Source organism: Candoia aspera, chromosome 18, assembly GCF_035149785.1.
Source record: "Candoia aspera isolate rCanAsp1 chromosome 18, rCanAsp1.hap2, whole genome shotgun sequence".
NCBI classification, from domain to species: domain Eukaryota; kingdom Metazoa; phylum Chordata; class Lepidosauria; order Squamata; family Boidae; genus Candoia; species Candoia aspera.
The window spans coordinates 8155717-8299895 of NC_086170.1; positions in this window are offsets into that span (position 1 = coordinate 8155717).

A 144179-nucleotide genomic window follows, 5' to 3' on the forward strand; every position below is an offset into this window, starting at 1 on the left:
GGCCCCACTTTGAAGTGGAACATTGGGACTGGTTGGGCTCATCACGTAGTTTTTCATTTACCCTCTTGCCTTTTCTGCAAAAAGGCACCTTTTCTGCAAAGGCAGCACATTTTTACTCGCCCATACCCCTTTGAGACAGCTTGATACCGCTTGAGGGTATTTTCCCAAGCCTTGATATTCTCTTGCGGGCCTCCGGCGGTCACCAGGAGAGACATCGTCACCATGGAATGGTCTTGGAGAAAGCCCACCCAGCTCCAAGCTACAAAACACCCTCAGCATCCATTTTCATTCTCTTTCTAATCATCTTGGCTGCCAAGTGGTTCCTGTTTCAATTTCCTGGACCCTGCGGTTCCTAAAATACTGGTGTCTGATAGCCCTTCGCACCCTCTGGATTGGGTGAAGGCATGTGGCCTGTTCATTCATCTTGAAAACCCAACTAATAAGGACAGCCTGAGGCTAAAGTTAGCCCCAGGCTTAAGGGAGCCTTTCTTTGCTTTATACGCCGGCTTGACGCCTCCAGCAAGAAGACAGGACAGCGCCACCAGATTCCCCACGGAATGCTGGGTTCTCCAATCCAAGCAGCGCAACCCTCCCCCCCCCGGCTTGCATTGCATCCTTTTCTGCATTCCTGGATTGCTGACTGTGCAGGTGCAGATTGCGTGCATCGGTATGGGATGGCCCTTCCCATGCAGATGCACACATCTGCTGACTTTGGAACATCAGGAAGAGCCAGGCTGGATGAATGCCAGTGTGTGGTGTGTGGTGGCAAGGGCCCCATGGCCCGGGCCCCTCCGAGCAACACGCCCTATCAGCTGCTGCAACTTCCCAAGCTGATTGCATTTTCCGGAGGGGGCCACCAAAGGTGGTTTTTGGAAGGGAAATCCAGAAGGGTGGGAAGGGGGGGGGAGGGAGGGAAAGAGAGCAGCCGAGTGTCTTGTGTAGCTGTTAGACTTTAAAGGTATATATTTTTTAATTAAAAGAAAAAGACCAAAGCAGTGATGCACCATCATAAAGCAGATAATTTTACAGCTGGATGGTCTCCCTCTGATGTACTTGAAACCCATTTTCAAGCGACATAAAGTTTAACATACCGGTACATCTGCCTACCCACCAGATTCTACATGGAATTTGAAATTTAATTATATTAAAGTATTGTTACGGAGGACCTAGCAAGAATGCTAACCAACTGGAACTTGGAGAAAACCACTTCCATTTTTTTCTGGGGGGTGGGAGGGCAGAGGGCGCAGTCTCTTCTTTCGAAATCGGTTTCTCCCAGGGCCGAAAAATCATTCTGATGCATGGATTTATGGCAGTGTGCTCTCTTGTGTTATTGATTTCAAAGCAGTCTGAAAATGTTTATCCACTTGTACGTTATTTGCTGGCACCAGACCTCGGGCTCCCCCATCTTAGCTTTGCCCTCGACATCAAGCTCCTGCTCAGACATTGTACGTAGAAAACAGGGAGTCTTTTTTAAACAAGAAAAACGATACTGAATATATTTTCATTAGCAGCATAAAGGGCAGAGAGGCTGAAACTGGATACCTTTTATGGCATAGTTATTTATAATTTTCGCCACTCATAGGGCAGGAAGGTGACTTACAAACACAGCTGTGCCTGTACACACACGATGGCAAAAGAAAAGGACCAAAAGAAATAGAAATAGCCAAGAGGCATAGGAAAGAGGCAAGGCGCTGTCCAGCAGACGTTAATCCTGACTAAATGCAAATATTTATTATTTCTTTGTCTCTTCTCCTATTTTGTCTCAGTCCAAATGGCATGGGAGTGATTTTCTTGCTTGCTTCCTAATACTTTCAGCCAGCAGAACAAAAGGCGGGGGCATTTTCACATTTTTGGGCAGGAACATGGGCACACAGTCCAATGCCCAGTTGTGGTGTCATGCCTTGAAGCTGCCAACATCCATTCCAAACACTTAATGACATACTGAAATTAGATCTTTTTTAAAAAAATTTCTTTTACGCTAATGAACAAAACAAAATCCAACGCAAAATCTAGCTGTCAATCAAAGGTAACGCAGGGGTGTCCAAGCACCACCCTGCACATTAAAAAGGCATGTCTGTGACCACCATCTTGACTTTTTTGACCCCCTCCCCATGGAAGTAGACAAGAGTAACCCACATAAACAGACATGGGCACACCAACACAGCCCAAAGCAATTTTCTATAGGTTTTTATTGCTGGACTGGGCCACTTCAGATCTAAGCTTTTTTACCTTAAGCCAGTGTTTCTCAAACTTGGCCACTTTAAGATGGGTGGACTTCAATTCCCAGAATTCCCCAGCCAGCCTTGCAGAGCATCGTAAGGAACAGCCGATGGAGGCTTCAGAGCCAGGCTGATCTGGGACAAGGTCCATTAGCCCTTGACTTGGGAACACGAGGTTCCAGCAACTCACCGAGATGCCACCTGAATAAGGGTGGGAATTTTGCTTATTTGCTTTCCAAGATCATAGAATCATAGAATCCTAAGGTTGGAAGGGACCTTGGAGGTCTTCTAATCCAACCCCCTGCCCAAGGCAGGAGTCCTCATACCATCTCGGACAAATGGTTGTCCAATCTCTTCTTGAACACCTCCAGCGATGGAGCACCCACCACTCCGGGAGGCCAGCTGTTCCACTGCTCAACAGTTCTCACTGTCAGGAAATTCCTCCTTGTCTCCAGGTTGGGTCTCCCCCAGATGAGCTTCCACCCATGGCTCCTTGTCCTACTCTTGGGTGCCAAGGAGAATAAGTCAACGCCCTCTTCCCTGGGGCAGCCCTTCAAGTATGGGAAGATGCCATCATGTCTCCCCTCCGCCTTCTCTTCATTAAGCTAAACATAGCCAGCTCCTTTAGCCGTTCTTCATAGGATTTGGCCTCCAGACCCCTGATCAACTTTGCTGCTCTTCTCTGCACTATTTTGAGGGCCTCAGCAGTATTCCAATTGTGGCCTCACGCGTGCGGTGTAGAGCGGTACTATCACAGACCTTGTACCCTAACCCCATATTTCTTGACACGCAACCTGATTAATGGGATGCAGTGGGAATCTCGTCCCCTGCTCAAGCTCTGCTTGACACCATGGCTTCTAACCAAGTGAGAGAAAGCCCCTGCTTCCATTGGGGGACCGGCTGCCCTGAGCCAGTTGCCCCAGTGAAAAATCAACATTGTCAGGAAAGTTTGGGAACCCTGCCTGGTCAAGAAATTATGTTTATTACAGCCCTAAGGCCAGATACAATCAAAATATCTAGTAATAACTAGTATTACATTCATATCTATATCTGTACCGATCTATATCTTTCTGAAAAACAATAGGTATGATACAATCAAAAGATAATTAAGAATAAAATTACTAAAATAAATCAGAATAAAATACTATTTTAAGACATTCTAAACTTAAGTAATGGTGCAGAGTATCATGCAGAGGATATTTTTCAAGTCCTTGTCTGAAAGAAGTAGCCTTAAATAGAAATCACACTCCCAACCTGGAAATTCAGTTCGAAAACATGCAAATGTGAGTAGATGAACAGGTACCGCTTCGGCAGGCAGGTAACGGCATTCCGTTTAGTCATGCCGGCCACATGACCACGGAGGAAGTGTCTACGGACAAACGCCGGCTCTTCGGCTTTGAGACGGAGATGAGCGCCGCCCCCTAGAGTCGGACACGACTGGACTTAATGTCAAGGGAAACCTTTACCTTTACTAGAGTCCTTATATAGGGAACGGTATAACAACATACGACTTAGGGTTGCTACTGAGCCATCATCATATGGGCATAACTGAAGGTACATTTGGGGTATCCTTAAAACATCCAAAAAGGACTGCCTGGTCAAGAAAAAACACAATGTGGTCCTCCGCAACCAGGATGGGATTTCGTGATGTTGGTCTGTTCGAACAGACCGAGAGGCATGGGGCTGGGGATGGGGTGGTGGCTGAAGGGTTTATTTCTTAGCATCACCTTTGAGGCCATTATTTCAGGGCTGCATCATAAAACAAGGCCTCGTTACGGGAAAGGTAGTCTGGCTTCCAAGTAGCAGATGCAGGTGGAAAAGCTTTCTGAATTACCTTCACGCCTGATGGTCCAAGGGGGACCTGAAGGAGGCCTTCACCCTCAATTAAGCCGGCCTGATTAGCAGCCGCACCCCACCATCTCGGGACGGACCCAGTGCCTTCCTGCTGCGGCGTCCTCCAACTCCCCATCTAATAAACTCCCTGAAAGGTCCAGGCAATTAGCTGGGGCAGGAGTCATGATTAACCATGGGCTTAATCAACGTTAATAACGGCTCTGAAAGGGGCTGGATCCCAGCAGAAAGAGGGCAAGCCGCGACGGGGGAGACAGCAAAACATCCACCATGCTCCAGAATCCACCGCAGGCTTGGGAAAGCTGATTCTCTGGCCCTGCTAGGTTCAGTCTGTTTGATTGGGTTCAAACCATGGGCATAGCTCATTTGTTGAATGCCTCCATTATTGCGCTCATAGACTATACCAAGACGGAGAGTAATCAAAGGGGTTGGAACGGGCTAAGCCTCCCTGAACTAAACTAACCATGGCTAACAGAGCTGCACATGAGGTGCAAGTGGTTTCATTAAGGCTGTGCTACAGACCCCAGGGTTGGATGGGGCAGGCAACATCCATCCTGTATTGGTATGTGGGAAAGACCTTGGGAGATGCTGCCTAGGGAATGGTCAGAGAAGAGAGGACAGAGCCCACAGCTGCATAATGGGCACAGAAAGAGGCTCAGAAGGGATCCTCCCTGGTTTCTCTCGCTGGAAAGGGGACGGCGGGAGAATTATATTTCAGACTTGCAAGATTCTGTCAAAGTAGCCTTACAATAAAGTAGAATTAGCTCTTCTGGTCCTGTTTCCTGTCTGGTCTACTTGGTAAGGCTGACACACCCTTTCTGAGAATTAGTATTAAAAGGGAATGGTCAGATAAGAGGAAATATAGCCCGGAGCTGCATAATGGGCAAAGAAAGAGGCTCAGAAGGGGCCCTTCCCAGTTTCTCAGGCTGTAAAGGAGATGGAGGGAGATTTGTACTTTCAGACTTGCAAGATTCTGTCAAGGTAGCCTTACAATAAAGTAGGATTAGCTCATCCGGTCATGTTTCCTGACCAGTCTACCTGGGAAGGCTGACATCGATCTTGCAAGTATGCTGGCTGGGGAATTATGGGAGTTGAAGTCCACTAATCTTAAAGATCTTCAGCAAAGGATCGTTACCTTGTCGTGGTGCTGGAGCTTGAGCACCACAATGATGCCATGAGCTAGACCGTGAAGGGCCACCCAAGACGGGAAGGTCATGACAGAGAGGTCAGACTAAATGCGATCCCTGGGGAAGGTAATGGCCACCCACCCCGGTATTCTTGCTGTGAAAACTAAATGGATCCCTTGGGAGAGGAGCAATGACCAATCTCGATAAAATAGTTAAGAGCAGAGACATCCCACTGACAACAAAGGTCTGCATAGTTAAAGCAATGGTGTTCCCCGTAGTGACGTATGGCTGCGAGAGCTGGACCATAAGGAAGGCTGAGCGAAGGAAGATCGATGCTTTTGAACTGTGGTGTTGGAGGAAAATCCTGAGAGTGCCTTGGACTGCAAGAAGATCCAACCAGTCCATCCTGCAGGAAATAAAGCCAGACTGCTCACTTGAGGGAACAATATTAAAGGCAAAACTGAGATACTTTGGCCACATAACGAGAAGACAGGACACCCTGGAGAAGATGCTGATGCTGGGGAGAGTGGAGGGCAAAAGGAAGAGGGGCCGACCAAGGGCAAGGTGGATGGATGACATTCTAGAGGTGACGGACTCGTCCCTGGGGGAGCTGGGGGTGGCAACGACCGACAGGAAGCTCTGGCGTGGGCTGGTCCATGAAGCCACAAAGAGTCGGGAGCGACTGAACGAATAAACAACGACAATCTTAAAGTTGCTGAGGTTGAGAAACACTGATCTAGACCATGGCTTCTTGTCAGTTACAGTATGAGCACCCTGCGCAGAGGCACTAAAGGAAAGCGTCTTTGCCACCTGACTTCTAACCAAAGGTCACAACTGTTCGCCCTGCCAATAATATCGGTGGTGCAGTCCTAGGGCACGACAACAGGTTGCTCGGAGGAATGCTAAAATTAGTTTTATTTTAATGTGGGAGGGAGGGTGTTCCAACGGTTTTGGGGAGTGACAAGTGCCCCGAGAACGACTGGAAGAAGGAAGAGGAGGAGAGCAAAGCAAAGAAGTGATGCTATGGGGAACTGATGCAGGGAGCAGAGACAGTCTAGATGGCTGAGATGAAGCTGAGCTGGATCTGCAAATCCCGGAAGGGAAGGGAAGGGAAAGCTAGGCCTGCACCTTTGAAGGCCAGGCAGAGGAGTGGTTAGATTTATTCCTAGACTAACCCAGGAAAGGAGGTTCCCTTTCAGAGGGATTGGAGTTTCTGTGGGGTCCTCAGAAAAGACCGCTGGCAGTCTGGAAAAGAAGCCCCAAGGAGGTCAGCACCAATAAACCGCAAGAACCACGCGTGTCCATCTGTGGCGAGAGGTACCAGCCTCTGCCTCATCAGTCAGTGTCCATTAGGCAGAACAATTAAATCTTTATTTGATGCTTCCTTTACCAATTACGTTCACAATCGCCTGGAACAAATAGAGGGGTGGGCAAACGGGAAGCAGCAGCAGGGTCGTGCCTATGAATTTTTAACAGCTTGGGGGTGGCTGCGAAGGTAGATGATGGATCTGCCCATCTGCTTGGACCTTGACCGCCAGCCACAAGGATGCCATGTTCAGCCAGTCTGGGTGGGGGTGGCAGCGCCAAGACCAAGCAAGTGCCAACATCCAGAGAAACAGGCCCTGGGAATCAAAGTTGGGATGCTCTTGCAAGAAGAAAAAATAGGTCTGCAGGCAAGGTTTCCAGGGTGTGGGAGAAGGTATCAGTCAGCCCTTGCAAGCATCCAGCCAAGGTCGCCACCCAATGCAAAATAGAGAACATGGGTTACTTGGCCAGGAACGATTCAGCCGCCCCACTCCTCCCTTCCACCCAGCCAGCAGCATTCCAAACATGGGGGGAAATATTTTCATTTAAATGCAAAGTGGATGAGATCAGAGGCCCAGATAAAAGGATGCACAAATGATTTCTCTCCAGGTAAACTCAATCGACGGTGCGCCGCTCATTTTGCACTTTCCCATCAACCGCTTGCAAGTTGTTTGTGTACGGGTCTCAAAATTACGTTCCTGGCTTTTCCCCTCCACTCCTTAAATTGGCTTTGGAGCTCCAGCTGGGCAGGTTCCGGTGACAAGTTTGCAAGTCTCATCTGCTTAAAGGGGAAAGAGAGGGGAAGGGAGGACTTCAACCAGCACCACTTTCATCTGTACAGGTGATGCGGTGGCTGGTAACTGAAGAAAGCCTGCATTAAACATTCATCTCCCCAGCAAGAGGCCGGGAACACGAGCCTTCAAACTCCTCTTCCATCAAATGCCCCACCGAGAACCCCGACGAGGCAGCTAAAAACTCACAGCGAGGAGGAACAAAGAGGAGATGGCTGTGTGATGAGGAACACCCTGCCGAGGACGAATCAAAGTGGAAAGGCGTCTCTGGGATGCAACCGATGCTGGGTTTAGGATTCACAGCAAAGGCCGGGAGCATCAGAGGGTGGCACAGGAGAGGCTTAATGTGGCACGTTTCTCTGCTCCACGGTCGTCCCCAGTGGAGGGCAGATGTAGTGGCCACTCACGGCCCCATTTGTTCACCCCGCAGCCTCCTCGTGGGCTTTCGGCGCCCTTCTGACGCAGACACCCCTTGCCAGGGGCGACCTCCTTATCCCTCCCTGCTGTGCCATCCTTGCAGAATTGCCACGGTTAAGAAAGAGGGGGGAAAAACCCAACAGGCCATCACGCGTCGCTTGCCAATCGACTTCCGCAAAGTGCCGGGATACAGCGGCTGGGACACGTAAATAATAATGTATGGGTTGGATCCCAAAGAAGTGTGGACGGATGGGAAAAAAGGAAGCCGCGGGAATATTCCCACCCAGCCAAGCTTGGGGAGGCGCATTTGCGCATCAGCAGCCAGGGCGGCTCTCTTGCCCAAGGAAGGAGGGGAAGGGCCCTGCAGCTGGCCCGCAGCCCCTCTGGGTCCCACCTGTCGATACTCCAGGCCGCTTTGGCCCAAGGAGATGTCAATTAATTATGTGAGCTTTAGGCAATCAAATCGATGGTGCAATCGCTTTGGGGTAAACGGGCATGGGAGTGAGAGGCAGAGGGCTGAAGCCAGGCGGCCGGCACAAGCAATTGCAACTAGAATATAGGAAGGAACAGAGAAAAGACCCTGGATGGGGGTCTGATTAGGGTTTTTTTCCCCCCTTTTGGTCAATCAAAATGATTTTTTAACATTGCAGACCTTCAGATGACCACAGCATGGCAGTCAAAGGATGCCAAAACCCCTGGCTCTTTGCCGCCATCTATTGAGCATCGCAATTCCCGCCGGATGATGAATCTGATCGTGCTCCCTCAATGTCAGAATCCAGACTGACCCAAGAGCGTCCTGGCCACCTTGCATTCCCTCATTAGCCTTTCTCTTTTGCAGAGGGCAGACCTCCTTGCTTATCCTACGTTGTCTGTCAAACGCATCGCTCTTTTCTGCCCTTCCTCGTCACAGACGCAAATCATTCAGCAAACCTTCTGCATTCGCCTTCCAGCAGCCTCAGCCCAAAAGAGGCACACCCACCAGATCCATCAAGACCTTTATGCCATCTGTCAAGACATAGCGTGTCTCTTGATATGGCAGCCTGGGTGCGATTTTACCCGTGAGCATCATTTGGGTATAAATATCAGCTTCTTTAAAAAATATCAAGAGCCCCCTGTCCCTTTTAGTAAAACTCTTCTCCTTTTGCTGATGACAGGGAACCAGGAGAGAATGAGAAAGTTGGCTGTAATCCTCACCGTCTCAATCTTTGTGCCAGATTTCTAGAGGAAGAAACTTTGCAAATAAATGTCCCCAATATAAAGTATTAAATATATATTCCACTGGTGAGAAAAGGAACAACGGCTTACCCCACTTCCTATTTTTCCGATGCCCAACAAAATTGGGAAAGGGGAGGGAATATCATTAAAGGTTAATTATCAGCAACTTAAAGGTTATTTTTGCATATCTCACCTCCTGGACAAAAGCTGGCTCTTCATTAAGATGCCAGAACATAAATTAAGCTGTGAGGCATTTAAAATGCCACAAAGCCTTTAATTTTATTACCCAGTTAAATATCACGAATAAATATGAGTTTGCGGGATTCTCCTGCGTTGCTTGGACTTTTGTTAAGAGGGGTCCTCCTCCGACTTGGGGTCAGCAGACGGATGCCGTAAGAAAGCAAAAAACCTAAAATTGCACCTGGGCCCTCTGGCGATCCCCCCTTATCCATCATCTATTCACAAAAGGCCAACCCCCTGGATTTCCCCGGTGAAAATGCCTCCCTCCTGGCACAAAACTGTCACTCCGTGCAACTCTAGGTTGGTTTCACCAATGGGGGAAGCCAGATTCACTTAACGATCACTTAACAACCGCGGTGATTCATTTAATGACCATGGCAAAAAAAGTGATCTCTCGGCTAGAGATCTGCTGACTCAGCGCAGGGCTCTGGCTAATGAGGAGAAAGAAGGCGATCTTGATGTCAGGCCCCAACATGTATCGTTCTGTCCGGATTTGTTCTGTATATCCTTCTGATCTTTATCCTCTGGCCTACTATTACTAGTAATAAAGGGAAGAAGGAGATACAGCGGAGGAACAGAGATTCAGCCATCAACGGGCACCGTCTAGAGTTGATGCATGCCAACACGCGAAAGGAAACATCTTCAGTTGCATGGCTGGTGCTAATAAACACGGATATATTTCCTTGAGGAAGGAAGGGAGAACGTTCAACAGGAAGAAAATGTACAAGGCTGGCTGGGGGATTCTGGGAGTCGAAGTCCACCCATCTTGAAGTGGCCAAGCTTGAGAAACACTGCTATGGAGCATAAAAGATGAAAATGTGAGGTCAGAAACCTGAGATTCGTCTCAAGTCTCCCAGCACTGTTTTGTTTACTGAGCCAGTAAATATTTTTCTCCCCTCTTTCCTCCTCAGGCAGTCTTCACTCTCTCTAACTCTTTTTCTCTTTTTCTTCCTTTTTGATAAGCCTGTCAGGTGCCTGTTAGAATATTTATTCCAGTATTCTCATAGATCAGCTGAAAGTGGTACGCCACGCTCCTGGTTTGCTCTGCGGGGCCTCGATCAATGGCTGATCCGCACACGTATTCTATAACAGCCTCCCCCACGGAGAAAGCTGGTTTGGCTTCTGGGAAACCGGCACTATATCGGGTCTTTGGAAGCGAGCAAGCAGTTCAGACTTCAGAGCGGGTCGTTCCTGTGCTTTGTCGCTCCCAGGTAGGGGTAGACTTGTGGTCTTTGGCGTTTTCATAGCTTGGGGAAATACTGGTAGTCCTCAACTTACGACCATTTGTTTAGCGACCGCCGGAACTTAGAACAGTGCTGGAAAAAGTGGCCTGCGACCAGTTCTCGCACTTACGACCATCACAGCATCCCTGCGTCATGTGATCAAAATCGGGGCGCATCTACGTACAATGGTTCCAGCGTCCCGGGGTCACAGGATCACCATCTGCGACCTTCCCAGCTGGCTTCCGACAAGCAAAGTCAATGGGGGAAGCCAGATTCACTTAACGATCACTTAACAACCACGGTAATTCATTTAATGACCATGGCAAAAAAGTCATAAAAGCAGGCATGACTCACTTGATGACCACCTCCCTTAGCAACGGATGTTTCCGTCCCAATTGTGCTCATAAGACTACCTGTATCTGTTTCCTTCGTTCTTTAAGATTTCCAGTTCCAGCTCTGAAAAAGGTGGGACAAATCTGGAGTTTTTCCCCATGGAATAATACAGCTCTGATCACTCTTCTCACTGGGAAACGGCATAAGCTGATCCATAATCACCATAAGCCTCAGGGATGCTGTGATGGTCATTAGCGCAAGGACCGGTCGCAAGTCACTTTTTGCACCATTGTTGTAACTTCCAACAGGCGCTAAACGAATGGTCATAAGTTGGGGACGGCCTGCATTTCCCCAAGCTCTGAAAACACCAAAGACTTTGGTCACGGTCGTCGTCGTCGTCGTCGTCACCATCACCGATATCATTATGCTAGACTGAGTCCCAATCTCCGCCTGACTCTGAAGTATTCAAATGTCTTCTGTATCACTCTGAGCAGAAACAAATGATCGATCTGTGCCCAACTCGATCCTTAGCCTTGGACATACCCGTGAGAGCCAGCTTGGTCTAGTGGCTAAGGTAACAGGCTAGAAACCAGGAGGCTGTGAGTTCCAGTCCCGCCTTAGGCCTGAGAGCCAGCTGGGCGGCCTTGGGCCAGTCCCCCTCTCTCAGCCCAACCCACCTCACAGGGTGGTTGTTGTGGGGAAAATAGGAGGAGGAAGGAGGATTAGGGATGTTCACCACCTTGAGATATTTATAAAAATTGTCCTCCTATGCCAAACCTAGAACCCTTCTTCACTTACATCTAACTATGCTTTGTCAACCTCTATTTTTTGCTGTGTCCTCAACATCACCATCTGATCTCCAGCCAGAACCCAAAGCTGCCCTTAACAGCACCAGAGTCAAAGTCATGTTTTTCCCACAGATTTTCCAATGGATGCAACTGACGGTTGGTGCCTTTCTGATGGTGGTGCATCAGGTGTCCCCTAGAGAGTAGGATCACCCTGGCACTTAATGGCATTTTGGCTTATGCGGGCGCGCCCCCTCTTTCCTCCCAGAGGCATTCTGTTCTGGGCAGTGGGAAAGTCTGTCTCTTTCAAACTGGGCACTGCCCCTCTATCTAGGTCACCCTGGACACAGTTGACCAGGGATGGTGCCTGATGGCTCTCTCTCTGTGCTTCAAGGTGCAACTCTTCCCATACTACAAGCTGTTGTTTGGTCTGCTTTTGAATATGGGTTTAGTGATCTTCTGGAATATTGCTAAACCCATCTCCAAAAGGAGCCCATGTGTCAGCTGAAATCAGTTGATAGTTGGGCTCCCTTGGAAGGATGATGTTGTTGTTGTTGTTGTTGATGATGATGATGATGATGATGATGTTGATGTTGATGTTGATGTTGATGTTGATGTTGATGTTGATGTTGATGTTGATGATGATGATGACATGCCGTCAAGTTGTTGTTGACTCTTAGTGACCCCATAGATAGATTTCCTCCATAACCATCTATCCCTAACCTGGTCCTTCAGTTCTTCCAACGGTGTACTGAGTCTATCCAACTTGCCACTGGTGGTCCTCTTTCCTTCCACTTGTGTAAAACAATTGCACAAAACCAGATAAAGTTTTGACCGATGGTTAAACCCCCATTGGTCAAAATCCACCTCCTCCCCAGAGTAAACAAGGCTAGGGGAGCCTACCAACTCCTGTCCTTAAAGCACCCTGCATACAGGAAATAGGACAGCATTGTTTGATGGCATAGTGCCTGTGGAAGGAATCACCAGCAGACACAGGGAGAGCTCTGAGCCAGCTTATTGCAGTGCATCAACGGACTTCTCTTAAGCAAGACATCCTGCCAATGCAGAGGAAGGGAAAAGTCCTTCTCATCTGCTGCCTCACTGCATAATTCATGGGAATCATATTTAAAATTAAATTGTTGAAGATGGTGAGCCAGTCTCAATTGCAACAGCACTTCTGCTATTTAGGGATATTTTAAACAAAATGGGGATGAGCCATCAAAAGGAGTCGTTATTGGCTTTCCAACTCTCCTGGAGTACTGCGAGAGGGGAAAAAAATCTTTACGATCAATATCTATTATTCCAGCTTGGTATACTTTATAGCTTCTGAAAACAAAAGTTTTAAAAAATTGTATACGTGGGGGCTGGCTGACATATCAATAGGAATCTGGCAGAGAAAATCCATCAGCCTTTTAAGAAGCTGTTCCATATCTGCCAGCCTTCCCAGGTAGACCAGACAGGAATCACGACCACATGAGCCAATTCCACTTTATTGTAAAGTTACATTGACAGCATCTTGCAAGTCTGAAAGGACAATCCCACCCCCACCCGTTTCCTTTACAGCCTGAGAATCTGGGGGGGTTCCCTTCTGAGCCTCTTGCCCCTTCCATTAGGCAGCTGAGGGCTAAGCCCTCTCTTACCTGACCGTTCCCTTGGCAGCATCTCTTCATCCCACCTCTCAAGGTCTTTCCCACATACCATTACAATATCTCTACTTAGCCTGGTTTACATCACAGGGACAGGAGACCGGGGAGAGGATAGGTGACAAAATTGTACCCCTTCAGGCTGCGGGTGGAGAATCGGACCTTCTGGTCCCATCTCAGGAAAAGCAGAGAAGGGCAGGAAGAAGTGTTTTCAAAAGATGAGATGGAGAAAGTTGAGGGCACAGCCGCAGGTCTAACGTTCAATGCATTTGCCCTTGGAAGCAAGTGAAGAGTGAAGGAAAAATGGGAGACAGAGGCTCTGGCAAGGGCAGATGGCTGCAGTCTTCATGTTGGCCAACAAGGACGGGACTGGAATGCTCCACTTGTCATTTTCATTTTGGGATGCTTGGGAAGAAAACGGGGCTTAATATCCCCCAAGGAAGCTTAGAGCAGCGTTTCCCAACCTCGTCAACTTTAAGATGTCTGGACTTCGACTCCCAGAATGGCTGGCTGGGGAATTCTGGGAGTTGAAGTTCAGACATCTTAAAGTTGACGAGGTTGGGAAACGCTGCTCTAAGCTTCCTTGGGGGATATTAAGCCCCGTTTTCTTCCCAAGCAGCTTTCTTAGGGTATATTAAGCCCCATTTTCTTCCCAAAGACTCATGCTGTTAAGTACAGCATGAAGATGCTCCAGGAACCTTTCCTTTTCTCAGCCATGTCTCCATAAAGTTGCCTTCATCTCAACCTCACCCATTCCTGAGACAACTCAAAACTGTCAGACAGGTTTGAGACAGTATTTTTCTTCTTCTACTGACATAATTTTCAGGGTGGATCCAATCTGGCGTGCTTCACAGATGATTTTGTTCCAAAACAGGATCTTCCCAGCTCCTGTCGTAGGACATGCTGGACCACCAGCTTCTGTCCACCTAAAGCTTGGCCAGCCCTGCCCACACTGCTTGTCAGATCTTCTGTGGGCTCCTTGTAGACACGAATGTGGTCCTCTTTTGAAAGAGAAGCTTTTGCCAAAGAGGTATTTTTTGTGCTCATTTAATTGTTATTATTCCTACTATTAGTCCTGAGGACTTATGGTATCTTGGTTGCCTGTCCCTTGTTTGCAAAGTGTCTAGAATCAGTAAATCCCTCTTCACTAGGTTCAACTCTGACCTTTAAGAAACATGGGCCTTTGGGGCACGAAATTAGTGGAACAACTTTGGGCAAGAAGGATTAAGACCTGCATCAGAAAACACCCAATGATTTTTGTGCTCTTTACTTGAAAGGCACCTAGAAACTGTAGCTGGCCCCTTTTTTTAAAAGGATTATTTTCTCCTTTTCCTTTTGAAAGAATTTCTTCCCGGCAAACAGACGTGACATAGTATTATGACCTTAGCATTGTTCATTAATTCAGCACCACAATTGTTTTCGGTCTTCATTTCAAACCAACTTTGACTAATCTCAGTTTTAATGACACAGGAAATGAAATTTCCCTTAATAAAACAAATTATTAATATTTACTGCCCCTATTTTGACACAAACACTGAATAATTCATCAATTAACACTGCAATTAATTATATAATGCAAAATTAATATTTTGCACAGATCTCTGCACACCTGCAGAACACCCCTTCCCCTTCATTGTCAGAAAGCACTCCTTGACACAATTAAAATGCATTCTGACACATGAAACATCTCCTTTCTATTGTGAAGCTGCAGAGACCCCTTTAAGAGCCGTTGTGCAATTTATAAAACTGAGCAGCTTCCACAGATTAGGTGGGTGTGCATGGATGCCCACAGGGGAAGCACATAATGCCACATACGTCATCACGTCCTTGTACTAATGACCTGGATTAGGCCATTTGCAATTTGTAATTAAATAATTCGCTTCACTGGCCTGATGATGTGATAAATGGTTGTGACATCAGTGCAACTTCTCCCAGATACTTATGGGAGGGAAAAGTTGAATTAATGTCCAAAATCTGGGGAGAGCTGAACAATCTGATCAAGATCCAAGGAGAACACCAAATTCTCCTGCAACGACTTGTTTTTAATCAGGAGAAGCTGTGGACACATCATCTAGGGATGTCACGTCGATGTTGCAGCCACCAAGGGGCTTCATTGGTGACCATGATGAAACCTTGGTCTACAGTTGCTAAAATAACTTTCTGCATGGTGGCAAAAGAGCTTCTGATTCCTATGGAATCAATAGATTTGAGAAGGATCTATCCAAAACACCTCCGATGGCTCTATTTCTCAAACCCCAAAGAGTAGAGCAGACAAAGAAGGTCTAGAGAAGACCACAGAGGGGCTGGCTTTAGAAGGTCCATCCTCTCCTGCACATCATCACCATCACCATCACCAGCATTAACCCCAAGAGAGTTCTCTTAAAGCCTATACATGTAATCCTTCCACGCATGAGGCTCAAAGGTGTGTTTTACACGCTGAACCAAATCTAATGGTCAGGTGTGACTGCGGGGGCTCAGCAACAGCCGTAATTTCGGGGACTGGCCATAAGTACAATTCATGCAGCACCGCCGTAACTTTGAACAAGCGGTTGTTAAGTGAGGACTCCTGTATACACCTTAGACTTTTTAGTTTGAACTCCCTGCTGCTCTTGAATAGGATAACATATGAGATATGCAGGATCTAGAGTTGGAAGCCTTCAACTTCTTTCTGTTGGATCACCTTTTCTGATGAAGCTTTGGAACTGCGCTCCACGGGCTGACGTCTTGTTTCTATCCCTACGTTCATTCAAGGGCTGAGCAACTTGTGACTGTGATTGTTGTGACCAACAAGGGCAGTCCAACTTGGGATTGCATTTCCTTTCTGTCTGCTAGCCTGATGGAAGTCCAGAACAGGTATTCTGTCACCTCCACACCTCTCCTTCCTGCAAAATGCCTTCTCCACCACACAGGATCTCCTTTCTATGTCACTGACATGAAAGTGACTCCCTCCTAGGACAGATACCAGCTGAACAGCCCAAATCTGCAAGTTCTCCAACAATAACAATAACAATGAACAGAGAAGAATTTAAAGAGGGAGGCCTTACACAGTGCAGCAGCTTGCAAAATCACTGCAGGGGCATGAAAATTTCCCTTAGCAGCTGAAAAGTGGGAAGCCTCATTCTACAGAAAGCCTACTTTTGGGTCAACTTACTGTTTTCTTGGGAACTGGACCTTTCAAAGTTTCATGATTTAGTAGCTTAGAATTTGTCAGCAGGGAAATGAGGCTGCTCACTCATCGCAAAGCCATTGCCTGCGAAAGGGAGAAAGTGACTTTTTCTTTTCCTAAAAGCTGGTGGAGCAAAATTAAAATGCTAAAAATAAAACGAGATAGACGACGTAAACTTATATCATCCCAAATAGACACTGATATCACATGTAAATTGCTATTGATTTTGCAGCTGAAATTTGGGGTTTCGGAGGTATTCATCATTGCCAAGGCCAGTGACCTAGAAATGTTGCAAAACAACACGTCTGGTGCCAATTCTTTACGTGGGAAGGTTTTTCAGAGGGGATGTAAGCAAGGAAGCACCACTAAATGGGGCAGGCAAATTGGTCCAGAGTGGTGGAAGAGCTGACTGTAATCTCTGAAGACTCCTGGAGGAAAGCAAACATAGGCTTAATATTCAAAAAGGAAAGAAGGGAAGACCTGGGAAAATACAGACCAGCCAGAGAAAGACACAACAGATTCTCAAGCAGTGTGTCTGTTACTATACATAAAAAAGAACATCCCCCTATTACCACCAGACAGTGTGGGTCTGTCAAAAACAGTTGTGTCAAAATCTCTCTCTTTTTAGGACAGTGTCCAGTTTTGTAGACGAGGGGAATGCCATGGACATAGTTTATCTTTTAAAGCATTTGACAAGTTTTCTTATGATATCCTGATGACAAGATGGATAAATGTGGGCTAGATGGTATGGCAGTCCTGTGGATTAAAACTCCATGAACCGCCACATCTCATAGACAGGTCTTCATTGTCCTAAAGGAACAATGTATCTAGTGAGGTCACCAGAGCTATTCAGCTCCTTATAAATGACCTAAGGAATAGACTGGAAAGGATACTTACCAATCTGCAGACAGCATCAAAATACGAAGATTGGTTAATGCATTACCTTTATACCAAACTTAAGAGGATCAGATTCAACAGTGACAAGTGTAAGGTCCTAAATTTGAGTAGGAAAAATGCACAGACACAGATCTGGCTTGGAAGCAGTGGGTGTGAGGTGGGTTCTAGAAATATTAGTGGACCATCAGCTGAGCATGAGCAATCAGTGTGATACAGCATGCAGAAGCAATGTATATAATCATGGCAGGGGGTGCTTATAGTTCCATTGCACTCTGTGCTGGTTAGACCACACTTGGAATACGGCGTCCACTTCTGGGCACTGTATTTAATGGAGGACGTGGGAAAAAACAGCGGGTTCACAAATAAGACACCTGGAATCCAAGCTTTATGAAGGGCTTAAATGAGCTGGTCACGTTTAGCTTACGAAAGAGAACACTGAAGGGAGACAGTATGGTGGTCTGCCCAAAATCCAAACAGCTGTCAGATGCAAGAGAGGGTGGACCTGTTCTCTGCTGAAATGCAGGGCAGGACAAGGATCAGTGAGTTGAAATTGAAAGAAAGGAGATTAAAGGGGAGTATTAGGATAATTTTTTTGGTGGGAAGAGTGATTAAGACTGCCAAGAACAGTGACGGTCTCCATTCTCAGGAAGTTCTCACATGGCAGGTGGATGGCCACGTGTCAATGATGGTTTATGGATTCCTGGGCTGATTAAGGGGTTGGACTAGATAAGCTATAAAGTTTCTTCTAGCTCACACGTTCTGTGATTCTACGCATCTGACCTCATTCCCACACACCTGATACACTACCCTTACTTTTGCCGAACTAACGCCATGCTCGGAGGATGGGGGATGCTTTCAGAGAAAGTGTTCTGGAAGCTCAAACCCCTGGGGGTGGGGGTGGTGCGACATCTCAGTGTCAAACTACAATCCCCAAACCCTTGATTTCATTTGTGAGAGGGGATTCAAAAGATCAGAAAACCCAACCAATAGCCCCAGATACCTGCTGCAGGAGCAGAAGTGCGGTATCTCCTGACCCACACTTCCACATGGGATCAATGTGGCCACCATAAGTTTCATGCGCCAGGAGGAACCCACAACTCTCAAATGGGATCACCTCCACAGAGGACAGCCCACATGGTACATGCTGGGGTTAGGAGACATCAGCTACTCTAAAAAAGCACCTAAGAAGGATGGCTAAATAATTACGCTTGAGTCCCATCAAAACTATAGACGAATAGAGGTAGTCCTCGACTTACGACCACAATTGGGACTGGAACTTCCATCACTAAGTGAGGCGCTCATTAAATGAGTCATGCCTGATTTTATGGCCATTTTTGCCATAGTCATTAAGCGAATCTGGCTTCCCCCATTGATTTTGCTTGTCAGAAGCTGGCTGGGAAGGTCACAAACGGCAATCATATGATGCCAGGACACTGCATCCATTGTAAATACATGCTAATTGCCAAGCGCCTGAATTTTGATCATGTGACTGCTGGGCCGCTGTGACGGTCGTAAGTGTGAGGACCGGTCTCAAGTCACTTTTTTCAGTGCCCTCGTAACTTTGAACGGCCGTAAGTTGAGGACGACCTGTATACATCACTGCCTGAGCTGCTGTTATATCATGGGATTTCATGCACACGTGCACACCCACTAATGTACACACTCAGTGGCTCTCCAGATCCAAAAGTAAGGCCAGATTAGCACCATCTTTAGAAGACACACCCTTTGGCCAGCTCTGTTCCACAAGGATAAATGCTTCATCTGAATCAACCAGTCCAGACACTCCTTCTAACTCCTGTGAAAGAGCTGTTTTTAAATCCAAGCCAGGCCTGGATTTACGACCTGAGAGAGAACAACTGAGTTTTTTCCTGACTGAATGCAGTTGGCATTCCTCCCTTCACTTCTTGTCTTGGTCTTCAACTGCGCAGGGCAAGATTATCTCCCATTCAAAAGAAGTCTTGGCTTGGCCCAAAAGTTTGATTTAATTTATCTGTCCCGACAATGCCAAAAAAAAAAAAATCTCTGTATCTCTAGTCATTCTAAAATCGAAAACCTTATTTATTTCCTCTTCAAAAATGCAGAGCATGGAAAGTAGAAAATATAGAGCAACGGACTGTTTCCTAAATGAGTGAAGCCTTCATAAACCAGATTAGCTTTCAAAAGGATAAGCCACCTTCACCCTCCCTGCATTTCATTCCCTGCAAGAACACCTAATTAATTTCCCTAATTTTGTTTAGAAATTGCAAAGTATTTCAGATTTCCGTGATGCTACTGTACTTTGTGGCCATTCCGCGTATTTTATTTTTATGAATTCACGCTAATGATTGTGGATTAGCTAGCCAATTTAAAAAAAGAAAGGAAGGAAGGAAATAACTGTGATTACAAGAATCACATCAAAGAGAACACATCACAAAGTGTAGTCTGTTAATTTATCTTGATGTGGCATTTAGTTTTTAATTAGTTTTAATAATACTTAAGTTAACGTATTAGCACATTTTCCAGCCGCCACCAAAAAAGGAACAGTCAGTTTTGACACCAGATGCCATCTGCATCATAATGGAAAGCACGATGGAAGTTTGTATTCTTCAACAGAAATCCAGATAATTTTGTGAAACAGGGTCTTGCGACATCCCTTAACTTGACAGCAATATCCCATTTGATGCCGGACCTGCCACGTGACTTCCTCTGTGCGTGAACTTGTTCCCATGGATCACTTCCTAATTATCACTCCCTCAACAGCCTCTATCTGCTGATAAGGTGGTGGGATCAGAGATAAAGATGTACCATAGCAGATCTCGGATGGCAGCCCAGCATTGGCCCCTTAAATATGGCTGCGTTTGATGGTAAACCAAGACCTGTCTCAATCCACACATGAAGAACTTCTACAGATCTTCTGTTCTACAGCTTCTGGTGGGAATTTTTAGTCTCTTCCCATTCCTTTTCCTTCTTTGACCTCGCTGGACCTCAAAATCAGATTAAAGCAGACTGAATGAGATCTCCCCCCTGCAACCTCTCCCCCACACAATCTCCTTCTCTAGGGCTGTCTTCAAGATCAACCATTCCATTTCCTGTCTGAGACACACCCGCCACCCCATAACATCAGGGCAACTTAGTCCATCCTCCTCTGAAAGGCCACCACAGATGGCAATGAGCATTAAATCAACTCTTGATACAGGCATGTTCTTGTCTTCACGTGTCCAACAGAGATCCTCCAGGAACACTCTTCTACTATCCATTAACCTCCAAACAAGGATATACCTTCTGGTATAATCCTAAATCAAGAACGATAAAATTCCTTCTCCGATAAAGAAAGTAAAATGTGTAGGGCGACATTTCCCTAACTAGGGCTTTGAAACAGAGCATAGGATAAACTTGCTGAAACAGGGGCATGCTAGGGAGTCAAAAAAGTCAAGATGGCAGTCACGATGGTGCAGTTCAAGCCCCACACTTTTTTGCACGTGTCGCAAAAGGGATGGGGCTTCGATTGCCCAGTCCTGATCCATAACCACCGTATTGACTTTTTTGACTCCCTGGCACACCCCTCTTCTGAAAATATATTTTAACAACAAAGAAATAGCACAGCTTGAACCTGCAGTAATTCATTTTTCAAATGCCAGTTTTTCCCAATTTAAGGGAGGCCTATTAATGCAACTCCACAGCTATTTCTAATAACTATTTACATTCAGTGTAATTATCCAAGGTCAATTATGGCCTCCAGAAGCCATCAGAATTATCCAGGAAAAAAAAAAAGAAGTTGATTTTGACAATAGCTCCAACCGCTTAGACCAACATATAATACGTCTGCAAAGAATGCGGAAAGCGTAAATTAATCTTGTGAAGTTTGGCATGGAAGATTCGGGTTTATCAATAAACACAGCCGTATCATCTGCAAACAGAATTATGTTATCGTTCCCTATCTGCATGCATTAAACTGGGAATTGTACCAGTCTACCTAATCACGCAACTAAAGTTTTCGAACACAAATCAAACAATCAAGGGGAAAGTTGGCAAGGCCTCTTTATGACTGTCTCCAATAAAAAGGAATTAGGTATCATCCCAGCGCCCTCTCTTGTGTTTTTACAGAGGAATAAAAAAATTCTAAATGCAAATGTAATCCATTTGAAAAATTCCTGAAGAAGATAAAACTTTGGTAGAATGAACAACAGATACAGGGTCAATAAATTTTATCAGAGGCCTTCTCCGCAGGCTGAGAAGCAACTGCAGCAAAATTCACCATTGTGATTTTAAAACTACAAGGTTTATTAATCATCACAGCTAGTCAGCCCTTTGTTTATGGCGAATAAATTTAAAAAAGGAGGCATCTGGTCTGCTGCAAACCTCTAGCAGGACTTTATTTCCAAGCATGCCCCACCCCACAACGCGGAAGACATCACTGAAAATAAAAACGATGGGCCACCCAATTCTTATGCCTGGGAGAAAAATAATGTGACTTTAGAACATCACATACAGAAAGATGGAAAGTTATCAGCCTGTATTCTGGCCTATGGACAGGTCATGCCTGTTGGGGGTGCCATTTTGTGACAGCGCCCACAGCACACTCAAAGTTTGTGCATCCTCAGGGCTGCTTCCCCTTGCAATATATTTCATGTATCTTCACACACACACACACACACATCTGGATATCAAGATCAACTTGGCAGCCAGATGAGCAACAGTGGAGGACAGGAATTGCTTTTCAGCAGCCTGGAAACTCTGGTTTGTAAGCTAAGCCTGGAAAACCCTGCTTTTATTTTCTTCTTCTGCTCCGATCAGTACTAGCCTTTCAAGGAGGGCTGGAAAACATCTTTGGTGACTTTCTTGGAGGACGTGAGACTGACCATGCTGGCTGCCTCGAAGACTTTTTAGAGAGAATGTGGGTCACGAGGACCTGGGGGAGCCAGCAGGTCAACTGCTGCAGCTCCAGATGTTATGAGGGTCACGAGATCTCCAGGTGACCTCCAATGCGACGTCCTGATGGACTTGACAAGCTCCAGGAACACTGCTGGGGCTCACTTACTGCTCTTTTCTGCCAGAAAAACTCGAGTAAATTCTGCAGATTTGATTGCAAGCTACAGTTTGGTCAAGTGGATGATAGGTTAGTGTAAGCTAGCTCAAGGCCAGGTTTGGAGCAAGTGGCAGTGGGGGGCAGCCCTCCCGAGAACAATAAATCTGCTGGGTGGCTTCCGGTGGTTAAGCAGGATCTGTTCTGCTTGCGCCGGGCACCATTTCATTAAGAAACTTCATGAACTGTCACAGCCATGCAGTTCATTTTTATTAATTTTTTCTCCCAAACAAAATTAGTAGCGGGTGGGGTGGGGGAAAATCAGCCCCGAAGAAGGGGAGTATGTTCCAGTCCAGCACAAGATCAATGTCATTAATTCTTTAATACCAAGAGGCCCGTTTATATTAACTCAGCATTAAACTTCCGCAATTAATTATATATATATATATATATATATATCTATCACAGAGCAAATTCAAACGAGGAACACACACACACACACACACACACACAGACACCGTACACACAAATTTTCACCCTTTGTCTTTCTTTTTTCTCTTCCTCTTGGGACTCCATAGGTTCAGATGTAAATGCAGAGAAGCAAGATATTCTAAGATATTCTAACTCCAAACATGCTGTTTTTGCTCCTTGCTTGGACTAAAGAGATCTTCAGAGCTTGACTGTTGACAGGATAGGATAGAGCAGCGTTCCTTGACCTTGGCAGCGTGAAGATGTGTGGACTTCCGCTCCCAGAATTCCCCAGCCAGCATGGGGGAATTCTGGGATAGAGTCTTGCTGCAAAGGCATCTGATGTTGCTCTTGAGATCCCCCTTGAATTTAGAAGCTGACCAGATCCCTCAAGAGGGGGATTTGTGGGCACAGGAATGAGATGGAACCAGGAGCGTCATCTTGGTTGTGGCTTGGCAGACAGAGGGAAGAAGAGAAAGTCTTTGGCAGTTTAGGGAAGACAGTAAATGGAAGAAGCCCTCTGGCTTGAGGTCCCCTCTTCCAAGACACTTGGGATTATATGAAGGTTACGAGTTCTGAAGCAACTGCCCAGAAACAATACGAGGAACATGGAAAGCGCCTACTAGATATCTATCCGTTCTTCCATTTTGCTTCTAAGGCCATTTCTCTTACTGATGATCCTTGCCAACCACAGGAGTGGGGGCTTCCACACAGACTCTTTCTCCAAGTTTTTTTTAATGATGGCTAGTTTGACCTCAGCCAATGCCCTAGACACATCTGGTGGAAACAGATTTCACAGGAAGAAGACGTTTCCTTTAGGAAGCCATACATCTACAGTATAATCTTCTCTCAATCTCTTTCACCGTGAGGGTGGGACCTAAAGTTCTCCTTCACTGTGTAGCATCCCACTTTCTAAATACCTGTCATCCAGGAAGCCAGGTAATTGAAGGCCTCATGATCTCCAGTCCACATCTGTTCAGAAAGGGAAAGCTAGGGCAGAAGAGGTGGTGGCTTGTACTGTTGAACCCCCAAGAACGCAAACCAGGAGGCTGAATTCAAAATCAAATCAAGTCCTCCAACACACATCCCCAAGTGCATCTGTCTGGGCTTAACCACCCATTGTTCCAGCCACCTTAGCCAATGGATAGGAATCACAGCTGTAAACATCTGCCCTGTTACATGGCGTTTCCCTACCACCCCATTTTGTCTCTTTTTGGATGGCGTCACAGTCAACTCTGCTTCTTCATTGACCTCCTAAATGACCTTCTCAGTATACCTCAAGGACATCAGCTATGGTCAACCCTAGCAGGCAGAGAGAAAAACTAAAAGCAAATCACTTTTTAATGCAGTTCAAATATTTTGAGGGAACTAGTAGGAAAATCACGCCAGGCCCAAGTAGGTAAGCATGATCATAAAATCATAGAATCATAGATTCTGGATTCACATCTAGGTGAGTCCATCTCCCATTTAGTGCAGAAATCCAAATTAAGCATCCTAAAGATGGTTGTCCAACCTCTGCTTGAACACAGCCAACAAAACAGGTCCACCATTTCTCTGAGTCGTTGGTTCCATAACTTCTTACTTCATACTTCTTCCATAATACCAAAGAAGTATTTTCTAACAGTTGGACTCTGCCTTCAAATCTGTTATTCCACTTCTGTCCTCCACTTCTCCTACATGATACCTTTTCAGATGTTTGAAGAATGCTATCATATCCCCCTTAGTTGTCTTTCCTCAAGGTAAACCTTCCTAGCTCCTTCCACTTCTTTTTACAACCCAATCATCCTTGTTGCCCTTCTCCAAACTTGTTCCAATTTTTCTGAACCTTTCTTAAAGTTTGGTGCTCAGAGCTGGCCACGGCACTGAAGGTGGATTGATTAGGTCCATGGTTTGGAAATTCTTCTGCTGAGGGAACCCAGAACTGCATTTGCTTTGCATCCACCTTGTATTGCTGTCTCATAATCAGTTGCAATCAGGAACCGTTCCAAGATCTTTTCCACAGGGGCCTTTTCCAAACCAGGTATCTGTATCTCTGCATTGATTTGCCGATCAAAGGAAGGGCAGCACAAAAATAAATAGCTGCTGAAAGACCAGATACGATGTTTGGCAATAGTTCCCCTGGAACCTATGAAGCTGCCTTACGCTGAATCAAGTCCCTGAATATCTCCTGAGCAGAAGAAGGCCTTTCCCAGCCATGGGCCGTGAGTTGGCAGGAATGGAACCTGCAGCTTTGCCGGATCCCTCCCTGAACTTTGGCAGGTCTAACTAAAGGAAGAACCGGATGGAGGTGCTTCAGCAAGTCAGGCCATTGGTCCATCCGGCTAGTCTAAATGGGAGCACACACCAAGTTTTGGGACTGAGTCTTCCTCAGCTCTCCCTGGCAAGGCCAGACAGAGCACTGAAGCTCAGGAGAACCCATTTTCAATATGTTCCTTGAAGCACTAAGAGGCATAATCTCAAGAAGTAGAACACCATATGGGGAACACCAGCTTCTGTTTGAGATTTAGGCGATAAAGGCTAGTTGGTTTTCTCTGGCCACATGAATTATAGCTAACTTTAAAGTCAGCAACATCTGCAGCAGAAACCCTCATCAACCATTCACACATCTGCTTAGCTAGTATCTGGGTGTCACCACTCAACCCCTACTTCCAACCTTCTTATGAAACTCGCTGGGCTACCAACTTATACTCAGGCTATTGAAAACAGCACATTTAAATTAAATGGAAAAAGCGACCCTACAATTCTTGTGGAATCTTGAAAAGGCCAGTCCTGTTTTCATTCTGTTGTGACATGAACTCAGCTTTCCTCTCGGCTGCAAGATGCTAAATACCAAGAAAATTAACGTGTCCAACTCATTATAGTCAACAGCAGTTCTTGCATCACGCTAGAGTTTTCCCTGCTGCTAATTAGTTATTAAGGATGTTTCGGTCAAACCAAGAAGTTAAAAAATAAAATCAAAAGAGTGTGGTAGATTTTGCACAGAGGGATGGGGATAAATAGCACAAGCAATTTATGAGCAGGAAGTGTCAGTGTGCGTGATAATAGGTAGGTAGGTAGACAGGAAGGCAGATGATTGTTAAAGTCAAAAGACTATTGATAATGCCTTTTACAGGTAGTCCTCACTTAATAACCATTCGTTTAGTGATGGTTTGGACTTATGACGGCGCTGAAAAACCTGACTTACGACCGGTCCTCACACTTATGACCGTCACAGCATCCCCACGGTCATGTGATCACAATTTGGGCTCTTGGGAACCGGTTTGCATTTATGACCGTCACAGTGTCCCATGATCACGTGATCACCATTTTCAACCTTCCTGGATGGCTTCTGGCAAGCAAAATCAATGTGGAACCATGTGATTAGCTTAACAACCACGTGGTTCGCTTAATGCCCATGGTGATTCGCTTAGTGACCACTGCAGAAAAGGTCGTAAAATCAGTCAGATTTGCTTAATGACTACTTCACTTAGCAACCGAAATGCCAGTCCCAATTGTGGTAGTTAAGCAAGGACTACCTGTAGTTCTTCATAACAATCTAATTCAACTATCATTTCGTTAAGAAAAGCCTTGCAAATCTTCTCTTTTTCGAAGCCACAAAGGATCCTACCAAAACTACAACTCTCCAAACATACCTTCAAAAAGAGGAGCACCATTGCCTGAAATCTGATTCTTCCCCATTTCTATTTTTGACTAGATTAGATTGGTCAGAAGCTGAGAAAATAGTAGAAGTGTTCCCTGCTGAGGATAATATTGAAATTTACTTAGCCAATTCTCATTCATTTTGAATTAATTGGACCTGAAATTAATTTGATCCTTGAAACCTCCTCAAAAACACCGCACTCCAAATCTCGATATTGAATGTACGCCAAATTGTCTTGGAATATATGTCTATTCTGTTCAAATATTCACTGAATCTTTGACAACTGCATTTGGCATGAGATATCTGATTCCGATATTTGAAAATAGTCAAGTACTGGCATACAGTAAGGTTCAGATCCATTCAAAAAAAGGCATGCTGGTATGTTTAAGGTGTCAACAGCTTGAAAATCTGACATCTATCAAGACAATTTCAGTTCAAACACTAAGCCACAGCATGGTTTGGCTTTGGCTCAGAATAAGCAGTGAACCCAGCCAACTGAGCTTCATTTTACAAACCACACTTAAGCAAGCCATGATTTAAAGTCTCAGATTAATGTTGCCATGCTGTAACACTTGAGCGTAAGGCTGACTAAAAATAGAGGATCGAGTTCTGAAGCATTCCCTAAATAAACGTGATCTTCAAAACTAAAATGTCAAATGATCTGAATGGTGACATTTGACCATTTTCAATCATTCACTTATTTGCAAATATTAACGATCGCCTTTTACATCACAGCAGAAAGGGTCACCGATCTCTCTTCTCCCCGGTGTAATTTAACCAACTCAGACTGAAGGTTCTTCCTCACTGTTACGACTAGAAGTATAATTTATTGTAATGAGCTGAAGTTGCAAATGTTTGCAGCCACAAAGAGCAACTTCAAACATCCAGCTCTTCCCCAAGAGGGATGCTGTAGCAGATTGTTTTTTTTAAAAAATTGCGATATAGCACCTCCATGCTTCTTAATCCTTGGAAACCAGGTTTCGAACAAAACGACAGCCGAGATTGTGGGGATTAGAAGGTTCTGACGGCACGGAGAGCGATGCCGGTTCATCTTGAACAAGTGGGTTGCAAAGTTTCCAAAATGTGGTTCCTTGGAAAGGGGACCGGGAGGGAGATGTCCCGCCTCCTGCAAACACTGAATGAACCAACGAAGATCAAGGGAGAACATGCTGCTGGTATCTCCCAGCCAGACCTCCTCCCCAGTCTTTTCACGCCTTCCTGGCAAGCATTCATTGAGGACAATTAAGACGGCCACCTGGCCAAAACAGTGACTCCCCTTCCTTCAGAGGTGTCTCCCAGCCTGTCTCTCCCCACTGCCATAACTCAACTGGAGCCCTTCCAGTGCGACCACCCAGTCAAGGCTGCACCGCTTTGATTTCACTCAATGAAATACTCATTAAGTCAGTGAGTATTGGGATGAGACTGGGGTGTCAGGAGCTCTCAAGCGTGGCCAGTTGGGTCGGGGGCTCCTCCCCAGCCTGCCCCCTCGTTCCTGCCCCCTTCCCACCTTTTGCCTTCCCTCTTGGAGCCACGCATAGATTTAGCAAGGCCGGGAAAAAAACGGAGGAAGATCAGTCAATCCACGGAGCTGTCACGAGGAGAGATCCTTACCTGGTTTTAGGGGAAGTTGTTAACCATTCTTCATGTTTTTCAAACGTTATTAGATAGGCAGCAATTTCCTGAAAGAGAAGGAGAAAGTTGCGTTGCTTAGAATCACAAAAGCTCTTTAATTTCTCTCTTGTCTCAATACATCCATCTTTTCCACGTCGGCGGAGGAGAAGCATCACGCTCAAGCACTGGCCCACCGCAAGTCATCTCAAGGGCTGCTCGGTTGGGTCAGCCTCGTGTCCACCAGCTGGGTCCTGCCTCCTGTCCCTCCCCGGCCAGCTACAGCTGCTGTTCCTCCTTCTCTGGAGGGCAGAACCCATCAGCTGAATTGATGATGACCGGTTATGACTCAACCACCCATAAACAACATCCCTACGATCGTTGGTAAGGATAGTGTGGAAGATGATGGGTAAGTAAAGTAAGATGAAGATGAAGCATTTGAAGGCAACTATCAGGGGACGCTGGGGAGCAATGCAGAAGGAACCCCCCCTTTTTTCTGTTGTTCCTCATTGGTATTTGGACCTGTTCGGTCTTCTGGATTCCAAACTGGATCTCCAGCACAGGGCACAGGGTCCACCTAGGTTTTGTAGGGTCCACGTGGGAAGTGGACCTTGTTAAGAGCATCTGCAGCTCTACACGCCTTTGAATTTCCTTACCCTTCATTGCCCGCAAATGTGTGTTGGAACACAAAAGGGCAACACTGAGGCTTAGCGGCATCACAGTTCAGTAGGGGGTTCTGCCAATGCAGGGACACAGAAGCCATCAGCCCTTTGAGGTAGGCTAGGTTAACAAACAGACGTGGCAAGGATTCAAGGAAGGCTACTTTATTGTTGTAGGATGGTGTTTGTCAACCTTGGCCCCTTGAAGATGTGAGGACTTCAACTCCCAGAATTCCCCAGCCAGCCGTCCACACGTCTTCAAGGGGCCAAGGTTGACAAACACTGTTGTGGGCATCTTGACAGGATCTTGCAAGCCTCTCCGAGTTTCTCTCTCTCCCATCTTATACTAAACAAAACCAAACAAGGGGATTGTGAGCCTTTCCCTCAGGACCCGGTGATCTCTTCTTGGACTCCTGCCTCAACAGCAATTTCGTACCTTCCCCAAGGTCACCTGTAAATCCCTTTTCAGATTCTTACATGCCAAAGTTGTGCAGGGGCAAATTTTCCCATCCGCACAATGTCAGTCTGGGGGCACTGAGCTCTGTGAGGCTGGGGAAAGGAGAAATTCGAGTTATTTCAGGGAATGGAGGTTTATTTTAAAAAAATGTGGGATGGGAAGGATTTAGGTTATTTAGCTAAGTATCTCTCTCTCTCTCTCTCAGGAGGAGATACATTTACAAAAGCCCCAAAGTCTTTGCTTTGAGGTAGGCCAGGCCAAGACACAGGCATGGAAGGGATTCAAGAACGCTACAGGCAGTCCTCGACTTACGACCACAACGGGGACCAAAATTTCCATCATAAGTCGTTGCGGTCATAAGTCGAGTCACCGGACCGGATTTTACGACCATTTTCACGGCGGCCATTAAGCAAATTACTGAGGTCGTTAAACGAATCCAGCTTCCCTAATGGGCTTTTTTCACTGGAGAAAGGCAAAAGAGTCTCAAAATGCGATCATGTGACTGTGGGATGCTGCGACTGGCCGTAAATACATAAATGCCCCAAATGTGATCATGTGACCACGGGGGTGGTGGTGCGACTTTTGCGACACTCAGAAGTGCTTTACGGGCCGTAACGCACACATTCCAAGGCTGTCATAACTTCGGACCGCCATTAAACGAATGGTCGTAAGTCGAGGACTACCTGTGCTTCATTGTAGCACTGAATCTTGAAAGTCTACGTTCCTGTACTCCATCTTATACCAAACAAAATTGAGGCATAGTTACTTAGAGATGTTTTCTCATACCTTCCTCTTTCTCAGGGCTGAGTCTCCTTTTCTTAAAGTTAATGCCTCTCTCCTTCCTTCCCTACCCGCAAGGTCAGCTGGCCTTGGCCAATCTAAGAATTAACCAGGTCTGGCCTGGATAGTAGAAAGATGGGGCACTTCCTGGGAATCGCTGGGCTCTAGACTTGATTGGAAACTTTGAGCAAGATCCTGCGAGACCTCGGTGACAACCCGGATGCAACTTGACAGGGCAAGCGCATCAAGAGGGCTTTCTTATGGTTGGTCTGCACAAACGCCCTTTGATTGCACGTAGGGGAAATGTCCAGATGAACCAGCAGGAGCAGGAAGCGGTTGCAAAGCACAAACCAGTTTAAAGCCATGGTACTACGGTATCCCTTGACTCTTCTGAGATTCCAGCCTCTTCAACGCAAGAGGCCCCTTCAAGATTTGATCCTTTGCTCCCTCAGTCTGTTCCACCCGCGCAGAAACGGAGCCGATCAGACCCCACCACTGCCCCTTAAGGCGTTCAGAGCCTCAGACTTGGATTGCAAGACCCAGCCGGTTTAAGAACAGACGGCAATATTGAACAGCAAAAAACAAAACATTGCAAGCACCACAGAAATTACAAGGCGGCGATTAATTCCTTGGTAGAGTTCCAAGTTTAAACGAACAGATTAATCAACCAAAGCTTTTAGTTGATTGAGTGGTGCCAGTTTTAAAAGGGATGATATCCCTTTAGCATTTTTTGAAGCTCCTGCATATTTGCAAAGTGGTAATAGCACAATGGCCGCAAAATGCAAAATTCTAACAACACGGCCACTTTCTTTCAATGTCCCAGCAAAGTCTTGGCGACGTGCCTTTTAGTAGTTTGTTGAAATGCAGGCGATACACTTGGTAGCACTAGGCAAATTATTATTTTTTCCACAATGGTTATTTCAAGGATTTGCACGAACAGCTTCCAAACGTGAACACTTCTAGCCATATCTAAGCTAATACTTCATTCAAGTGGTATGTGAGAACGAGAAAAGATTATCAGCTGCGCCCCAGAGATACGGACACAGTCCGGATATCAAGAATTTGGTATTGCAGGGTTGGGCAGTGACCCTCCCCACCTCTGGTAAGCCACCCCCCCCCGGTTTTTAAGAAAACGCTAAAGTCTCCGTCATCCATCCAAGCCACCCTTGCTCTGGGTTTTATTGCTCCGTTCCGAGTTTGAGCTGTAACCAAGTCTGATTTTAATACCGCAGAGGGATGTGTTCTATTACCATGCTTGCGTGTTGTATTAATGTTTTATTATGCTTTTGCTGTAGGTGTTTGTGGGTTTTATTAATGTTCCCTCTTCGGTGTTATTTTCTTAAGGGACACAGTTGTATTGTTGTGGTTCACCTTTGAGTACTTTTGGTAGAAGGTGGATGGATGGATGGACGGACGGACGGACGGACGGACAGACAGACAGAGGGATAGCAGGATAAATAGATAGGAGGAGGGAGGGAAAGATAGACCAACCAACAGACAGAGGGATGGATGGACAGAGGGATGGATGGATGGACAGATAGACAGGGGGATAGACAGAGAGGTGGAGGGAGGGAGGGAGGGATGGACAGAGGGATGGACAGATGGATGGACGGGCAGAGGGATAGATGGATGGACAGATAGACAGACAGAGGGACAGAGTGATTGATGGATGGACAGACAGAGGGATGGATGGATGGATGGACAGACAGATAGAAGGACGGCAGGATGGACAGATAGACAGAGGGATGGATGGACAGATGGATGGGCAGACGGATGGATGGAGAGACAGATAGAGGGATAGAAGGATGAATAGATAGAGAGATAGAGGGATGGATGGATGGATGGGTAGGTGGAAGGAAGGCAGGCAGGCAGGCAAGCAGGCAGGCAAAGAAAGGGGGGTAAAAATGCCACCTGCTCCCAGGCAAATCAAATTATGCCTTCTTCCAACGGAGGACCTCCTGGGGGAATGGCCAACCCCAAGCACATCTTTCACCTTCTGCACCATTGGACGTCTGGCTGCTCTGGCCCTGCTCCCTGCCTGAGGTTCAGGGCACACAGCTGCCCAGATGCCCATGGTCTCCCAATGGCCATCCGTCCAGCAGGAGAGGAAAATGGGGGATCCACTTGGATTAGCAAGCAAAAGGCTGGGAAGGAGCTTTTAGCATTGCCATTAGGAAACCTCCCATCTGGTTGGCAGGAATAAGGGTGGCAGGAGCCTCTCCTCCAAGGGTAGGGTTCCTGGGGCCACCTGCCCTTGGCAGACAGGAGAAGTAACCACGGGATAAAGGCGTTTCCACAAGGATGGAGAGAAAGCCAGAAGCTGGTCTGTGCAGAGGCTTAAGGTGGGCATCCGGTCATACAGAAAACACCTACTCGGGGTTCCTGACTGCAGGGTGTGGTCAAAGAAGTCAAGATGGCCCACAACAACGTGAGCAAAGCTCTGCCCATCTGTCATGGGACACAGGTGCAAAACAGGCAGAGCTTCGATCACACCACTGTTGTAGGGGCACCTTGGGAGACGGGGCGAAGAGACACTGCCTAGGGAAAGGTCAGATAAGAGACGGCTGAGCCTGCAGCTGGATAGTGGGTGGGGCAAGAGGCTCGGAAGGGGCCCTGCCTGGTTTCTCGGGCTGTAAAGGAGATTTGTACTTTCAGACTTGCAAGATGCTGTCAATGTAGCCTTACAATAAAGTAGAATTAGCTCATCTGGTCGTATCTGTCTGGTCTACCTGATAAGGCTGACCTACCCTTTCCGAGAGTCAGCATTGAAAGGGAACAGTCAGATAAGAGAGGGCGTAGCCTGCAGCTGCATAATAGATGGAGAAAGAGGCTCGGAAGGGACCCTCCCTAGTTTCTTGGGCTGTAAAGGGGACAGCGGGAGATTTGTCCTTTCAGACTTGCAAGAATCTGTCAAGGTAGCCTTACAATAAAGTAGAATTAGCATATCTGGTCGTGTTTCCTCTCTGGGAAGGCCAACAACTGTGGCCACATCTCGATTTTAAGACCATACCCTGCAGGCCCCCCTGGTTACTGGTAGCCCTGCTGATTGTCCCAGCACCTATCCCTGAATAACACAAGTATGGAAGCGGTGGGGGGGGGGGGGAATCCAGCGCACCAATTATCCAAAATCGTGAGAAAGCAGCTTGCGAAGATCCACGGCTCCTCTTAATTTATTTGTGCCCAGGTTCTGCGGAGAATCTCTCTTGAGTGCCGCAATGGCCTGGGCTCCCCATTCTTCCTTAACTGCTCTTTAACATCTGATGCTGCCATCAAACCAGAGATGCCAGAAATATTCAAAGAATTCCCTTTTTGGAAGGCTGAGTTTTGACGGAAAAGGGCTTCCTCGGCAGAGCATCGAATCTAAGCAGGAAGGGTACCAAGAGGGGAGACCCTATCCATTCCCAACCAGCTGGTTCGGGCATCTGCCAGAGCCTCAAAATGCAATTATATTATTCCCAAATGAGGCACAAAAATATCTTGTTTCCAATCGTCTTAGTTTTCCGGCTCATTCTGCATCCTCGTTCTGCGCCCTCTGGGCATTTCTGGAGTGCCAGCTCCCGGCGTTATGTATTTTATTAGAGCTGTGTGAATGTCATATTAATGACTTTTCAGCAGTGTGTTTACCTGACAAATAAGTCCTCCCAGAATCCATTTGGCAAAAATTAATTGCCCTTCCTCGGAAAACAACTCATCCCGTGTTCTGGAAAGCACCCCCCACCCCAATCAGTTATGAAGGTAGATCTTGGCCTGCAACTGGTACTCAAAGGTAACCTGCTCCTGAAGGTGGAGGTTCTGCTTTTTTAAAAATAATAATAATTTGTATTAAAGTTTAAAACTAGAAGGATAAAAAAACGAATGCAAACTAAGAAAAATATAAAGGGAAAAAAAAGGAAAAGTGCAGAGAAAAAAAGGGGGGAAAGAAAGAGAAAGAATATAAGAGAAAAGAGAAAAAAGATAAGATAGATAGATAGATAGATAGATAGATAGATAGATAGATAGATAGATAAAGAAATGACTTCCCCCTTTATCACGAAAAGTGCAATTTCAGTAAGCTATCACCTTCTCTGACATTTCAACCAAAGATCTCTTCTTCTCTTATCTCAACATGAAGTTTCCTCTTTGCCCCATGGTGAGCCGTTGAGGGACCCCTCCTCCATGAACCGATCCATTCTTGTGCTATCACATTCCAGAATTTAATTGTGGATTGTGTAATGGTGGAGTCTTTTCTCCACTCTTACCTCAAAGTCTTCCCATCCCCATCTCTCTCTACCACCTGGACAAATCTTCATGTCTCAGGAGGCCAACGGTCTCCATGTTTTGCCTCTGAGCAATATAAGCTTCACCCTAGGTGACACCCCCCACCCCCACGACCTGGTTCACAGGTCCATAGGATCCTAGGGTTTGAAGGGACCTTGGGGGTCTTCTAGTCTAACCCCGTGCCCAAGGCGGTGAAGCCATTTGGTGGCCTGCTAGAACAATATAATGGAGCAGAGCTTAGCACAGTGGAGAAGCTGTGCACAGAAAAAGAATGTTATCTTTGAATAGCTATAATGAGCATGTCAGAGAAACACAGGTTATTGATCTTACATACTCAGCCCTCCCAAGCATAAAGAAGCACACGCTTAGACAGAGTAGATTAAGAGGTAAAAAGAATATTTACTGACTTAATTCTTGGTTCGGTTACATCCATGTTCGATGGAAAAGATGAAATCTTTGTTCTTCTTTTGTCCCTAAACATACTTCACCCTAAGCCCTACAGCTGCTAAGAGCTGCATGGAAGAAAGGGGGTATTCCAGGCACACCACCGGTGCCCAGAGATGGAGCAGCACACAACCATGTGCTTCGCTGCCGGTGAAGAAGGAGGAAGCGAGAGAGAGAGGTAGTAGGAGTGGCAACAAACAGCTTCCTGAGAGTTGCACTGTGGGACAAACTCAATTTACATGCTAACGCACATGCTAATGAGGCACGCTGGATTTGCCAGGACTTCGAACAGGCAGGAGTCCTCATACCAACTCAGACAAATGCTTGTTCAATGGTGGCACAGAATGTCCATAGAATTGTCTAGAAACTGGCTTCCTTTTTTTTTAATGGTAAAATTTTATTAAATGTTTTTTTAAAAAGAAGATAAAAACTAATACAAACTAATATAAAGTGAGAAGAAGAAAAGAAGAAGAAAGAAATCAAAGAGAAAGCTAAAAGTGCAAGACGGGCGAAAAAGTAAAAGAAAAAGAGAAAAGAAACAAAAAAAGATACTAAGAGGTAGCTTCTGATCTTCAGTTATAAGTACAATTATAAATTTACCTCTTTGGTTACAACACAGCTCTCTTCTTTCTATAATCTATCCTGTATAGACTTCAAAACCATAAATTATACGTTTATTTTTTTTCCCCTTTTCACGCGAAACGTCTATAAGGGAATAACAGGAGAAGAGAATATCGTCTATGCCACCATTCTCCTAACAGTATTAGAATAACTATTCTAATAATTATTAGAATAATAAGATTCTAGTAATAATTATTATTCTAATAATAAGATTCTAATAATGATTAGGATAATAGTGGAATAGACAATTACCGCCCAGAGTCGTGTTACATCGAGATGGACGGTGGAAAAATGTGCCAAATAAATAAATAAATAAATCTAATATCCTCATATTTTTTTATATTCTATTATATCTGAAAAGACAATTATGTACTGTCTCTTCTTAATCAAAGAAGCCCGTTTGGCCGTCTCAACAAGTTCCATCGTCTTTTGGGAAACGGGCTCCCGATGTAGGACGATGCCGCCCGCCGTACCACCATTTCTTCCGCCCATGTTGTCATTCCCACAGCTATCAAACACCCCGAAGGGAAAAGCCAGTCTCTTCTGCACACAGCTGAAACACGGAGGCTCCTGCAAGCATCCCAACAAGCTACCTGCTATGAGCATTTTGTCATTGACGCTTCTACCCTTTGATTAAGATGGAAGGTGGGGAGATGTCGAGAGCTTTTAATGAGATTTGAGGCTCATGAGTTGTAAAACAGATGCCATGCCACCCCTAGGCCTGCCACAACAAACAGATATATGGAGCTGTTCCCCCAGGGTTATTTTTTAAAATATAAAATGCTGGAGTAACGTGGGTATTTCCCCCCCCCCCACTTAATTAAACATTTTTAAATAAGATACGAACTCTGAAGGATAAAAGGCACCGAGAACGAATGAAAAAGCAAAATGCAACTAATAAGTTACAAGTGCGTAAACCCGGGATCTAAAATGCCATGGAGATTAGTTTTTCAATATATCGTTAGTTACTCATTAAGTTATGAAATGTGGTGTATCACTTTTGAAAGGGAAAACAAACAAACCAAAAAAATCACCATTAAGCTTGAAACTCAGAATAGCTGGTTCGCACAATATAAATCGCTAACGAGTCACCGAGTACAGTGAATGGAATCCATATAGAAATCTGATTTCTCATAAAATTGAAGTCATTGGCTCTACATGTAGGGGGGGAAAATGGGGGGGGGTGTAGAACAATCCATTGAAATTTGAATGCCTTCATATTAGAAAAGATGGATATGAATTTTTAAGAAGATCCTGAACAAGAATTTAGGGAAATTGAGTTGCTTACTATGGATCAATGGCTGGGGAGGGGCTGGAAGTTATAACTGCCAAGATCAATTTTTTAATTTTTACCTTTAAGATCGCACACCTTCACTGTGTGTTAACTGTCACATCCTGAGGGCACCAACTCTTGGGTCATAAATTTAAATTCCAGCATTGGACCAAAGAATTGTCATTCAAGATTAAGGCGATACCAGACTAAGAAGCTAGCTGGAGAATGCATGCCAAAAAAAAATACAACGTGCAATTGGGGGCTTCATGCTTTTAAACTGGCAGCTGTTGATGCTGTTGGAATAGAGTTTCAAGAATACAGAGAGAGAAATAACATTGAATTGAATTTTTTAAAAACCTGGGTTGTTCTTCCAATGAAGATTTTAAGGCGTAGAGCCGATTGACGCCTGTGCGTCAAATTGATTTCTCAGTTCAACTTCAGCTATCTGATGTCAGCGCACCGTCAAATATATAGAAATATAACGGAAAATCAAGCCACAGCCCAGTGCAGTCTCCCTGACATACCACAGCCTTTCTCAACTAACAGCAGGCAGGAAAAGGACAAGGTCGTCTTCTCTGGAGAGGCTGGTTGGAGACAGTGTCTCCTTATCTCACAGGGGGTTGAAAAACAGCTTCCAAGAAGGAGGAACTGCTCCAGGTAGACTCATATAGGGAGGGAGGGGAGGGGAGATTGGGGCTCCCAAGATATTTTGATTATTTAGATCTTTAAAACCTCACAGCACCTTGAGAGTAGAAGAAACTCCCATCATTTCCATCCTTGAAGTCAACTTCTGAAGCAGCCAAGTTCTGAACCATCATACCCAGTGGATCAGAGGAGATGGCTAAACCCTGAGTAACTCCGATGCCCTGATTCTTGGCCACCCGGTGTGGCAGGCCCAGGACTAGATGACATGCAACATTTATTTATTTTTCAAATTTCTATCACCGCCCATCTCTCCCGAAAAAGGGACTCTAACCTTTCTCTTCTAATTAGATTTCACATTGAAAGGTTAGTGCTGGGATTTACATCAGAGGTTACAGAGCTTGGGTAAGTGCGACTTAAAAAGTTGGAGGAAGGCCAGGGTTGAGGAGGAAGTGATCTTCACACTCAACTTGGGACATCCAAGGAGCTATTTGTACACCCAGCCTTTTGAAGGGGATCAGATAGATGCAAAAGGCAAAGCCAGGAGCCAAGAGCCCTGACAGGTGGGCTATTCCTTTCATGCTGATGGCCCTAGATAGCTGAGGGTGATTGATTTCTTTAGGAAAGAATGACTACTTCTGGCCAAGCAAGCAGAGGCTGCTTCAAAGACTTCAGGAGGAATATAAGGCAGCCAGTTTTCAGGGAGTGAATACACTCGGGGAGTGCACAGGGAGAGTTAACACTTGTTAATGCTCAGAGTATCAGAGCTTGAATTTGTATACAGGATGGCAAATAGCTTCTAAAGCTATAAGGCAAGAATTGTTGCACACCAGCTCAGAAATCCAAGTGAATGAAGTTGACAACCTTGCAGAGCACATCTGGCTTAAAATAAGTATGGGAAGGAATAAAAAGCACTGTTCTTGTACTACTGTCTGTCTAAGAGGTGCATGCTGTTTTCCAGAAGCAAAATGCAGATTTTTCAAATACTTTAATTATTCTAACATCTGCCAGGGTAATTAAAGTCTCCCATCACTACTACTTTTCCAGGCATGGTCCTTCCAACCAATATCCTGACATGTTTTGCTGACAACTTTCTCCTTCAGAGGTGGAGGAAGGTCACAAGAGGATCTGATGCTTCTCAAAGACATCGTTGAGGGAATGGGATTAATAGGCACTTTGGGGAAAGGAACATCCAGTGCTGAAGTTCTAGATTTTAAGAGAGAGTAAAGTGGCTCTGCGGGTTAAACCGCTGAGCTGTCGATCGGAAGGTCAGCGGTTCGAAACCGTGCGGCGGGGTGAGCTCCCGTTGTTAATCCCAGCTCCTGCTCACCTAGCAGTTCGAAAACATGCAAATGTGAGTAGATCAATAGGTACCGCTTCGGCGGGAAGGTAACGGCGTTCCGAGTCGTCATGCTGGCCACATGACCCGGAAGTGTCTATGACAACGCCGGCTCCAAGGCTTAGAAACGGAGATGAGCACCGCCCCCTAGAGTCGGACTCGACTGGACTTTACGTCAAGGGAAACCTTTTAAAGTTGATGTGTGACTCCAGCAAAGTGGGTTCTAATAAACTGAGATCAAATCTGCAAATGACATAACATTCAACGGGATAGAAAACAGAAGTAAAATTCAAAATGACCATGATAGGTTAGATAACCTAGGAAACAGAAATCAAAGGCAAAGGAATAGAATAAGGGACTCCTGAATTGGTAAAGATCTTGTTGATTGCAAGCTGAATGTGAGTCAACAACGGAATATGAAAAGTAAAAAATATGAAATGTTGAGTTACATCAAAGAAAGTAGAATTTCTAAATCACATTAAATAAACATCCCATGTCATTCTCTGCTGATTGGGTCCCACCTCAAGTATTTTGACCAGTTTCGGGCTCCACACTTTGAGAAGAATTATAATGGTCTGTGGGAATGACCTTGGGAGACAGGAGGGAAAGAAGACAGAGACTGGACAACAGAGCATGTAAACGGTATCTCAGCCCACAGAAGGAGGGGGGTCGTGGGAAGTGTCTCAGAAGGGACCCTCCCTAGTTTTCCAAGCTAGATGTTAAGTCTTTATGAAGACAGAGTGAAGAATTTAGGGATGTTTAATGTTCAGAAGAGGAGACTTGGGCACCGGAAAAAATAAGGCACAGAAGAAGACAGGACATAGAAGAATAGGGGACCAATGGCCAGGTAGGACTTGGATGACCACCTGCCAAGGTTGCTTTGATGTCACATCCTGCAGGGGTCTTCTCAGGCATTCGGGGAGATGAATGAGAGGGTCCCCATGTCCTAATGCTTGCTTTGATCCAGGGGATGCTCACATGGTCACCTCCATCCTGCTCTACCTACAGCTTACAGGCCTGCAGAACTTCCCAATTCTTAGCTTGTGAGAATGCGCACTGCTTTGTTTTAGCCTTTCCCCCACATCAACAGGAGCTGTCGGAGAAGATCAAAACAGGACCACACGAAACGTCCTTTTATGGCGGTGGGTCTGCCCCCTCTGGGCCTGGAGCCCGAGTCCATCAAAGCCATCCCACCGAATGGCTTCTGATGCTCCAAAGAAGGGGAGCTGGCATTCTCGGAGAGGTTCCCGTAAAAGGATATCGGTGTTATGAGAGATAAATTTATGTGCTTTTTCGGTGGAAAGGACAGAGTTAAGAGAGCAATGAATGCTCAGAAAGATTAATTGTCACAAACACCCCCGCTGGTTCCCCTTTAGTGCGCACCTTTACGGGGGCCATGATTAACACTTGGAGAATGGATGGCTGTCCTCGGAATCTGTTAGCTACGATGCGGGGTTTTTAAAGCCTTCTTTGTTCATCGGGGCAGTTTTTTATAGAATTCCAAAATCTGGGGATTAAGACAAAGGCAATTTGATCGGGAGACCGACTTGCAGGGAATCCCACATTAGTCACCCTGGGGGGACACTGGTGGAGGTCAATAGATTTTCTTTCTACATATACGGATCTTTTCCGACTAAATAATCAGGCTACTTTTAAGAAGTAGCAATTTGGGGGAAGAAATTCCATCTCTGGGGATTATAACGAAGGCGTTCATTCACCAACGAATCTCATTCCAAGCCCCTGACTGTTCAGACATGGAAGCCAGGGGTATCCCCAGGGCAGGGTCAACAAAGTCAAAATGGTGGCCCCAATGGTACAAGTAAGGCTCTGCACATTTAAAAACAAAAGATGTAGCTTTGATTCCCCTGTGATGGCCACCTTTTTGACCATTTGCATTGTTTACATTACATTGGCTGAATTTGCACACCTCACCCTGGGTAAAGATCCTGAATTGGTGAGTTTCAAATGGCTGGTTTGTAGGTTAGAAGTATTTTGGGAATGCAATCAATTTGAATACTTCATATTCCAATACTTCTTATATTAGATTTTAATGTAACTTCTATGCTTTTAATGACTGGACCCCACCCTCCTTATGCTGGTCTTTGACTCTGATAAAGATTGCTTTGTTTGTGAATATTTAATACGTCCTGCCTTGGGCAGGGGGTTGGACTAGAGGACCTCCAGGGTCCCTTCCAATCCTATGATTCCATGATAATCCATAAATGATGACTAGACACCTATGACCTGTTGGGTCAACCTTCTTTCCACATATAATATAGGCTGGCGCTGTTTCTGCTCCCCTCATGAGTCTCAGCAGAGCCCCGGTGAAGCCACCACCTCCTTCACCTCCTCAGATGACCCATGGAACTGCCTGCCACTTTGTTGGGGAGGTGGGGAACAAAGGGACCCACTGACTGCAAGGAAAACTGTACCCCCACTCCCCATCCTGGCATGTCCCCAAAGGACCCCACCCTCCAGGGAGGAAGAGGGCTCAGTTCCAAAGCAGCCAATCACCGCCTGCCCGTCGGACCTTGCCGCCAGCTGATTGGGCACAGGGGCCAGAGGGAGGCGGGAAACCGGGCGGGGATACGCCTCCCCTATCTTCCCTTGCGCCAAGCAACCTACGGGTTTCTGGGAAGTGTAGTCGGAAATCACAGCCACGTGCCTATGGCTAACCAGTGGCCACAACTTTGCAAATAGAACTGGGGTGAAGATCCTTGAATTTTCAATTCCACAGGAGTCAGGGGTCCCGGATTTGGGATGCATTCTTTAAGTTAGCCCGTTTGAGGTCCCTTGCTTCAAAAAGCATTGCCCTACGATGCACATTTTTGGCCAATTGAAGGTTACAAACAGACAAACAGTCAGGAGAGTTTTAGTAGGATATGATTAAGTAAAATCAGCCCATGTGATGGAAGAATCCAGGCATTTTTAACTGCTCCTGTGGGGGGGGGGGGAATCACTTTTTGGTTTAAGAGCTGACTCATGAAGGAAAAAGGTTCTAGCACAGTTTTTCCCTTATATGCTAGCTTTCTGCTAGAAGGGATTTCAGGTCCAAACAGGAGACCCTGTTGGCTGGGTGCATTCGGTTAATTCCACCATCTCTTTCCTCTTCATGCAAGAGATCTTAACAATGGCTGGTCCTTAAGGGAGGTCCAAGCTTTGCACCTTTTGCGGCCCCGTCACAAAAAGCCACCGCGTTAAATTTCACACAACGAACATTTGCTTGCACTTTGTTTTTTCGGCCAGTAGGGCAGGGGGAGAACTTGATAGCGATTCAGGAGGATTTTCCTGCATCCATGAGGACTAGAATCTTGCTGTTGGTAAAACAGAAATGAACAAAAATAATGTTCTTACTATACAGGGTGCCAAATGATGCTGTTTTACCAAACATGTCCCAGATAAACCATGATTTTTTAAAAAAATGGCTTGAAATTTTGCAGCCCTGTGGGATTTAATCTGACTGCTCCTACTTTATTCCAGAGTCCCAAGCAGGTTTTGACATTTATTGTGCTGAGTCACAGAGGGGAGAGAGAGAAGCAGAGTGCAGCTCCCACCCCGCTCTCCGAAAATCTGATTTGGAACAAGATGGGGTGAGTAAAGCTCCCCAGATATTGCTTCCTGCCTTTTGGGCGGGATCCCGGTGGAAAATAATCATCTTCGGTTAAATAGATTAGGGAAACAAATGTAAACCATGTTGTATCATAGAATAAGAAGTTAATTTACATTTATAAATTTTGTAACGGCTGTAAAAGAAAATTGGAAGTCATTTCTTTCTATTCCTTTTTTCTTGTCTTTCTGCACTTCCTAATTTCTTTCTTTTTTCTTATTTTTCACTCTAAATGTTAGTTCTGGTTAGTTTTTATCTTTTGTTTTTAAATTCTAATAAAGTTATTAAGTAAAAGAAAAGAAAAATCATGATCTTTGGAAGGCAAACCTGGCAGGTTTTGGGTGGCCTTCTAAACCTGCAGGCTTAACCAGCCCTTGCTGCTATTATTATTATTATTATTATTATTATTATTATTAGGCTTTTTCAATCAAACGCATTGGACGAGCCGACGTTGGACGGGTAGGCCCTTCGCAAACCAGCCAGCCAGAAACGGCGAAGTTTAACTTTACTGCAACCACCTTGTATTTCAGGAGAGTTCTGCAGCTTGGAAAAACTGAGTTTGCCCTCCTCCCTTCCTGGGTAGGAGGAAGATTTTTGCCCTGCCGGAGATAACAAAGATGTCATTAAAATAATAATTAAAAGACAAAGGCTCCACGTGTGCCGTCAGGCTTCTGCGATAATAAACCGCCTTTTGATGGGCATTAAGTCTCTTAATGATCGACTCTGTGTGTCTTGCAGGGTCAAATCAATGTCTTTCCACAAAAAAGGGAGAAGAAGGGGAGAATCAATTAAAGCCCGTCCATTGTTCCTTGCGGGGAGCTTATTGTCTGCTATCTCGCCATTTGTCACTCGCCCGTTTTGCCCAACAGTGGAAACAAAAGGCATAAAGTGACTGCCAAGGTCAGGGGAGTCAGATCGAATGCCGCCTGCAGGATGAGATGCTCTCTCCCGTCTCTGCCGGAAGTACAGCAGAGAAGAAGGAAGGAAGCAAGGAAGGAAGGGGAGGCCAGCAGGAGACCGTCAAAATCCCCCAAAATCTCCTCCTGCCCTGGGGAGGCGCTCTCTTCCATTTTACCCTGCCACCTTTTCCTTTCAGGCTCCACAGGGCAAAAAAGGAGGACCAATAGTATCTGTGATGGCGACGCAGCACCTCCTTATTCAGGAGCAGTCTACCTGTGATTGCCCATGGCCGGAAGAGATCTTCTCACAGGCCCCTGGGGCTTCTGGTCCTTTTGCGGGTCTCCATTCAGTTTTATCCGGGCCTTTAGCCAGCAAACAAAGCAATCACTCCCCCACCAACACTGGCAGGGCAAGCTACTGTACAGGTAGTCCTCACTTAACAACCATTCATTTAGTGACAGTTCAGACTTATCATGGTGCTGAAAAAGACGACTTACAACCAGTCCTCACACTTATAACTGTTGCCGCATCCCCACAGTCATGTGATCCTGATTTGGGCGTGTGGCAACTGGTTTGCATTTATGACTATCATAGCGTCACATGGTCACGTGATCGCCATTTTTGACCTTCCTGGCCAGCTTCTGGCAAGCAAAATCAATGGGGAACTGTGTGATTCATTTAATGACCACGTGGTTCACTTAACGCCCGCGGTGATTCACTTAATGGCTGCTGCAAAAAAGGTTGTAAAATTGGGTCGGATTTGCTTAATGACTGCTTTGCGTAGCAACTGAGATTCTGGTCCCAATTGTGCTCGTTAAGGGAGGGCTACCTGTATCTCAACAGGGAGCAAACCCCATGTTCACCAGCACTGATGGTGTTCCCTAGTCGGGTAATGAAACGTCTGCAGGCAAAAGCCAAGCCCAGAGACCGCCAAGGGCTCCACAGTTCAGCCCTGGGCTACAGACCTTCCCTTCTACTGAAACCAAGCAAGGTAGAGGAAAAGCAAAGAAAAGATACAAAACAGAGTAAATGAAGAACAAAGAAACCTGTGCAACAATCCAAGCAGTTTCGCTGGTCCGGTTTCCAAGGGCTGTTTTCCCGTCCTTCCGTAAAACCCTCAACCCTCCCCTGCAACTTTTCGTCTCCAAATCCAAGCCTTTTTTTTTAACAAACCATCATGGCCTAGCTCCCGTGTAGCACCCGCGATTGCCGGGCGCCTGCACGACCAACCAGCCGTATGATGGCTTAGCAATCAGTATGAAAAAGGGCATCTTTGCGGGGGGGTCAGCTTTATGACTGCCAGGCAGCAAAGCATGTGAGCAGCCCCTCCCTTCTGGAAACGTTGTCTTCCATCTGCCCGCACCGCTGGGCTCCCTTCCAAAACCGGCCATTTCTCCAGCATCCAAAATTCCCCTTTTTGTGCGTGCAAAACACTAACGATCAGCTGCCCCTATCTGCATGGCATGACCCTCCCCAGCACAGACTGTGAGCTGCTGAGGTTGAGGAAGGACAAAGATTTTCCTGAGCAGAGAAACAGGCTGAGCTTTCTTTTCATTCCCCCAAAATAAACGCCTTCCAGTTGGATTCAACTCTTGATGGCTACATGGACAGTCTATATGGTTTGACTTCCCTTTCTGACCAACAGCAGTGGACTTCTCCTGGTGGTCTCCCATCCGTGTATTAACAAGCCCAATCCTTAGCTTTGTATCAGCTGCCAAAGTCAGCTACCTGCTGCATCTCCTAGGGGCAGCTCAGCAGACTAATTGGCCTTTTCTGTTTTCTGTGAAACTATTATATTCCAACGCAAAAATCATTGCCCTGCGGATAAATACAGATGGCTGAGTAACGTATTAAGGCTAATCTTGGAAATGCAGGATTTTGGCAGTATCAAATGCCAACATTGATTTGTCTGAGCCAAGTCTTAATATCTCATTCGGCACTGCCAATCTTCCCCCCCCCCTTTTTTTTTAATGAATTGATCGACAATTTAATTTGGCGGGAATATCCTCTGTCCTTAAAACGGTCACGTTGCCTTGACTTCTGGTAATCGCCAGAGTATGTCCTGGTAGTTTTCTTGCGCAGAAATGTGTTTTTTCAACTCCTCCCTGGTCCAGCCTGCAGCCCTGGCGACTCAGGGTGGAACCCATGGATATATACTGTAGGCCCTTCTCAGATCTGTGATTTCAAGGCTCAAGGCTTCTCCAGGACACTAAGATGCCGGTTTCTGCCCATTTCCCCAGGCAGAAGTTTAAAAATCAGCAAGGACTGCACGAGAGGAGAAGATGGATTGTTCGAAGGATGGGGAAGCAGAAGAAATTACAGTTTTAGTCTTCAAAGGGGCAGGGGTGAAGTCTCATTTCAGCTTTCCTCCAGAGCCCGCACTCACTGGCCAGATGTGCAAGGCATGCCAAGGCGTGCCAAGGTAAGGAGGGACAGGAAGGGGCAGGTGGGAGAATGGGTGCCTTTCAGCCCCAAAATCAGAAGGTCTGTTATGCTCTGCCCAGCCCTTCACCCCTCTTTCCTCTGTTCTCAACAGCCCTCAAGAAAGCAACTTCCTTGCACCAAATTCATCGGGGTAAAACCAGCAAGGGCTGTTTGGCTTTGCACACTCGTGCTACGTCGCCTGGCAAGCCAAGCGAGGCTGCCGAGCCCCGGATGGCGTAAATAATGTGGCTCCGGGTCTACATCAGGATCTGAGCAGAGCAGAAGACGGCACGGGGGACGTCTGCCCTACCCCTTCAAGTCCCCTGTGGTCTTCAGACCAGGCTCCTCGGATTTAACCTCATCCCACGTCCTGCCTTGCTGGGTGTTGGCTCTCTGACCAGCCAGAATACCCTGGAGGAGACGCAGGAAATGCCAAGCTTTAACCTGGCATCCAAGGGCTGATGGGCTCTGACAGCTGAGAGGAGGGCATCGAGCTGAACCTGGCATGACCCCCGCCGTCACCAGGGTCCAACGGCCATTAAACGCGGGCCTAGCCAGTCGCCAAGGGCCGGGGTGTTTCTCGAGATTCACGCTCTGCCATTCCACCCTCATCTCAGGCCATCAAAACCTGGCCGGCAGATGCCTCCTTTCCATCCTTGGTGGACGCAGCTGTTTTTTGGAAACATCTGCCCAGACAAGGTGCATCGGGGAGACGAGTCTTGACTTGCTCCGCCGGCGTGGCACAGCAAGCGGACAGCCCAACGGTCCCTGGCTGCAGAGTGAGGCTTATTTGCACCCACATTCGGTGGGGAGCTGAGCCCTACCTGCACGCCGAGCCAGGGTTTCGATGCTTTTCGTTCCAGGCTTGAGCTGGGCCTTTTGTGTATCTCAGCAGGCCCATATTCTCATTTGAACCCAGGGCCAGGTCAAGCCAGGGGAGATGCAAAAGCCCTTCTTGCCGCCCTCTCCTCTCCCCTCGCTGCCAGAATGGAGGCCGGGGGGGTTGGGGGGAGACCGCAGCTCCCCTTAATTGGCAAATGCCAAGACAACACAAGGCAATTAGACCGTTTATTCTGCAAAACGGGCCGCGATGTTGCTTCCCCAAAGCATCTCGTTTAGTGAGGCAATTCACACTTTCTGTCATTCTGGGTCAGATGCATTTTTAGTCAGCAGCTGCCTTCCCCCCACTCTGCCCCCCCCCATTTTTGCATTTCTTATATTTGTTAAGATGATTAGCTCGACACATCAACGAGAAATAACCAGAAGGCATTAAGTGAAAAGTCCTTACTATGAGACTGGCCAACCCAAGCAGGGAATGGAGAAGCATCTCAGGAGGCTTTTGATCACCTGCCTTTGAAAGCCAGATCTCCTTGAATCTTTGGGTTTTGCGTCATTTGCAGATTTCGTAATCATCCCTTCAACCTCTCATCATGGGTCATTGATAAAAACGATGAACAGCCTGAGAGCTCTGTGGCACTCCACTCAATATTTCCTTCCAGGCTGAAGGGGAACACTTTTTCCAGTTAGCTAAATTCCTCAAGGTCTTCCAGAAAAGATGCACAGGTTCACAAAATAACACTTTGGGTTGAATTAATTGTGATTTTAGATCTACAGAAATAGGACTTAGGGATGCCAAAAGAGTTTTCCCTTGGCGTGGATATATTTGGATATTCCAATTCATTATTTCATGCCTCCCTATATCCTTGAATATCTAACTTAGTATAATTGCTTAGAAGTAATAAACATAAGGCTTTTTTTTAAAAGAAGCCTAACTGGGAAGTGACGGGATGCCAAAATGGTGCAAACTTAGGGGTCCTAACTGGGAGGGGATGGGGGGCCATAATGGTATAAAAGTAGGCCACCTTCAGACCTCTGCTTACTCTTACTTATTGCAAACGTTAGACCTCTGCTTACTCTTATTACAAACTTTAGACCTCTGCTTACTCTTACTTATTGCATGCAGTTCACAACCCACATTCCACCCTATTCCTTCCATCTGCTGCACATCACAGAGAAATAAGTGTCCTTGGAGCTTCAGGCTAGAACTGCCTGGCCCTTAACCCCATTTTCTGCATCTGCACAACATGTTAAACCACAGACCGACCAAGTGGATTGAGTGCACCCAACATATGCAGTCCCCAACCAAACCCTAATGAATGATAAAGCAAACTCAGCTTAGCACATTGTGTAAATGCAGCTATTTGGCCTTTAACGAACTGGGTTAAACGTGTTGTGTGAAAGCATTATTGGGGTCTTCTGCTCCACGCTAAAGGAAGAATTTACTGCTCCATCTTCTAAACCTCAGACAAATGGGAGACTTTTCACAACCATACTTTTTGAACAGGTAGACAAAATGGGGCAAAATGAAACAGCCAGTGAGCTTCCTTTCTTGTCTTCCCTGATGGCTTTTCCGTCCTCTCTGGCCAATTCTCTCCAGGATCCTTGGACTCCCTCTGTGCACAAGCAAGGGCATTTTCACCCTGAACATTGAAAGGCCTTTGGAGCACCATCCACGGCTTTGCCTCTCCCCCCATCGACCCCACGCTTGTTAAAGATTAATGCAGAAAGTCGATTTTCCAGGCACCTCTCTGCCTGTGGGGTATTTCAGTGGCACCTTCGCTCCACTGGACTGGATTGGAGAGCAGATGTTCCTCTCGCAGAAAGATGGATTGAGGGTGGCGGAGAAGACGCCAGAGGAATGGACAGACAGGGGTGGAGAAGAAGGGAGCAGAGAATGGAGGCTGGTTGGCCACAAGACTTCTGGGTGTTTGGCTGCAAAGCAATGTCTTGATAGACTCCAGCCCTATCTTCCTACTTGGGCAAAGCTTGGCCTTTTTTGGCCAGGGAAGCTGGGCATCCAGGAGAGTGCTGGGGGGCAGGGGGGGCATGGAGGCAATCGTTCATCTTTCAGCTTCCCAGGCCTTCTGTCGTATACTCATGACACCTTCTCTGTTCTTCCCTTTTAACTAGCTCTGCCCTCCGAGGGGGCAGCAGTTGGCAACGGCAGGAGCTAAGCCTCTATCTCCCACTTCTGCCTCCTCTAAGGATCCCAGCATGGTGCCAAACTTGGCTTGAGGGCCATCCTTTTCCACTCCTTCACAAGGCCTGGGATTTCACCAAAAAGCCCTCACTCCTGAGACTTGCCTTTACATGCAGAGAAAAGCCATTTTCTGAAAAAAGGATCGTGGCCAAATGTTATCATATTCCGGGCAGCTGTCTTGGCAGATCAAATGCTCCTCCCCTCCCTTCCCCTGCCCCAATTCTCTTCGTTAAATCCCTTCCTTTTGATAGCTGCGAACAAGGCAGAGACACAGAACATTTGCTGATCTTTCACTTCTACCCAGAAAGCTGAGTTAGAAAAGTTAAGACGGGCCAGCAGGAAAAAACTTCGGGAAGGCCGTGGAACAGGGTGCCACGTGACAGGTGGGGTCCCCTTTCACTGGAGGTCTTGGAACAGGAGCTGGATGGCCAGCACTTAAGAGAGGCTTGAGTGGATCTTGCACTGGCAAGGGGTTGGACTAGATGACCCCTGAGTTCCTCCCCATTCTCTGGTGCTAGAATTGCGCCTGCCTTCCATTCATCTCATTGCCCCTAGCCAACATCTGCCAGGGGGGGGGCAGGCAGGAATCCCTCCCTCCTTTCCACACACACCTTTATTTCAATCTCACCTGTACTTTTTCACTTCTGAAAAAGAATCTGGTGCTCAGGGCTGCAGAAGCCCCTTTGAAGAGTTTCCCCATCTCAGACATGCTAGCTCAAGACTACAGCTCCCATACTCTGCCGGGAACCATGGGAGCTGCATTCCCTGCACATTTCAAAGGCACAGGCTGAAAAGGCTGCTGGGGGGGTCCGCAGGGAGGGTGTGTGGGTGTGTACAACGTCAAGATGGCAGCCCTAAGCATGCCATCAAAGTCCAGCCCTTTTTTACGTGCATCGTGACTTTTTTCACCCCCCTTCCTCTGGATACCTCTAACTGAGGCCCTTTAAAGTGGTTAAAGCAGTGGAATATGGTTATTAGTGTTACTTTTTTCAAAAACTGGCTATGTGAGCATGCTCTTGTGAGAAATATAACAAAAACAGAGCCAGGAGTGTCCCTGCATTGCATGCCACTGACCCCAACATTGCATTTGCTGGAATTAAAATTTCAGACAAGCCCTGAGAGACGAAACAACTGCCTTCCTTGATGGGTGATCCTCAGCAGCGAGGGTCTGGAGGTAGACTGCCTCTGAGCCTGGAGGAGCTATGTGACATGGTGCCTCACACCAATCTGCTAAAGGACTTGTCCTCCTCCCATTTTACAGCCATCTGAGTTAAACTCTCGTCGCACTGTGCCTGTGACAATTCAGCATGTCTTGGCTGTGTGCAGAACCCCTGACTCCGCGGTTAACCGAATAAACTGGGGTTTATCGCAAACCCAACTGCCTGGCTTTGCACGACCAGGCTGGCATCCCAAACATGCCTCAGTCCAAAGGCCAAGTTAGTTACACCCCAGTCCTAGGTATGCATAAACAAATAAACCACGTTACGGTTCACACAACATGCCAGGATAATGGCTGGGTTCCTGCAGCATGCAGAATCCATTCCAACTGCATTTTAGCTTAGGGTGTTGCAAAGCCCACTTGCAGAAGCCACGATGACGGCATAAGCTCGATGTCCCTGCGCAAGGGTTGGGAAGAGAGCTCAGGTCACTGCTCTCATCCCTCAGAGCAGTAGCTCAGAATTCAGAGGAAACGTCACGCCGTTAAAACCACGGTTCAAAGCTGTATCTTGGGTTTATTCAGGGTGAAATCGTGAAAAGGTTAGAACTCCTCACTGGCTAATCCCTGGATGGGTAATCCAAGGTTTGTAGAGTTGGGAAGGACCTCAAGGGTCATCTAGACCAACCCTCTGCTTGGCCCAGGATCTGCTAAAGCAAGGTTTAGCACAGAAACGGAAATCTATCCTTTTGCCAAGCGGCAGCGACCCTTCGCAACTCCACAGCAGGCTCCCTGGGCCAGATCCGCTTATTTATTTGTTACAAGGAGGCCTCCAGAGGCTCAAGGTTCGGTTCTTCCCCATCACAACAACCCTGCAAGGTAGGCTGGAGAGACTAGCTTCCATGGCTGAGGGTGGACTTGAACGTCAATGCCTCCTTAGAAGGGAGTAATGCATTTGCAACAGAGCACCAGGATATCCAAGCGGAGCCCGTTAGCAAAATATCAGCCAGTTACTGAGTTCACCCCTTGGGTCAATAAACCATCATTTGTTAAACCATGACTTCATGACTCAGCCCCCCACGACCATGTCCACACAACATACTAAGCCATGATGCCAGACTTAACAAGACTGGGTTCATCTGATGCCCAGGGCCTCAACCCAAGCAAACATCCCAGATACCTTTGGGAAACCAGCTGTTTTATTTATTATTTAGGTGGTAAGCCAGAAGTTCAGAGACTCTGCTCTGCCTGGTCTTATTGGGTGGGCAAAAGCTGCAGCAGACAGGCGGTCCCACAGATATCCAGGCCCCGTGCCATGGAGGGCTGTAGAGGAGATACCCAGCACCTTGAATTGCACCCAGGTGCCACCTGGCAACCAATGCAGTTTGTGAAGCAGAGGTGACACATGGGTGTAACATGATGTGCCCACTGCTGCATTCTGGACTAGCTGTAGCTTCCTCGTGTCTTCAAGGGCAGCCCCATGTAAAGTGCATTGCGGCAGTCCATCTGTGGCGGTGACTAAGGAATGCGTGACTGTCTGAAGAGCATCTCCTGAGGCCAGACCCACATTTCAAACTATCCTGGAGAGGGTGCAGGTCCCACCCCTGTCACTCATGCCCGCGCCCACCACAGCCGTACGCAGTTTTATCCCCAAAGTTACCTTAAACTCAAAGGGAACGACTCAAAGCAGCCAACGCCTGTCTCTTAACACAAGGACGAAGTCCCCTCCCGCACCCCCTGAAGTTCACATGTGGGTTTTCCCTTGCCTTTTCTGTGGCTTAACTTTGCTTTGTGCCAATCACCCATGCCTTGCCCATTGGTTAGTGACCGAACTGGCACTTCTGCCCTGGGAAACTCCCATAATGGTGGAGATCGGAGAAGAGACAGGAAGCCAAAATGTCCTTCAAGGGGTGTAAAGGGCGGGGGGCACAATTTTGGGTTTTAGTTTTGCCCCCCGCACTCCCTGTGGCTGCTCAGTCTTTAATGTCTTTCCAAGATCTCCATGGAAAGAGACCTGCTTTCCTGCAACGCATTTACATTCAGCTCAGAGATTCAGCTATTCCCGATTCCCAAATCAGGTTTGGTGGCATGCAGGTTCCATGACTCATGTTATAAAGGATTTTTTTTCCCCCTTCACCACCACACCAATGCTCCCCAAACCACCTGAAACCATGCTCTGGGTACCAGCTGCTTCGTATGCCCAGATGACTGGCAGGTTCCCAAATAAAATGGGTCTGTTGAAGGGGGGGGAAAGGCTGTGAGATGCCCCTTGGCGTTTTGAGGATGTCCAGGGTGGCCTACTGCTGACAAATCATGGAAATAGGAAAGAGAAAGGATGTAAGGGTGGTGCAGCAAGGAAGAGGCCAGGGTCTCCATAGATACCCACACAAACTCCTTTGATCCATCTCTGGGATTTCCAACCTCTGTGAGCTCGTGGCCCATGGGTGGTTGCCACCACCAGCTGATTTGGAACAGGGAGATGCCCTCCTTCCTGTAATGGCACGTGGGAATGACCTTGGGAGACGGGCCGAAGAGATGCTACCTAGAGAACAGTCAGATAAGAGGGAGCTGAGCCTTCAGCTGAATAGTGGGTGGAGAAAGAGGCTCAGGAGGGACCTTCCCTAGTTATTGGGCTGTAAAGGCGATAGTGGGAGAATTACTTTCAGACTTGCAAGATTGATGTCAGCTTTCCCAGGTAGACCAGACAGGAAACACAACCAGATACACTAAGTCTACTTTATTGTAAGGCTACATTGACAGAATCTTGCAAGTCTGAAAGTACAATCCCCCCCCCCAATTTCCTTTACAGCCGAGAAACCAGGGAGGGCCCCTCCTGAGCGTCTTTCTCCTCCCATTATGCAGCTGAGGGCTATGCTCCCTCTTATCTGACCGTTCTCTAGGCAGCATCTCTTTGCCCCATCTCCCAAGGTCTTTCCCACATGCCATTACGCTTCCCCACCTGGTATCTAGATGGGACACAAATGGAAAACCCCCTTCCCAGGCATCAGCATTTAAATAAATAGCTCCATCCCCCCACTTTTTTTTTTAGACCAGCTTACCAGTCCCAAACAGTTTTGGACTGCTTGGTGCTAGGACCAAAGCCAACCCCGGAGTGAGAAAGAATTTTTATTTTAAGGAAGGCGACAAAGGAAACGCTTTAGAAAATTAGCTCTTCCTCACGTTGCTCCGGGCTGGTATTTGCATTCCAAAGCCAGCAATCATTAGCCTGGGTGTAGAGGGACAGAGGATGGGAAGACAAACTAAGGCTACACCGCTGAGCGCAAGCAGCACCGAAAAGAAATAAAACTCTTCTTGCATCTGTCCCTGATTTCCCTGCCAACTTGCCTCTACTGGAGTCTGTTCTCACATGCTTTCGAGCTGACTTCTTTGGTCAGCCAGACAAGCCAGAAGAGGATCAAGGCTGGTGGGTCAAGGATCATTGGATAGCTGCAGGCATTTTGATCTACAGGATTCAGAGGTATATAAGATGAATAGGTGAATGAATGAATGGAAGGAAGGAAGGAAGGAAGGAAGGAAGGAAGGAAGGAAGGAAGGAAGGAAGGAAGGAAGGAAGGAACCTATTACAGGTCATGGCAAGAATGTGCTTCAATCCTGCTATTCTTTCAAACAGCAGCTGGCAGAGCAAGGCTAGCAATCAGGTAAGATCACAGAAGGACCCTCAGCAGCCTAGACTGATGTTTTTCAAAACTGGACAGGGGAAATTTGAAGTTTGGGGCCGCAAACTTGTAGAGAGTAATGAAGGGAAAAAACCGGGCAAGAAAAAAAACAAGTGACTCAAGCAGACACCCCCCCCCCCATCCACATGAGTATAATGGAGGGGGGGTGGATAAAGAACAGTCAGACAAGTTCTGTTACTATGGGCAATATTAATAAAAGCAGTTTGAACCTACTTGTGGAGATGATTTCTTGGTCTGCTCTGCCTAGTGGGGCAGACAAAACTTGAGCTATTTTTTTCCTGCTGACCCCAAGCCTACCAGTTACATTTCTTGAACTGTCATGCTGAATAAACAGACTGTGGTAATTTGGTACTGCTGCTGGGAAAGGTGGAAGGAAAGAGACGAAGAGGATGACCAGCAGCCAGGGGGATGGACTCAGTTGCAGGGGCAAAGGGGGCCCTGTTGGGAGACTTGAAAGAACAGATGAGGGACAGATCGTCATTGAGAAAATCTATCTATGTGGTTGCTAAGAGTCGAAAATGGCTTGATGGCAGGCAATCAATCAATCAATCAATCAATCAATTGGATTGTGTGTGTGTGTGTGTTTTAGTCAGTTGTGTAATAACACCAAATGCCTTACATATCTGGGCTGCAACGATTCAGCTGAGCACTAATAGAGAAAATTGGGGGGGGGGGGTTGATGCCATCCTGTGGTCAGCTGGATTTCTGCAGCTCAGATATGGTCTGCTTACATTAAATTCACTGAGTGAATGAGTGATGAAACTTTTGTTTGCTTCAGCTACAGTCAAAATTTAGAATGTTTCCCATTTCAGAAGCAAGGATTTGATTGATTGGTTGATTGATTGATTGATTTGTTGGTGAGCTTGTCTGTGATTTGGAGATCTCCCCAGAACGTGGGGTAGAATCCCACATGCAAATCCAGGTCGTGATTCCCTGCCTGAAGTTCAAGTATGCTGGGTGATGTTCATCCAACTTCCAACCTTTTTTGGGAAAGGCTGTGGAATAGGTGGTCGGGCTGCAGCTTTGGAGGACCCTGGAGAAAACAGATTACCTGGATCCTTTCAAGGCAGAGTTCAGGATTCAGGCCTTGATATAGTCTGGAGATGACACTGGTTGTACTTATAGATGATCTCTGGAGGACTCAGGATGGCAGCGCATCCACTCTGACCCTCTTTGATCTCTCTGTGGCTTTTGAGACCATTGATTGTGGCATCTTTCTGAAAGGGCTTAGTGGGATGTGGATGGGGATTGGCATTGGGGTGGTCCACCTCCTTCCTTGTCAGCCTTCCCAGGCAGACCAGGCAAGAATCACAACCAGATGAGCTAATTCTATTTTATTGTAAAGCTACATTAATGGAATCTTGCAAGTCTGAAAGTATAATTCTCCCACCGTCTCCTTTGTTGTTGTTTATTCGTTTAGTCGCTTCTGACTCTTCGTGACTTCATGGACCAGCCCACGCCAGAGCTTCCTGTCGGTCGTCGACACCCCCAGCTCCCCCAGGGACAAGTCCGTCACCTCTAGAATATCATCCATCCATCTTGCCTTTGGTCGGCCCCTCTTCCTTTTGCCTTCCACTCTCCGAGAAACTAGGGAGGGTCCCTTCCGAGCCTCCTCCTTCTCCTATTATGCAGCTGTGGGCTAAGCTGTCTCTTATCTGTCCATTCCCTATGTGCCAGCCTTACCAGGTAGACCAGGCAGGAAACACGACCAGATGAGCTAATTCTGCTTTATTGTAAGGCTACGTTAACAAAATCTTGCAAGTCTGAACGTACAAATCTCCCACTGTTTCCTTTCCAGCTCAAGAAACTAGGCAGGGTCCCTCCTGAGCCTCTTATCCCCTCCACTATGCAGCTGTGGGCTCTGCCCTCTCTTATCTGACTGTCCCCTAGGCAGTACCTCTTTGCTTGGTCTCCCAAGGTCACTCCCATATACCATCACGTGAGAGAAGAAAAGTCTACCTAGGACACACTGCTGGCCTGTCTCTCACTGGAGGTTTTCCTTTGGGATCTGGATCAGTTAAGGCCACAGCCAGACACACCAGCAAGGGGCTGGCCTAAATGACCTCTAAGATACTTTCCGTCTCGCGCGTTCGGTGATAGTCCCGCACGCCGGAAGCTACATCCCCTCTTAATAACTTCAATAAATCCATCAGCAGCCGCTTCTTGTTGAGCACTCAACCTCGCCATTTGGCCCCGGCCGATATTGCCAATACTTTTCCCCTGTTGTGACTGAATTAAAGGCACAAATAAATTAAAACTACATTTTAAATGTATTTTTTTTTTCTAATTGAGGACGGATGCACCGACTAATGTCCTACCTAATTAGATGGAAGCGGGATTTTTATTATCAACATCTGAAACCATCACTAATTGAGTCATTTAGCGTCTCTGCTGCAGTGCTGAGCACCAGCAGGAAACTCTGCAGGGAGAGAGTGGCCGCAGAACGGCGGAAGAAGGCCGGCACGCGCACCGTGCGCCTGAGCCAGCTGCAAAGGGCTTCTCGCCCCTACCTTGCTTGCACGCCTCCAGCTACGACCCTTTGCACTAGCAGGCACTGCTGTCTGCCAGCTGGCGGTGCCTCATCTCGGCCAATGCAGAGCAGCCAAAGGCCATTTCGGCGTGCAAGTGGACCCCCTCGTCCAGCCCTCCGAGGCAGAGCATCTGCTGGCCAGCCCAGAGTGTTTGAAGGTAACTTCCTGCTGGCCAGTTAGGGAGGATCCTGCCTCCTGCATGGTATTGTTTAAACAGGAATGTTTCTCTCTGGTGCTTCAAAAATGAAATTGCCTGTTCAAGGTCATCAGCCCAAGGGGAGACCTCAAGCCCTGCCTTCTTCTCGCTTCAGGAAAACTTACCAATTCTAAGAGAATTGCTCTTGCTAACTCTCATTCCTTGGTCCCGAATGCGCACGGCTCTATTGCTGCTGAATTAGCCTTGAGCAGGTATGGACGATACCTGTTAGTTCAAGGTAGTTGAGACAGGAAACCAAAACCATGAGTCTTAATACTACCTTATTATTCACTAACAGAATCCTGAATGAACTTTCCCCCCTTCTTTAATTTTACTTTCCAAAGAATTCGGGAGGGTCCCTTTGGAGATGTTTGCTACGTTCCCATTCTTTCTGTGGGCTCAGCTGCCTCTTATCCGACTGTTGCCTAGGCTGTGGCGCTTCCTCCTGTCTCCCAAGGTTATTCTCACAGCCCATTATAAAACCTGAGGATTGGGGGCAACCACTCCCACTAACCAATGGTTACTTTCTCAAGCCATGAATATCTCAAACTCTAATGGTATGTGGGAATGACCTTGGGAGACAGGAGGAACAGCTGCAGTCTAGGCAACAGTCGGATAAGCGGCAGCTGAGCCCACAGAAGGAAAAGCGGTGGGGGAAGCAACTCAGAAGGGATCCTCCCTAGTTTCTTGGGCTGTAAAGGCATATGTTCTTTCAGACTTGCAAGATTCTATTAATGTAACCTCACGGGTTGGCGGTTCGAATCTGCATGACGGGGTGAGCTCCTGTTGCTAGTCCCAGCTCCTGCCAACCTAGCAGTTCAAAAACATGCAAATGTGAGTAGATTAATAGGTACAGCTTCAGTGGGCAGGTAACGGCGTTCCATTTAGTCATGCCGGCCACATAACCACGGAAGTGTCTATGGACAAACACCGGCTCTTCGGCTTTGAAACGGAGATGAGCACCGCCCCCTAGAGTCGGACATGACTGGACTTAATGTCAAGGGAAACCTTTACCATTACTTAACCTCACAATAAAGACAAAGCTAGTACTTCTGGGTGGGCTTCTTGTCCAGACACAAAGTTGACACAAACTGCTTTAAAAGACATCTTGGCTAGCATGCCTCCTACTTCTTGAAGCAGTGCAATTCCATTAAAAAAAAAAAAGATTATTTTCCCTTTGAAGCTTAAACACTGCCAAGATCACTGCATTCATTCCCTGGCATTGTAACAGTAAGGTCTCAGCGGGTTCTTGCTTGCTTGTTATTCCAACAAAAGCTAAATGCTTACTACAGTTTTATCCTGCCCTTCCTTCAAAGAGGCTGGGCTATATGTTTTTATCCTGCACAGCAGCCCTGTGAGGGAGGCGTGGCTGAGAAGCAGAGACCTAGCTGAGATGTCTTTTAAAGCAGTTTGTGTCTGCCTTGCACACCCAGAAGTACTAGCTCTTTTAATCTTACATTTAATCTTACATTAATAGAATCTTGTAAGTCTGAAAGAACATATCTCCCCCTTGCCTTTACAGCCCAAGAAACTAGGGAGGATCCCTTCTGAGATGCTTCCCCCACCCCTTTTCCTTCTGTGGGCTCAGCTGCCTCTTATCCGACTGTTGCCTAGACTGCAGCTGTTCCTCCTGTCTCCCAAGGTCATTCCCACATGCCATTAGAGTTTGGTTGCCAAAGGCTGTTTAAGGTTGAAAGGTAGAGAACTGAAGCCAGGCATAAAAGTCATGTAAGATTTCTTTCCCATGCCCCAGCCACCCTGCTGCTTCTCTTACTGGTGAACTTTTCAAATATTTTGGTGTCTTATGATGCAGGGATGCAGTTTAAAAAATCAAGTCAATCGTCATTTCCATTGTTTAAAAACAATCCCAAAGCAGAGGAGATCTTCGGCACAGGAAGTTACAAGTGGAGAGTGAATCCTGCATCTTTTTTTGAAGTAAGAGGACTTCAGAAGGCTTTTGGAACTGGGAGATTTTGAAAGGGAATTGTCATGAGTACTGATGGCGAGCAGGAGGGGGCCCCTATCCAGGGTGGAAAACACATGCGTAGTACTGAGCAGCCATTCAAAGAGACACAGATCAGACCCGCCTTAACCTTTGGGGTTTATCTGTCTGGGTTTTTCCCACGCTGCTTCAGTTTGTTAGGACTGATGTCCTAACAGTCAGGAATCACGCTGAGACGAGGAGTAGGTCTCTAGTGTTTATTACTGCTACATAAACAGAATCCTAACAAACTGAAGAAGCGTGGGAAAACCCAGACAGATAAACCCCAAAAGTCAAGGCGGGTCTGATCTGTGTCTCTTTGAATGGCTGCTTAATTCCTCAGTACTACGCATGCGTTTTCCCCCCTGGATAGGGGCCCCCTCCTGCTCACCACCAGTACTCATGACAGGAATTCCTACAAACTGCGCAGTAGGAAGGGACCCCCAAGGATCATCTAGTGCAACCCTCAGCAATGGGCAGGAGAACCAATCAAACCATCCATGAGAGGTAGCTCTCCAGCCTCTTCTTTAAAAACCCAGAAATGGAGAATTCACAACTTCGGTATGTGTAATGGTATGTGGGAATGGCCTTGGGAGACAGGAGGAAGAGCCACAGACTAGACACCATCATGCAAAAGGTATCTCGGCCCACAGGAGGAAAATGGGAGTGGGACCCTCCTTAGTTTTTTGGAGAGTAAAAGGAAAGGAGTGCAGAAATACTTTCAGACGTGCAAGATTATGTTAATGTAACCTTACAATAAATCTAGTTTGTGCTTCTTGTCTGGACTACGTAGAAGGGCTAGATAGACTCTTTTACCGTCGTACATATTGTACATTCAGAAAATTTTCCCATACATTGAAATGAAATCTAAGTAGCTGCGGCAAATCTGTTATTTTTAGTCCAAGTTTCTGTGGCTATGGAAAAGCTTCTTGACCATCCCCTCTACAGCCTCTTTTATGTCCCTGAACCTCTCTCATCTTTCCTCCAGACTGAACGTCCCCGTTTCCTCCAAATTGTCCTCCCAGGTCAGTTCCTCAGATCCCTAAATCATCTTTGCCCCCCTTCCTCTGGACCCGTTTGAACCTCTCAATATCCTTCAGGAAACGTGGTGCCCCAAACTGTACAGGCAGGACCTCACCAGGGCAGAGTAGAAGGGAATATCTAAGTCATTAATAAAGATCTGGAATAATATTATCCCCAAGGCAGGTCTCTGTGGAACCCCGCTGGTTACTGCTCTCCAACATGATGCCCTCCCGGCTTTGGCAGTGCCAACCAAACCACCCTTTAACGGCTTGCCAATGAGAAGATTGTGTGAAGCCCTTCTGTGCTACTTCCTTTGAATGTAAAAGCAGCAGAGGCGAGAACAGAAATGCCGTCCCTCTTTTCTCTCTTGGTCCTTTGTTAAGATGTCTCAGAAGGACGTTATTACCTAGGGATGCTAATGCAACTTGCCTCCGTACACGTACGATTGGATTGCCTTGGGTATTTCTATTCAGGTTAATTCAATAACTTTGTTTAAGGCTCCCAAATGGGGGCAGAGAGAGGCCTGCCATTCATGGAAGGAAGAAAAATGTGCTTCCTTTGGCTCAGATCCCAGTGACTTTGCACAATAGGGAGGAATGGGGGCCCTTCCTGTTTAATCATGGTTTATAAAACCAACAATGGGACAGGGCAGAACAGACTTTGGCTCGGTCCTACCAGGACTGAGTGGCTGTGGCTGTTTCAACTGCCTGGATCTGGAGATATTGAACTTGAACAGGGTAGCACTTCCCCCTTCGAGGTAGGCACACAATCTGGGGGTCTTGAAAAGCAGATGTCAGCTTTTCTTTGTCCTTTGCACAGGTTCATCCTGTGCGCCAGCGGCACCCTTTCCTTGATCAGGAGGCCCTTCAGGCAGTTACTCATGCCCTGGTTGCCTCACGATTGGATTATTGCAATGCGCTCTACATGGGGCTGCCCTTGAAGACCACCCAGAAACTACAGTTGGTTCAGAATGCAGCAGTGTGAGCAGTAATGGGGACCTCCTGGTGTGTCCATGTGTCACCACTGCTACGCGAGCTGCGTTGGCTGCCAGTCGGCTATAAAGCCCTGTATGGCAGAGGGCCTGGACACCTGAGCGTAATGGTATGTGGGAAAGACCTCAAAAAACGGGGTAGAGAGATGCTGCCTAGGGAAGGGTCAGATAAGAGAGGGCCTAGCCCTCAGCTGCATAATGGGTGGAGGAAGAGGCTCGGAAGGGACCTTCCCTAGTTTCTCAGGCTGTAAAGGAGATTTGTACTTTCAGACTTGCAAGATGCTGTCAATGTAGCCTTATAATGAAGTAGAATTAGCTCATCTGGCTGTATTTCCTGTCTGGTCTACCTCGTAAGGCTGACACACCCCCTCCGAGAATCAGTGTTAAAAGGGAACGGTCAGATAAGGGAGGGCATAGCCCACAGCTGCATAATGGGAGTGGCAAGAGGCTCAGAAGAGATCCTCCCTAGTTTCTCAGGCTGTAAAGGAGATTTGTACTTTCAGACTTGCAAGATGCTGTCAATGTAGCCTTACAATAAAGCAGAATTAGCATATCTGGTCGTGTTTCCTGCCTGGTCTACCTGGGAAGGCTGACACTGAGGGACCACTTGTCTTCAACTCTGCCCGCCCAGTACATTCCAGCAGAGTGGGTGCACTCCAGGTCCCCTCTATTACGCATGGCCATCTTACGGGACCTAGGAAGTGTGCCTTCTCTGTTGTGGCCCCCGCCCTCTGGAACAGGATCCCCAGAGATAGGGACAGCACCCTCTCTCCTAGGGTTCTGGAAAGCTTTGAAAACCCAGCTTTGGTCCCAGGCCTGGGTTGATGTTTGTTATTTGCTTATTGGCCCCTGTTTTGCTTTGTGGATTTTGTTACTAGAGCTTGTTAGGTGGGCTGTCTGTTGATTTAATATTTCTAGTTGGTTTCATGTGTCTTTTAGTTTAAGGTGCCACCCAGAGTCCACTGGAGATGGGCAGCCAGTACATTTAAATTAATTAATTAATAATAGTAACAAAGAAGAGCAGGCAGAAGTAGAAACATGTGTTACGTCTCAATGTTTGGGCTCACACAATCCAAGAAGCCAACTGTAGCGGCAGTGCGGAAGACCATTGTTACTTCAAGGAGTTTAAGTGACATGTTTTGATTTTTCTCCCTCACACCAAGAAGCTTAGAGTTTATTTTGAGTTATACTAATGTTTGGCTGGCTTGTTTTTCATTTCTGTTTGAAACTGGGGGGGGGAGAAGAGAAAACCCCAAGATGGTTTATGTTAGTACTGGCTTATCTGTACAGCTTCCCAGGCTCTTGGATCATGTCATCAACAGGTGCTCCAGATCCTGGGAACTATCCAGTCAAGGTCAGATCCTGCAGCCTCTGTACCGTGGAAACAGGGTCATGAGGCTTCAGGGCCAGACTTTGATAAAAACCTGAGGATTGTCTTTGGAATTTGGGAGCTTCTGCACAGACCTGAGCCCTGGGTGCTGTGGGAATTGAGCCATCCTGGGGGATCTCTGCTGGCCTTATTAAGGGGCTCCTGACAGCCTGTGAGAGATGGGGAATCAACTTGCTTGATACGTTATGATTTTTCTTTCTTTACGCTATGCTTTTTATGCTTCTATTTAAACTGCCTAAACTATGTTTCTGTTTAAATCTGTTTGCTTCAGTTAATAATAAATCTTAAATCTCTTTATCCACTGGTGTGCTTATTGTCTCTGGATCTAAAAGAACCAATTGTCATTGCTCGGACACTTGGCAGAACACCAACATCAAGTCAACTGAGTTTTTGACTTATTGGGATGCCTAAACCTGGCCAAAGTAGAATGTTCCTGGGGGAAGGAATCCAGATGGAAAGGGCTGGAAATATTTAGCCTGGAGAACAGAAGATTAAGGGCATATTAGATCACTGCCTTCAAATAGATGAAGCTCAGCAATGCAGACAAGGCTGGGTTTCTGTTGCTCCAGAGGACAGGGCGAGAAGCAAGATGGCAGGGAAGCTAAACAGGTTGGCTGAACGGCCGAAGAAAGGTCCTAACAGCTGTGAAACAGCACAATAATTTGTGTCAGGGCTGACTTGTTCCATTTGGCCGGGACGATTTAAGCAGAAGAGTCACAGATGCTGGAGTTGCAAGATTGCCCAGATCATCTCCAAGGTTCCTCTCAACTCTCCGTCTGGGCTCGCCCAGGAAGCAAGACTGGGCTAAAAGGGAGTTGAGTTGCTTGTGGAACCCCCTCTTGTCTTCCCGTGATCTAGGTGAACACAGCTATGTTGCTGTTGGTCTAGCTGCTGTTGCTGCTGTTGTTAACCTGGGTTAAGGACTGGTGTGTGGTATGAACCAAGCTTAATATTTTGAAATCTACATTCATTCTCCTTTCCTTCCTACACCTTTGATGGTGAAGTGGTCTACAAGAGGAAGGAAGAGGGGAAGGGAAGAGGGAGGAAGGGGGGAGGAGGAAGGAGGAAGGAAGGGAGGAAGGGAGGAAGGAAGGAAGCAAGAGAGAGTGAGGAAGGGAGGGAGGGAGGAGGGAAGGGAAGGGAGAGAAGACAAGGGAGGGTGGGAATTTCTTGAAGGCAGGAGAGCTACAATCAATGGAGTCCCCACAACGTTGCCTTCATCTTCACCCCCGCTCACCAATGAGGCAGCCCAAAGTCACCTGTCCAGAAGCATTTTCCCTCCAAGGGCAGCTTCAAGATGTGTAAAGTCCTTGGGGCTTCATCACCCATTGCTTTGAAGGAAGGTCAGGGGACTGGAAAAAGAAACAGGCAACGGGGCCCGCAAAGGTCGGGAGAATGGTTGGGTGGAGAAGACTTCAGCTCAGCAGTGGGGAAAGGTCCAGAGAGGGAGAACATGCCTGGCCCAAAGTCAGCCACTGAGGTCCACCTAGGACTTCTCTGGCCAACTCAGCAAATCTGCAAGAGCCCAGCACTCCTCCATGTTGCAAGTCTAGATCAGCCTTCCAGGTATGCCAAGGTACCCCCCATTCATCCCAAAGAGCCTGAAGGGCACCTGGTTGGAGATATGGCTCAGGTCTTCTTCAAGGAATCCCCCACGAGTTCCCAAGTCCACCTCGGCTCTTCCAGGAAGAACATAAATTCATCCTAGGCTGATGACAGGCCTGTCTTTTATGTAACACGATACGTACTTAGATTTTCACACAGTGGGATGTTTCCATTAATAACGGAGTCTTATTAAGCCTCTGTTAAAAGGTCTGCACTGCTAATTTAGCTGGAAAAATTGAAGAGATTTCTCGTACCGGTTTCAATTAAAATAACATGATGCCTTCAAACTGATACCTTAATTAGACACTCTAAAATGACATTTAGGAATCCAGAGCTCCAGATCATCTGACGGTGAAGGTGTTTTCCTGCAGCAGTCTCCTATCCCCCACCCCAGACCCCTTGGAAATGAAATCCCAGGGGAGAAAATGAGGGCTTTCCCCCATAACTCAGCCACAAACGAAAAGGGTTTTTCAAGGGGGCTGCATGTGGCAGGCTGCACAAGACCCATTGGTTTCCTTTACGTTGTGACTCGCTCTGATTTTTCTGCAGGATCCCCAGCTAAGGGGAAAGACGAAGCTGTAACGTCCTGCAAGGAATGATAGTTATCTGCAACTCTCTTCCACACAACTGATCGGGGTGGTTTGCAGGGCATGGTCAATGACGTCAAGAGAGCAGCTGCAATGATGCAACCGAAGCTCTGCCTGTTTCTTATGTGCATCGCCATCTTGATATTTTTGACCATACAGCTAGACCTCGCTTAACAACAACTGGGACCAGAATTGCAGTTGCGGTCATTAAGTGAATCTGACCCAATTTTACGACCTTTCTTGTGGTGGTCGATAAGCGCATCACAGCAGGTGTTAAGTGAACCACATGGTCATCATGTGGTTCCCCACTGGTTTTGCTTGCCAGAAGCCAGCTGGGGAAGGTCAAAAATGATGATCGTGTGACCATGGGGTGCTGCGACAGACATAAATGCGAACTGGTTGCAAGGTGCCCAAACCGTGATCACGTAATTGGGAGGACGCCGTGATGGTCAAAAGTGTGAGGACCGCTCCAGCATCGTCGTAAGTCCGAACCATCACTAAATGATGGTTGTTAAGCAAAGACTCCCTGTATCCTGCGAACATCCCTGCGGCTGATCATTCCCCTGATCAACCTCCATTGTCAGAGTCCTGCATGGATCCATGATGTAGACTCGCTCTGCTGGGCTTGCTAAGAGGAAGAAAAACCAATTGGCTGTTGGAGAAAAGAGGAAAGGCCACTAGATCTGGCAGCGGTGGGGCTCAGTGCTAAAATGCTGACGGAGAAGAAATCCTACCAGGAGTAAGAACAGAATAAACGCTATCAGGGTGTTTTCCTCTGAAGGTACAAAACTCTCACACAGAAGAGACCCATCCCTGTACGTGAAGGGGATTCAGGGGAGAAAAATCTCTGCAGATGATTAACGGATGCCCAGGTGCTCTGCTGAAGGAGCAGCCTCTATATCCATGGAAGATCCCTGCAAATGGTTCCTACTGAACACAAGCAACTGGGGAAGATGTACAATGGAGGGTGGTAGCTTCGGCATGGGGACAGTCTGATTTGGGGGCCCTGTTTTCTTTACAGCTGCTTATTTGTGGCAGCGTGTTTTAGGATGTCAGCCCTTTGAGGTAGTGCAGACAGGAAACCGGAACCATGAGTACTAGTAACTACCTTTATTGTAAGGCCACAGTAACGGAATCTTGCATGTCTGAATGTGCTTCCCCCCTCCCCTGCCTTTACTTTCCAGAGAACTAGGGAGGGTCCCTTCTGAGATGCTTTCTCCACCCCCATTCTTGCTCTGGACTCATATTTCTCTTATCAGTCCGCTGTCTAGGCTGCGGCTCTTCCTCCTGTCTCCCAAGGTCATTCCCACAGCTCATTACACAGGATATTTGGAGGAAGCGTGGGGGGGGGGGATCCAAAGGATAACAGGGAGAAATGCAGGGGCAGAATCCAAGACCCCTGCTTGGTTCTGGATCCTCGTCCTCATCTGTGCCTCTGCCTGCTTCCACCCAGGGACGCAGTCAGAACAGTTTGCTTGGGGTGTGGATTTTGTTTTTAATATAAAATAAAGTTAATTTACGCTGGGGCAGCAATGCGCCAAGCACTGTGCGCATTATTAATTTAATCTTTTCTCCGGCTCCTTTTGGGCTTAAGCACCATATCCTCAGCAAACTGCATTTTCACTTCTGTTCCTCTCCGTCAGTTTAAAAACAAAATCTAAATGAGACGTATCGGAAAATGCTGCGGATGGAAATCAAGGGCCAATGGGGCCCCAAGGGGCTGTGGAGAACTGGCTACGAATGGAGGAAGGACTGCAAATTGGCATCTCCTTTTCCACATCAGCCAAGGTCTCAAGCCTTAGGGTTTAATTTCAAAAGCAGAGCTGGCTTTGCGGAAGCTGGTGCATAGCCTACAACAGACACAGACAACCTTGGGGGGCTGTTGTGTACATTTGGAACTTGAAGATGTCGTGAGCACCTTCACAAAATGGCTGCCGGGGAGGCAGGGCCAATCGCAAAAGAACCAGTGAGGCTGCTCCCTGCCATCTCTTGTACTGTGCAAGATTTTCTTTACCACAGTGACAAGCTGTTCTTTTCCACCCTGTTTATTCCTGAAAATTTGCATGTCCACAGGCCTTCTGGGAAGCAAAAATGATGCCTGATAATGATGCCTTTTGCAGCATGGCAGCTTCCTATTTATTTATTTATTCATTTTAATAAACAGAATCTACCTTTCCTTTCTAGAAAAATAATAACAGGCCGGTTGGTCCATAGAAAAAAAACATAAGACTTCACAGCTGGGTGGTTTTTTTCACCCCAGCAGCAGAAATCATGCAGGTCTCCCAAACACTTCATCAGGCAAGAGATCATAAAAAGTGAGACGGGGAAGTAGCAAGAAAGTCCCTAAATAAGACACATTTTCAGCCGGTGTCTGGGAAGAGGAGGTGTCTGCTTAAACCAGCTTCAGCCACTAACCGCTCTGCATTCAGCACACGAATTTCATCTTGGAGCTGATTTCAAACTGCTGCAGACCAGACTAGCTGGCTGAATCATCCAGTTTAATTCCTGAGTTGTCTTCCTTCTTCTCTTTCTGTATTCTGCCTTTGCATATCCTCCTGCACTATCCTAATAGAGATATCACCCAGGTATCAGCTGAAACAAAACGTAAAGTCAGGTGGGATAGGGAGTTTGGCTGAGAAGCAAAACTGAGAACCTTCTTCAGGGATGCTCAATTCTTCTCCCGTGTCCAATAGCATCCTGAAAGGGAAAGGTCCCTTTCCAAACTCTTGCTAACGTCACCTCAAGGCTGAATGGATGGCCCCGCCTGGTTGGCTTCCAGAAGGGGAACAAGAGCATGCAAGGAGGCAGTCACTTTTCTGACAGCCCCCTCTGTCCCGCAAACACTTTCGAGATGTAATACAAACAGGAGACTCCAAATGAGTCAACTCAAGGTACTGCGCGCCGGCTGTAATTATCTTTTTTCTTTTTAATTGCTAATTTTGCCATTTTCATTTACAGCTCAGCAGTACGGTGTGGCGTGACTATGGGTAATAGCTAGCTTGGGAGGAGGAAGAATTGTATATTATTTTTAATATACCCCAAATCAGGAGGAATCTGGTAGCACCTTTTCTGACGAACGCAGTTTTCTCAAAGGCATCCGCATTCGTGAGCGGCAGCTCGCTTCACCCGATCCAAAGGGATTTTCTCAACTGCCCAACATTTTAAAAAATCACAGGTGGGAAAACGATCAGCATGCACATGCCTGGGATGCCCACAGGCTGTAGTCCAAAAAGTTAAGATGGCAGCCCCAACGGTACAGACGTTGCTTTGCCTGGTTTTTACAGTGTGTCAGTCACAGGCACCACCTTGACATTCTGGACCCCGCTCTGTGGATACCGCTGGCATGGCTCAGCTCTGCAAATCCGTGAGTTTACTCAGAAGTAAGCCTCACTGTAGATTCAATGGGACTTAATTCAAAGATTCAATGGGACTTAATCTAGAATATAACAGACACGGCCTCTTGGTGATACTGAAGGACGTGAGGATCACCCAGATGTGGAGCCTCCTGGCCGCAACATGCTTTGTCCAAGGATGCTGTGGTCCTGGAGCTGCGATGAAGGTGGGGAACTTCAGCAGCATGATGGCTGAAACCGCCCCCCAAGTCACTTGAAGGAGTTCACGCTAATTTGGGGGGTTTCTTAGGGCTATTTTCTATTCCTACATCTTTTCTTGGTTCATTCAGTTACTTTTACACCATTGTTTTATTCCCAGGCACCCTTCAGATCACCTTCCTTCCTTGTTCCTTTCCCCGTGAACTTCTCTCTGTGTTTCCACTGTTATTCCAAGGCAGCCTCGGTGTGGCTGGGTCTTCCTCCCACCCGTAAAGAAATTAAGACACTCATCTGGAGCTCAGCTGACGTTGCCCTTCCCAATCACGAACATGCATTGTTCAAAATCCTTCCTCTCTACCCCACTCAAGGCTTTTGCTAAGTGCCTGGATCTCCATAATACTGGGAATCATTGGGTGTGCGTGGCTGTCCTCTAAATCGCTCCTAGTAGCTCAACGTTTTGACCACTAAATCTCTCCAGGATGTTCTCCTTCCTTTCTTTGCGTGGCTTGAAGTTTGCCTATGTACAAGAATAAAAACCTGTAGCAAGGTGAAGAGAAAGAGAGCTGTGCTAAGTTCCCCCCAGTTCCAGAATTTAAAATAAAGTTCATCCTGTCTGAAAATTTTCTTCATAGGTTCCTTTTTTCCCAGCTGGCTGAACCTGCTCATCACACCCTGGTCCTTCTAAGACATGCTTGCTTTGGAAAACTAGCAGTCTGCAAATGAGTTTATCCTGGCTATTTCCCTGCTGCTAGTTTTCTGCAGGAAAAAAACCATCAGGAGCCTCTGAAGATGCCAAATGCATTAGAAGGGCAGCTGCCACAGACAGATGATATGACAGGGGCTGCAAAGATTCGTGCTTCACTTTTTATCTTGGACCGCCGCCCCCCAAAGCGGAGAGGAAGAACCCTGTGTGCTTTGCGGCAACGGCCAAATCCGAACACACCGCCAAAGGAAAACAAGCCACAAACCAGAAGCGTGTGGTGCTAAACAGCAGGAGTATAAGATCTGGGCTGCAAAATATCAGGTGTCCACTAGTTGGCGCTGGAGAGAAAAGTCTTAATCCTTTGCTGCCATCTAGTGGCCATTTCAATTTTTCAAGTCTAGATTCAGTAGCCCCATTAAAGAGTCAGGGGAGCAATTTCCTACCTTCTTAACAGTCCCTGGATTGTATTTGCAGAGGATGATTTGCAGTGTGTCTTATCCTATCTGCTTTTGCAGATCCTCCCCCAAATGTTGCAATTATATTTGTCCCGCTTTGGACCAGAGCAATCCAACGTAGTCGTAAAAAAAAGTCAAAGGTCATCTTGGGATGCAGCAACAGCAGCATTCAATCCAAATCACAGGAAATGATCTACCCCTCTATTTTATTCTGGTTAAACCCCACTGGGAGTCCTGGGTCCACTTCTGGACAGTGACAGTGCCCCAAACAGACCAGCTGGAGCAAATTCAGAGCAACCAAGATGGGAAAGGGGTTCAGGCTAGAGATCAGGAAGAACCTGCTGACTGTACAAGTTTTTAGCCAGTGGAACAGCCTGCCACATGAAGTGATGGATTCTCCTCTGCTTGAGGGGGGAGGACTTCAAACAGGTTGGATGGACATCTGTCAGAGATGCTGCAGTGGATCCTACACCAAGACAGGGGTGGGATGAGATCCCTTCCAACTCCAAGATTCGACCAAGGATACAGTCTTGAGGGAGCACACATTCAGGAACAGTAATGCTGGAACGATGAAAATCCCTTATGCACGTGGTCCCTCTTGGTGAATGACACCAGAAGAACGTCTCTGCTCTGGGGAGCCACTTTTACTGGGGATCCCTCTCGTACCTTACTCAACATACCTTCCTCCCTTTGTTCTGATCATGTTTGGGTCATATGGGGGGAACACAGGGCTTCCTCAATCTTCCTTTATCTATAATGAGACATTTCTGCCACGGCATTGTCCAAGGATCATTAAAAGAAAAATGTCCACTATAATTGTTCTTTTTTTGCACAGCCTTCCCTGCAATATCCTCAAAACATAATACCGGGAGAACTGTCTTTTCAGCATGTTTTTGCATTATGCCTAATTTTGTATGAGGTTTTTCAGGCCCACATAACGACACAGTTCAATGCAAAATCCGATATAAATCTGGCTTAAGAGACTCTCGGCAGGAATTCATTTAAAACTGTAAATGTTAAAAGATTCAGCCTCTGATTTATGGTAGAGGAGAATTCCCCCCCCCCCCATTTCAAACAGGGAATTAAAATGCTTTCTAAAAGAAAGATGCATCTTAAATCACTGCCAAAATGATGTCAAGAACAATGCTGCTGGGATCTACCACAGCTGCAAGCCCATTTTTTCCAACACGGAACCCAACCAGGCGTTCACACGGAGATGCTACCTTGTTCTCCTACGTTTCTGCCCGGTGCCTGGGAAAAACGGCTACAGATGCTCAGTACCACAAGGAGCCAACATTCATCCATTACTGTGGTTCTCAAGCAGGCAGTCCTTTTGTGCCTGTTGGGGAAAAACTTTGATGCTTCTTTGGCGTAGGCAGAGTTTTGCTTTGATTTTTTTGCTGCTGGGGGCCAGATTTAATGCATACAGAGGGGCCATTAGCAGTGGTTGTATAATGGCATCCGTTAGGGAAGCAGGGTGAGGGCTTGGAAATATTCCCCCCCCCCTTTCATGGGCTTAAAGAAAAATGATGGCGGTGGTAAGCCAATCTGAGGTTTAAGAGAGCCAAATCGAAATCTTTTATTGGGATCCTAGACTGGAAAATTAGAATTTGAAATACAAATTACAGAACAAAATTTTTCCTCCCAACTCCTGCCGCAGTTCGCTTCCGACAGCTGGGGCAGCGCAGTGGATTCCAAGGATGCAGGATCTCTTTTCATTGAAGAAGTAATGTATTACCTATTGTGGATCACCCAGAGTCGCTGAGATGAGATGGGTGGCCATTCAAATCGAATTAATAATAATAATAATAATAATAATAATAATAATAATAATAATTCCACTGGTCCCTTAGTGTACATAAAAGCTCACTGCTACGCATGGGTCCACACTTTCGGCACGCTTAACTCCTGAGTTAAATGGCTGCAGATGGGTTTAGACACAGCTCTCCTTCACAAGAGCCAGTTTGGTCTAGTGGTTAAGGCAATGGGCTAGAAACCAGGAGGTGGCGAGTTCTAGTCTGCCTTATGCATGAAAGCCAGCTGGGTGACCTTGGGCCAGTCTCCCCTCTCAGCCCAACTCACCTCCCAGGGTTGTTGTTGTGGGGAAAAGAGGAGGAGGAAGGAGTATTAGGTATGTTCTCCACCTTGAGTTATTTATAAAAATAATAAAGGCAGGAAAGAAAGAAAGAAAGAAAGAAAGAAAGAAAGAAAGAAAGAAAGAAAGAAAGAAAGAAAGAAAGAAAGAAAGAAAGAAAGAAAATCTTACTAGGTAAACCAGATATGAATCACAACCAGACGGGCTAATTCTACTTGATTGTAAAGCTACTCTGACAGCATCTTGCAAGTCTGAAAGTACAAATCTCTTTTACAGCCTGAGAAACCAGGGAGGGTCCCTTCTGAGCCTCTTTTTCCTCCCATTATGCAGCTGTGGGCTCTGCCCACTCTTATCTGACCCTTCCCTGGGCAGTGTCTCTTTGCCCATTCTCCCAACTTCTTTCCCACATGCCATTACATGCCATGACAATGAACAGGGGCTGGAGATGTCTGATCGTCCTCCTCTGACCCCAGGGCTGGTCAAAGCTTGACCCCAGCCAAATCCAACATGCGAACACGTAAGAAGAAATGAAGAGATAGGAACAAGACTCCTTGGATGGAGGTCAGCCCCAAGGCCTCCAGAACCCTGGTGCTCACTGTTCAATGCTTGTTTTCCAAAGAACTCCATTATATTAGGCTCCCTAGAAAGGAGGCGGAGTTGTAAGGCCAGGAACAGGAGCAGGTTGACCATCCCATCTTCCTCAATCCCCACCAATCCTAGCCAGTGGTGCCAGATAATGGGAATTAGCCCGACAACATCTGGAGGACGACCGCTTGCTGCAGGCCGTGAAGCTTAATGTCTCCGCTAAAAATGCTTTGCAGATCTGATGAGCAGCAGCAGCAGCTGGAAAAGTGCTCTGTCTTGGGGCATCTTGAAGATGAACCAATTTATGTTGGCAGAAGCTTTTGTGAACTCCGGGGCTGCAGTTCATAAACAGGCAGGCCCTCGTAAATTTGCTGGGCCTTAAGGGGTGGCAAGCTCGGAGCCGGCCACAGAAGGGGTGGACTGGTTTCTGTAACTTTGCTTTTTTGGTTGAAGAACCAAGGATTTCAAAGTCTCTAGCCATAAATGAACCCATTACAAAATCAGCTCAGCATCTCTGGCTTTGGTGAGAGAATACCAGCCAGGAGAGCTTCACAGACCCTCCCCTTGAGCTGCAGAGCCCCTGGTCAAGGATATAGAAAGGGCTGGACCACTTGCAAAGTGAGAAAAAAAAATTGCGCACGGGGGGCCGGAAATTTCTTACGAAGGCAGCAATTCCCCGTCAATCAGATCATGGAGCTGCAGAAAATCAAGGCTCCTATGATAGAACATGTTATTTATAGGGAAACTTCATGATGGAACTGCATTCTTTCATCCTGTCATCCGTACCAGGTAGACCAGACAGGAGACATGACCAGATGAGCTAATTCTACTTTATTCTAAGGCTACATTGACAAAAACTTGCATGTCTGAAAGTACATTCCCCCCCATATCTCCTTTACAGCCTGGAAAGCTAGGGAGGGTCCCTCCTGAGCCTCTTTCTCCGCCCATTATGCAGCTGAGGGCTCAGCCCTCTCTTATCTGACCCTTCCCTTTTAATGCTGATTCTCAGAAAGGGTGTGTCATCCGTACCAGGTAGATCAGACAGGAAACATGACCAGAAGAGCTAATTCTACTTCATTGCAAGGCTACATTGACAGAATCTTGCAAGTCTGAAGGTACAAATCTCCCTCCGTCTCCTTTACAGCCTGAGAAACTAGGGAGGGTTCCTTCTAAGCCTCTTTTTCCACCCATTAAGCAGCTGAGGGCTAAGCCCTCTTTTAACTAACCGTTCCCTTGGCAGCAACTCTTCACCCCATCTCCCAAGGTCTTTCCCACATACCATTACACAGTCTGACCAGTGCAGTGTATCATTTTCCATGATCTTAACACAATACCTCTGTTGATGAAGCCCAAGATTGCATTGGCTCTTTCAGCAGCTGCACCAACTCCCATTCAATCACAAGGAAACAGCTGGATACCAGACCAGACCAGTACCATCTGAGAAACAGCTGCAAACCGTCTCCACTCCCACTTCTAGCCTCTTAGCATGGGAGCATGGGAAAGAGGCATGGAAATTTGAACCTTAATTTCACTATAAACCAGGCTCGCATCTTGGTAGCAGTTGCCGGAATTCTTTCATAATGGCTTCATTACCTTTCCTTGGAAATCTAGTCTTGTCAGCTGACTAAGAGTCAGCTAAGAGTCTGCACATTCTGGGGTAGGCCTCCTTAACATGTTATACACACATGAAGCTGCCTGTGCACACAAGGATACACACATATAAATTCAGGGGGGCACTGAAATGGAGACATCATTCAAAAGGGCAGGATTAGGATTTCTGTTCCTCTTCTTAATATCTTTTGAAAACTGCTTTGTTTTGTTTTTTCAAGTCGAATAGCTACAAGAAAGAGAAATCCGAGTCTGGGACAGAAATGTAATTTGGGAAAGCATTTCAGACAAGACCTTCCCTAGTTCTCACAAAGATGGAGGGGGGGGGGAGCACATGCAGACTTGCAAGATCCTGTTATTATGTCAGCCCTTCAAGGTAGTCCAGATCAGGAAACCAAAGTTACGAACGCTAATCCTACTTTTATTATAAGGTTACAGTAACAGTAAAAGGGACGCGGTGGCGCTGCGGGTTAAACCGCTGAGCTGTCGATCGGAAGGTCGGCGGTTCGAAACCGCGCGGCGGGGTGAGCTCCCGTTGCTCGTCCCAGCTCCTGCACACCAAGCAGTTCGAAAACATGCAAATGTGAGTAGATTAATTGGTACCGCTTCGGCGGGAAGGTAACGGCGTTCCGAGTCGTCATGCTGGCCACATGACCCGGAAGTGTCTATGACAACGCCGGCTCCAAGGCTTTGAAACGGAGATGAGCAGCGCCCCCTAGAGTCGGACACGACTGGACTTTACGTCAAGGGAAACCTTTACCTTTACCTACAGTAACAGAATCTTGCAAGTCTGAATGCACCTCCCCCTCCCTTGCCTTTATCCTGAAGAGCAATCAGGAGGGTCAAGTCTGAGACACTTTTTCAGATTACAGTTCTGGCCCGGACTCAGAGTTCTCTTACCTGACCACTGTCTTGGTTGCAACGCTTCCTTCTGTTCCACAAGGTTATCCTTACAGCCCATTATATACTATAACTTTACAATGAAAGTAGTTTTATTCATAACTTCATAACTTCAGTTTCCTAGGCTGGTCTACCTTGAAGGGCTGGCATCCTCACGATGGAGAACTTCAGCCAACGGCAAAGCCGGTGGTACCTTCTGCCTCCTCAGGCTGCAGAGCTGCCCCACTCCACCCTGAGCAGAGAGTTGCATCTTCTCCTGTGAATTCGGCCATTTGCTCAGCCCCATCCCTCGAACGGCCAGTGGCTGGCCCTCCCCATATTCTCTCTGACCCCTTCCTTCCTGCGCCTCCAGTAGGTGATTCTGCTGCAGAGGGCAATGGTGGCTAGATTTCCCCTTTTCCAAGGCAAGCGAGCTCTTGTAGGTCAGCTTTGCCTACAACAAATGCTGATTAATGGAGAAGCGCGCCTCCTTTGCAGCCCATTATCTTCACAGCTGCGGTGACACCATCCTTTTACAATTTCACGCAGGACATAAAAGTGGAAATATTTTTGGCTTGCATGAGGAGCCAGCTATGAATATCTAAGCAAGCCCCCATTATTAATTCATGGCCATTCATTTTAAAGAGACACCGAGGGAGAACGTGTTTTGCTTCTCCCTGGAAAGAAGGACAGGGTCCAGCCTGCCTTCGCATGGAAGGAGCAGGCTGGACCTCAACCCATCATCTCGGAAGGCTCTGACGCTCGGAGGCCCCCTTCACACGACCTGCTAAACCTGAGTTACTGAATTAACCAATTTTCGGAGTTTGTATGCCGCATTGGACCACGAAGCTGCAAAAAAACCGAATTAAGATGGTTTACACAAGGCAAGCGGTCATATGAACACAGCCACTAGATCTGCAGCTGGTCTGGTTAGGTGAGGAACATAGAATCCTCGAGCTGGGAGGACCCTTAGAGGGCATCTAGTCCAACCTCCTGCTCCATGAGGATCCATTAGAACTCAAAGCCATCCCAACTCTGAGGGGATTCACTGATGCTCCACCCAGGCAACCAAGAGGAGCGGCAACATGAATCATTTGCCCAATGCCACCCTGCACCACATGTGCCCTCCCTACCATCTGTGGGGGAAAGGTGAATGGAGCCATTGTGTCAAGGGAAGGTCCCCTCCAAGGCCCAGTTATGGTGTCTGTCTTCCTTTGCTGAGTCAGCGGTCTGTGTGTGTGTGTGTGTGTGTGTGTGTGTGCGCGCCCACACGCATGTGCAACTTCCTTCCTTCCTTGCTGCTTCAACTGTGAATGCATAGGAAGAAGAGGAAACTGTGAAAGGAAGACATGGTGGACTTCTTTGCATGCACGGTGCCATATCAACAGCGAAGAGAGGTGCATTGCAGACCAACATTGCCATGGCTATGGGTTGGACTAGATGACCTCTAGGGTTCCATGGTCTGTATAAATCTGTGGCGGCACATAGCACATCCCAAAGACACTGAGGGGCTTTGCAACCTTGTTCAGGGTCCAGAATCCTTGTCCCACACCTGCCTCACTCTGAGCCCCCAGGCGAATCCCCGCTTTTCTGACTCGGATGCCCCAGAACGGCAACTCTGCCACCTCTTTCTTGCTGAGATTGCTGCCGTTTTGTTCTTCCCATGAGGAAGGCTACAAAACTACAGAGTCACTTGTTGAGATGGGCAGCTATAGAAATAAAATAAAATATCAAACAATATCAAATATCAAATCAAATCATCCGATCCAGTCTAATCCCAGGAAATGTCATCCATTTCAGGTGCAAAGCACCGGGTCCGGGTCCGCGGGCGGGGATTCGGGGCTACAGAAATGAGCAGAGACTCAGATTGGCGGGGAGGGTCAAGCTGATTTTGGAAAACTGCGGCAGGGGGGAGAAACACAGGAATCAAAGGGATCGGGTTTGGATCTTGCAAATTCCCGGGGGCCTCTGTCTCGTTTACATGCCCCTGCCGTCCCTAACTGCCAGGAAAGCACACCGTGGCATCACATCCTCTTTGGGCTGTCATATTATATCCACACACTGCCTCTCATGCAGAGGAATGATTTCCAAAGGTTAAGCACCAGATAAACGACCGACCGAGGTTCCCACACCCTTCAACTGGTTGCCGTTGATTGTTGCCGGGGGGGGGGGGAGGGAGGGGGAGCCTCACACAACATCTGTCCACTGGTGCTCCTGCCACAATTCCAAGTGGCCCCAGAGGCAAGAAATGTCTCTGGATCAGCTGATCTGTTCCAGTTCAGCGGGGTCCCTGGCCCCATCCCGCTCGATTCCGTTGGCACATTTTTCACTGTCACAGCCTGGATGCACAACGAATTCATCATTACCGTTTGAAAGGAAAAGGAAAAGGAAAAGTAAGAGAGGGAGGAAGGGAGGGAGGAAGGTGAGAGAGGGAGGGAGGGAGGGAGGGAAGGAGTGTGGAGGGAGGGAGGGAGGGAGGGAGGGAGGGAAGGGAGGGAGGGAGGGAAGGAAGGAAGGAAGGAAGGAAGGAAGGAGTGTGGGAGGGGGAAGAAGAAGAAAGGAAGAGACAGAGGAAGGGGAAGAGGAAGGAATGAAAGAAGGGAGGGAGGGAGGGAAGGAAGGAAAAAAGGCAAGGAAGGGAGGAAGGCAGGCAGGCAGGCAGGTGAGAGAATGAGGAAGGGAGGAAGGGAGGAAGGTGGGAGGGGGAAGAAGGAAGAAGGAAGGAAAAGACAGAGAAAGAGGAATGAAGGGAGAGAGGGAGGGAAGGAAAAAAGGCGAGAAAGGGAGGAAGGGAGGAACAGAGGGAGGGAGGGAGGAAGGAGAGGAAGGAAGAAAGAAAGAAAGGCAAGAGAGAGAAGGAAGGAAGGAAGGAAGGAAGGAAGGAAGGAAGGAAGGAAGGAAGGAAGGAAGGAAGGAAGGAAGGAAGGAGGGAGGGAGGGAGGGAGGGGGAAGAAGGAAGAAGGAAGAAGAAGGGAGGAAGAGACAGAGAAAGAGGAAGGGAGGGAGGGAGGGAGGGAGGGAAGGAAAAAAGGCGAGAAAGTGAGGAAGGGAGGAACAGAGGGAGGGAGAGAGGAAGGAACCAACCAACCAACCCCCAGGGTAAATTCCAGAGCTGTTGGTTTGGGGTCTCTGGAGGGGATAGGAAAGAAATGTGGCTACCAGGAAGATTACATTATAAGTTTGTTTGGACACAGGAGGAAGTGACTTTTACCAGAAGACAAACCAAACGTTTAGCAGCCCTAAAGATGGCCCTGTGCTCAAAGACCCTTCCAAGGGGCTCCTACAAGGCCCATCCCGAGGGGAAGAACGGGAGGCGCACCGTGCCTCGTTGGGCGCTGAGAAGTTTCTGGGATTCCCCACCCAGCTCTCATGGTCCCCGGCACTCCCCCAGGTGCCCCTTTGGAAGGATCCACTCAACGCACCGTCTAAATTTATCGTGCTTACTTTTGAGTCCGTGCAGTGCCCAGGGGCACTTAAGGGCTTCCTGCAAAGCATTAACCGAGGCGACTGTTGCTCATTCAACAAACCATGATGAAGTCCAAGAACGGCTCGGCTCCCGGGCCTTTTGCAATGATAAACTGCTGCCCATCGTCCGTGGCACATAAGCTCTCCCCAGCCCGTGGGCCCAGAGGGGATTGCGTTTAATATGCTGGTTTAATTTTTCAACAGCTACTTCTCACGGCTCTGGGAAATTCTCACACTAAAGCTGGCCTCGGCGTAGACATGGAAGAAGTCGCAGGAAGTGGAACTAAGCCCGCGGCTGACCACTTGGTGCTTCTATGTTATTTATATCCGCCGTAATTGGAAAAGTTGGAGGGGGAAACGACGTATGCGATGGCGCTTGGGACGTGCGCGTATCTGTTGCAGAAGTTCAAACCGCCATTCCTTCTTCCTTAGGGGATCATCGTACAGGGACTGGCAGCTGGGTTGCCGATCGTCTCACCCAAAGAAATAAATAAATAATATTCCTGCTTCCCCCGCGGAGAAACCACAATTCCCAAGGTATCACGGTTGAACTGGCCTGGTAAGAAATCTGCAGAAGTATGCCCTTAGGGAAATGTCAAATTACCCCCAACCCCGTTCATCGCCAATTTTTTTTTAGATATACTGTGTATTAAAACAGTATTTTTAGAGACAGGCATAAAGATAGCGCAGCATTTCTTAAAAGTCTTCACAATATTCTCTTTATGCACAGTTCACTGTATCTGAACCTTTAAGCTCTTGGTATTTGAGGGGAAGGGAAAGAAAGAGATCTTTCGGGGCCTCTGCCGATCCTTGCCTTCGATTTAAACCACTGATCGCTACAACATCTTCAGAAATGCACATTAAGCTGCATGCTATGAAAACCCTTTCTCTGTTTCCTGTGCATAGAAACACAGAGATATGGGCATGCACCCCCAGATTAGCACCTCTTTGCAAGCCTGTCCATTTGATTGCGAAATTCCTTCCGTGCGAAAGCATTTCATTGGTTCAGTTTCCTGGACAAGCCAGTTTGGCTTGATCCAAAAGCATCATGTAGCTGGAACATGCTTGAATGGCCCCTGATGACGTTACCCAGCTGGGCAATGAGACGTCTGTGAGCACGCAACCCAGCTCAGAGAGCACCAAGGACTCCTCATGCAGCCGGCTTCTAGGTCTTTGAACTGTCCTGGTCAGCTGCTTGGCCAAAGGTGGAGGAGGTCTAAGGTGAAGGCGGGTGCACAGAAACGATAGACCACTCTGCACTCACAAGAGAGAACTTCTTGCTCTTGATTGATTGATTACAGGTAGTCCTTGCTTAACGACCACAATTGGGACCAGAATTTCGGTTGCTAAGCAAAGCCATCATTAAATGAATCCGACCCCATTTTATGACCTTTTTTGCAGTGGTCATTAAGCAAATCATGCGGTTCCCCATTGATTTTGCTTGCCAGAAGCTGGCTGGGAAGGTCGACAAAGGCAATCACGTGACCAAGGGGCACTGTGACAGTCCTTGGTGTGAACCGGTTGCCAAGCGCCCAAACAGTGATCACGTGACCGCTCCGATGGTCATAAGTGTGAGAACCAGTCGTAAGTAGGTTTTTCCATTACCACTGTAAGTCTGAACCACCACTAAGTGAATGGTTGTTAAGTGAGGACTACCTGTAGATTTGTATGCTGCCAACTTCATTCCAACTCATGGTTGCCCTTAAAATGTCCATGGTCCATAGACAATATAAACAATGCAGGAATTGAGAACTAAATTGACCTACAATCTACACTCATTCCCCCTTGCCTTCATTCTGAAGCTGTCAAGAACCAGAACTTGCAGTGCCTCCCGACTCTCAGGTTTGGTTGCTACCCCTTTCAGCAAAAAAATTAGTGGAGCTTGAGGGGAGGATCCTGGCTTGAGGATCTGGGTGGCTATAGGGGTTAGATCCATGGGCCAGAGGTCCTCCCATCATTGGCCCAAAGGGACCTGAGATATATCCACTCAACTTCCTTGGGAGAAGAGAAAGAATGTCCAAGAACGTCCACTACCTTCCAAAGAAGAGGAGACAAATCAATGGAGAGGAGATGGAAAAGGAAAGATTGTTTTCTTCAGGTACGTGAAGACAGAATTATTTTAGAGGAGAGGAAAAGGGATCAAATTACAAGGAAGTCAATTTTGGTTGGACATCAGAAAGAATTTCCTAATGGGAAGAACCGTTCTGCAGAAGAAGAGCTGCCTCAGGAGGTGATGGATTCTCCTTGTTGGCAGTGTTCAAACAGAGGCTGATGACCATCTGTCGAACATGATACAGTGATGGATTCTTGCGTTGCTAAAGTAGTTAGACTTAATTATCTCCGAGGTCCCTTCTAACATTTACACTGTATGATTCTATGAAAAGTGGAACCCTGATGATTCCATCTTGCCTGTTGATTTGGAGCAGTCTACCACTGAACGCCAGCTGTTGAGAAGGAACCGCAGGCAAGGACCACCTCATGGATTTTTATTAAGCTTTCTACAGAAGTGACACTGGATTCTGGTCCGTATTTAAGAAATGTGTAACGGCATCTGGTATAATCCGTCCTTCAAAGGAAGGAAACTCAAGGCTTGGCTGATGCCTGCAAGGAAAATCTTCCAGTCACAACATCTTGTTCTGGGTAGAAATGTAGACGTAAGAAACACAGACCATTATTGCCACCCTCTGAGGCAGATAAAATGGAGGAACACACTTGTTTGCCCCTCTTAGCTATTTGTAAAGAGCTGAAATTCCAGAAGAACTCTACAATCTTAAGTGTCTGAGGAGTCCAACCCTCTGCTGAATACAGGAATCCAAACTGAGGCACGGAACACATCCAGAAGTGGAGAACTCTATTGCATCTCGTTCTGACTCACTGCCAAACAGCTCTGTCCTGATTGGGAGTGCGCAGCCCATGTTAAGTGAAGCAATTGGTTGATTCCTCCTGGCCTGGTGGTTCCCCAATGGAGGTGAGGGTGGGGGACTATCATCCAATCACGGCACTGCCGCAGTCACAGCTCTGACGTGAGGGTGGTGAAGTGTAACTGAATTTGCACATTTTGCAGCTGCTGCTGGATGATGTTGGATTAAGGGGGAAAACACCACTTGAGGCCCAGCATAGCTAATAATGATTTTATTTATTTTTAATCTGTTCAGCTGAGTCTGCTTTGCCTGGACAAGTCCCTGCAGTTCTCTTGGCAAGGTTTTTCAGAAGTGGTTTGCCATTGCCACCTTCCTAGGGCTGAGAGAAAGTGACTGGCCCAAGGTCACCTTAGGCTTCATGCCTAAGGCGGGACTAGAACTCACGGTCTCCCGGTTTCTAGCCTGATGCTTTAACCATTACACCAAACTGGCTCTAATAAATGATTTAAGGCCTCTCTTATTCAGGGCATGGACAAGATGAAGATGATATCACAAAGATATGTCAGGGGAAAAAAGATTTTTAATGTTTAAAAGTGTTTTTAATGTTCTTCATTTTATGGCTTGTTTATTATTGTGCACTGCCCATCTCACGTTTTGTGAGATGATATATAAATATCATGAATGAATGAATGAAGGAAGGAAGGAAGGAAGGAAGGAACGAAGGAACGAAGGAACGAAGGAACGAAGGAAGGAATGAAATGTTTGAACCATGACTTGATGCAAGTGGGGAACTGGCCTTAAACAGATTATTCCATGTCCTACACTCAGATGTATAAGTGACTTTCTCAGTGGCTTTCACCAGTCCTCTGTTAGTTCCTGTTCATCCTAGCTGCCCTTTTCCAAACTTCTTCCAGTTTCTGAATCCTTCATATTGCAGACTCGTGTTCAGTTTACAACCCACTACCTTCCCAAGATCCTTTTTACAAAGTATTATTGGAAAACAACTTTGAATTTGTCTCTGTTAGGTTTCATTCTGTTACTCTGAACCTATTTCATTCAGAAATGTTTGCTATCCCCAGACCTGTTCCCTATTCCAGAATCACAAACGATACGGAAAAGGGATGTAAATTACCAGAGGTCAGATTCAGTTGAACCTTAGGAAAAAATCTCCTCTTGAAGGTGGTGATGGTAGCTATCCAACAGGGAGACTTTCATCTGGATTTCTGCCTTTCTGGTTTGGGATTATGTGATGGGGACTGCTAATATTTTAGAGATCGGGTTAAACTTTGAGAGCAATATTCGGACTAAACAGATGTCATCTGCCAATTAAACATCTGTGTCTGCTGGCTACTCCTGTTTTCCACTTTAAACCTTCCTTCCTTCCTTCTCCTCCCTCCCTCCCTTTACCAAGTTGCTATAGCGATGGATTCAAAGCATCTAGTTACTTATGGAAAATGCATGTTCAATTAGAGGGTAACATTATTTTTAGGAAATTGCCTGCAAGATCTATCATTATTAATAGCAGTAATATTACTATTACAGGACTTGTTATTATTACTTTAGCCATCCCACCCACCTCCTATCAGCACCGTAGTCGAGCGGTTACTCCATAACTGCAAGGAATTCTCAAACTGGGTTACAAAATAAAGACTGAATGATTAAAATTAGCTGTTTCCACACAATTGCTCTGGAAAGCACTCTGTAACTCCATGCTTTGCGCTCCCCTGAAGAATAGGGGGCTCACTCCAACTTAGGAAGGCAGAACCCTCTGCTTTGATGAGCACCTACATGGATTCTTTGCAACATCCCTAATCTGTCCCTTCCTGAAAAGAAGAATGACTAATTGTGGAATAGATCTGCCAGCACCTGGATGATGTTGAGTTTGGAAGCTAAGCAGTGTCAGACGTGGTTAGTCCCTGGATGGGGGACCACCAGAAAACCTTCCACTTGCGCCAGACTTTCCTTAGCTAGCCCAGCAATGAATTGCAAGCATAGATTTCAATGCACATGAAAGCTTAGATACACTGGCGTGCTATGGAAATGCTAGATAACCCATAGGAATGCCAGGGATTGCTAATTCTGGTTGTTGTCTGTGATTAAGGACAGACTGACTGACCGGCTCCAGGGCCTGCAGTGAATCAAACGCAAACTCTACTTATAACGAAATCAAGATTCAGATTCTCATGCCTGCTTCTCCTCCCCCCATGATGTAGTAAACTAGAAGTTTCCACCAGTCTCTTGTCTTGGGAACGGACTGGACCTGTATCAGACTATATGCTTGCAGCCAACTGAGAACGGGCTTTCATAGTTGATAAGCTAGATCTGAAAGTCCAGCCTGGATGAAGGCAACGGCCAGCTATTTTTCACTTGACATGTCATTCAACTTTGGAATTTGCTACCATGAGATACAGTGCTGGCTGCCAGCCTGCCTGGCCTCAAGAAAGGGTTGGACCAATTCATGGAAGTCATGGGGATCGAAGGCTCTTAGCTTTGACGGCTGTGGGACTGCCTCTGAGGGCCATCTGCTGGGAGAGTCCATGGGCAGTTGGTTGGCCATTGTGAGAAGGGACCCCTGGACTAGATAGGCCAGGGGTCCAGTCCTGCTTATGTTCTTATGTTCATTTCCATGGTTGCTAAGAAAACTACACAGCTGTGGCCACAAAAATACCAGGAGTAAAGCTTGACCTGAAGGAGATGTTAATCGAAGGGTGAGTAGATGTAGCCACCAAGACTACATGGGGCCTGCAAAGCCTCTTTTGGCAGCTTCTTGAGTCCCCTCCCTCTCTCCTTCCATCCATCCATCCATCCATCCATCCTTCCATCCATCCATCCATCCATCCATCCATCCTTCCATCCATCCATCCATCCATCCATCTCCAACAAAGGTTTCAAGCCAACCCTGAGGGCCATCAACATTTCTTGCTGTCTTGGAGAAGGAAAGACACGGACAGAAGGGTGTTTCAGTTTTAATACAGTTTTTAAAACGAAGAACCTCCCTGCATCTACACCTCAAGAAAGGGAAAGTCCAGCCCAGCCTCTGTTTAATATGTAGTCCAACCTACTTAGTTCCACTTGTTTCATTTCCTCCCCAATTCAGTAAGTACAGCCTCAACCATCAAAAGTTACACACTCTTCACCTCATAGTAAGAGATGGCTATTTTTAAAAGAAATCTAGTAACTTACAAGATTAATTAATTTTCTTTATTTGGGAAAATCTATGTCTTGACAATCAGGTTGGCCAGAAAATATAGAGTCCCTCTAAAGTTTGAGGGAAATGATACATAATTATTCCATCATTTGGGGTGGGAAACTGGATTTCACAAAGGCCAGGAATTCATGCTGACCGCAGCCGTTTTACCTTATAAAAGAAACAAAAGGAATTTTAATTCTTTTAATATCTCCAGTCACAAGGAAATTAGATTCGAGGGAAATCCAATCTCAGATTTAAAAGCCTCCTTCAGTCTGAGCCAGGAAAAAAAACATTTTCCAGCCTAGAATTCAATGAACAACACAACTGCTGATTTTAGAGGCTCTAAGTCAACGCCAGGGACCGAGGGTGTCTGAGATTCTCCACTTAGATCCAGATGGTGTTTGGGAAGGAGCAGAAGGCTCAGCGAAGCCAAGCGGCTTCCTGTCCTGAGGCCAGATCTGGCCACCCTGCAGTCTTTTGCCTAACCAAGAAGCTTCCAGATGTCTTGCAAGCATCTGTCAGCAGAAGAATGGCTCCAGGTGGATCGGGGTAGCCCACCGCAAAACTGAATTACTTGGATCTCCAGTCATCCTCCTACAAGTCTCTTGGAGCACTCTGGCACATTCTGCTGTGTGATGTCCTGCCAGAAGGACTTTGCTTCTTCTCTTCTGGACAGTTAGGGAACAACCTCTCCCTCCCTCCCGCCTTCCCACACACCCTCCCTCTCTCCATCCATCCATCACTCCATCCATCTCCAACAAAGGTTTCAAGCCAACCCTGAGAGCAAGCTTCATTCTACCCTCCTTGAAAAGAGAAGCCATTTGCTTCCACAGCATGACATCTTACATTAGGACACAGAAATTCTCCTGGGCAAATACTGATGCTGAACAGGCATTTTGCAAAAGTGCTGACGTAGTGAAGAACCACCATGGCCATTCTAAGTCTGGAATCCAGAGCTTAGATGGATCTGGGCTGACCATCTCTGGTGTCCATCTGGATTTGAATTATCAACCAAGTATTATCTAGGCCAGTGTTTCTCAACCGTGGCAACTTTAAGCTGTGTGGACTCCAACTCCCAGAATTCCAGTGCTGGCTGGGGAATTCTGGGAGTTGAAGTCCACACGGCTTAAAGTTGCCAAGGTTGTGAAACACTGATCTAGGCTTTTGATTTCTGATGATACTTAATTTCAGTGTGTAGTATTTAGTAGCTGACATGTAATTTATGGAAGTCAACAAGTAAAACAGTTGACTTCTATAAATGTGGATTCCTGCCATGGGCAAGGAGTTGGACCAGATGGTCTTTAAGGTCACTTCCAACTTTTACATTCCCTGACAGGCATTGATTTAAATGGAAGAGAATATTTGTAGCCCAGGGTTGAACTGTGGTGTCCTTGGTGCTCTCTGAGCTTGGTGGTTGGCTTGCAGACGTTTCATGACCCAACTAGGTAGCATCATCAGTGCACTGATTTAAACGACAGGGTAAGATGCAACCCCTAACCCCTTTTGTTTGCAATTGCTGACACCACATCTTTCACTCTGGCCATTAAGGAATGCTGCTTAAGTTCAAAGAACTTAAGTTTTCCAAATCAGTGTTTTTCTTAACCAAGAGTAACATTCACATCTGTGTGGTTGGAGAAGCTGAAAATGACAAATATTTTAAAATAAAAATAAAAATTGACAAATTGACAAATCTTTCCTCCAGAAACCCCCACCCCGCTTTCTAACCCTCCATTCAAGCAAACCGGAGTTTAAAAGCTTTGGCCATCCTCTCATCATCAAGGGTGTAACACCAGCCTGTCTCTGGGAAATGAAAAAGCCAAATTCATTTTCCTCCCAGGCATTCTTCTAATCTCAGGATATGATTAGCAAAAAAGAAAAAAAAAATACCTGGCTGTGAACAGACACACAGACAGAGAGAAAGGAAGGAAAGAAACAGTGTAATGAATTGCTAAACTGCACTGAAATCAGGAAAACAATCAGGGATGGAGGGTCCCTATTAATTGGACCTAACTGAGAATCCGGGCCAGCCTCTGTTTTGATTATGAACCGCAATTTCTAAGCGGAAACAATAAGAGTGTCAGCTACCTGCGGAGAAGCCACAGCACGGTCAATCTTTGAAGGGGAAATAACACGCTTGGCCTCTTTGCTCCCTCCTCTTTTCAGGCCCAGCTAATGCTTCTCAGATGCTCCCTTTAATCCCACCTTCCTCCCCAATCTCTTGGATCTGGGGCTGCTAGATGAACAGAGGGTTATGTTGAGCTTGATCCCAGCGTGGATGTTGAGCTTGATCCCAACGTGGATGTTGAGCCTGATGCCAACATGGAACTCCAGATTCATGGATGGGGCAAAATATTGGGGATCTGCAGGTAGAGTGGGATGTGATTTCTTCCTGATGTGGCCACAACAGTGTGATCGAAGCTTCACCTCTGCCTAAAAAATAAGGGAGCTTCGATCACACCACCTGGATTTTTTTTACCACACTGTGTGGACACTCCTGAGCTGTGCTAAGGTTTGTTTTATCTCTCCTGTTTCAAGATGCTCTTTAAGGACTTTCCTAAAACTCTTGGCACACTGGCTGTTCTGGTGGAGGCAGTCACTTCTCATCAACATGCGCACACACGCACACACACACACACGGTTTCCTATTCCCATCTCCATGAACTACCAGCCTGTGGCAGCAGACCAACAACTGGACTTCAACACCTTCCTTTGCATCACTTTTGAGTCTTTGTTTTCATCTCTCCACTTTGATGTCCTTTCTTCTGGAGATGGCTGAACGCAAGCAACCCGGTTTCTCCAAATGTGGTCTTCTGGCTCTAGGAAAGGGAAGGGCCTCCTGGTCTCCCTTGACCTCAGTTGCCAGGCAGCCTGGGAGAAATTTCCAGGTGTGCAGGTACAAAGAAACTCCAAATGATGCCAGCAGGTAGACATGCAGTAGACCTGGTCCATCACCTGGGAGAGCAACGAGATGCATCCTAAGCCACTGAGCTTCAGCAGAGGGCCTGGAATTGCATGCTGGCTGGGGAATTCTGGGAGTCGAAGTCCACACGTCGTAAAGTTGCTAAGTTTGAAAAATGCTGTTCTAGGTGGCCTTTAATCAAACGAAATTAAGAAAACAGTTCCAAGCAACAGCATACACGGGCACACCAGCTTTGCATTTTGACCAATGCAAACTCAGTGAGGGCAGAAATGACCCTGATTGGCATAATTGGGAGGGGAGGGGGGCTTAATTGTTCCCCCTGTGCACTTTCCTCCAGCTTCTCCCCAAACTACAAGCATTGCAAAGACCTTCACCGTTGGCTTTTTGGAACCGGGGGAGCATTTTTAACCAGATTAGATGATCCGTTCTTCTTTGGTGCCTTGGAGGGGAGGAAGAGAACGTTTATAATAGCAGGTTTGAGCTTCAGTGCAGGAGGGCAGCTGAGAAATCTTGAAAAATTAAGACTTTATTTCCCCCCTTTGCCCAGGATTGTGTGGGCAGGTAAGATTTGTATCCCTCAGAAGACCGGGGAAAGGTGGCTCATTAGATTTCTGAAAATTTATTTAGTCGGAAGTGTTGGCCACAAAGCTTCCTTTCCTCCTAGGTGGTCAGAGACAGGCTGGCAGGAAGAAGGAGGCACCAGGGAAATTTCAGAAGCAAAACAAAACATGGAGTTCTTTTTCTCTCTCATGCACCAACACTGTATTGATTTGACGAAAAATTCAAGCAATGGATCATGCATTCATGAAAAAAAGAGTTCTGTAAAATATTCCCTTCTACATACACACGAGGGACCTTTCCCCATCTACACCAACATGCTGGCAACTGCCAGCATTGCCTCCATTTTGTCCTCACCCCAGGAGTAAGACAGGCTTAAATTACGCTTTGCTATATACTTGGTCAAAGTAGTGTTTTCCCTCTTATTCCAGCATTGTTGACAGCAGTCTCAGAATGTATAAAAATTGTTACAGAGGCTTATTTTCCATTGTGGGGAAAGACCCATATGTACAGATACTGGGAGGATTTGTACAATAAGCAAAGTTGGTTACAGAATTGGCATGTTTTCTGGGCTTGAAGAATATTTGAATCCTATGTTAAGACACCCTGACCCCCAATTTAAGATTAAGATTAATGAAGCTTTACATATTGTATGAATGCCACTACTTACTCTAGCTGGCCTGGTTCGGTGAGTTGGGAAACCCAATAAATTATTCCTCCAACCCGCTCTCAGATTGTTTAGAATGCTTACTCTGGAGTAAGTCCCACTGAACTCAATGGCTTCCCTTGGGGATTAGCCACGTTTAGGGCAGCACCGTTCCTCTGATCCTCCCTGCCTGCTATCCACTTTTGGAATGGAAAGATCTCAGGAGGCAACAGCTGAATCTTCTGTTGAACGTCAGATGCTACCTGTACACTTTTAACAAATGGCCGCCCATCCTCTGCTTGAAAATCTCCAATGAATGAGCAGCCACCCATCCCAAGACCCACTGTGGAACAGAATGCATGGAAGGCCCTTTGTGTGAAATTGAGGAAACTGGGGCAGTGTTTTGAAAAGCCCACAATTTCATCCAGTTGAATACACGTTGCTGAACACAACCAACCCCTTGTTTCCATCGTTGTCTCAGTGAGTGTTGCTTGATATGCACACTCTAAGGGGTGTCTTTCTCTCATCAGTGTGCATCATTGCTCTCTAGAATACATCAGTCCTGGTAGAGCTATGCTTCTTCCCACAGCCTGGGAAGGGCTTTAGCTGAAAGTCGGACCGCCTGCACTGCACGTGGTTTCAATCCCAGCATCTCTAGGCAGGTGAAGAAAGATCCCTGCTTGTACCCCTGAGAAGACGCCATCATCAGCCAGTGTAATGGGAAGAAGGAACGACCCTGAGGAACAGGAGGAGGCGCCGCAACCAAGACAACAGCCAGATAAGAGAAATCCGAGTCCGGGCCAGAACTGTAACCTGAGAAAGCGTCTCAGACAAGCCCCTCCCTCGTTCTCAGTGAGATGAAAGGACGGGGAAGCGCATTCAGACTTGCAAGGGTCTGTTACTCTAAACTTGTAATAAACGTAGGATCGGCCTGCGTGGCTTTGGTTTCCTAGTCTGGTCTACGGCGAAGGGCTGGCAGCCAGAGAAACATGATGATGCGGTAAGGGAACTTCCCATGACCTTTTGTCTTCCTTTCCCAGCCTCAATTCCTCCAAACATGTTTTGGTTAATTCTGATTCAAGAATGAATTCCACTGCTCCCACGAATGGAAGCCCTCTGAAGGTAATTCTATTTATTTCTCCATGTTTTTATCCCTTAAGTCTATTGACGCATCAGCTAGATTTTTATATTCTGCCATCTAATGTATGCAAATTAGATTAAATAATTCATCTATTAAAAGGCTCAGGTTATTACTGAATTGCATCTTCGCAATAGTGGGGGTCAATTTCCTTCCTCCCTCCCTCCCTCTTTGTCCGTCCTTCCTTCCTTCCTTCCTTCCTTCCTTCCTTCCTTCCTTCCTTCCTTCCTCCCTCCCTCCCTCCCTCCCTCTCTTTGTCCGTCCTCCCTCCCTCCCTCCCTTTGTCCGTCCGTCCTTCCTTCCTTTCTTCCTTCCTTCCTTCCTTCCTTCTTTTCCCATAAAGCAGACTACCTTTCCTAAATAAGTATTTTATAATATGCACTAGGGAAGAGGATACTTATTAGACCAAACCACAACCACTTCCTATTTTACCTTATCCAATTGAAACGGTACAAAAGAATTACGTCATTCTCTTTGTTTTTTTTCAAACTTAGACGCAACCCCTTCCCCCCCCATATGAACCTGGGCCCCCTTCCCCATGTTCAAAAGGCAATCAAAGGAGTGGGCATCTGGGGAATATTTTTTTTAAATGGCAGGGCTGACTTACCAAAAGGAACAACACAAAAATCTCACTTTCTGACTGTGCGTCCTGCATCTTTCCGATATGTGGCTGCAGTTCCCAAGTGGGGATCATCCCCAGCTTTGGTGCCCGTATCGAAAGGAGCGCATCCCATCTAAACTGCATCAGAGTGAAATTCCAAACGCCACTCAAACACTTTTGCCCCAGGAAATCATTTCCCTGTGATTACTTGCATAGTCAGACATCCTAATTTTGCTCAAAATCTGTTGTTTGAATTCTTTGTGTTTGTTTTAATTCCAGGGTGGAGATGTTTTCGCAAACATTCCCATATGGATATAAAATATCGGAATGGCGGACTTCGAGCCATAAAAAGAAAACTCTGTTCTTGCACATGTGCCATTCCCCGCTGCCCCTCGGGGTCATGGGGTTGTACATGTCGACACCTCAGTTTACACTGATGGGGCTCCAGATCTGGACTGCCAATTGTGGGGGGGGGGAATGCTGAGGAAAGGAAAGGAAAGGAAAGGAAAGGAAAGGAAAGGAAAGGAAAGGAAAGGAAAGGGAGGGGGAGGGAGAGGGAGAGGGGAGGGGAGGGGAGGGGAAGGAAAGGAAAGGAAAGGAAAGGAAAGGGAGGGGGAGGGGAGGGGAGGGGGGAGGGGAGGGGAAGGAAAGGAAAGGAAAGGGAGGGGGAGGGGAGGGGGAGGGGGAAGGAAAGGAAAGGGGGAGAGGGAGAGGGAGGAGAGGGGGAGGGGAAGGGGAAGGGGAAGGGGAAGGAAAGGAAAGGAAAGGAAAGGAAAGGAAAGGAAAGGAAAGGAAAGGAAAGGAAAAAGGGAGGGGGAGGGGAGGGGAGGGGAGGGGAGGGGAGGGGGAGGGGGGAAGGGAGAGGGAGAGGAAGAGGGAGAGGGGAAGGGGAAGGAAAGGAAAGGAAAGGAAAGGGAGGGGGAGGGGGTGGGGGAGGGGAGGGGAAGGAAAGGAAAGGAAAGGGAGGGGGAGGGGAAGGGGAAGGAAAGGGAGGGGGAGGGGAGGGGTGGGGGAGGGGAAGGAAAGGAAAGGAAAGGGAGGGGGACGGGAGGGGAGGGGAGGGGAGGGGAGGGGGAGGGGGGAAGGGAGAGGGAGAGGGAGAGGAAGAGGGAGAGGGGAAGGGGAAGGAAAGGAAAGGAAAGGAAAGGAAAGGGAGGGGGAGGGGAGGGGTGGGGGAGGGGAAGGAAAGGAAAGGAAAGGGAGGGGGAGGGGAGGGGTGGGGGAGGGGAAGGAAAGGAAAGGAAAGGGAGGGGGAGGGGAGGGGAGGGGAGGGGGAGGGGGGAAGGGAGAGGGAGAGGAAGAGGGAGAGGGGAAGGGGAAGGAAAGGAAAGGAAAGGAAAGGAAAGGGAGGGGGAGGGGAGGGGTGGGGGAGGGGAAGGAAAGGAAAGGAAAGGGAGGGGGAGGGGAGGGGTGGGGGAGGGGAAGGAAAGGAAAGGAAAGGGGGAGGGGAGGGGAGGGGGAGGGGAGGGGAGGGGGAGGGGAGGGGAGGGGGAGGGGAAGGGGAAGTGGAGGGGGAAGGAAAGGAAAGGGGGAGAGGGAGAGGGAGAGGGAGAGGGAGGAGAGGGGAAGGGGAAGGAAAGGAAAGGAAAGGAAAGGAAAGGAAAGGAAAGGAAAGGAAAGGAAGGAGGAAGAATAATGAAATCTCCACCAGAGTGAAGAATCTAATCTAAATACATGTCTAATCCTTCAAGACTGTTTGTTGATTTAGTTAGAAATTGCCTTGGGATAATATCTAGGTTAAAAAGCTGGTGTAATTATAACTGGTACCCCGGTCCTGAAATGTGGCTTGCCAACACAGCCATGCTTTGTTTCGTTTTTTTAATTTAAGGAAAGGAAAACTTCACGATCCAAGGTGAATGCAGGGTCGATAAATCTAAGTCATTGTAGAATTGATTTCTGTCGCCCAAAACTTCAGAGCGGATTCAGAATTCCTGCAACTGCAGTTTTTGTTTCATTCTGCTCCGCTTCAGACCACAACCCTTGTTTAAACTGATGCTTTCTCCAGACTGGGCGATTTGCTAAATCCATTCCCTGGCAGGGATTCTTCAGCACTTCGGAGGGAGGTTCCAACCATCCTAGACCTGAACGGTTCTGAGCTGTTTTGGTATTTCAGACATGAAATAAAACATCCTTCCTTTCAAAGTTTTGTCCAACAAAACTGTTTTATTCCAAACTGTTTCAAGTTTCTGGTATTCTGTAATTGGCTTTTTTCCCCTAAACTCCTCCAAGCTGTGAAAATTTGGATGGTACGTTAGCTAATAAAGGAACAGGCACAGATTCCACCGCTCACTGTTGGAGCTAGTCAAGAAAAAAAGGGGTTGGAAGGGAAGAGAATCATGTATTTGCTTCGCGAGCAAAGCCTCTAAGACTTCAGACTGCCTGGTACATAATTTTAGCTTTTAAAAAAAATCTTTCCTATGAGAATGTTCGTGCGTTGTAATGTGAAGCGGTTGTCTCTTTCTGGATTGTGCTTTCTTTTTTAGGACTTTTGCCAAATGCAAAAGAGTGCCTTGTGCACGTGCATTACAACAAACAACATTGCTAAGCTGTTGCGTTTTCAGAGTGTCAAATGTAAAAAGTATGTTGCTCTGTCTGTTGGGTTTTACAGACATAATCCATGAGCCAATGACCAGAGATGCATATTTTTTTGCTGTTGTCATTTATGAGTTATGCTGCTTAAGTGAATTCTCTGCAGGGTTTTCTTGCTGAACACAATTCTGGGTAGGGATTTGCTGGTGTTGCTTCCATTATTTGCTAGGGAATTTAAAATGCACCTTGAAACCCCTTGGCCAATTTTTCTATAAGATAGGTCGTAGGTAGCACTCACCATGGACTATCACCCACCGATGTTTATTCCCACCGTTTTCCATGATAAAGTGCTAGAAACGTTTTGGGTTTTGTTTAAGATAAATATGGAATATTCTGGGCAAATGGAACAAATTTCTGGACACATCTGGGCATGGATCAAATCTCTTCCATCCCAATTTCATGCACATTCCTATACCCATGTTCATCCCTATTTTAAGGAGGGACAAGCATATCACCACATGGATAGGAAAGTAGTTATATGTGATGGAGTGTCAGTACAGGAAGTCCTCAACTTACGATCACAGTTGGGACTGGAACTTCCATTGCTAAGCAAGGTGGTCATTAAGTGAGTCATGCCTGATTTTTATGACCCTTTTTGTCATGGTCGTTAAGCGAATCACATAGTCATTAAGCGAATCCGGCTCCCCCCATTGACTTTGCTTGTCAGAAACCTGCTGGGAAGTTTGCAAATGGCAATCAAGTGCGAGGACCGGTCATAAGTCACTTTTTTCAGCGTCGTCGTAACTTCAAACGGTCGTTAAACGAATGGTTGTAAGTCGAGGACTACCTGTAAAAGCTTTTTCTCTTAACTCATCACATTTGATTCAGAGCTTGAATCCCAAACCCCAGGCCTCTGATATTCTCACAGCTTAATAAGCTTATTGGTTATTTCAGCCTCCTCGTGTCCATTTTTGGCTTCCTGAGAATCGAGATTCCACTCGGTGCCTAGATATCCGTTTTTGCCCGATCTCAAGCCCTGTGCTGTCTCTCAAATCCCAAACTGGATGCAGGTCCAGGATTACACATAAGCACACAGAGGCTTGGCCTAACCCTTGCAAGGAGGGAAGGAACCCCCTCTTGCCCTACTGGATACCAGTTCCCTAAGAAGCCAGGGCTGGTTCTCCCCCTTCCCGAAACCTCACTCCAGCCCGCCATTTTAACACAACCTCGCTGTCTCATCTCTGTAAACACGGCAAATGAACACATCTCCCATCGATGTGATGTTTGGAACACTCCTGCATTTGCTGGCGGGGGAAGGTTATGTCAAGCGTGTCTCACAACCGCAGAACCGTTCGGCCATCCATTCAGAGGGAAAGGTGTCACCACAACCAAGTCGTCCAGATGTATTGATTTGTAAGGAAAGGGAGGGAGGGAGGGAGGGAGGCCCCCATTTGCAGCTGGGGAGGGGCATTAACTGCTGGCAGAGACATCCACAAGTCAAGGGCGCACGCCTTGCTGCGCATCCCTTATCACCCCTCCACACACACACAGTTTTGCTGCCGGTACAGTATGGAGCTACAGCCCGTGGGAACAGAAGGATGATGAATGATTCTCCCTCAACCCTTTGAGAAAAATCCTTTATGCATTCATCACATGTGTCTTCCCTTTCCCAGGCTCAGCTGCCTGAACGCCACCCTCCCTGCCCCTCCATTGCTCCAGGACTTGGTGCAAACGAGAGGCCAGGAAAAGGAGGGATGCAGAAATAGATTTCCCCTGCCCCATTTTTGAGGAATCGACAAAGCTGGGAAGGAAAAGGTCAGGAGAGACCTGGGCGTCAACGCACATCTTCCTCGGCTGAGTATGAACTCAAGAGGGGCTCGTTCTCAGAAGCTAAACCCTTTACTTTCTCTGTCCTGTCCATTTTATTAGCTAATCCAGAGTTTGGTGCAGAAATTCAAAAGGGTCAGCTCTTCTTCTCCCCAGTTAAAAGCTGCACCCCCAGAATGCCCACCCTCTGCCCAGCGGCTGGTGCGGAGGTCCTGGGAAAAGCAGGGGGCCCCCCGTCGTCCCCCCACCCGTATTCCTACCTTAAATATTAAATAAAAACATCTCGAGGTAAATTTGCAAGGACGGCAAGTTCCACCCCAAGCTAAGCGGTTTGCAGCTGAAACATGGTTTTGTCTCTGCTGTCTTCGTGTAGCTTAAATTAAAAACAAAATACTTTCACCTCCAGCAAAACAAAGCACTGTGGTTTCTAAAGAAAAAGAAAAAGGATCACTTCCTTCTCCTTAATAAACAGGAGGAAGAAAGACAGGAGGCTCGGAGTATATCTGTTAAACTGATTTAACAGCCAGAGAGATGGAGACACATATTCTCCAATGCGCTGAAAGCCACGCGCCCCCGATGAACAGCTGTCGGCAAAATTGGTCTTTAGGACTCTGGATGTGTTGATCAAGCGGTTCTACCACACTCTAGAAAGCAATTCAAGGCCTATTTTTGTAGCACTTGCTTCTACGGCCTTGCTGTGCAGAAGCAGGAACGAGGACACATTTTTAGTCGCGCAAAGGGCTAGAAGCCCCATTTGCCAGTAACGTGGGGTGGGGTGGGGAGTCTGAAAGTATCATGGAAAATTCTGAACATCTGGATACAGCTTGGATACAGCTTTTCTACCCTAACATTCTTTTTCACTTAGCGCAATTTTAATCCTACACATAGTCCTCACCTAACAACCATTTGTATAGTGACAGTTCAGACTTATGACGGGAGAATACCAACTTGCATCCGGTCCTCACACTTATGACCATTGCAGTGTCTCCACAGCCACGTGATCATGATTCGGGTGCCTGACAACCACTTCGCATTTATGACCGTCGCAGCATCCCGTGGTCACGTGATTGCCATTTTCAACCTTCCTGGCTGGCTTCTGGCAAGCAAAATCAACGGGGAACCGCGTGATTCACTTAACAACCAAATGGGTTGCTTAATGCCTGTGGTGATTTGCTTAATGGCCACTGCAAAAAAGGTCATTAAATCAGGTCGGATTCACTTAATGACCACTTTGCCTAGCAACCAAAATTCCGGTCCCAATTGTGGTCATTAAGCAAGAACTACCTGTACTCAGGTGAAAGAATTTCTTCCTTCACCGATGTGGAATTGGTACAAATTGCCAACAAGGTGACAAAGTTTATAGTTTCCAGAGACATTTCGCTATCCCCACCATTCTTTCTAAGGTTTAACGCAGTGTTTCCCAACCTTGGCCATTTCCAGGTATGTGGACTTTAAATTCCAGAATCCCCCAGCCATTGGGAAAGGCTGCTTTAAAGCCTAACCAAGAATTCCCTGTATTCCCAAAATCCTGCACATTGCTCAGGGTTTGCAAAAAGACAAAAGGTAAAAACCGAAGTTTTAAACCGTAATTCCTCTGCTGACCACGTTGGAGTAGTTATATTTCTCTGTGACACTGGGGGGAGAAAAAGCTTTATATAAAATAAAAAATCGTCAATAAATAAAGAATTCTGCTTATTGACTCACAAAATCATTTCTGAGTGAAAGGGGTGTGTGTGTGGAATTGGACAAAGCATCAGGCTGAAGCCAAGGAAATGGAGTTTGGCAGAAGCTGCTTGTCGTCTAAAAATTAAGAAGGGACAGGAACCAAAAAATTAATGCAAATGCATTCTGCAGCCTCTGAAACTTTCCTTGCTGCTGGCTGCAGAACTCTGGCTTTGGTGAACGGAAATCTGCCCTTTTGGGCCATGAATATTCCAGTTCTCTGACATTTCAATAAGACTTCTTCCATATACGCCCAGGGGAGCAGACAAAGCTAATTCAAGGGCAGCCACATCACAGCTGAATATGCTTGTGAAATAAAGAATGGCAAATAACTCGGGGGGACAGGAGAGAGAAATTTGATTTTTGGTCAATTGCCAATTCTTGTACAACACTCCGGAAAGCTATCTGGGCCCCGGAGAAGCACAGAACAGGTTAAATTAAGCTGGCAATGTGCGGGAAAAGACCTGTCTGGTTGGTTATTTTTGTTTCTAAATGACTAATCTATTTTTTCTCCCTTTGTCATTATCTAGCGCAACAGAGTGGCATTTCATAATGCAATCCCTTTGAAAATTAATGTATTTTGTGCTAGCCAATTATGAGCATCCCTGACTTCCATTTTTAATATCAATAATAACAAAACAAAATGGAAACTACTTGGCCATTTTTAAGTGAAGAGAAAGCAGGTGGGGGTGGTGGAGGAGACACACGCCCAACACACACACACACACACACTCATTCATTGTCTTTTGTGTCTCTATAATCTAAGGAAAGTTAACGATGAAACGCTCACTCAAGGTCCATAAATAAGGCCCCTGGATTTCAGCGAAATGATGACAGAAGGGTCCTAGGGTAATGCAAGGCAGCCATGGCGCCCAGCATTTCAGAAGTCGGTTAGATGGACCCATCGGGCTCTCAACTCCCAATCCTGAAGACCTCTTCTTGCACCCAATGGGACTACCCAGAAGCAGAAGAGTGGTGTGTCTTCTCTCATGCTGGACGCTGAAACTCTGCTTCATCTCTGTATCTAGGAGCCACGTTCTAGACCAAACCAGGAAATCATGGGAAGATTAGACCTTTATTGAGGTTGGCTATAATGACAGAATCTTACAAGCCCAGTTGTGCTTCACCTCCCCTCCTCCTTATACTGCACCGAATCAGGGAGAAGCTTGCCCAAGGCACTTCCAAATACTATCTGGCTTCCCAGGATTTAAAGAACGTTTCAGCCCTCACTGCTTCTATACTGTCTACAGCAGAGTTTCTCAATCTCAGCAGCTTTAAGATAGGTGGACTTCCACTCCCAGAATTCCCCAGCCATTGTGTCTTAAAGCTGCTGAGATGGAGAAACTCTGGTCTACAACATCGAGCGTGACTTTTACATCTTACATTTCTCCTCCTGCCTGGAAGAGAGACTTTTTTATTTATTTATTCGTGTCAGAAGCATCGCGGTTAAAATAAGGCATGCTGTAAAACGCAGAATTTAAAATATAAAAGTTAAAATATATAAAAGTTAAACAGATCTTGCCCAGAAACTGGCAACATTAATTGCGTTCTGTCACACTCAGCGACTAATTATTGTGTCTCTCTATGAGCCTTGTTTGCAGCTTCTCAGAAGGACCAGGACCTACAAACACACAATGGTTGGGGTGTTGCGAAGGTTGGCTGTAATGAAGCTTGCCGACAGAAGCAGCGTGCATCGCATTGGAAGATCTGAATGTGCAGGAGTCTCTGATGTTGGGAGATGACAGGCTTTACCCCAGTAGCCCTGGGGACAAGGTTGCAAAGGTCAAAAAAGAAATCAGGATGGCAGCCCTGACAGTGCGACTGGAGCTCTGTCTGTTTTGGCATTTCATGTGAAAAAAAACAGCTGGCACTTCAACCACACCATCGTGGCCAACATCTTGACTTTTTCAAACACACCCTGTGGACACCCCTGCAGAGTTGGAATTGGGAACTCTGCAGCATTCTGCTTCTGAGCCCATAACCATTTGATTTCTAATGAACAGCAGTTGCAGCTTGGGAGTTGCGGATCCAGGAATGTGAAGCAGAATGATTTTTCACAAAGGGGTCCATTTGCTCATCCTTGAAAGGGGTGGGGGGGTGGATTCGGTCCTGGGTCCTATACTGTTAGCCCTGCGAGGTAGTCCACACAAGAAGCACAACCTTTATTGTAAGGTTACATTAACAGAAACTTGAAAGTCTGAAAATATTTCTCCCCTCCTTTCCTTTTACTCCCTGGAAAACTAGGGAGGGTCCCTCTTGAGATGCTTCCCACACCCCTTTTCCCGCTGTGGGCTCAGCTGCCTCTTATCTGACCGTTGCCTAGTCTGCGGCTCTTCCTCTTGTCTCCCAAGGTCATTCCCACAGACCATTATATGTACTCTGCAACAATCTTTAGCAATGACTTGGGTGGAATGTTGCAAAAATTTGCAAAAAGAACTTAACATAACTGGGTGAAATGACTAATGCCCTAGGAGTCAGGAATAAAATTAAAAATTCTTGATTGAAATGAGCTAAAAATAAGGGAAGGAAAGGTTTTAGGGATAAATACAAAGATCAACTGCACAGCTATAGGGTGGGGGATATCTGTCTTGGCAACAGGACTCATCAAAAGACCTTGGAATAGTAGTTAATTGCGAACTGAATATGAGTCAGCAGAATGATGTGGCCGCAAAAAAAAGGAAAATGCAGCTTTAGATTGCACAAAGAGAAGAATCGTCTCAAAATCACAGGAAGTAATCATACAATTTATTCTGTTTCGGTCAGACTCTGGCTGGAATATTTAGGGCACCCCAATTTAAGGAGAATTCAGAGAAATTGGAAAAGGTTCAGAGAAGGGCAAGGAAGGTGATCCGGGGACTAGAAGATAAGTCTTACGAAGGGAGATGGAAGGAGCTGAGCTTGATCTGCTTTTTCTTCTTCCAAACTGCAGGACAGGGAATAACAGATTTAAGTTGCAGATTCCAATTAAATGTTGTAGGGGAGAGAAATCCTAACAGTAAGAGCAATTTGGCAGGGGGACTATTGACCAAGAGAGGCAGCGGACTCTCCTTCATCTGATGCATTCAAAAGGAAGCGACAGAGCCAGTGAATTCCTGCACTTAACTAGACCATGGACTGGATGGCCTGCAGGACCCTTCCGGGCCCAAAATTGTACAGTGATGCAGAGCTACAGGGAGTCCTCACTTAACAACCATTGGGTTAGTGATGGTTTGGACTTATGACAGTGCTGAAAAAGCTGACTTGTGATCAGTCCTCACATTTATAGCAGTCCCATCATCCGTCACGTGATTTTATTGTAAACCGTGTGTGATGGTCCTGATCCTGGCTGCTATTAATTCAAAGACTCTTGCCACAAGCCATTAAGGGATATGCAAGAGATCTCTATTTAATACAAGTGATCATCCAAGTTCAAAGCCTAGACTAAAAGCCCACGCAAACTGTTAGTTCCTTTATCCACCTTCGCACTACCCCCTTCTCAGATGAGGAATCCACTCTGTGCCAACCCCTCCCTTCTCACAGTTCTTCCAGGCCTCAGTCGTAAATCCTTCACTGACAAGCTGATAACGCCAGTCGGACCTGGTAGCAGCCGCCCTTCCAAACCTCTAAATCAACAATCCTAACGGTCCTGCATACCTAACTAAAACTACAAAGCATTCCCAACATCCCTGCAAGAATGCTAGACTAATTACTACAAATCCCCATCACCAACATGTGGCAGAGTATTCCATCCTGACACCATGCAGAGTTGCTCTTTGAGTGAGATGGGCAGTGACTAAATTTGAAATATACTGTAAATAAATAAAAATCATGATTTGGGCGCTTGGCAACTGGTTCGCATTTATGACCGTCACAGCGTCCTGTGGTTAAGTGATTGCCATTTTCGAGCTTCCTGGCCGGTTTCTGGCAAGCAAAATCAATGGGGAACCGGGTGATTTGCTTAACGACCACACGCTTCACTTAATGCCTGTAGTGATTCGCTTAACGGCCGCTGCAAAAAGGTCATAAAATCGGGTCGATTTGCTTAACGACCGCTTCACTTAGCAACCAAAATTCCAGTCCCAATTGTGATCGTTAAGTCAGGACTACCTGTACATCTGGGCACTCGCTGCCCACCAGAGTCTCGTGGGACATTTCTATTGAGTCCCACCCAGTGCTCTAGCTCGTCCACGGCACAGGAATATTACGGTCTGTTCCTTGTTTTATTTTCCACGCAGGACACGTCTGGCTAGGCAGTCATGTGACTTGGGCTGCCGAAAGTCTGGCTGAAGATGTCCTAAGGCTCCTTGACCCATATGTTGGTGGCTAAATGCGCGAGAGCGCATTTCCAGAGTGGAATGTGGCCTGATCCGCTGCTCCCTCTCGAGTGGCTCCATCTGCACCCAAAAGGTCAATCAAAAACTTGAACTCCTGGTCGAAGCTTCAAGGGTAAGACACGTTCCTTTTCCACATGCAGCCACTCGTACAAATTAAGAGGTTTACAGCCTCACAGATGAATAATAACAGGCTAGGTCCCTTTTGCCAAGGGTTCTCTTAAGTCTCGCCTGGGGGGGGTGCAGAAGACTTTCAATTTCCAACGGAAATATGCAAATGCAGCTCAGCGCTACAAATCTTTCTTTTCGGCTCTAAGGAGATAAGTAGGACCTATTAACCTTCCATGTTATTTTCAACTTCATTATCTGTGCCGACACGAAAAGAGCGAGCTGTGACGGCTCTTTTGGGCACAGTACATGCAAATGGCCTTCTCAAAGGAAATTACTTCTCTGGGCTGAATGTTATTAATCTAAATTCTCTGTTAGTCAAATTGTTGCTCATAATAAATACAGAACAGGTGGTGATACTTATCTCCGGCGGCAGGCATCCCGGGGGCCATTCGTCATGCCGACACACACCCGATCTTAATCCCCTTTTGGAAAACTCTCTTTTCGTTAAGGGGATTCCGGAGCGCCCAGGGGCCAACTGGCGGGCAGGCTCGACAGCCTCGGAAGGTTGGGCCGCAAGTCTCACGTGGCCGAGGTGTTTGGGGCACCAACTCCACAGCAGAATTACAAAAACCTGGTCCCGAATAAGAAGTGGGAGGAAAACAACCTGGGGTTGTTCGCTAAGCCTCAGATTCTGGTTTCCCCTTCCTAGAAGGTCTCAGCAGCTAGTTTTGCACAACACGTCAGTGTCAGTATGAATTAACCCATTTTTGCGGTTCGCCCAAAGCACAGAAGCACAAACTACGCAAACAGGCCGTCTTTGTGCAATATCTCAAGCTGCAAAAAAAGAGCCAAGGCAAACATGAACCAAGGGGAGCTTGTGATGCAAAGATAGTCGTCGGATCTTCAACCAACGTAGTTAACTGTGTGGTGCCACCTCCTGTCCTAGGAGACAGCACAACGCAGACGAAATGCGATTCATCGAGAAGGCACAGAATTTAGCTTCCTACTTGTGTGTGTTGTTTCAGAAGTGTTGATATCCCACCTTTCCATGAATTATGACACATCGGTGAACGCAACCCATCCATTTGCAAGACAAGAGTTAAAATGCGACCAAGGAAGAGCTAAATATAGGTAATAGTAACAGCCCTCCTCATGGATGGGATTTTTTCTCTTCCAGTTCAGGTGAGTTTGGTGGCCTGAAGGATCAGCACAAAGTCTGTTCCAACAGGATGTTTCCCCCGGCAATAAAATCCCATCCAAGAGAGATGAAGCTAAGGGGTTACAGCCTCACCATCTGGCGTTCAAGCTCCCCAGCCCCTCCCTTGTTCAGGCAGCTTGGTCTCCGAGCAGGGTGCTGAGAGTCACAGCCCAAAGGGGAGGCTGGACAACACACAGATGTTTGTTGACTGGGACAAAGAGAACGCTTGACTTTGCTTCTGTTAGTTAGCTGGAGCTGACCAAAGCTGATGCGGTGGATGAAATGTCAGAAAAGGTGCTACCAGGCTCCTGCAGATCTTTAGCCTGCATTGGACATTCTGGCTATCTTGAGGAAAATTTGCAAACTTTCTTCCTCCTTAATTTCATCACCCCCTACAGAAGCTGGGGAAGCCCTAGACCTTGCTGGCTGGGGAATCCTGGGAGTCGAAGTCCACCCAACGTCAAGCGGCCAAGCTTGAGAAACACTGCCCTAGACCCTTATGTGATGCTGCCTGAGGTAGTCAGTGATCCTGCAGTGTTCATCCAGGTACAGAAAGGAAGGATTATTTGTTTATGAACTGAGTTGGGAACTGGTACTTACTGTGCATTTCTTCAGATGCCTATCTGCTGTTATTTTTTTTTTTCAAGGTACTGTATTTCTATCCAGTCCTTCAACACTCTGCGTTCCCAACATCGCTCATAATTGTTATTTAAACCAAACGAACAAAAAGGCCAAAGGAATCTATAAGACAATAGATTAAAACTGTCGGCTAATGCAGCAAAAAAGTCTACTTGGAGCTGAAAACGGAGGAGGTAGAAAGGCTGGGAAAATAAGGTTCCTAAAAGGCATTGGTGAATCATAGGGTTGGATAAGACCTTGCAGGCCTTCTACACCTGGGCAGATACCCTCAGACCATCCAAGACAACGGAGGTGCTGAAGAACCTTCTTGGGAGGAGATTAGAGGTGTGGTGTTTGTAGCAGAGAGAGTTGGTGGGGACGCTTGGAAGCTTGTGTAATGATTGCCTACTCTAATATGCTCCCTATAGCATCAGGACAGCCTGTACCGGAATCCTACTCAAGAGGAACAAGAGGAGGAGGTTGTGTGGGGCCTCTGTGGGGAGCAACAGTAAGTTAGGCCTTTTGTACTCCTTTCCCCTCCAACATTTGGCCTGGATTTGGTTGGTGCAGCCAACAAGTTTTGTTCAGGCCTTTAATTTGTATTTTATTTTATTTTAAAAAGATATAAACCTCTCTTCAGGAAGATTTCCAGGCCCATTTCCAAAACCAAGGGCATCCTTAAATAAAACACCCCAGACAGACTGAAACTGAAAAATGCATTAAGAAATCTGGTGGCGCACCAAGAGCACTGTTGATTACGAGTGAATCTCCCTGGGGAGGGAGCGGCACAAATGGAGTGCCCTCACTGGTGGGGGCAATCCCTCTGGTTGCCATTAACCTCTTTGGGTGGAAAAGGAGAAGGGCTGAACATGACCTCTGTGGGAATTAGATTGTTGGTCCTCTTGCCAAATTATCTTCAAGAACAAGCACGTGTAAACTTGGCAAATGCTTTGCATCTTTTCAATCCACAAAAGATTGCTGAAGCAGGTTTAACAAACTTGTTAATTCCCTCCCAAGCTAGTCCTGGTGAGGGACCCTGGGTCTCCTGACCCATTTGCACCATCTGAAGAGCAGTGAAAGAATTCCTTCCTAGGCTTTGGGACTCAGAAATAACCCAAATAACCCAGAAGGATTTGGGATTTCGGAAGGAAGGAAAGAGAAAAAGAGGACGACCAGCAGCAAGATGGATAGCCTCAGTTACAGCAGTTAGGGAGACCTGAGGGACCAGGCTGGGGACAAATCCTCCTGGGGAAAATATCGAAGTGGTCGCCAAGAATCAACATTTACTTGATGGAACATGATCAACTGATTTGGGATTTATCTAAGCCAACGTCATTGCTCCCTCAGCTTCAGATGAATCAGGCAACAGTGATAGAGAATGTGCTGTCCAGGGTCCTGAAACAAAACAGTCACTCAGAGGTCATGGTCTCAACTGAAAACCGAAGGAACGTGTCAGAACTTTCTCAGGCCAATGAAAGGTCTTCTCCTCAGCTCTGCCACCACATAAATGTCAGCTATCCATTGGGAGCAAAGCTTAAGAAACTATCCTCAGGGAAGAGAGATGTAGGGATGCTAAGGAGGTCTGACTGTTAGAATCTTTTTTGGCAAGATTTTGCATTTCAATCAATGGCCCTGCTTCTGTTTAGACAGCATTACTGGTGCGACGGCCATTTTCCATGCTCAGTGCATTTTTACATAACTGTTTGTCTCTCGTCCCGTCTTGGAATCCATTTGGGGCAAAGAGATGCAGACATTTTAAAAAGTCAATACATGCTAAAGTTTCCTGTTTTCCCCACTTCTGGCTTCATCAGCCGTGTTTCCCCAAAATGCTTTCCCTGAGCAGAAAGAACAAAGCATCACTCCGCCTCCAAGGCTGTGCAGCTGCTGAGCAAATCCAAGGTCACAATGCTCCATGTCTCTTTGGGCTCAGTGGATAAAGCCGCACACCTGACCAGGAGTGATGGAGAAGGAACTGAATGATGGAGAGGAGAAACGGCAAGATTTGAATCAACCCTCCAGAGCCCAGATGTAATTGGAGGCTAAACGGACATTAAAACACCTCATCTTTTCCGGCATTGCAGGCTGTCCTTGCTGCTCGTCCCTTACAGGGAATAGATTGAGATTTGATGTGGAGATTGTATTCATATTGTAAAGCTTCTATGAGTAACAGTTTAAACACGGGTGAGCCTAGAAGAGGAGTAAGAACTTTCTAAAGTCCTTGGAATATGGGAGGGCAACACCCGGTCCTCCAGATCTTGCTGAGTGACACCTTCAAGCATCTGGTGGGATGAAGCTGTGAAAAGGTCCAGTTCAGCAAAACCTGGAGAGTTGTTGTTCTCCTCCAGAACGTTCTGGGCCCTTTTCCATGTTCTCCTCCACGCTGGAGAAGCAACTCTATTAGGCAAACAGACCCATTTGAAATTTTGAGCGTAAAGCTGCCCCAAATGATCAAACTATTCAGAAACCGGCTACTACAGGACTGTGGCCAGTTACAAAGCCTTTATTTAAAGAAAACAAACAATGTCCTCTCTTGGCCACCAGGATCTCCACAACCATCACAGTTTATTCTATCGTTTTTCCAGACAGCGGGCGATTTATGTTTTGATTTATTGTGCTTCTATGCCATGCTCAATTCCCCACAGGCTCTGAGGGGCTTACATCCACCAACCAGGGTTAAAGACCTGGACAAGTCATCTAATATAAACCACAAGCAAAGATGTGCCACCAAACCAGCAGCAGAACAGTCTTCAACGTCTCCCAAATGGTCTTTCAAGAACCATGTCTTTACAGCCCTTTAAAAGCCCATCAGGGAGGGGAGTGACCCAGACATCTGGGGGCAAGAGCCAGCACTGAGAAGCCTCAACTGTGGGGTCCCTGCAAATGGCCTTCTCTTGGAGCAGGACCCTCAGCAAGCCCATTCCCTTCATCTCACTGGAAGGGCAAGGTCAGTTCAGAGCAGGCAGTCTTGAAGAGATATGCAGGCCCTGAGCCTAGAAGATAACAGGCAGCCAATGGAGCTCATGGACAACCCATAATTGGGTTGGGCCCATGATTACCTGGATGTGCCATGCTGAAGCTTCTGAATGGTCTTCAAGGGCATCTATGTAGAACTAGTTGCAGTAGTCACCAGCTCTGGGGCCAAACACCTTTTTTATTGCCTTAGCATGCCACCGGAATCTATGTGGGTCAAGGGGCCTTCCTGAAAATAAAGATGATTCTGGGGGCCAATGCTTTGTTTTGCCGTAGGCCAGTTTTTCCTTTTTCATTAAAAGGTTATGAAACAACCCATGTTAGGTGGAGCAGAGGGCCTGTTGAGTGCCAAGGGAGGTGCCCAGAGGCAGGTGCCCACTTTACCTATCCTTTCTCCGTTAACCTCTGGCAAATGTCATGCTTCCAACATGATATCGCTCACCCACCCGAGCTGGTATCCATGCCATGCAGCTGCAATGTTGCCCAGAATCCAGGCGCTACCGAGGCCATGAAACCAGCCTCCAGCTTGGTGCAGGAATTTAAATTCAAGTCTCCCCAAGGGCCATGTGGGGTCCCCGCTGGAGAAAGTGCCTGTGGACAGAATTAATCCTCAGCTCTTTCAGGCTGGGGAGATTAAAGCCACCCGGATGTAGAAAGAGCACTTGAAACCTTTTAAATCTACTGGCACAAAAAGGCCTTTTTGTCATTTGTGAGCCAGCGAGGTGTGAAAATGTTAATGAAGGGAGCGATAATCTATGAGAATCCTGCTATTAAAATGTAGCCCACGTCTGAAGGCGCCTGTTTCTCCATGGCCTTTAGTCTACGAATCTCTTCCAACACGCTCCTCAACGTGCTGGGCTCCCTTTAGCTGGGCCTGTCCGTGCTTTGCCGGAATTGATATTCCGGAACTGCTGTTCGTTCGATTAAGCTGGCATTGGATTGGAGGGATTCTGGGGGGGAAACAGAAAAATCAACGGCCACGGGGAGCCTGACTGATGGCCCAGCAGGGCTGGGAAAGGGCGGTCTGGAAGCGCTCGGCCTGCTTTTGAAAAAACGAAAGGGGCGCTTTCTGCTAGAAAACAAAACTTCAGCAAGGCTTTCCTCTCCCACCCTCTGCCCTTTCACGCAACAGCCAGAACATCCTTTGAAGCCTGTTAAATGCGCTGTGAGTTAAGGTCTCCAAAGAAAGGTCCAATATATGTCACCAACCTTCTGGGCACAGCTCTAAAGGAACCACTGGAGCTGATGCAAAGGACCTTTGGGAGGGAGCCCGAACTGCGGGAAAAAGGGCTGCATGCGCTTTGGTGCATCCGTGCCACTCTCTCTCCCAGCACATGCCCTTGTGGAAGCTGGCGCGGGGTCAGATTCTGTTCTTCTTTGCCTCTGTTCCCAGGAGCGAGACTGGGAGGCCCCGTGCGAAAGATCGGGCTGGCTGCCGGGCTGGCTCACCCGGCAGCAGCAGCTATGAAAATTAATGTGCCAGGGATATCATGCCAGCCCCTGTTTAATTTCTCCAGTTGGGAAAACCAGCTTCCGAGATATTACGTATTCTGCAACATTCAGCACAATTTTTCAGAGCTTGGCTCCTCTGGTCGAACTCCGGCAGGAAACCCCAGTTCTCCTGGGGAGCTGGTTTCCAGAGGGAGAAGCAATCATCTCTCGGCTCAGGCATGTTTGTTAGGAAGACAGCACTGCACTTAAAACCAAGTTAGTTCTTCCTTCTGCTCCTGACAGACTGAATCATGTTGGTGGAAGGAATCTGTGACGGCTATTTTTTCCCCGTTATCGTAATGGCCCTGTGATGGGCTGGGGGGCACACAAATTATTCTCTCGGATGGGAAAAACATACGTTGTTTTCTCACGCTCATTCACACACCGTGCCAAGCCATGGCTTGTTTTAACCCTGGTTGGTGGGAAAAGCCACAATGGTTGGGTTCACCGCCCACATTCTAAGCTGTGAACTGTGATTTACAAAGAACTAAGGAGAGTCACAGAATCCACTGAATGAAAAATAAAGAAATCGCATTCTGTTCACTTCTGTTTTCCGTCTGCTTAAATGTGTCTACTTCCCTTCACAACAGCATCTAAATTCTAAATATTTTTCATCAACCAACAGAACACTATCATTTGGGTTTTAATGTTCCTATTAGATATAGTGCTACTATCGTACCTGAATATGATATTATGGAACTTGCCGGTCTGCCATCCACATGCTAATGAGAGCTCACCCCGCTTGGCCAAAGCCTGGATCGATCTATCGATCTATCTATCTATCTATCTATCTATCTATCTATCTATCTATCTATCTATCTATCTATATCTATCAAATTTATTCCCCACCCATCTCACTCAGAGAGCGACTTTTATACTGGTTGTTTTATTTAAAAACAAACTGGCGGCCATTAAAAAGAAGAATATGTCTTTTCAAAGTGATATGGAAAAGTGCATTTATTTATTTATATGACTAGTATTTATATTGATGGATTATGTGCCATCAAGTCGGGCTTCACTCTTAGCAACGTCATGATGCCCCCATTGCCACTGTAGCTGAGTCCTCCACCCCACTGCTGGTTCTCTTCTTCTCTTTCTTCCTATTGATTGATTGATTATGTGCCATCAAGTCTGTGTCATCTCTTAGTGACCCATAGATAGAGCTTCTCCAGGAGGATCTGTCCCCAACATGGTCCTTCAGCTCTTCCAGCAGTGCCCCCATTACCCCTGTAGTCCATCCACCTTTGTTGGTCGTCTTCTTCTCTTTCCTTCCACCATTCCAGCATTATGGACTTCTCAAGGGAGCAGGTCTTTGTGTTGATTGATTATGTGCCATCAAGTCTGTGTCAACTCTTAGCGGCCACATAGATAGAGCTTCTCCAGGAGGATCTGTCCCCAACATGGTCCTTCAGCTCTTCCAGCAGTGCCCCCATTACCCCTGTAGTCCATCCACCTTTGTTGGTCGTCTTCTTCTCTTTCCTTCCACCATTCCAGCATTATGGACTTCTCAAGGGAGCTGGTCTTTGTGTTGATTGATTATGTGCCATCAAGTCAGTGACCACATAAATAGATTTTTTTCCATGGTGATCTGTCCCTAACGTGGTCTTTCAGGTCTTCCAGTGGTCCACCCATCCCCACTGTAACTGTCAATCCACTTTGCTGCTCCTGGTCTTCTTCTCTTTCTTCCCATTGATTGATTATGTGCCAACAAGTCTGTGTCAACCCTTAGCAATCACACAGATAGACCTTCTCCAGGGGATCTGTCCTAACCTGGTCCTTCAGGCCTTCCAATGATGCCCCCATCACCACTGTAACTGAGTCCACCCCCCTTGCTGCTGGTCTGGTCTCCTCCTCTCCTCTTTCCTTCCACCTTTCCCTGCACTATGGACTTCTCCAGAGAGCTGTGTCATTCACAATGTGTCCAGAAGTATTTACAGTATACACTGTCTCTTTCAAATTGCGTGATGTTCAGTTGGACCTCAAGCCCACCTCCCACCCCAACTCTGCGTTATGAGCATGTTTGCTCTTTTTTCCCCTTCTTCCCTCCCCATCCCTCTTTCCAATGCATTATTAACTTTATACTATGAGGTTGCCCCCCCCCCCCCAAGTCTTAATTTAAATGCAGCTCTGGGAGCTTTCTCAGTGGAAGAGTGGGATCAAATTCTTTAAAAGAAAGAACACAGGCAACACTTGTTTCCGAAATTTGCTTTCTTCCCAAAGGGGAACAAGGTTGTATAAAATCTTTCTGGTTATTTCCCTTATTACGGCCTCAGTAAAAAACAGAATCATACGCTCAGGATATTTAGCCACAAAAGTAGATACATCACAATGGACATTTCCAAATGTTTCACGCAAATCCTAATATCACAAGTGCCATGTCCGATTCAGAGGGATAACATGCTTGCTATTTCTCTCTATGCTGCACAATATTTCGCCCTGACTCTGTATCCAACCACCAGGCTGTCTGGGGAATTCTGGGTATTGAAGTCAGAATTCACAAAAACAGATTGGGAAGATGAAAATTGAACAAAGCTTCATACAAGACAAAATCAGCAGTATGAGACTGGGGACCTGCCACTCTCAAACAACAAAGCTATGAGGATTTTTCCCCACAAAATTAAATTGTTTAATTTTACATGTTTCTACCATACAGGTAGTCCTTGACTTAGGACCACAATAGGGACCAGAAAATTTGTCATTAAGCAGTGTGGTCATTAAGTGAGGAATCACGTGACTGCACCCGATTTTATGACTTTTTTGCGGTGGTTGTTAAGTGAATCACATGGTCATTAAGTGAACCACATGGTTCCCCACTGATTTTGATTGTCAGAAGTTGGCTGGGAAGGTCACAAATGGCCATCACATGACTCCAGGATGCTGCAAGCATCATAAATACATGCCAGGTGCCAAGCGCCTGAATTTTGACCACCTGCCTATGGGGATGCTGCGATGGTCAGAAGTGCGAGGACTGGTCAGAAGTCACTCTTTTCAGCACCGTCATTAACTCTGAACAGTTGCTAAACAAATGGTTGTAAGTTGAGGACTACCTGTAGTCTTCCCTAAATGGAGTGGCCTCAAGATGTCTGGCCTCTGACTCCCAGAATTCCTCAAACAAGGGGCCACTGTAGAGAATTCTGGGAAGGGCATCCAGGTTGAAGAAATGCCACATAGTTACCACCTTCTTTTCACAAGCTAGTAAGTACCACTTTCTTTCCCACTGAGATCCTTAATATTCCATTTCAGGAGGCGTATCTGAAGCTGCGCATGGGCACATTTTCTTTGTGGCAACTGGGGAAGCACATCCAGTTCCCCTGAAGCCCTTGCACACTGGTGCAGAGCAATGCCAAGCCCTGAGTGTGAAATGGGTGTGTTGTCATCTCAAGGTGTGCACTCCAACTGAGCATGGCAGCTCCCACAGCAACAGCAACTTGCCGAGAGATGTGCTCTCCTCCCCAGACACCCGCAGGAAGAATAAAACCTTAATAAAAATCAAGACAGGCTCTCAAATATTGCCGCTGTTCCCTCAGCCTTGTGATTCTTAATTTTCCTCTAATTTCAGGACCATGGTGCTGATATAAAAATCTCTTGGAAGTGTTTTAGGGAGATGGTAATGGACCCATATTAAAATAATTCAACCAACACTATAATTTTACTACCACCATCAAAATGAAATAATGGCTGTTTACCACGTTCTACCTTTCAAATGACCTTCTTCGGAATACCAATGTAGGGCCTGCAGGTTGCAGAAAGCAAGTCCCAATTCGTGAGGCTCTTGATGCCATGCTTCCCCACCTGTCATGGCTCTTGAGAAGAAACATCCCACTGCAAACATGGGGCTCCCTGGGGCCTTTCCAAGCAGACACCCACTTTTAAATCCACCTCTCCCTTCTGCCTTCCACCCACCACCCAAGGTGAGTGGCTCCATCTTCCAACTTAAGAGGGGCAATGGAAGACCCCATTCAAATTCCAAGCAGTGTTTCTCAACCATGGCAACTTGAAGATGTGTGGACTTCAACTCCCAGAATTCCCCAGCCAGCCATGCTGGCTGGGGAATTCTGGGAGTTGAAGTCCACACATCTTAAACTTGTTAAGGTTGAGAAACACTGATTTAGAGAGCCATTTCAGTGTCGTGGTTAAGGCATCAGGCTAGAAACCAGGTGGCCATGAGTTCTAGTTCCGTCTTAGGCACAAATCCAGCTGGGTGACCTTGGGCCAGTCACTTTCTCTCAGCCCTAGGAAGGAGGCAATGGCAAACCACTTCTGAAAAAACCTTGCCAAGAAAACTGCAGGGACTGGTCCAGCCTGTTACCAAGAGTCCGCACTGACTCGAAGGCACCATCGTCATATTAATCTCAATACTAATAGTAATAGTAATACAAATAATAGCAGCCTTAAAGCCAGAGGTCATTGCACTATGAAATCAGAAAAGTATTATGTACCATTACAGTAAAAAAAAAAGTTAACTACTATGATGAATTAAAAAGCCAGTTTTGTTTGAAGTACAGCATTTAAGACTTTTTAAATACTTTTTGGCAGCTGCTGCTGTTTTTGATCTGCCAGGACCAAGATTACTATGGCTGTCCTGTTGGGCTCACTCATACCTACTGCCTGAAATCTACCATTTGCCTTCTCCACAGATTGTATAGTCTTCATTTACCGTTTTTTTCCCAGAAATGAAAAGCTTTCAAATATGGCAGGTTTTTAGGAGAGAGGCGTCAGTCGCCCGTTCTTTCTGGCTGATCTGAATTGATTTATTTTGATTGTGGCTGCGGCAGAGAATTGCATAAAGCATTTGTTTCATTTCAGATCTGTTCTGCAATTGTCTTCAGTGTGAATTGGGCCTTTTGCTCAGCGGCTGCATCAGCCAACAGACACCCTTCTGAGATGGCCCGGAAAGTAGTAGGGGATTTTTTTCCCTGCTCCAGTGTGTCACTTCATGCTTTTGTGCAATTGGCTATAGCTGTCTTTTTCATGAGCATTTGCCCAATTTGGAGCGATCCTTTGCTGAGCTATTTCATATCTCTTTTGCTGTTTCACCCCCGTAAATATTTGAGGTCATCCACAAACTTGGCTACCTCTTTGCTCACCTTTAAATCCTCATAGTTCCTCAACAATTAATGAGTCTGTAGCATAGGGTTGAAAAGGTGGTGGCCACAGGCTTCAATGGGGATGCTTTGATTGCACCACCATCAAATGGTGCACTTTTGACCACTCCCTGGTCTTCAGCAAGAGCCAATTGGTTCACCACCGACTGGGACCGGCCCTGGAGGAAGGAGGTGGACCAGCACAGAACCATGCCACCCAACCCCAACTCCCTGAGCCGCCTCAAAAAGATACCATGGTCAACAGTATTGAAAGACGTTGAGAGGTCAAGAAGAGCAAGGATGGATGCATTGCCCCCATCCCGCTCCCACCAGAGATCATCCATAAGAGTGACCAATGCCATCTGAACCCTAAAGTCTTCAACATGCTGGCTGGGGAATTCTGGGAGTTGAAGTCCACACGTCTTAAAGTTGCCAAGGTTGAGAAACATTGAGCAAGGGACTGAAAAAAAGCAGTGTACTTTTGACCACTTTTGAAAACTACCAATGAACAGTGCTCCATGCCCATCTGCACCTAACCAGGACACACGCCTTTTTCTCCACAACCTTGTCTTCATCTCATCCCCAGCCCACAAGAGGGACAGGCTTAAGATGTCCTTAACTCTGTCAACATTAATCGTAGCACTTCCCCCCTTCACGCAACACCCTCCAAGGGTATGAAAACGGCGTGGTTTCAACCCATTGCCTGGGAGGAAGCAGGGACAAGAGAGGGATTGGCAGGAGGCATAGCAATTTTTATGCGAGTATAGTTTTCTGCCAACTCAAAGATGGGTGAAGAGCGCTTCCGCTCAACCATGGGGGAAGAACCATGTGGACCAACTCACCATCTGCCTGCATACCTTTTCGACACTGACTAAAGACGCAGAAAGGTCTTTATCCTTGCCGAAGGACTTATCCTTGCCGAAGCCACAATAATTCTTTTTTTTTTTTTTAGATTTATCCTTCTATATACATCAGAACGTTATCCTTCCCCCAATTTATCCAGAACAGACGTTAGGCTAATCAACCCTTAAGTTTTGCATTTGCCTTTTCCATCATTCGTGTGCCGGTGGTTGCATAACAGCCCTGATACTAATTTTTGCAAGGAGAGCAGCAATTTCCTATTTACAGTTTTGAAGAATTCTCAGAAGAGAACACCCAGACCCAGCTATTTGTTTGGCTTCTAGTTGTCAGGAAGGTCTGAAACCTTGTCATTTATCTCCACGGTTTGCTCTCTCTTCCATGATTCCTCTCCTAAAAACCTGCTCAGACACCCTGACTTACATCTTCTGCAGTGAAAAACAGTCTACAGCAGTGTTTCTCAACCTTGGCAGCTTGAAGATGTGTGGACTGCAACTCCCAGAATTCCCCAGCCAGCCCTGTTTGGGGGGCTGGCTGGGGAATTCTGGGAGTTGCAGTCCACACATCTTCAAGCTGCCAAGGTTGAGAAACACTGGTCTACAGGATTCCTTCACCTTTTCTTCTTTTTAACTTGCAATCCAACAGCTCAACCCCTGTCCCTGTTTCTCATCTATTTAATCCACTTGCATTACTGGTTTTACAATGCAAGCGGGGGATCCCTTGGCAGACTTCCCAAGGATCATAAAGGTCTTCTGCTTCCCCTCTGAGGTTGGAAGGAATGTTCTGTTCGGATGGGGGAAAATGAGCTCCAGATTCCCAACTATTCCTCTTTTCCGACTGCCTGAGGACACCTATCAAGAGAGGGGAGATTGGGGAAGGCGCTGGATTCACTGAAGCTGTTCTCAACCATGTCCTCAACTGGTGGGGTTTAAGATGGGAGAAAAAAATGACTAACCCTCAGAGCAAGATGAAGTGATAAAAAATGACCATTCATCTTCATGTCCATCCTGCTCCCAAGGCCACTGGGCTCCAATGTCATGGCACGCCAAGCCGGAAATTTCTCCTATGCTCTCCTTCCATTTCTTTGGTAATAGTTTCAACAGAATATCTATAGCTCAGGGTTGAACTGTGGAGTCCTTGGTCCTTGGTGCTCTCTGAGCTTGGTGGCTTGCTTGCAGATGTTTCGTTGTCCAACTAGGCAACATCTTGGGCATTGAAACATCTGCAAGCAAACCACCAAGCTCAGAGAACACCAAGGACTCCAGACTTTCAGTTCTTTTTTTCGTTTTCTCCTTTTTCTAAAAGAAGTCTCTTTTTTCCCAATAGCTCCCTTGATTCTGCTCGTTAACCACTCTGGTGACCTCTTGGATTTCAGTAGGGCCTTCCTTGACCTGCGACACCTGTTTTGCCAAACGTCTATTGTGGTGGTTTTGAACAAACTCATATGTTCTGGAGGGATTTAGCCCTAGCTGTCTTCCCATAACAACTTCCATTTTACCAGTTCCCTGAAGTTTTCTCCAGGGTAGCTGGGCTAGGTTTCCTTGGCAATCACACATCAATTGCAATTGATCATGTTGTACAGAAACCCAATAGGGACTGAGGAAACAGATTGAAGAGGAAGATCATTACACTAAAAAAAAAAAAAAAAAAAACTGGACATGAATCCAGAAGGAACACTTCAGGGGACGTATCGGAGGAGGAAATCCATCCGAATCTTATTCCATTCCTCTTGTTTCATTAACAACTGGCTAGCAATTTATTCTGGGCAATTCCAGCCCTACTGTCCATTAGCTCCTGGCTGGTAAATGCAAAGATCTTGAAATTTATTGGAGCTCTTTGGGTTAATGTATAAGTACTTTGCATATAGTTAAGGTTGCATTTGTAATTAATAGTCGAGCAAATAAGGGCCGCCGCAGTGTTTGCTTGAGCGAAGGGCCCTCAACACGGGCTTTATCTCACTGGTCTATTTTCCATTTCACCTCTGACTGGTAGATGGTGCCTCATTCACCATCCTCAGCCATCGATCACCATCATGGGGAAGAGGCGTCAGTGCAATAGGGCTGACCTATTTGCGTAAAGAAAGGTGCCTGAACAGGTGCCCCCAAGGTCTGGAAGAGATGGCTTGGGAAGGTACAGCCAGCCAGAAGACAAGTGGAGTGGGGTTGTTCCTGGGCTCAGATGGGAAATAACAGAATCAGAAGAGAGTGACAGGGGGTTAAGAGAGCCTTTCTAAAAGGGACACACCCTATGGCTCATACTACACCCTTTGCCAATGCCTGGGCCCCCCCTGGCTGCAGAACACCAACCATTCCTTTGGCGCCAAGGCCAACTGGGGCAGCAGTAGGCTGCAGTACCCTCTGGAGCAAGGGGTGCACCACTAGGGCGCATTCTAAAATGTCTCCATTACCCCTAAGTAAGTCTTTGGACACTCAGCAATGACAACATAGTCCTTGCCTCTGAGGATCTGCCAGCCCTACAAAGTAGACCAGGTCAGGAAAGAGATCCCAGAAAAAGGCTAGGACTAAACTTAATTGAGGTAGGCTGTAGTAACAGAACCTTGCTGCCTATCATTTTCCACCTCTCCCTCTTATATCCCAGGGCAGTGAGAAAAGGAGGAGGAGGAGGAGGAGGGAGGGAGGGAGGGAGGGAGGGAGGGAGGGAGGGAGGGAGGAAGGAAGGAAGGAAGGAAGGAAGGAAGGAAGGAAGGGAGAAGAGGAGGAGGAGGAGAGACCCATATTGAAACAAAATTAAAAATAAGCCAGGACAGAGAAAGAAACCAAGGCATCATATAACGAACTCGCAAAACAGACACGCCATTTAGGGGGCCCCCCCAACATGCCAGCCCCAATGCTTGAAGGAAAAGCCAGGTGTGGGCAGCTTTCCAGGAGGCCAAGAGGATCAGGGACCCCAGACCTCTGGGGGGAGGCTGTTCGGTAGGGCAGGTGCTGCAGAGACTGTCCATGCCTCCTGCCCTTCGCAGCGTCCAGGAGCCGTAAGATGGTTTCCAAAAGGCCGAAAGGGGGGCAAGAGGCAGATTCCCCGCACCGCACGTGGGCTGGACCTCCCCACCCCACCACAGATTGTGTTGCTCTGCCCATGAAGCTGCTGAGAGATTCCCTGCAACGGTCTGGGCAGGAAGAACGACTCCGCCCTTGGGGGTCTCGCCAAAGAAGAGCAGTGTCTTAGGAGCCTGTGTGCTTTCAGTGAAAAGGGGCCTTTGTGCGCATTTCCAGCCCTCTCACTGACAAGCCGGTGCTTTGAACAGAACGGGAAGGAGGGTGTCACAACTCCTCCCTCACCTGGGATGGAACGCTGCGTTTCCGTGGAAGGACACAGACCCTGCAGTTGAATTTTTAGAATTTAAATGTATTTTACATATACATGTATATCTATATTTATATATTTATATTCATATATAATATATAAATATATATTCAAATATATGAAATACAATCTATGTATGCTACATTTTGTATTTTAGACTTCGTATTTGTATTTTTTATATATCTAGACTGGATTGTTTTAGTGACTCACTCTTTGCAGTGTTTGTAAGCCGCCCAGAGTCGTCGTGTGCAAGATGGGCGGCAGAGAAATTTAATAAATAGATAGATAGATAGATAGATAGATAGATAGATAGATAGATAGATAGATAGATAGATAGATAAATTTACAACAACCCCCCCAACAACAACAAAAAAAAACAGGGAAAAAATTAAACACAGACAAAAATTCTTGTGCAATGTCCACCTTCCTCATTTTGTCCATTCTAGGGCTACCAACTTTATCTAAAACCAACACAGGTAGTTCTCACTTAACGACCATTTGTTTAGCAATGGTTCGGACTTACAACAGTGCTGAAAAAAACGACTTGCAACTGGTCCTCGCACTTACAGCTGTCGCAGCGTCCCACAGTAAAGTGATTGCTATTTTTGACCTTCCCGGCCGGCTTCTGACAGGCAAAATCAGTGGGGAACTGTGTGATTCAATTAACAATCACATGGTTTGCTTAACGCCTGCAGTGATTCACTTAACGACCACTGCAAAAAAGGCCATAAAATCAGGTCAGGTTCGCTTAATGACCGCATCGCTTAGTAATGGAAATTCTGGTCCCAATTGTGGTCGTTAAGCGAGGATCACCTGTACTGCAAAGGTCCTAGTTCCAAATAAATGAGGCCAAATGGGACTATATAACTCTATATAGATACCTGTAAGAAGTTACTCTCCCACAAAGGGTTAGGACTAAAAATTATATTGCAATTAACTGTATTGCTAATTACTGATTAAAATTAATTGCTTGTAATATAGGGGACCCCGTTTATAGAATTAATGATCTCTGATCTGTATTGCAGCAAACATTCCCACGCAAACACAACCGCACCCGTTCGCCTCGCTGCTTCTGGAAGAGGAAAAATAGGACGGTACTGGGGAACGGGCGGGGAACAAACCAGACTGAGATGAGGCAAGGGAAATCTGGAGAGAGATGGTCCGGAAAACAACTTCAAACAGCCCTGAGCAGGGGCAACCCACATCAGATGTCTAGCCTCTGTTGTAAATCCTGGAGGTCCTCAAGTGATGTGATGGTATATGGGAAAGACCTTGGGAGACGGGCAAAGAGACGCTGCCAAGGAACAGTCAGATAAGAGTGGGCAGAGCCCTCAGCTGCATAATAGGAGGAGAAGGAGGCTCAGAAGGGGCCCTCCCTGGTTTCTCGGGCTGTAAAAGAGATTTGTACTTTCAGCCTTGCAAGATTCTGTCAATGTAGCCTTACAATGAAGTAGAATTAGCTCATCTGGTCATGCTTTCTGTCTGGTCTACCTCGTAAGGCTGACACACCCCCTCCGAGAATCAGTGTTAAAAGGGAACAGTCAGATAAGGGAGGGCAGAGCCCACAGCTGCCTAATGGGCGGAGAAAGAGGCTCGGAAGGGACCCTCCCTTGTTTCTCAGGCTGTAAAGGAATTGTGAAGTTGAGATTGTACAGTTGTCAAGTACATTGAGAATTGTGCTTTCAGCCTTGCCAGATTCTGTCAATTGTAGTTTTACAATAAAGGAGAATTAGCTCATCTGGTCGTATCTGTCTGCTCTACCTGGTAAGGCTGACACACTCTTTCTAAGAAGCAGTGTTAAAAGGGAACGGTCAGATAAGGGAGGGCTGAGCCCTCGGCTTCATAATGGGAGGAGAAAGAGGCTCAGGAGGGACCCTCCCTGGTTTCTCGGGCTGTAAAGGAGATTTGTACTTTCAGACTTGCAAGATGCTGTCAATGTAGCCTTACAATAAAGTAGAAGTAGCTTGTCTGGTCGCATTTCCTGTCTGGTCTGCCTGGGAAGGCTGACATGATTCTTGCAAGAATATTAACTCTGGAAAACCGTGGAATGGCAGACTTGCACCACAACCTGTTTACAAAGGCTTGGAAGGACCCCAGGGAAAGTCTTCTTCCATGTCACTAGGAGCCCAAAAGATGGAGAAAAATATCTGAGGGCACTTCTGCTCAGCTCCAGATTTATACCCAAGCTGTCCGCAGAGCAGAGACCCAAGAGGAGGAGACAGCTTGGCCAAGGAACAAAAGATGCCGCGTTAAACGGTCTTGTCAACTTGTCACAACTTCTTCTTGAGTTCCTCCGCTGCCTTTATTCCTAATGCATTACACTGACTTCATATAATGTCATTTTGAGATGCCTGGACCTCAAGGCCTGTCATTCCTTATTCAAAAGGGACACAACAAAGCATCTAATCTCATAGCACCTTGGATGAGAAAGCCAGCAGCAAGGACACCCTTGTTCTTCTCTGCATCAGAAGTTGCCCTGGCTTCCAGAAGGGGAAGTCATCGGATTGGCAGCCAGTTACTTCCACAATGCCAAACTGACAACCCCCAGCCCATGGCAGACTTCAGAGTTTCTAGGATGTTTTACAGGACTGGGAGAAGCTGGGACCCTCCAGATGCCCTCCAGTTCCCAACTGCCTGGTCAGCATCTAGAAGATCTTTGGTTTTCTTGAAATTTCCACGGGGCTTCTTTTTATGGACAGCTGCTTCCAGGATGACATCTGTGGTCCTCAGAGTTCAAGTTGAGCAAATGAATTTCTTTGGAACAAAACTCAGGAGAACACTCAGGTGTTTTGTTCTCTGAGTCATAAACATCAGTATTTCCTTTTCAAAAATCTCTTGGGGGGGCTTTTCTTATGTTTTGAGGAGAGAGAATTTAATTCTTTGTCCTTTTTAAGAGTTGGATAGGAGCTGAATATTTTCGACAGCACAACAAAAACCTGCTGTGGAAAAGGTGTTTGTCGGACGGGTCAAGCTTTCGTTCAGTTTAGGTGCCCCTCAAAACTGCTTTTGATTTTTTGTTCTATAATCATGGAATCATAGACAGTAAGGATTGAAAGGGACCTTAGAGATCATCTAGTCCAATCCCCTGCCTAGTGTATGAATCCACTCTTACAATGGTGAGGTTATGGCCAGTGTGACAAACACCTCTCATTTTTTAAAATCAAGGCTAAACATTGCCAACTCCTTCAGCCTCCCTTCATAAAATGTTGTTTCTACCCTCCTAATCCTTCTCCTTCCCCTTCTCTGAACCTATTCTAGTTTCTCTGAGTTATTCTTAAGGTGTAGTCCAGCATGTGGGGATCAACGGACCAGTGCAGAATGGAGTGGATCAGTGACTTCTCAAACTTTAGAAGCAGTCAATGCAACCTAAGGCTTTATTTGCTTTTTTGCATCCATATCACTCTACGGACTCTTGTTCAGTTCCTCTATCAATGAACACTGGGGTACAGTCTTACAAATTCAGTTGCTGTTGCTGGATTAAATACCAGCTGGGCTTCACCTCTTTCAGCCCCTCCATCCTGCAGTGTTACTTGATGACTCCCCATCACCACACCGTCCAAATTCCTTTGTATCCAAGCACCTTTATGTAACTGCCCATCGCCTCTAACTCACCTTGGCTGGTCCTGAAATGCTAAGCAGAAATAGCATCAAGTTAGGGCTTGAAAGGAGGGTTAATAGGAGATCTCAGGGTTTCAACCATAACAGGGAAGTTGAAAAGACACCTTGGAAAAACGAAAGGAAACCGATTCTGTATGGAAAATATATGGATAAGAAGTCCCCAGGAGCTGAGCTCGACCTGAAGAAGACCTTATCTGATAGAACCTCTTGGAAGTTCAGAAGGGAACCACCTACGATGACTGAGCTCTCCATGGTTTTTTAAAGCAGCAATTCTGGGACGGGGGGCGGTTGAGAAGAAGAACAATTTCCAAGGCTGCCTTACAGGATGTAGTTTTCCCTAAGCAGCCACCGGCCACCCCCCATCCCAAGTCTCAGCTGTGTTTTTTCTGCTCGTCTGTATGCCTCAGGAAAGGGTGCTCCTTCTAGCCGAAGGACAACTTTTACCAGGGCTCAACCAAAAGATCAAAGGGCAAAAAATGCTCCCAAACGTCACAAGAGACAACCATCACCACCAGGCACGGCTCCCAACTCATGGAAATGTCGCCCAGAAGTTCTTTTCGACTCGCGAGGTTGCCGGGCCTCCCTGAGGCATTTTGAGAATGAAAATTGCAAGCTCTCATCCAGAGTGTTCTCCAAACTTAGACATGCCTTCAGTCATCTCTCTCAGGACAGTAACTATTTCTAGATTGTGCTGACATGTTGTGGCAGGTGTGCAAGCAAAAGCCATTAGGCAAATAGCAGCAGTGTGTGCATGTGTGTGAGTGTGCGCATGCACACACAGGCACATGCATGCAGTCAGCTTTGCCACCCAAGGAGGCGATCCAAGGTGCCAGTTCCCTCGCTTGCAATAAAAAGGCAAACGAGCAGGTTTGCCAAGAACCCAAAACAACAAAATACAAGCCAAGATTCCTTTCTGATGTGCAGATCTTGGCTTGCTTGGGATCAAGAGGCAAAAGAACTCTTTCCCAGTTGACTAAACAGACAGAACCTGCACGCTGCTCCTTCATGGAAAGATGGTCCAGCATCCCAGCTGGTCACATTTAGACGCTGCAAGCAGCAGCCGCCTCTGATCTTTTCATTTCCATGCATCCCAATGCAGTGAACATAAATTATGTGAGAAATTGAGACCTGGTTTCAGGTTTGAAATCGAGCCATCAGACGGATCTAAAGGTGATTTCTGAATTAGCTTCAAAGGTGGGAAATGTTCACACTTGCCTCCTTGCTTTAAAAAAAAATAATAATACTAGCAGCTCTGGAAGGAGTTGCCCTTGTAATGACACCAGTCCAGATTGTATAGAGTTAAAATGCAAAATAACAAAAGAGGAAGCTGGGGTGAGATTATCTAAAAGAGGTCAAGTAATTCCGGTTGGTTTTTTTCCAGGAAATAATATGTTCAGTCTGGAGTTAGGTGCCACCCTAATCAAATAAACATACAAACAAGCAAACAACAAACCATTGGTAAATACTGAAAAGGAACGTCAATGTATATAAGCAGAGAAATGGCAAATCAATGGCATAATAGGTTGACTCTCTTGGAAATCCACTAAATAAATAGAAATAAAGGGGCTCGTTCTCTGCCAATATAGGATTCGCCACCCTTTCTGTTTCTCTATTTTGTGAAATTCCAAACTCCCTAAAATTGAAATAGGATCAAGTCAGTGGCAGGGATGGTTATTTGGGTGGGCTCGTTTAATGACTCACATATAGTCCATAATAGTAGTAGCCATAACAACAACAACATGATTTTCTTGCACTCTTTCCCCATTCACTTCTTTCCCTGATATATTTTAAAAACCAGTGAAAAGGAATTAGCTGCATCTTGCCACAAGATGCATTTCACAAAATAATTCATATTTGGGTGATCAATTTTATTTCATGGTCCGGTCCGCCCTGGCTCACCTGCCAATCACACTCGTTGAACGATGACTTGGATGATGGAAAAGAATGCCCCAGACCATCGTTTCTATCCCATTCACAAGACTCTTAGGACTAAACTGAAACTGAATGGGTCAAAGACACAAGGCAGAAGGAGAGGCAGCTCAGCCAGGTGGCTTCCCCACGCCATTCTCTGGCAGCAGGAAACTATAGATGAGGCCTTCTTGAGAGAGCCTCCATCTGCAGGCAAACAATCGGAAGTTGGGGCCTCCATCACTGAGCAGACGTGTGCAAGGGTCTGTGGGGCTGAACTTGGGGCCTTCTGCACAACACAGGGGCCCAGAAAGGATGGAAAAAGGGCCACTGTAGGTCATGGAAGACACCTTGCTCTGCCCTATGCTGCTAGGAAGAAGGTGGTGCAGTGAAGGACATCAACTGCATCCTTGTCATCAAGCAGGATGATGCCACAGCTCTGCAGAAGCCACCTGTTCTGCCCTGATCTATTGAGCTTCCACCAGCAGATCCCCACATGGGTTCACCATAAAAGCACACAATCAGATCAAGAGAGACTGATAACCAACCAATCAACCAAGGGAGAAATTCTGATGTCTAAATGATGATAGCAAAGCAAGAGCTTTATAAAGAAAAGGTGGAGATCCACTTCAGAACAAGGCCACGTGATGGATGCATTAATGGATCATGCTGAACTGCGGTTTGCATTAACCAGGATTACAGGGATGAGTTTGAATGCAGGGGTGCATGGTACCAATCAAAATGAGGATCACACTGGGCCCTTTGTTAGGGCAGGGTTTGTGGAAGGCAGGGAGGAGATGCAGGGGAGAGTGCCGGGGGATAGAAGAGGGAGTGAGCGAAGCAGAGGATGGAGGAGAGCAAACTGGTGAGGAGAGAGGTGGAAGGTGCTCTGCAAGCAAAGCATTGAGTAGCTGCAGATGGAAAGAAGGGCAAGGACCTTATTTTTGCCTTTGGCTCTCATACTGTATGATGCTAAGCCATCATGGGCATTTTCACAGTAAGCCAGAATGACACAATTCACATTCGGCATGACCCTAACCAGTGACTCAACCCTTTGTGTCTAAATGGGGCTGCATGATCATCGGGTCAGGCACCAAGTTCTTCTGAAGGTACTTCATTCTCTGTCTTTCAGCAGAAGCATGCAAGCATGATCAGATATGGGAAGCCACCTCAGATGCGCACATGGGGGGATGCACCGAACCTTCATTCCATGACCTTCCATCCAACCACAAAAAAGTGGAACTTGGATCAAAAGGATTTCTCTCTTGGCTTGACAGAGCGATGGGCACAACCTTTGATTGTATGAGGCTCAGCCCTAGAGAAATGCCAGCCTAGGGATCCTGAGCCCCAAATTTGGGGCTAAGGATCTTGTAAATACTTCCCCATAGCCAAATTTACAATCGGAGCATATCCCCCAATTCTCAAGATCCTTGCCATGTGCTCAGCTTGAGTTTACTCCCTGGCAGGAAAGTTTAAAAATGTGAATGAGGCCCATCCACCTAACAAATCTGAAAGGCAAGGATGGGTGAAACTGGAGGGGCCATTCTTCATGGCAGTCAACTTCAGGGACATTTCTGCAAAGCTGGGGGAGTAGGAAAACAAACACGTAGTTTAGTCATAAATGCAAATTATTTTAATCGACTGCTAAGCCAATTGAGTTTAATGTGGATCTGACTTAGATTGGGGGTGCAGGTCATGTCTCCGGCATTCAGCGAGCATGCAGAGATGGGGCACATTAACCTAGACAGGACATACGTAATGTCTGGGGCAGCAGGACAGTTGGAGAAGATTCCACCTGATCCTAAATGCTGAGAAAAAGAGAGAGATCAATCCTGCAGCAACTGGATCTGCAATATACACCAGATAGTCCCCAGATAGAAAACAGACTGGACATTGGTGCTCCCTTTACCCGGGGGAAAAAATGATTAGGATGCTGATGGTCACAGTGTGATTTCAGCCAGTTATATATCCAGCCAATTAATTCATATCCCTCAGGGCCTGTTCCTGCTCCGAATTGTCTCTCACATCAGATTCAGGGTCCTTGATTTCACCTCCAGCACTCCAGGCCCATCATCCGGCATCTCAGACAAGGGGGGCTAAAGCCACCCCATCTTCTTGTCTCTCCAATGTTTCATTAACAGAACAAGTAGAAGATTCATGGGAGAAAAAACCCAGAAACAAACTAAGGCGAAGTCTTGCTCAGGAGATGGAAAGGGCAATTAATTGAAATCAAGGAACAAAATTGTAGCACAGTAAAATCTTGGACAGGTTGCATGAGAACACGGGCCTCTCAGGAAACCTGGACGCATTAGCTGAGCCACATCAGAGCTGAGGAACTAGGAGGAACTCTCGGATTCAAGGAGAAGGGGGTGACCGTCGGAGAGCAAAAGCTGAGACGGAGAAGGTAACTGCAGGATCAGATAGGACCACACGTTCCTAGAAATCTTCTAGAAAATATGTATGGGGAAATGTTTTCGCACAACCTGGAATGCGCATTTCAGCATGCGGCATCTGCAGGTGTTAAGTTCCTGATGTTCTCAACATTGAGCAAAATGGCTACATCTGGGAAGGAGAGACGGCAATTCGGCCCACTCACAGAAAACAGTGGAAGCAGGACGCATACTTCAGAGGGGATGATGTAGCGGCAGGATGGCAAGAGGAAAAATGCCCACCTCTGTCCTTGAAGCACATTCACCCATAAAGCAAAACCCTAACTTTTGGAAACATGGATTGCCGAACAAGCCATAGTTGACCTGGTTTGATCCTGACACCCACTAGTTCCAGCACAAGCAATCCCTTCTTTCTGCTGTGTACCTATGAGATTGCCTTTCTCTCATCTCCAGCCCTTAAGTCATCCTCAGCCATTCCAGTTTGAAGATAGTGTCTTCTCCCCTTAAGCCATCATAGTCCAAAGACAGCTACAGGATGTGTAACGCCTTTTAGGCATCCTCCTCCACTACCTTGGTGGGACATCTAGGGGCTGCCGAGACTGGGGAAAGAGGCAATCCAAGCAGGAGCGGGTTACCAATGGGGACAGCAAATTTCCGGCGAGGATGGCTTTCTGCCGCCTGAAGGATGAAGAGAACTTTGGCTCACCGGTAGGAGAGTCCCAAGCTTCAAGGCTGAATGGGGTTTCCAATCCAAGTTCTCAGTTCTAGTTTTAGACACCACTATAGCCAGGTGATGGGGAGAGGGCGTTATGCGTGTTCCTTCGTGCAGGAAGCCCGCATTCCTTCATGCAGGAAGTGAACTCAGCCGTAGCGTTTTTGAACCAAGTTAGATCAGTCAAGGTAGAACAGATGGGCCCATGTATCAAAAAAGCCACCACAACAAGGACATCCAGGAAGGGAGGGGGGATTAAAAAAAAATCAAGATGGTGGCTTGTGGCCACCATCTTGACCATCTTTGCTCTCCCCCAGAAAATGCTTCTGCACCGTAGCATGAGTTAAGCTAGCTACGAGTCAGACCATTACTGGCACTTAATCATAGGTGACTTATTTCGCCTACGGAACCTGCACCTCATCCCAGACTACCTCACTCCCCAGTTCATCTGCCAAGACAGAGTTTCCGTGGATTGCATTAGAGTTACAGCCTCTCTCCCCCAGCTCCGAAACCCTTCCACAAAATTGCCCACATTCATTTTGAAATCTGACAGCAAGGACTGTGTGGAAACATCAAGGTCAGGAGACCAGCGTGATTCTAGACAATCTGTACCTCTTAAAACAGTGACAAATATGTTATTTAATTTTAATGAGCTTTTTTGCATCCCAAATCTAATTACAGCATTATCAAGTATTGCTTTGAACTGCAGGTGGCTTCTCGTTGCTTGCGTGGCGGCTGCCGCAAGCAGTTTTCGTGAATACTAATAACTGCTTAATTTTACTATATTTAAAGGGGGGGGGAGGAGGAGGAGGAGGAAGGAAGGAAGGAAGGAAGGAAGGAAGGAAGGAAGGAAGGAAGGAAGGAAGGAAGGAAGGAAGGAAGGAAGGAAGGAAGGAAATGAGCAGTCTCTTTGAACTGTGGAAAGAATGCTAGGAAGGGCTGAAGTCATGGACCCTGAGAAAACTAGGCTTACATTGTCTTTCCACTGTAGAACTAGAGTGAAGATTAGGTTAGCTGCAGCATGTACCAATGGCCCAGAAGGTAACTTCTTCAACTCTGTCCTCTTGTACCCTACCCTATTTTATTCCTATCACTTTGAGGCTGGAGGTGAACAACGGCTTCTCTAGTGGAGAAGAATCCACTTGGGACATGCCAAGTCCTTTGCTCCATCATTCCAGCTCTGCTGCTCCTTAGCCCTGGAAAATCCTGCCCTCTCTTACGGACCACGGCAGTCGTATCCTTCCATACCCACCTCCACAGGTGAGAAAACGGGGGAGGCAGGATTTGCCCAGGCCAGCCAAAAGCTTCTGGCCAGCTCTGCCCATATGCTGGCAAAACGTGGGGTGAGGAGGCAGGCAGTGGCGTTCTGCCTGGGCAAACTGGTCGAGGGATCCACTGGGCATGCGCTTTGAAACCTCCGGGTCAAAGACCAGCAGCTCTGTTGAGAAGCCCCGATGGCGATACTGGTACAACCAGGTTTGCCAAGTATTGATTCCTGTTCCAGTCAAGCTTCAGTGGAAGTCAGCTTCTGCTCCCTCCAGCTATTCATCAATCAATTAAAACAGAAGCTACTCGACCAACTCAGTCCCCGGGTCCTTTGGGCTCAGCACCACCCCTGCTTGGCAGCCGTCACTCTCCCCTTTCCCAGCCCCACTTCAAATTGAAAACTTTCCATGCCAAGCTGTGGCTCTACCATTAAACTAAGCTTCTTTCCACCCAGTTTGTCATTTTTAATGAAGATTAGAAGCTCATTGTAGAAGGCCGAGGGAATGCCCTTGAGGGACAGGAGGAAGACCGCAACCAAGACAGCGGTCAGAGAAAAGAGGGCTGAGTCTGGGGCAGGAATGTAATCTGGGAAAACGTCTCAGGCATGACCCTCCCTAGTTCCCAGGAAGATAAAAGAAGGTGGGGGAGAAGCACATTCAGACCTGCAAGGTCAAGAGTTTGTTGACCTGCAAGCCTTAGACACCAGCTTCAGGAAGCCCACATCAGTCTAGTCCAGTGTTTACAGTAAAAATAGTACTAGCCTACATGTTCCTAGTCTGATCTACCCTGAAGGGCTGACACCAAAAGGGGTTCTTTGCATGTGAGCAAAGCAGAGCTAAAAGAGTGAGATTCCAAGTGTATATGTGGTGTGTGTGTGTGTGTGTATCCCTTTCATCAAAGCTCTGAAAGATTTCCCTCTTGTGCTTGACTGTCGATCACTTTGGCATGCCACAGTAGCCACGGTTCTCCTTTTCTGCACTCCTCTTGGTTTGGGGAAGGGAAGGGGTGGGAGAAGGGACTGCAAGGAAGAATTATGGCTGCTCTATAGCCGCGCTCTTCATTCCCTGAAATTTAAGTGGATTATTTCCAAATGCAGAAGAGAAGTTTTTTGTTCCTTTCCTTGTTTTGAGCCATGCTCCCATGAATCAGCGATCTGTCAGCCACAGAAGCCCACAGCAGCATCTCAGGAGGCATGACACTTCTAGTTGCGTGAGCTGGATTTCAGGAACCATACTCCCCTGCTTCCACTTTTTACGGTGCTGAAACGTCCCACGGGAAGGGCACTGGAACACCATCCGTAAGGAAGCCTTAGACACCAACTCCAGGAAGCCCACATCAGTCTAGTCCAGTGTTTCTCAACCTTGGCAACTTTAAGATATGGGGCTGGCTGGCTGGGGAATTCTGGGAGTTGAAGTCCTCATATCTTAAAGTTGCCAAGGTTGAGAAACACCAGGCTAGCTCCTCTCTGCATCTGATGGAGTTACTGCAGCTCACGAAAGCTGACGCCTTTTCGTAAAATCGGCCAGTTGGGGAAAAAAACGCCAGCAGACTCCTAATTTTTTGCCACCACAAACTAACACGGCTTTTCTCCTAAATGCCAACCCCTGAATAATCACAGTGAAACCAGTGCATCAGGGAGCCTAGAGGAGAAAACGCAGGAGAAGCCATAACCTCACAGAGTGGAGGGCTTCCAGAACTCTCAGACTCTGCCAAAAGATTTATTTCTGCATATAAACTCAAGACTTAAATAGAATCTACCTGGCCGAAGCCCAGAGGGGAACATTATTTCAACACAATGAAGGATGGGAAATGGTCCAGTGTGAGAAGCCCCATCAACCTCTCCTGGGCGATTAGAAGGGTTAAATCCTGAACCAAGAACTTGCTGGACCAAATCTCTGGAAATCCACACCCAAGGGTGATCAACTTCCCCCGAGACTGTTGTTATTTCATCTTTTTATTTGATAGGAATTAAGAGGCAAGAAAGTAGAACGTTCTGGCGGGTTCTTGCTGGAGACAGGAAGTCTGAGTGTGCCAGGTCAAAAAGTCAAATCTTCTGTCTTGCAAACTGACATGCTAATAGTTACTATGGTAACTAATGTTTAGTAGTCTAGATAAAGGGCAGTGTTCTCCTGCTTCTGGGCTCCAGCTCTCTCTGCTTCTGCTGTTTGCTATATTCAAATGCAGCCATTTCTGCATTTCTGGGTCCTGCTTGAAACTGTTTATCTCCCTGCGTGGAGAGGCCGAACTGTAAAAATGCTGTTACTCTCTGTTTTTGTAAATACAGTTTATAGTTGTTGAAGTTGCTGGCATGATTTTTTTGATCTCTCCCAATGGCAAAGCTCCTCTGAAATTCCACTGCTGATCCTCGGGATCGTACACACACATTTCAACAGAGACACTGCCTTCTGCTAAGCCGGTGCTGGGGGAAACCTTTTGGGACACCTGATTGGGTCGTGTGAGGAACTAGATGGGCCAGCTTGAATTTGGGAATCTCTCTGCCTGGCAACACTTGCCTCGTGCCTGGCATTCGGGGAAGCCCCACGGAGCTGAGTAAGAACCACCTGGTTCTTAAGGCAATAAAAAGAAAGATTTGGAAAAGAGGGAACTCTTACATCATAGAGCCCACAATAAAGTTGGTTTCTGGTCTGCTCAGGATGAGGATTATTATTAATCACAGGAGTAGGGTTTGGTTTGGTTTGGTTTTTTGTTTGTTTAATCCATTCAGTTGTGTCCAATTCACAGAGACTGCCTGGACAAGTCCTTGCAGTTTTCTTGGCAAGGTTTTTCAGAAGGAGTTTGCCATTGCCTCCTTCCTGGGGCTGAGAAAGAGGACTGGCCCAAGGCCACCCAGCTTTGACTAGAACTCACAGTCTCCCAGTTTCTAGCCTCATGCCTTAACCACAGCACCGAAGGGCTGAAGATGGACTTGACGAAAATATACAGGAACCATTGCCCAAAGAAAAGGGGCTGAAACCTTTTTGAAGCCCTGAGAAGCGAGATAACATCCAGATGCAGCTCAGGCAGACGCCTCCCTTCTTCACTGGGAGGATCAGCACAGTCAGACTCGCAAGATTCTGTTATTACAGCCAATCTAAATAAAAGTAATATTAGCCTTCTTGTGAGGCTGAATTCCTGGTCTGGTCTACTGGTGGGATTGACAGTTTCCCATTTGTCATAGGAACAGCTCCAAATCTGTAGCTATTGCATGGTCAATCCACCTTTCGGGTGGCAGGGAAACGTGAGCGTGTCTTCTGAGTTGCAGGGAATGGACAAGGACCTTGCCAAAGGAAGGTGGCTGGCCAGAGAAAACCACAGGTGGAGAAGAATGATTAGGAAGAGATTATTCTCAAGAGACAAGAGCTCCCTCTGCGATCTTTGACACCAAACCCAACACCCAACTTGAGAAACAGAATTGCTGTGCTCACACGTGCATCACTCAAACAAATGATGTTCTTGTGGTGGCTCGTTCCAAGGACAGCCCTCACTAGCCAGAGAACAGCTCAGGCTAAGGCGAAGGATGGGAGGTTCAAAAAGAACCTCTGAAAATCATTCTGGATCTTGCCTTGAGATGCTATGCCCCAGATCTGATCTGATCAGGTCAGATCTTTCTCTTCTTTGTCTGGGACAAAAGTGCTGAAACTTGGCAAGAGAATCTCTTGCCAAATCCTTTTGAAGTAGGCCTATTGATCCGGTGGACAACTTAGCAACATTTATTATGCTCAGGGAAAACAAGTGTTCTGGTGGAGGCCCTGGGGAGCCCAAACTAAGTGCTTTCACCCAGGACACAGCAAATGTGCTCTAAGTCTGACATGTCCATCATCAGCTGTCTAGCGTTTCAAGCAAAGGTCATTGCGATGGGGGAGAAAACCCCATGCACCAATCAGAAGATAAAGCAGCTCAAATGAAACTTTCAGCAAAACTGTCAGATCAGCAAAGGCCTAAAAATACACATTTCTTTTGTACAGGAAAGCCTACACCCTCAGGGGACATTTCCAATATTTCAGTATCTCTAGTTTCTCTAATATGCTTGTTTACTCAAACGACGGCAACAAGGAGGAGAAACAGATGTCGTGCAGATAACTTGAATGAAATTGCTACAAGGGATGGTTGAAACATTCTCGGTCTATGCCCGAACATTAATTCTGCTCCATTTGGACCAAGGATTGTTTAATCTCGCTTATGGATGATGAGGGTTTTTGGAGGTAAAGGGGCTGTTCCTCAACTTACATAATAGGACATCCAGAAGTTAAGAGGAGGCAAAACCAGAGTTTTCTGGGGCTGGCTGGGAGAGAGATCCAACATTACATGATCTCAGGAGCCTCCTGCAGAGGAAGAGAACTTGGACTGGAAGTTCAAGGGCTGATCAAAATCCAGTATCCAGGGTAGGGAGCCTTCCACCAGACATGAGACTCCAGGACCCAGAATTCCTACCAGTCTCAGACCTCAAACTGGGAATCCTGGGAACTAGTCCCAACATCTCTGGATGACTTCATGTTGGAAGTCCTGGTTCTTTTTCAAGAAAGGAAAACAGATATTGCTGACTGACCAGTAAATGTCCTAGGTTTGTGGTGCTCCCTGAGCGTGGTGGTTTTCCTACAGGTGTTTCATTACCAGGCTAGGTAATATCACCAGTGAAACATCTGCAGAAAACCACCAAGCTCAGGGAGCACTAAGAACTAATTCAGGTTGAAAACCGCCCGGAGTCCCCCGATGGGAGGAGATGGGCGGGGACAAATGGGATAAATAATTAAATAAATAAGAACCCAAAAATTCAGTCCTGAGCTGCATACATTCCATACTGTTGGAACTTGTCATAGGGACAGGAGATTCGAGCGACCATCTTTCTCCAGTTGCTTCTGCCCATCCTCAACAGGATTGGCATGCTTCAGGCCACATCTATTAAGCAGCGCCGTCTTATGGAACCCAGGAAGCATGCCTTCTCTGTTGTGCGCCTGCTCTTTGTACCAACATCTCCCTGAGAGCCCCAACTTTGCTGTCCTTCACGAGAGCTTTGAAGCCATAGCTTTTTCCCCAGACCCCGGACCAGGATGGGGAACATAGCAGGATATCTGCTGCGGAGGATGCATTGTGTTAATCACCTATTTATGGTTTTTTCTCCCCTGAGACAACTGTCTTTTATTGGCAGTTTTAACGCAAGTTATGTTTTCAGTCCTTGTTCCCTGCCCAAAGTCATTCTGAGTAAGTAGGCCAATAAACAAACAGATAAATAAGAACAGTGCATATCCTGACTTAGACTACCATCCAGGGAATGCCAAGGACTTCAACTGATTTGCATTGTTTGGGAAATCAGACATTGTCTGGGCAGTTGCCCCAAATGCAGAAAGTAACTCGGCGAAACAATGCTAAGCAACCTTTCTTTGGTAGGACTTTAGGGGGTGGGTGGGGGAGAAAGACGCAAAATAGATTCTGATAGAGAATCCGAGACCAGACCTCCCGTACATTCCCTGTTTCACATCGAGGGTGCGAGGAACATGCGGCACTGTGTTTTGCTCTTTCAAACTGGCAGCCTATTTAATTAGTTTAAATGCGCCTTCCCATTCTGTGAAAAGTAGCTTTTGTGCACCAGGATTCCATTAAGGAAAAAAATGACGGGGTTCATTACTCTGGCTGCAAAAACACCTTTCCCATAATGCTGAAGAAGATGCAAGGGTGAAGGCGAGAAATACCCTGAATTTTGGCCACCTGGGAAAATATGGTACTTCTTCCGGATTGGTGGAGAACGGATGCTCAGATAGAAGCAGCAGCTTCTGAGGAGGACCTCTAAACTTCTGCTCCAATAAAGAAGCGACAGAAATCTTGTTCTCCAGTTCTCCATTTAGGATCTCTGTATGTAAACATGATGCTCAAGCAGCTGGGATTTAGGCAGCGTTTGGTGTTCCTGGATGACCCTGATCAACTGGGCAAGAGTTTGGGGGTAGGTTCTGGATCACTTCAGAATCTGTGCTTTCTCTCATCACCAGCCAACTTCTACTCAGTTCCAGCTTGCCCTAGGTGTCTTTGGATAGCTGGAGAGGGGAGGCTGTAACTAACTCCCCCCATCTTATTAAGATCCCTGTTTTTCCCCTGCTATTAGCAGAGCTGAACTAGAGATCTGCTCTCCAGTGCCAGTTGATGCCAAGTGGTAATGAAGTAAAACCAAGAAGGATCATCAAAAGGCCACCAGTAGATGCAGGAAGCCTGTATTCGGTACTTAATCAAGTCCAATCCAAGACTTGAACAACTGCAGGAATACTAATAAACTGTAATTATGGTCCCGCTGACTTCCCACCCACCCACACCAACTGCGGTGAAGCAACACCAAAGCAGGCTTGGCATCGTTTGCAAAAACAGGTGGCCCAAAGATGACTTGAAGTTCAGTAGAGGTGACTGCAAAGTTTTGGACTGAGATACTACCTCATCTTGAAAGATAACAAGGTCAGGCCTGGTTAGTCCTTGGGTGAGGAACCACCTGAGATTTCCAAGTGTAGAAGCTAGACAGGAAGTTTGAAAAGCACTCGCTCAAAAGAAGACAGGAACGCTTCGGTAATACTGTCAAGAAAACTGCAGAGGCCACTAGAAGTCAAGGTTCCCTTTACACTTATTCCAGGTCTTGATATTTTGTGATTTTCTCCATTTCTTTCTCTTCTCTTCTGCTGTCTCCAGGGATTGCAATCCAGACTTTCTGTCTTCCTTATCAACAGTTGTTAAGTCTGGGGTGTGGTGTGGCAGACTCAGAGCACTGGAGCTTCTTCATTTTCTATTGCTTTGTCTATTTTGTGGTCCCACCAATTCTTGCTTGCAGGCAACTGGTATTTCTTGCAGATATTCCAATGCACCATTATTATCATTATTATTACTGAAAACGGGAATTCAGAGGACGATGACAGCTGCATGTTCCACTCCAATAAAGATTGCTAATGGGAATCAAAGACGGGTTTTGGAAAAACTGAACGATGTCCTGAATGGAGTCAATCCAGGGAAACCTATTTTGTAAGATCAGGTAAATAAATAGGTGGGAATGAAATGACACAGCAAAAGTGACTGAGCCATTTGAAGATCCACGCGTGAGTTTTGTACAGACAATTGAAGAAGATCTGCTTGCTTTAAATATGTGGTATACATGTTTATTCATACATTTATATGGAAAAGGAATGAATCAAAAAGCATCGATTGGTTGGTTTGGTGATGGTGAAAGAGTGAGAGGATTAGTGGATCCAAGGTGATTAAAGATTCTGATGGTGGAAGAGACCATTATTTGATAGTGTCTGGAGGATCTTGGCGGAAAGGGGGCAAGGAAGAAAAGGAAATAAGTGAAATAAATGAGACTGAAAATAGAACAACGGCATTAAAAAATGTATGAGTCTTGTATGAAAAAATACTAGAAGAGAGATTAATCTCTGAACCGAATGAGTGGAAAGTGGATATAAAGAACGAGGAGGAGAAGAAGCTGCTTAAAACAACAGAGTGAAAAATTATGTCACAAATGCCACAGAAGTGTGTGGAGTTACGCTAATGGGAAGTATAAAAATGATGCTTTGTGGAATGATGTTGAGAAAAAAATGCACAGAAGAGAAAGATCGCTTGAAGAAAACGATGAGATAAAGAGATTGCATGATGGCTATAGAAAGAACATCGCGGTTGCAAAGGTGGTGGTCAAAGAGAGCCAGAAACAGTTTGTCCTAAGGGAGGCAGAAGAATACAGACTGATTTTGAAGGAAATAAATTGTTTTGGAAGTGGGGGGAAAGGGTTGCGCAAGAACCCCCTGGCAGATCGATTGGAATTAAAAATAAAGTGATGAAAGAATTTAGGAAGCGAAGGATGGGTGGAAGGGTGTTTTGGAGATTTGTATGGGACTGGTAGGGATGTATCAGTGGGATTGTTACAAATATTAGTGTCTCCAAGAAAAAAAAAAGATAAAGGGAAATTATAAAAGCTGGGAGAACGTTGAAAAGAATAGTAAGATGGCCGGTATAGATGGTGGAAGTCATGAAATATTAAAGTACAGATGTGATTTGCTCCTGAGCTGGCTACGCACCTTGCTTACCACGTGTGCGCTTTGGAAGAACTCAAGAAGGAAAGCGGATGGAGAAGTTTTAAGATGCTCAAAAGCTGGCAGAAAGGTAATGGGGGTTACAAGGAACGGATGTTCGTCAGAAGAAGCAAAAAAGGGTTGTGTGTAACGAAATGCTTCTGCCCGTTTTTTTCTTACACAGAAGCGAGAGACCAGCAGGAAAGAAATATGTTGAGGGCATTTATTCATACAGAGAGAATAAATGAGAATCAACCTGCAAAAGAACGATACGAAGGAAGAATGAATGGGGCAAGAGGACGGGGAAGCTGGAAAATGTACGGTTTGATGGAGTTGATGAGATCCTCTAAAAAAGAAAGTTTAATGAAAAAGGGCAATGTACGGAGAAGGTTATGGACATGGTGAAAGAAAGGATATTTTGCAAGGACAGAAGAGCATGGAGAGAAATAGTGTGGGTAAAAATTAAATTTAGCTCCCTTTCCTTTTCTTCTCACCTCAGGCCTTAATTTCTTTGCCTTAGTATTAACTTTCTCCTTTTATCTGTTTTGCATAATGTTGCTTACCCCAAAGGGGAAGAGTGTGATAGTTTGTCAGTGGCTTTCAAATAACTGGAAGATTTTCAGGCATTATTCGGTGCAGCTCCAGGAAGGCAAGACAGAACCAGTGGCTGAGGATTGCAAGGAAGAAGATTTTGTCCTTGGGAGGAATTGCCTTGGGAGAAAGACCACTCTCTTTTGCTGGATGTATTAAAGAGTGTTGTTGTTTTTTTTAAATGTATGTAGACACATCGTACACATCATAAAGAGCTGGAGTTTCAAGTTAGTGCTCATTTAATTCCCACTGGCCTTCCCAGGTAATTCCAATTTTATGGCTGCATTCATACATTCTTCAAAGCTGTAATGTGGTCTATTCAGTTTCAATTTAGCAAGCTATGGGAATCCAGGAACTGCGGTATGTCAACCATAATTTATAGCCCAGACCCATCTGGTTTGTTTGTTTATTTATGGAATTTTTGTAAGGTCATCTGATTCAAAAAAAAAAACCAGGTGCACAAGGATGGATGCACCACCCCATCTCAGCTCCACCACAGGTCATCAACAAGACTTATCAAGCATGTCTCCATAGTATATCCTGGTCTGAAACCTGACTGGAACAGGTCCAGATAATTAGTTTCCTCCAAGATCCTCTGCAACTGCTGTCCAACCACCTTCTTAACCACCTTCCCCACAAAGGGAAGATCAGAAACTGGATGACAGCTGTCCATAATGGAGAGGTCTGGTGACCCTCTCTCTCAAAGAGGCTGATACCATGCATGGACCATGTACAGGTCACCTCCCAGGCTGCCTTAACAATCCAGGAGGGACATGGGTCTAACAGACAGGTGGTCGAACTTACAGTTCAGAGGAACTTGTCCACTTCATCAGGAGTCCCAGAATCAAACTCAGTCCAGATAATATCACAACTCCAACTCCGAGCGAATCCAAGCAATTACCCTCCAGATAGCATGAATACTCCTTCCCACACCCTGTGGATGGTTCTGCAGCCCATCATCTCCCACTAAGAACGGGTCTCCCTAAACAGAGCCACAGGATGGCCACTGGAGGACACAATAAGGGCAGAGAAATCATGACGTTTTGCCACCCTTCTCACCACAATGTGGGCTCCTACTCATGCTTGGTCAGAGTCACTCTTTGCCTCCAATGGCACTCCAGGTGTCACTTTTGCCACTTCATCTCCTGGAGCTCCACAGAAAACCAAGGTGCACCCCAGGATCAGCCCAGAGAACAGCACCTGCAGTTATTCCAGGCTGCGACCAAGACCTCGCCCGAGCTGCCCCCAGATACTCAGAGAAAACCTCAAAGCTCCCTCTGGAACCCAACAGGATCCATCAGCTGCCTGGGATGGGCCCGATCTCCCCACATGGATTGGTAGCACCAGCAAGCTGGAGGGCAACCCAGAGCAATGGACTGATGGTAATATCCTCCCATGCCAGCTCACATTGCAACTTCCCCAGAACAAAGCCAGGTCTAATGTACGACCCCCAGTTAACCCTGGCTTAGCATGATATATGAACCCCATCCAGGACAAGAGGCTGTGCCTGACCCATTGGATCTGGGGAGACAGAAATCTAAATTAGAAAGCAGGAACGAGAAACTGGCCTGATGCCTCTTCCCTTTCGGAGCCGGAAAAGACTGCTCTGAAATCTCTAACCACATCTTGAAACTCGGTGTAACTAATTAAAATAGAAAAGGCTTCTTTTTAATTAAGAAATATATATAAATGCCGAGAAGATTGGAAACTCATTTCAGTGCATCACATTATCCCTTTCTCTTTCACCTTCCAGCGCCAAGATGTTATTAAACCAAGACTTCACTCCCTTTGACCTTGATAGCAGTACAAATCCTTTTCCAGCTGATCTTCTCTTCCTCCTTAGCTTCATCCAGAGTCCACAGCAGGGCTTTTAAAAAAAGTTGGTGCAAAAGAGGGCACTGCTTTGTAGTGGCAGATGGCCTGGACCTTGTTTTCCCAAGGAAGAGGTGGTCTCCCACCAGGGGACCAAGTGTCTTTCTCAGACGCTCTCCAGGACAACCTCATGGAGCCCAGGAAGCATAGCTATCTCCTGCAGGAACATGGCCACACAGATACCACTGCCAGAGACAAGTTCATTTGGAAGAATTTATAGCCTAATTGTACAGCTGTTGCCTTCTGAGCCCGTTCGAAGAGACTGTTACACAAGCGCTTGTCATAATTTAGTCATGTTTTCATCTCACAACCGTACTGTAATTACCGTTGTTAACCGCCAACAGTAAACAAAAAAGTAAACACAATGCATCCCAAGATCATGCCAACAAACCATGAATCAGGGAGCTCTCTTAGGCAAGGCTGCCCATCATCAATTCAGGGAAGGAAGAGCGAAATTCACGAAGGACGGGACTGAGATCGGGCCCCGACCAGGCTGAGTGTGCACGGGCTCCTTTGAAGGACAATTTCTGAAGGTCACCTGGCCTCCCGAGTCCTGGTGACCAAGCTGTCCTATTGGTTTATTTTAAATTAAACCGATTAAACCACAGCATCATAGAACAGGAAGGGTGCTTTAAAGACACTGCAAATTTATGGTCCTGCTGAAACATCAAGGGCTTTTCCCCCCCTCAGGAGTAGGAAGTAGAGAAGATGCAAAATACTTTACAGATTGCTGTTAGTCCTAGATGGAGGTCATAGTATCAGAGGGTCATAGCAACGGAAGGTATCATGTAGACCAGCCTTCCTCGACTCTTTGACCCTGGAGGAACCCTTGAAATTTTCTCCAGGGCCTCGGGGCACCCCTGCACATTTAGGCTCGAAGATAGGCCAGAAGTTACAAAATTATTATATTCGTTTCATGGGTGGGCCTGTATTAACACTGCACGAACAGTGTACTTAAAGTAAAAATAAAGAATGAAACTTACCTCTTGAATGTGAAATGGCCCGAATTTAAAATAATTTTTTTAAATAAATCTTGATCTCCCAGGGAACCCCTCGGGACCCCCCACGGAACCCGAGGGTGCCACAGAACCCTCGCTGAGAAACCCTGATTGTAGACTATCAAGTGCAGCCCCTAAGGAATCCAGATTAAGGAATTCCCACAGAGCTGGCTGTTTAGCTTCCCCTTGAACATGTCCAGCGAAGAAAAGCCCACCATCTGTCCGGGCAACTGTGCCCATACGTTCAAATGCCTTCCTCTAACTCTGGAGTCAGAGGGAATAAAACATGACTTTCTGCAGGATATCCTTTCAGGTTTTGGAAGAATGCTGTCATACCCGCTCTCCACCTCTCAAGGCCAAATGTTCCCAGCATTTCATAGGACTTAATTTCTAGTTCCCTGATCATCTCGGCTGCCCATGTCTGAGCCTGTTCCAGATTCCCTGAACCCACCTTGCCTGGGACAACGCTTGAAGTGGGATCTGACTACCACAGAAAAGGTTGGAACTAATAATTTCTGTGATCTGGAGATTATCCTCCTTTTGATGAAGCCCTGTAGTCATCGGGTCTACCTGAAAGAGGAGCCCTGTTAGGCAGCTTATAAGGAATAAACACAATTTCTGTATCAAGAGTAAAACCTCGTCCTGCTTTAAAACCCAGGAAGATCAATTCCCCAAGGAGCTGAGCAAGAGAACAATCAGATACTGGAGCAAATAAAATCACTGCCACTTACTGCCTAAAAGTCAATTAAGGCCACATCGTGGAAGTAAGGAGAAAGTCCCAGAATCGGGGCACCCCGCGTCCCCAACGCCTCTGACAGTGGGCACATGTTCTTCCCACATTCCTGATTCCAGGCCGTGCAGAACCCCAGAGGTTGAAACAACGGCAACAGTGGGTTTTGACCACAGCACATCTGGAGAAGAGGGGCTTATCACGCTAATAGCCCATGGCTACTGCTGGCCAAAGGACCAAGGGAAGTCAATTTTAGTAATGGTGAACCTGAGATATTTCCAAGAAGCTTGGTGAAGACCGCTAGTGCCTGCCTCCCTTCTTCTCTCAGTGCAGATTCAGATGCCCTACTTTTTATTGTCGTTTGTGGGAATGCAGAAATGTTGGTACAGTCCTTGTATCATCATTTCCCAAACCCTGATCCTTGGGGATTAAGGAAGTTTTTACTCTCCCCTATGGGAGATCAATCCCAGGGACTCACTGACAGGGTTCGCTCAGCTTGATCAGCCAGGTTAACGAAACACAGCTACTGCCTTTAGATAACTTCCAGACCCATAAGCCATATCCTGGCTTAATAAGAGGGCCAATTCACACAACAGTTCAGACAACCCACAGCTCTATTTGAGCCTTGCCTACCAAGCTGTGCAAACTGAGCCACCAGGATGCAACCACCGATGTCTCAAAGGAAGGTTCTGTTCTTGGCATTTGGTGAAGAAATGAAGGATGACACACTTGTGCATTAATTCCAGGTTGACGTCTGCCAAACATCATGAGAACCAGGGTGTCCTCCAGCAACCAAACACTGCAAGTACCCCCGTTACTACGTCTCTGTGGCATATAAATTGGCCTGAGTTCACACACATTTGGTCCAGTCACCTTGACTGGGGCAATCTTATTGCACTTTTTGGCCACCGAATAACCGCCCTCTGGGCAGGGTACAGGAATATTCAAAAACAAAGTACACAATCATAAAACAGCTATAAAAACCAGCACATAACACCAACATAAAATCAGCAGTGAGAATAAAGCCATTCAGCACATAAAATCAAAATAAAAAGCAATGGCAAAATAAACCAATGCAATAGATCAAAATGTATGAAAACTGTTCTTAAAATGCCTTCCGGAAGAAAAGAAGCCATCCCCACCCAGCTGGTCCTGGAGAGAGTGTAACACGATACCAAGTTCCTTCCTTCCTCTCTCCCCCTTCCTTCCTTCCTTCCTTCCTTCCTTCCTTCCTTCCTTCCTTCCTCTCCCCTTCCTTCCTTCCTTCCTTCCTTTCTCTCCCCCTTCCTTCCTTCCTTCTTCTCTCCCTCTGCCTTCCTTCCTTCCTCTCCCCCTTCCTTCCTTCCTTCCTTCCTTCCTCTTCCTTCCTTCCTTCCTTCCTTCCTTCCTTCTTCTCTCCCTCTGCCTTCCTTCTTTCCTTCCTTCCTTCCTCCCCCTTCCTTCCTTCCTTCCTTCCTTCCTTCCTTCCTTCCTTCCTTCCTTCTTCTCTCCCCGACTGCCTGCCTGCCTGCCTTCCTCTCCTTCCTTCCTTCCTTCCTTCCTTCCTTCCTTCCTTCCTTCCTTCCTTCCTTCCTTCCTTCTTCTCTCCCTCTGCCTTCCTTCCTTCCTTCCTTCCTTCCTTCCTTCCTTCCTTCCTTCCTTCCTTCCTTCCTTCTTCTCTCCCCCCTGCCTGCCTGCCTGCCTGCCTTCCTTCCTCTCCCTCCTTCCTTCCTCTCCCCCTTCCTTCCTTCCTTCCTTCCTTCCTCTCCCTCCTTTCTTCCTCCCTTCCTTCCTCTCCCTTCCTCTCCCCCCTGCCTTCCTTCCTTCCTTCCTCTCCCCAGTTCCTCCCTCCCTCCCTCCCTCCCTCTCTCAAAGGACCCAGCCCACAACATCAACAAATAGAAATGCAAAAGCATAATAAATAAGTAAATTAGAACAAAGTCAGAACCCAAATGAAGCCTTTTCTCATGGCTTCTGAACCTCCTGCCGGTCACACAACGAGGCCACAGTGGCAAAATGCAGAAAGGTTGATGGTGCATTCAAGTTGAGCCTCCACTAGATTAAATCAATCTATTTTCCTTAAACCCTCCAACTTAAAAAAAAAAAAGCAGCGAGGAGGGGACAGCAAACACTTTACAAGCTGGAACAATGCGCAGAAACCAGCAGGGTAAATCTCAACAAGGGCAAACGCAAAGCCTGCCCTCAGGATAGAGGAAATGCATTCGGTTTATAACCATCCCATATGAATAAGGGACGCCTGCTGAACAACAGGAGATGTGAGAGGGATTTGGGGGTCTTGGTGGATCACAAGCCGAACAGGAGCCAGAACTGTGATGCAGCTGCAAAAAAAGAGAGAAAGAGAGGGAGGGGGAGCAAAATCAACCCCAGGCAGCATCAGCGGATACTATCAAGATCAAGCGATGTCACTGTGGCTGTCTGTTCTGCATTGGTCAGGTTGCGCCTAGCGTGTTGCCCTGCACTTCCGGAAGGATCCTGAAAAGCTGGAGCATGTCCAGAGCAGGGGCCTCACAGATAAAACTTGTAAGGAAGGGTTGCAGGCATTGGGTAAGTTTAGCCCAGAGGAGGGGAAAAGACTGCAGTGAGACATGATCGTTGTCTTCAAGTAGCTGAAGAGCTGCAGAAGATGGAACGGATTCATTCAGAGTCACCCCGCAAATCAGGAGAAGACACAGATTGGGGTTGGACACCAGCAAGCATCTCCTAATGGGAACTGCTCTCCAACCATGGTAGAAACTGCTTCAGGAGGTGGGGGACTTTCCTTTGCTGGGGGAGCTTAAGAAGAGCCTGGGTGGCCATGCCTGGGACACTGTGGTAGGAGTGGAGAAGGGGTTGGACTACGTGGCCTCCAAGACCCTTTCCAGCCCTGGCCTGCTATGAAAAGGAAAACGATGCCACCCCACCAACTTCAACCCTGTCACACCCTGATGACATCTCTGCATTATCGCCACATTTCCTGATGCAGAACAGCGGCCCACTCCTGTTCTAAAGCAAAACTCGGCTACAGGACAGCTCAGTGCAGTGTTCCTCAACCCTGGCAGCTTGAAAATGTGTGGACTTCAACTCCCAGAAGCCCCCAGCCAGCCATGCTTTTTTGTTTTGTTCTGGATGCAGACCGGAATGCCGCTGTGGGGTCAGGTGGGGAAATCCCAAAGCTGAAGCTCTGGGAATAGATCAATATTGGCAGGGAAGACAGGGAGGGAAGCGGAGGCACTGGGAAGATCAAGCGTTGGGCAGGCGGATGGGATATGTAGTGCTAGCAGCCTTAGCTTACTGCTAAGACCATCACTGGAAGGACAAGCTGGTATATCACTGGCTGCTGAGGGGAGGAAGGGAAGAAGAAGGGTTGGGAAGATGGGTGGTGGTGGTGGTATGGAGGCAGGAACAGAAGGAGTAGTATGTACCCTCCTTGGCCTCTTGCTCCATGAAATCATTCCCAGATCCTTCCAGATTTCATTTCAGCCCAAACCCAGGACTGTCTGGCAGAACTTCCAGACTGCAACAGTCCAGTTTTGGGTTCAGAACACATTTTCCGTTATGCGTGCCGCTGTCCTAACAACCAGGAACCACGCTGAGACAAGGAATAGGTCTCTAGTGTTTTATTACTGCTGCATTAGACAGAAAATCCTAACAAACTGAAGAAGCGTGGGAAAAACCCAGACAGATAAACCCCAAAGACTAAGGCGGGCCCGATCTGTGTCTCTTTGAATGGCTACCTAATTCCTCAGTGCTACGCATGCGCTTTACAGCCTGGATGGGAGCCCCCTGCTCGCCATCCTCACTCAGGACAGCCGCCCTCCTTGTGTCCCCCATCACCCAGACCAAACTCATCTCCTGCTAAAGTTGAGCTTTCCCCCGCCCCCCGTCTGCTATTGAAATTGAGGCAAAAAGCAGAGATTTGTCTCCTTCTCTTTGCACACAGCATCACAACCGTGATGCCGAAAGTGCCCTCCGCGGGGCAGCCTCTCCACAGCAGCAGCTTCTGGGTAACAGAGCAATGATGAACATGTTAACAGTGTTGTTTCTCCATGTCTTCATTCCTCCCACAGAGCCAGATCTGAGAACTGAAGGTATGATGAGAGCTCAGGTAGAGGACAGGAGGAGGGATGTTGGGGATGGAGTGGAACAAGCTCAGAATGAGGTCCTTCTGAAGCCCTTCCCCACTGTGGTTGCAGCAGAGATAGCAAAGATGCTTCTTCCAGTCATGGCACTGGCACAAAACAGCCACTGGTGCTTTTCCATGTTGGGTGGCATCTCCTCCATCAAGCTGTTGGAGGGAGAGAGCCAGAACGGGCAGTGTCTCGTAGCGAGCAATTTGCGCTGTTCTTTGCAGACCAAGTCACTTGGATTGGTCTCGTCTTGGACCGCAGCCTTAGGGCAGGCCAGAGGAATAGGACCTTGGCACTGCCTGCTCAGTTATTTTGGATTCCTTCTAGCTTCTACATCAAGGACAGGGTGTGGGAAGGAGAGCTACCGCTTGCTTATTTGATCTTTGACCCTCCCACCTAATTAAATTGGCCAGGACAAGCCTGGTTCCATGGTTGATGGTGGCAGTCAATGCCTTCTTGAGGGAAGGCGCTGTTCCCCCCTAATTAAAGGAGAGAGTTTTCTACTGAAGAAAACTTCCTTTGACCCAGGAGAACTTTACAGCTGTAGTTCAGCCTTAAATAGTTTGTTCCTGGGGAAGATGACTGAGAAAATTGGGACCTCAAGGTCCAAATGCATCTGAAAGGGATGGATTACCTGTAGTCGTTTAAATTCAGGTCACAGCTGGGGCTGAGACGGATTTGGTCATCTTGATAGATGAACTAATCTGGAAACTGGATGGGGAACCATCGGCCTGATAGTTCTCCTGGACTGTAGGCTTGCAGTACCATTGACCATGGTATCCCTGGAGCACGTGGCTAAACTGAGCCTCAGGAGCACCGTGCAGTGGTTTGGCCCTTCCCATCAGGCCAGGTCCAGAAGATGATGCTGGAATTACAGTTTAATATCTAAAGTGTTGGTCTAGGATGCCCCAAAGGTTCCATCTGGTCCCTCATACTGTTCAACATCTACATGAACCTACCAGGGAAGGTCATCAGTATGCTGGTGACCCCCAACTCTCTTGCCCCCTACCATTTAACTCCAAGGAAGTAACTGCTAGCCTTGAATACTACCTCAGTTTGTAAATGGACTGGACAAGAGCAAACAAGCTGCAATTAAACCCAGATTCAGTGTAGGCACTGGGAGGGGTTTAGGAGCTGAGATTCAGCCTCGTTGGAAACAGGCTTGGGCTTCTCCAGAACAGGTGGAACCCCTTGGTTCCCAGTTCTGACTCCACCACAATCTGCAATCTTCCTTGAGCCATTTGGGCTTAACAAAAGCACACCTCATCTTAGTTACAATCCCTCTTGACTACTGCAACGTGCCTTGAAAAATATCTGGAAATTGCAATTAGTGCAACACGCAGTTCTGATCTGATTTCCTTTGATTTCTCAGGAGCTAAATGAAATCTGCAGCTGAGCCCCTGCTACTAAATTGCTTGTAGTCAAATAAAACCAATTGAAGCCCCTTGTGGAAAGAAGGCTAAAAGTCCTTGCACGTCCCTCTCTTTGCTGCCTTAATCTGCATCCCCAACTTCCAAGAACGACTTTTTAAAAAAGCCCCTTCTTCAAACTTTCCCAGCCTTCAGTAAGTATCACAGCCAACTTCAGCTCCTTTTTTTGTTGAGTCCAAAGTGTAAAAGACAAGGAGCCACAAGCTTTGGAAATCCCAACCTTCAGAAGAAATTAAATCTGGGGACTGGAATATCACTACTGTGAAAAGAAAAAAAAAAGTAGATTGAGAAGTCGGGGTGGAGATTATTCACCTAGGCAAGACTGCCACCTCCTGAGCTAACCCCATAACGACACGGAGCCTTGCCTCCCCCTACCATTATTTCCTCCTTCCAACACACCACAGGCACAGAAGAAGGCACAACGTCTATTTGAAGGATCAAGAACACAAGAAACGCTGTGCTACCTGGTCCTCCGTTCGGTGGGCAGACAAGATGTCCAGGGAGAGGCTGCTGGCGTGAAGTGAGGGCAGCTGCCTCAACCCACACCAGCTCCAAGTTGGTGGCCAGCTTTCCATCTCTGCCACTTTCACTAAAAGATCCAAATTCTATTACAGGCAGGAAGGGAACTTCCCCCATTTCCCTTCCTACCTCTGCTGTGATGGTATGACTCCTTATCCTGTTTCTACCACCTCCTTGGTCTTCTTTCTAATAATATAGGCCATGTTTTACCCAAACAAGCTGCATCTTCTTTGTCCCTACAACATCCCTCTTGAAGTGAGATGACCTGAGCCACATCCAATTTTGCAAGTGCATTAACACTGTCGATTAAAGATACAGCTATGTATGAATTTTGTTTTCAAGTCTTCTCCTTATGAACCCCGGTGTGGAATTTGCCTATTTTCACACCAACTGCTGGCTGGGCCAATGTTTCCATCCAACCCAGATACCTCCACTGCGTATGTGAAGTTAGGATGTTTTCATCCTTCTTTATAATAAACCACATTTGTCATTTTAATGCCAACTGGAGAAATCTTTTGGAAACTTTTCACTGTCCTTTTTTTTAAGCACCCTAAATGCCACAGCGTCATCCACAAACTTGGCAGCAAAATCCTGTCTCATCTTCCAGCCAACTTAAGAATCATTGTCAAAAGCCAACTGGACAGGGTCTACAAGCCCTTCCTATCCATATAACTTTTTGATAATCTTACTCTAAAACCGTGTTTCTCAACCTTAGCAACTTTAAGATGTGCGGACTTCAACTCCCAGAATTCTCGGACTTGAAGTCCACACATCTTAAAGTACCCAAGGTTGAGAAACACTGCTCTGAAAGGTTAATGAGTTGGCACTGGATTTTGCAGAAAATAGATTGAGGCTTCTTCACCAAGACTTGTCCTTCTATAGGCTTGATAATTTTGCCTTTAATAGTACTTTTCACCTGCTTCCCCAGAACAGATGTTAAGCTAACCCAATCTGTAATTTCCAGGATCCCCTTGGATCCCTTCTTTAAAATTGGCATTGCTGTTAGATGGATACCATCTGGACCGAGTGATTTATTTCGTTCGAATTTCTCAGGAAAGACTAGATCATTTCTTGCCTTCAATATTTGCCTCAACACCTGAAAGTCCCTTGTTGAAAATATCCATTCAGGCAATGGAAGCTGGACTGCGTCTTCTGTAGCTAAAATAAATGCCAAGAACCTG